A 106,866-nucleotide genomic window follows, 5' to 3' on the forward strand; every position below is an offset into this window, starting at 1 on the left:
ACACCATGACCTATTTCTCTGATGAGAGAACTCGCAAGGCGGCACATGTCTTCTCGACTGGTTCAGATTTGGGTTCCTCCATTGACTTTGTGTCTACGGAATTTAACAAACTTGAGAAATTAATGATAGGAGAAACTAAAACGTGGTGGGATCCTATGATCAGCAAAAGCATGATACCAAGAGGTCTTTGCTTAAAAAAGATTACCAATGTGTATTCTCCAAATGGAACCAAACTTTAACCAACTGTTCCTTGGATTTAATGAAATTAATTATTAAAGAGGAGGAGCTCAAACTCTCCAAACTCAATAGTGAGATTCCTTCCACAAAGGCATTAATATAGGAACAAGTTGGTACATCAGATTACAAAAGTAGGCAAATTTATCAATGATGTAAGTGGGAAAAAATTTTCAGCACGCCGAGATGCATTCTTAAGTGGGTTAAACCGCAGGGAAAAAAAACACCAAAACTACATGTCAGCTTTTGCTCATCGGATCCAGAATTGACAGACAGCAATACTAATGAACTTGACTCAACCCATTCTTGTCAGGATTTTTCTTACTTTCGCAAAGCAAATAATTGACCAAAAAATATTAAAAAACGCGATGAACGTAAGCGCAACAAATTTTCCAGACATAGCCATTCGCTGAAAGAAAATGTTTTACATGAACAGCAATCTTCCAGTGTTTTGAATTTTATCGAAACATCCTCTCACACCCGATCAGATGTGGGTTCTCGCATAAAGGGTTAATTTTGTACTGAAGAAGAAATTAAAATTATTTAATTTTTCACATTTGTCCTGAGAATGACTCTTCCTCACAGCATGACAGTGATATCTCTCTTTACATTTTTTTGAGGAACAATCATTGTTAAATTTACAGGAATTTGTAACAGAAGATACCTCCACAACGTCCATTGTTAATCAGGCTCGGATGTGTGAAACAAGCAATCCAAACCTTTACCCCATCCAATTGAGAACGGAATCCATGGATCGATTCCAGGAGGTAATTCAGTGAGAACTTAAAAGTTTACATACATCGACTATTATCACCCATAAAAAAAAAAATTCTCTTCATGTGAATTCACCACCTTAAATGAGTTGAAAACCATGGATGACAATCATCAAAATGTTGGATAAAGGGGGTTTAGTAGTTGTAGTGGATCTTGATGTGTAAATCCCAAATGAGGGATATGTTATTAAATGAAACAGCTTATAAAGAAATATCATCTAATCCCTCTTCTGCATATATTAAAGAAACCCATTTCATGGTCAATGAAGGCTTTATATTGGGAGCTATAACTGAGAAATGAAGGGACTATCTTGTTGTAGACCATCATATTCTACTCATGTTGAATGGACTCTCAAAAGTACATAAGGCAACCAACCGTCCCCCAATGAGATCAATAGTTTTGGGCATTGGATCAGTGTGGCTTGATTTCTTATCGCAACCTCTTGTGCACAGAAACCCTGAGTTTTTCAAGGATTCTCAAGATGTGTTGGAACAATTGTCCAGTTTATCCTGATCTGATGACTTTACATGTTATTTCCTTGTACACTTGCATTGCTTATGAAACTGCATTTATAGCATTTGAATTCCATCTGTTTAACCACAGTAATTATTCAACTAATTTATGCACATATATTTTGCATGTGACACACTTTTAATGACACTTTTTTTTATTATTATTTACGAGCATGACTTCTTCCTTCAGTGCCAAGGTGTCTCCATGTGTGCAAAATATCCACCATCGATCGCAAGTCTAGTCATGTTGTTCTGGGAACTTAATTGGATACATTATAGGTTTCCTAAAATTATTTTTCTCCATATCTCTTTGGGTACGGCAGATAAATTGATGATCTCCTACACATTTCGAGGGGCAATATACTTGAATTTAATGCTTACCTGAATAGCAATCCATAGGGTTTATCTTTCACATTCCATTTTCATCCATGATGTATTTCTTATTTAGATCTCAAGCTGGAAAGTGTCAATTTTTAGATTGTGACATCTACTTTTTCTAAGTCGCTATCAGGCAATACAATTCTACACTCAGCCAGTGGACATCCCAAACACATCGCTAAGGCGTTATCGGTCAGTGAGTTCACCTGCATCAAGCGTAATTGCAGAGATGCGGTTAAACTTGAGGATGAATTTTTGAATTGTAATAACAATAGCAAAAAAGAGGCTATCCAAATTGGGCCCTTGGGAGAGCAAGGAACATACACTGACAAACAAAAGGGTAACAATATTTTGAACTTTTGACTTTCAGGCTCCATACCTCACCATCCACTACTGCTTTGATCATGAGACCACCATCATTTTATAGACAATCGTCTTGGATATCTCATACATAAATTTCTCTTGCAACTACTTAGCATATGATTAGTTATGCAGATTTGTGTCATGTTACTGCATCGTAACTGCTTTGCTCCTGGGGGTGTAAAAATCTTTTTCTTCCTGAATATTACAAATTACAACATGTTCTCATGTTCCCTAATAGCTCAGTGTGTTATTAGGTTGACTCCCAAGTGAAATGTCACTGGTTCGAATCAAGGAGCAGCCATGAAGATTTCCCAAGAAAAGAGAAACTGCATCATCAGCTAATCGATAGCGGTCTCTTGGCCAAGAAAATTGCCAACTGCATCATGTGAGCATCATGATAGTTGTAAGATTATAGAATGAAGTCCATCCATTCAAAAGCCAAGACGTGGACGTCCAGGAGAAATATCGGAGACAACAAGTCAGCTCATCACAAGGTCTATCAGTTCTGGTGCGACAAACATGGCAGTGGAGGAGGCTCGTATGTTTTGTAGTAGTGAGACCACAGATGCCCATGGAAGCAACGTGTAACGTATATTACACAAGTCTAGAATGTTGACACGGAAAAAGGTGAAAAAGCTTTGACTTCAATATCGTCATAAGAAAAGTCAACTTAAGTTTGCTAACAAGTACAAAAAGTGGACAATAGAAGATTGGAAACAGGTAATTTGGAGTGATGACACGAAAGTCAATAGAATAGGCTCTGATGGGTGCAAATGGGTCTGGAAGAAACAATGGATAAAGGGGCTAATGGAGTGAGAAATTGAAGGAACTGTCAAGTTCTGTTTAGGAACCCTGATGATATGGGATTGTTTCATAGCCAAAGGCTGCTTGACCAGGATCAATGGTGGTCTCAATGCTGAGCTATTTGTGAGTATCCTACAAGATGAGTTACTTCATACACTCGAGTACTATGGATATGAAAAGAACGACTTTATGTTCCAGCAGGACAATAACACGAAGAATACATCAAGACTGGATAAAAAATGGTTCAATGACCATGAATTAGAGGTGCAGGATTGTCCCCACAGTCCCTAGACCTCAACCCAATCAAACACTTGTGGGTAGAGGTGAAGAAAAAGCTGTATACAGACCCAAGTGAGGTGACCAGTATGCACCAACTTTTGGCAACGCGTAGAAGAGACCTGGGATCAGATTTCGGTCAACAGATTCTTAAATCTAATTGAGATCATGCCCAGAAGGATTCCGGCATTGCTGAAAGCCAAAAGTAGATTTGCAAAATAGTTAGAAAATAATAAAAATTTAAATTTAGATTTTTAGGAGCAAAACAGCAACAATATAGTGACATGACGAGAATCTGCATAACTAATCATATGCTAAACAGAAGCAAGTGAAATTTATGTATGAGATATCCAAGACGATTGTCTATAAAATGATGATGGTCTCATGATCAAAGCAGTAGTGGATGGTGAGATATGGAGCCTGAAAGTCAAAAGTTCAAAACATTGTTACCCTTATGCTCCTCAGTGGAGTTCATTGGAAGAAAAAAAAATTGCCCAGATTAAATCATGGGAGTACCCAAAGAAATTTTCTAAATAACAAAATTGGTCATCTCCTTTCAATTTATTTCCCAATTTTATAAAATCAAAAGCATCATATTGATTTTTTTTTACATTACATGAAAATATTATCTTCTCTAAAATTCTCACCTCTGATTGCTCCGTAATAGCAAAAACCTTGGGTAACATTCTGTCCTCCAACTCGCCTAAATCGTCAACACATGGCCAAACTTGGCTCAACTGCAAAGGATTTGTTAAGTGTGGTTATAGTCGACACAGGACCATCGTGAGACCCAATTGTTTCAGGTGTTTGGGATTGAAGGGTATTCACGACTTTGAGAGATGGAGACATCAGAAGGGATTTACGCGACTATGAAGAATATTGGATAACTTGGATACGTGTCACCCAAACGGTCTAAATATGCGCAAGGAACTTGTGTTCCATTATTGAATTGATGTTCATTTTTCTTGAATTGTATTTTCAACACTTACAGATTTGCTTTTCTTATTACGATTTTGCATCTTTTCTGATGTTTTTAATGCTTCATTGTTTCATCTCCACTTTTGTAAATCTTTATTTAAATGTCTCGCATTCCATCTGACTTAGAACGCAGTGTACGCTCGAAACGCATTGTTCTACATTCAATTTTTCGTTGACTTTTTCCAATAAAATCTTCGCAATTTTAAGAAGTTGTATTTTGCTATTTTTGCTTTACAAGTGATCCATTGGATTCCGTGCTTCCATGCGCCTAGAGCCTGTGTGACAATCGCAGGTTATAGTCCCCTTAAGGGTATAGTGGAAAGTTAATATGAAAAATCTATATAAAAAAGTTTAAATAACCCCATTAAAAATGAAAATAATAATAAAAAATACACATATGGTATCGCCATGTTCAGAAATGTCTAATCTATTAAAATATAACAATAATTAAATCGGTCTGTAAGCAAAAAAATAATTCAAAAACGCCAAAATTAGTTTTTTTGGTTACTGAAATAACACAAAAATTGTGTTAATAAGCGATCAAAAGTCACAATTGTATCAAGAAAATTTTTGCCTCGCTCTGTAAATAACCTATCACACAGCTCCATCGATTGAAAACGTTACAGGTATTGGAAAATGGTGGAAAATGGCGATACCACCCTCAACAATTTTTTTGGTGCAAAATTCAGATTTTTTTTCGCCACTAAAATAATAAAAAAATATATACATACTTGGTATCGTCAGAATCAGACTGATTAGCATAATTATATTTTGATGTCATTTTTACCACAAAATGTACACCGTAACAACAGTTCCCCAAAGAACCATGTCAGAGTTGCGTTTTTTTTTTTTTTTTCACAATTTCTATCTTGGAATTTTTTTCCCGGTATCCAGTACACTATGTGGAAAAAGTAATGGTCTTATTCAAAAGCACATCTCATCCTGCCAAAAAAAAAAAAAAGCCCTCATATGTCTATGTGAACAGAAAAATAAAAGGAGGAGAAAAAAACAGAAAAGCAAAAACAGAAATTGTCCATGTTGTGATGGAGTTAAAAGCAGTGCTTTATGGAGGCTTGGACTGGTACTGTTTGAAGGCGCTCATGTGCACCATAAGGGGCTCATCGCTGTATACTATGCAGGGGCCATGACGTTTACTTGCAGTACCAATCATGGCCACTACAGAATGTATGGCACTGTACTGCTTTATCTCCTGATTGGTGGATCTGATCCTAATGATCTGTTCTAATAGGTAAAAAGTATTAAAGTCCAAGAAACCCTTTTAAGTACCGTAACTCCAACTAAGCAAACAAACAAAATTACTCAACTTTTTCTATAGAATTGAACTCAAAAAATAAAAAAAAGTACAATTTCTTCTATTAAACTTGTGGTCAGAGCTAAAAGGGGTTGTCTCGTATTCTTAAAGGGACACTGTCACCTGAATTTGGAGGGAACAATCTTTAGCCATAGGGGCGGGGTTTTCGGGTGTTTGATGCACCCTTTCCTTACCCGCCGGCTGCATGCTGGCTGCAATATTGGATTGAAGTTCATTCTCTGTCCTCCGTAGTACATGCCTGCACAAGGAAATCTTGCCTTGCGCAGGCGTGTACTATGGAGGACAGAGAATGAACTTCAATCCAATATTGCAGCCAGCATGCAGCCGGCGGGTAAGGAAAGGGTGCATCAAACACCCGAAAACCCCGCCCCTATGGCTAAAGATTGTTCCCTCCAAATTCAGGTGACAGTGTCCCTTTAAATGGGTATAACTGCAAAGTGCTTGCACAAATGAGCAACTTTTCAATTTACTTCTTATTCAATTTCCTCTCTGTTCTCAAGAATGGAGGAACTTTTGATTTGATAGTGAATTGCTCATTGCCCAAGTTGCTGGCTACCTCTATGGTCCATTTGTGGTGGTCGCTCTCCTAGGCAAGGAGCGCAGCTCTTACAGGTTTTTGCTAGAGAGCTTGTAAGCGCTGCTGTGAAGCTTGGCCAGATCTCTGGATCACGTGAGCTTTAGTGCCCCTTTGCTGTCTCTGCTTGCAACATCAGAATTTTCATAGTATGAGCCAGCAGCGCGACCATGCTACTGACCCGAGCAATCAATCATCAAAAGCTCTGCCCACAGGCAAGAGGGAATCTAGGAGACAAGGGAGCAGTGCCCCACCAAACAGACAACCTCTGTAAGCCTCAGATTGCCCTTTAGGGCTTGTTTCCATTTGCGAGAAACACGTCCGTGTCTCGCATGTGGAAACCAAGCTCTGGTGCCGGCACTTGGGAGCGGAGCGTGCGGCCGCATTGGAACACATGGAGCCGCACGCTCCGCTCTGGAGTGCCGGCTCCACAGCTTGGTTTCCACATGCGAGATACGGACGTGTGCCTAGCATGTGGAAATGAGCCCTTAAAACTATTTCCTGCTACTCAGAGAACTTCATCTCCCTCAGTCTTCTGAATAAATCTACTCCTATTAGCCAAATGGGTGTGACCATCAAGAATACGCCCACAAGAAAGTTGAGGACCATGCCCATTTAGCTAACAAATCTTGACTGACAGAAGTTAAACAAGGTCAGATCTCAGGAACGGAGAGACACAGGAACAAAAGAAAAACAATGCCAGATTCAGGAGTACATCGAAATTTGGAAAGTGCCAATTTTTTAAATAATAAAGGTTTCTATTCAGTGACTGATTATTCAATAAAATGTCTAATAATTAGGCTTTTCAGAAGAATACACAACCCCATTGAATTGCTATTGTCCTGAGACATCTCTATTTTCCTCCAAAAATACTGACTGGTGAGTAAGAGACAGTGAGGGGGGAGATGCAGCTGCAGTATTTGTGTCTGTGAGACTGCAAGTGTGAAGGGGAGGGGGAAACAGAAGCAATGAGAGCTCTGATTGGCTGAGCATGGCACCAGGAAGACCACACCCACTCAGCAGGCATGGAGAGAGTGAGAATGTGCAGTGATGTCAGCACACAGAACTGAAAACCAGCTCTAGAAATTCTCTTCATTCATCACCACCCTCAACATTGTTATAGTTTACAGAATTGTCAGTTTTTATTAGTCTTTGACCTTTACAATTTTTTTAGTTTTTATTTAGAAACAAATGTTTAGCTGATGACAGGGAGGCTGTTGTCCTCTTCAGAGAGGTGGACTCCTTTAGTGCAGTTGATCATGATTTTACTCTCTGGATCTGGTGATGACGGGATGGTCAGACAGGCACTTGGAGTGGCACAACCTTGAAAGGAAAGGTCTTTCCATGTTTCTGGAAAAAAAATAAAAAAATCAAACACTTGATTTTTGGCTCGTCAATTCTGTTATCTTGTGACTTACAGTAAATGAATTAGGTGGAGTTGTTAATACCAGACACAAGCCATGGACAAAAGTGGCGCTGTTTCAATGTTAATTGGATAACAGTCTTAGGCTACGTGCGCACGTTGCGGATTTGCTTTCAGAAAATTCTGCAAGGTTTCTGCATCTCTTAGCAGAAAGATGCAGTGGAAAGTCCGGACTTTATGCGTTTTTTCTGCATTTTTTACGCAGTTTTTCATGCAGTTTTGTAAATCCATTGAGCTAAATAAAGATATATTAAAAAAAATTGTGATGTCATTTCCTTGTTCAACCTCTTCAGCCAGTTACCCTCACACACACACACACAGAGACCCGCACATATTTTCCATCCACACAGACAAACGCACATATTCTCCATCCACTCACAAACGCACATATTCTCCATCCACACAGACAAACGCACATATTCTCCGCCCACACACAGAGACCCGCACATATTCTCCGCCCACTCACAGACAAACGCACATATTCTCCATCCACTCACAAATGCACATATTCTCCATCCACACAGACAAACGCACATATTCTCCGCCCACACACAGAGACCCGCACATATTCTCCGCCCACTCACAGAGACACACGCCCACACATATTCTCTGCCCAGACACAGACACACACATATTCTCCACCCACACACAGACACACGCACGCACATTATCCACCCACAGACACATGCACATATTCTCCACACAGACACACGCACATATTCTCCACCCACACAAACTAACATTCTCCGCCCAGACACGCACATATTCTCCGCCCACACACGCACATATTCTCCGCACACACACACATTCTCCACCCATACAGACACACACACACATTCTCCACACAGACAAATGCAAATATTCTCCGCCCACACACAGACACGTACATATTCTCCACCCACACACAGAGACACATGCACATATTCTCTGCCCACTCAGACGCACGCACATATTCTCCACACACACATTCTCCACCCACACACAGACAGGCACATTCTCCACCCATACAGACACACGCACATTCTCCACACAGATAAATGCAAATATTCTCCGCCCACACGCACATATCCTCCGCCCACACACAGACACACGCACATATTCTCCGCCCACACACAGACGCAAGCACATATCCTATATATACACTACCTACATATCCTACATATATAAGCAGCTTGGAATGGTAAACATATCATTCCTTCTCTGAGCTGAAATATCCTGCATGTCTATTGCTCCATTCCCTGACAGCAAGCAGCTTGGAATGGTAAACATATCATTCATTCTCTGAACTGAAATATCCTGCATGTCTATTGCTCCATTCCCTGACAGCAAGCAGCTTGGAATGGTATCTGAGTCATTCTATCTTCGGCATTGAATCCTGCATATATCTATATATGTTAGTCATGTTATTATGCATTTGTTTGTGTTTATAGATATTTAACTCACCTCTGCTTATCCTCATGCAGAGAGATCACATAACTGTTTCAAAGGGGTTTATGATCCAAGTAGACCTGGACATTTGTTTATCTGATCACTACATTTATTGTGTCCTGCGGTCTCAACTGAGTTAGATTGATTTGTAACGAGAGGGGGAGAAACACCCCAAAAAAAAAAAAGTAGTGAGATCTAAGAGCTAGCCTTCTATAAATGTAGACATAGCTTGGGGAAGCATTCATGCAGGGGTGCATTTGTGCACTGTTATTCGTGTACATTTATTCAAAGTAGTTTTTTCTAAGTACTCGGCAGTTATAACATGGCAGTTAGACAGGTAAGACAATCTAAATCTATTCCCTATTCATTTGAAACAGAACAAATACTCACCATATGTATTTGTATAATCTATATCCTGGCTGCTGCATTCACTCACATTCACCGCCCTTGCATAAACTCTTTACACTCCATCCATATCAGCCCCTCTGTCCTTGCCTCTCCTATGTATAGCACTCATGCTCTGTTCACATTGCTTAACAACGCAGATCCATTCAGTCCCACCATCCAACACAAGAGACGCTCTCACAAATCACTTAACTATCTGCTCACTCTTTCTATCCTCCTTCTCCTAGTCGCTGGAGACATCTCTAAAAAACCCCGGCCCCCCATGTTATAGCCAGTCAAACCTCCCAACTGCTACACCCAGAAACCCCTCTAACCTTATTAATATTCTCTGCATGCCTTCTGTCTCTTTCAATTGTGCCCTTTGGAATTCTCACTCTGTGTGTAATAAACTCTCCTTCATTCATGACTTTTTCCTTTCTAACTCTCTTAATCTCCTGGCTCTTACTGAAACCTGGATCCAGCAGTCAGACACCACCGCTGCTGCTGCTCTTTCATATGGTGGACTACACTTTTCTCATACCCCAAGATCAGACAACAGAGCAGGTGGAGGTGTTGGTCTGCTCCTTTCACCCAAATGTACCTTCCAAGTTATCCCCCAAGTACCCTCACTTCTATTCCCGTCCTTTGAGGTCCATGCTGTCAGACTCTACGTCCCCTTCTCCATGCGAGCGGCGGTGGTGTATCGTCCTCCCGGCCCCTCTCATCAGTTCCTGGATCACTTTGCCACCTGGCTTCCACACTTTCTCTCCTGTGACACCCCCACCCTTATCATGAGTGATTTCAACATCCCCATTGCTTCTCCCCTCTCCCCATCTGCTTCTCACCTTTTATCTCTAACCTCCTCTTTTGGCCTCTCTCATCACCTCACTGTCAAATAACCCTAAACGTCTCTTTGACACTTTCCAGTCCCTACTCAACCCAAGAGAGCAGGCCCCAACCACAGATCTCCGCGCTGATGATCTGGCCAATTACTTCAAAGAAAAAATTGACCACATTCGACAGGAAATCATCTCCCAATCTCATCATACCATGCACTGTCCTCCCTCCCCCACTGCATCTAGTTCACTCTCTGACTTTGAACCAGTTACAGAAGAAGAAGTAAGCAGGCTCCTTGCATCTTCTTGCCCGACCACTTGCACCAGTGACCCCATTCCGTCACATCTCCTCCAGTCCCTTTCCCCGGCTGTCACCTCTCACCTAACAAAAATATTCAACCTTTCCCTCACTTCTGGTATTTTTCCCTCCTCATTTAAGCATGCCATCATACATCCATTACTTAAAAAACCCTCCCTCGTCCAAAATTGTGCCGCTAATTATAGACCTGTTTCTAATCTTCCCTTCATCTCTAAACTCCTCGAACGCCTGGTCCACTCCCATCTTACCCGCTATCTTTCAGATAACTCTCTTCTCGACCCTCTTCAATCTGGCATCCTGTTATGATCCCTAGTGGCTAAGGATCACAAATAGACCAGCAAGTGATAAAACTAAGGACGAGCTCTAGGGAGATGGTAACTGGACTGATCGCAAATCTGAACCTATCCAACACAACCAGAGGTAGCCGGTGAACGTGCCTAAAAAATTCCTAGACGTCTCGAGCCAGCCTGAGGAACTAGCTACCCCTAAAGAGAAAGAAAGACCTTGCTTGTGCAGCGCCCCAGAGTCCTGGTCGTTGCAGTACTGTGGCTCCGCCACTATGGGGAGCCATGGTGCGTCCGATGGCACTGAAGGAGTTCATCTGATCAGGTATCACAGACACCAATACATTTCACAGCCGGGCCTCCGGGGGGAGCTAAGGGTTCTATTCATTAGGCCACTCCCCACCATAGTGGGTAAACTGGGGGTCAGGCAGGAAGTTAGATCAGAAAGCTGACTGGATTGGACGAAGCAACACCTAGTGGCAGAGGGTGTTGTGGAGGAAGAGACAGTAGGGTCTCTGTCAGGGGTGGGATCCTGACAGAGGCTTGGCATTGAAAAGAACGTAACGGGTCCGCGCCAGCTCCGGGAAGCGGCGGGACCCAAGAAAGGACTAGAAGCGAGATAGATTGTGCTGAGTGAGAAACGAGATCAAGCAATAGGAGAATTCCAGTAGGGGTCGTGCTGTAAGACCGGAGCAACACCCTACTGAGGCGCACTACCGGTGGCCGGAACGCCGAGGGAGTATTATAACATTCAGCTTCAAGCAATACTCTAAACAGCGGCAGGACAGTCAGTTTAAGGCGGGCTGTCTAACACATATCACCTATGAAGTCTGGGGAGGCAATTGCGGGAGAGGGGCGTCTCTAGGGTCCCGGAAGAACTCCAGGCCTATCCGACAAACGGGTGCCGTTCTAACTGTAACATCAGGAAGGGACGGAAGATTAGAAGAACATCATTTAATCGAGTTGTGAGGGAACTTAAGAAACAGACACAACGGTTGTGGGGTACTTTCCGTAAGCACAGCAGGGAAGGACTACAACACATAGCGCTAAGAAGGAAGGCACCGATTTCCACCTGTGAAGTGAACTCTGGAGGTGCCATTGGACCGGCCGGACTTGCGCAGCCTGGTGAACCGTATTCTGGACTGAGGACTCAGATCTCCAGTAAAGAGGTAAAGAGACTGCAACCTGGTGTCCTCGTTATTTACCGCGACCTGCACCCCACAACTGCACCGTTACAACACCACTTATTGCACTGGACGTCCCCCACTGACAGACAGGGCCACGGACCGGGTCTAGCCACCGTGACAACCCCAGAGCAGAGACCCAGAGGCCCGGCTCCGGGTACCCCTCGGCCCTGCGGCGGTGTGGGGGGCGCTCCACTTGCCTCCAGAGAAATAATCCCCAAAGACAGTGGCGTAACTACAAAGTTATGGGCCCCGGTGCGAACTTCCAAATGGGGCCCCCCCCCCCCCCGCCATAAAATTCAATGTAACCCCCGTAGAATACAATGCAGCCCCCCTCATAGTATAATGCAGCCCCTCCATACAGGGGCAGTGAGAAAGACACGAGCAAATGGTGGGGAGAGGGCACAAGGGGGCAAGGAAGACAGGCACAAGGGGACACATGGGGGCTAGGAGGCAGGGGAGAAGGATACAAGGGGACTAGTGGGCAAGGGAGACTGACACAAGGGGAAAATGGAGACTGACACAAGGGGCACACGGGGACAAGTGGGCAAGGGAGACTGACACAAAGGGCACACGGGGACTAGTGGACAAGGGAGACTGGCACACGGGGACACAGGGACTAGTGGGCAAGGGAGACTGACACGGGGAATAGTGGGCAAGGGAGACTGATACAAGGGGACTAGTGGGCAATGGAGACTGATACAAGGAGACACACGGGGATAAGGGACAAGCACAAGGGGAAAAGGGAGACAGGCACAAGGGGACACACAGGGACTAGTGGGCAAGAGACTGACACAAGGGGACAAGGGATACAAGCACAAGGGGACACACAGGGACAAGTGGGAAAGGGAGACTGACACACAGGGACTAGTGGGCAAAGGAGACTGACACAAGCACAAGGGGACAAAGGAGACTGACACAAGCACAAGGGGACATAGGAGACAGGCACATGGGGACACACAGTGACTAATGGGCAAGGGAGACTGGCACATGGGGACACAAGCATAAGGGAGACAGGCTGAAGGGGACACACGGCCCCCTGACCTGCCAGAGCCGCTTGCAGCTGCGACCGTGGTAGTTACGCCGCTGCCTCACACACACACATACTACAGATATCACACACACACTACAGATATCACACACACACACACATCATACTACAGATATCACACACACATCAGTTATCACACACACTACAGATATCACACACACTACAGATATCACACACACTACAGATATCACACACACTACAGATATCACACACACACAGATATCACACACATACTACAGATATCTCACACACACACACACACACTACAGATATCACACACATCATATTACAGATATCACACACACACTACAAATATCACACACACACTACAGATATCACACACACACACACAGACATACTACAGATATCACACACACATCATACTACAGATATCACACACACACATACTACAGTTATCACACACACACTACAGATATCACACACACACATACTACAGATATCACACACACACACACCAGAGATACCAGCTCATATACACAACTCACAATCTCCTCTCTGGTACAGGGGTGGCTGATGTAAACCGGCTGCAGCTCCTCAGCTTCTCCTGACTAAAGCGGCTCTGTCCCGCACCTCCCCCCTGCTCTCGCCTTCTGTCCCGGGGTTATTTTGGCTTTCTCTTAAATACGATCTCATTCAGACGTACATGAGATGTATGAGGGGGGAAAAATACAGACTGAGAAGCTGTCTCATCGTGATGACTGGAGCTGCTTCCTGTCTCTCACGTGCCCCGGCTGCCCCCTTCCCCTAGATACGCCTCGGACTGTTGCCGTGCAGGAGGAATCTCCTGCACTGCAACATGGTGTTGGGTGCCAGCACAGCCCGCACAGTGGTCGTGCCAGCACAGCCCGCACAGTGGTCTATCCAGCACAGCCCGCACAGTGGTCTATCCAGCACAGCCCGCCCAGTGGTCTATCCAGCACAGCCCGCCCAGTGGTCTATCCAGCACAGCCCGCCCAGTGGTCTATCCAGCACAGCCCGCCCAGTGGTCTATCCAGCACAGCCCGCCCAGTGGTCTATCCAGCACAGCCCGCCCAGTGGTCTATCCAGCACAGCCCGCACAGTGGTCTATCCAGCACAGCCCGCACAGTGGTCTATCCAGCACAGCCCGCACAGTGGTCTATCCAGCACAGCCCGCCCAGTGGTCTATCCAGCACAGCCCGCCCAGTGGTCTATCCAGCACAGCCCGCACAGTGGTCTATTCAGCACAGCCCGCACAGTGGTCTATCCAGCACAGCCCGCACAGTGGTCTATCCAGCACAGCCCGCACAGTGGTCTATCCAGCACAGCCCGCACAGTGGTCTATCCAGCACAGCCCGCACAGTGGTCTATCCAGCACAGCCCGCACAGTGGTCTATCCAGCACAGCCCGCACAGTGGTCTATCCAGCACAGCCCGCACAGTGGTCTATCCAGCACAGCCCGCACAGTGGTCTATCCAGCACAGCCCGCACAGTGGTCTATCCAGCACAGCCCGCACAGTGGTCTATCCAGCACAGCCCGCACAGTGGTCTATCCAGCACAGCCCGCACAGTGGTCTATCCAGCACAGCCCGCACAGTGGTCTATCCAGCACAGCCCGCACAGTGGTCTATCCAGCACAGCCCGCACAGTGGTCTATCCAGCACAGCCCGCACAGTGGTCTATCCAGCACAGCCCGCACAGTGGTCTATCCAGCACAGCCCGCACAGTGGTCTATCCAGCACAGCCCGCATCTCTCGCCCCCCCCCCCCCCCACACACACACTCTCCTTACCTTTCCTCTTGCCAGCGTTGCTTCCTGCTCCGGTCTCAGGCTCGGCTGCAGTCTGCCCGGGATCGCGCACCCGCAGTGTCAGAGGCAGAGCGCGGAATGATGGGAGAGGGAGCATCTGTAGACGCTCTCTCCTCCGTCATTGCATTCAACTGTACCGGCGTCATAGACGCCGGTATAGTTGAATGCGACGGCAGGGGGGGTGAGTCGTCGGCGGCGGGGGGAGGCGGATCGAGCGGCCCATGACTGGCACCGGCTCTTCTGGCATTTGCCAGAAGTGCCCGATGGCCAGTCCGGCCCTGCTCTGACCTGCTGGCCCCGGGCCCCTGACCTGCTGGGCCCGGTTGCAATGGCGACCACTGCAACCGCGGTAGTTACGCCCCTGTCCATACTGTACAATGGCCACACATAGTGCTCCATACTGTACAATGGCCACACATAGTGCTCCATACTGTACAATGGCCACACATGATATTGCCTACAGTATAATGGCCACACATAGTTACTCCTACACATGCGGCTGAGCTCCGTACACATTGCACATGCGGCTCCCCTCCGTACACCTCTTACACACCCGGCTCCGCTCCGTACACCTTGCACACGGCTCCGCTCCGTATACCTCGTACACACACGGCTCCGCTCCGTACACCTCGTACACACACGGCTCCGCTCCGTACACCTCGTACACACCCGGCTCTGCTCCGTACACCTCATACACACCCGGCTCCGCTCCGTACACCTCGTACACACCCAGCTCCGCTCCGTACACCTCATACACGCGGCTCTGCTCCGTACACCTCGTACACACCCAGCTCCGCTCCGTACACCTCATACACGCGGCTCTGCTCCGTACACCTCGTACACACCCAGCTCCGCTCCGCACACCTTGTACACACCCAGCTCCGCTCCGTACACCTTGTACACACCCAGCTCCGCTCCGTACACCTTGTACACACCCAGCTCCGCTCCGTACACCTCGTACACACACGGCTCCGCTCCGTATACCTCATACACACACGGCTCCGCTCTGCACACCTCATACACACACGGCTCCGCTCCATACACCTCGTACACACACGGCTCCGCTCCGTACACCTCATACACACACGGCTCCGCTCCGTACACCTCATACACACACGGCTCCGCTCTGTACACCTCATACACACACGGCTCCGCTCCGTACACCTCATACACACCCAGCTCTGCCTTGTACACCTCATACACACCCGGCTCCGCTCCGTACACCTCATACACACCCAGCTCTGCCTTGTACACCTCATACACACCCGGCTCCGCTCCGTACACCTCATACACACCCGGCTCCGCTCCGTACACCTCATACACACCCAGCTCTGCCTTGTACACCTCATACACACACAGCTCCGCTCTGTACACCTCATACACACACGGCTCCGCTCTGTACACCTCATACACACACTGCTCTGCTACATCCACACAAACCCATCCTGACCTCACACAAAAGCTTACCCTCCTCCAGCAAGATGAGGACCAGCACTGCACTACTGTCCTGCACTACACGGAAGCCTTTGATCATGTGACTCCGACTCCTCCCCTCCTGTGACCTCATCACAGGTCCTGCGTGCACAGAGCAGCTGCAGCCATAGTTGTGGACGGTGTGCGGCTCTCTGGGGTGGAGGGGCTCTGCTGCAGGACAAGTGCAGTCCCACCCGTGATCGCGCGTGCACTGAGAGAGTGCACGCGCACTAGGGCCTGTAAAGAAGGTTTATTTAAAGGGCCGGCGGCCCATTTTGTAGCTCAGAGTCGGGGCCCCTAGGCACTGCGGGCCCCGTCGCAATTGCGACCCCTGCGACCTCGGTAGTTACGCCCCTGCCCAAAGATATAGAAGCCCCCAACAAATATTAACGGTGAAGTAAGAAGAAGGCACATACATAGGGATGAAATCAGATTCAGCAAAAGAGGCCCACTAGTACTAGAAAGCAGAAAATAGAGCAGGGGTCTATGCGATCAATAAAAAACCCTTACAAAATATCCATCCTGAGATTTCAAGAACCCCCACACCAACTAACGGTGTGTGGGGAGAAACTCAGCCCACTAGAGCAACCAGCAAGCGAGGGCATTACATTTTAGCAAGCTGGAACATAAAAACATGATAAACACTGCTGATCAAAAAATGAGCAAACAAAACTTAGCTTGTCCTGGATGGACTGGGAGCAAGGTAGTCAGAAGGAATCTGAGTAGCACTGATTACATCGACAGCCGGCAACAAGTGAAAGCAAAACAGAGCTATATAGGAACCTCCCAGAGGATAACGAATCCAGCTGATAGCCAGAGACCAGCAGGATAACAGACAAAGCCACCAGGGGGAGCCCAAAGCAAAAGTCACACCATACCACCAGTGACCACAAGAGGGAGCCTGAACACAGAGTTCACAACAGCTTCCGCTCGTTACACTCTACTGAAACTGCCCTCACTAAAGTCTCTAATGACCTACTAACAGCTAAATCTAATGGTCACTACTCCATGCTAATTCTCTTGGATCTCTCTGCAGCATTTGATACTGTGGATCATCAGCTCCTCCTCACTATGCTCCGCTCCATCGGCCTCAAGGACACCGTTCTCTCTTGGTTCTCCTCCTATCTCTCTGACCGCTCCTTCACTGTATGTTTTGCTGGTTCCTCCTCCTCTCACCTTCCCCTTACTGTTGGGGTTCCTCAAGGATCAGTCCTAGGCCCCCTCTTCTCTTTGTATACTGCCCCTATTGGACAAACAATCAGTAGATTTGGTTTCCAATACCATCTCTATGCTGACGACACCCAATTATACACCTTCTCCTGCTATCACGCCGACCTTTTTAGAAAACACCAGTGATTGTCTTACCGCTGTATCTAACATCATGTCCTTCCTCTATCTGAAACTGAACCTGTCAAAAACTGAACTCCTCGTGTTCTCTCCCTCTACTAACCTACCTTTGCCTGACAATGCCATCTCCGTGTGTGGTTCCACCATTACTCCAAAGCAACATGCCCACTGCCTTGGGGTCATCCTTGATTCCGAGCTTTCATTTACCCCCCACATCCGATCACTGGCTCGCTCCTCTTATCTGCATCTCAAAAACGTTTCTAGGATTCGCCCTTTTCTTACTTTCGACTCTGCAAAAACTCTTACTGTCTCACTTATTCATTCTCGTCTGGACTATTGTAACTCTCTACTAATCGGCCTCCCTCTTACCAAACTCTCCCCGCTCCAATCTGTCCTGAATGCTGCTGCCAGGATCATATTCCTCACCAACCGTTACACCGATGCCTCTACCTTGTGCCAGTCATTACACTGGCTACCCATCCACTCCAGAATCCAGTACAAAACTACTACCCTCATCCACAAAGCACTCCATGGCTCAGCACCACCCTACATCTCCTCTCTGGTCTCAGTCTACCACCCTACCCGTGCCCTCCGCTCCGCTAATGACCTCAGGTTAGCATCCTCAATAATCAGAACCTCCCACTCCCGTCTCCAAGACTTTACACGCGCTGCGACGATTCTTTGGAATGCACTACCCAGGTTAATACGATTAATCCCCAATCCCCACAGTTTTAAGCGTGCCCTAAAAACTCATTTGTTCAGACTGGCCTACCGCCTCAATGCATTAACCTAACCATCCCTGTGTGGCCCATTCGAAAAAAAAAACAACACCATTATCAGGTTCCTCTCATCATGTTCTCATACACTTTATGCAGTTAATAGCCCTCTGTGTCTGTACTGCTACATACTTAGGCTGATAACTGGTTCATGCAGCTTTACATGAACACCCGAGTCTTACACTATGGCTGGTCCGAATAACTAAAGCAATTGTTACCATCCACCTCTCGTGTCTCCCCTCTTCCTCATAGTTTGTAAGCTTGCGAGCAGGGCCCTCATTCCTCCTGGTATCTGTTTTGAACTGTGATTTCTGTTATGCTGTAATGTCTATTGTCTGTACAAATCCCCTCTATAATTTGTAAAGCACTGCGGAATATGTTGGCGCTAGGGTTGAGCGAAACGGGTCGTTCATTTTCAAAAGTCGCCGACTTTTGGCTAAGTCGGCGTCTCATGAAACCCGATCCGACCCCTGTGCTTGTCGGCCATGCGGTACGCGACTTTCGCGCCAAAGTCGCGTTTCAATGACGCGAAAAGCGCCATTTCTCAGCCAATGAAGGTGAACGCAGAGTGTGGGCAGCGTGATGACATAGATCCTGGTCCCCACCATCTTAGAGAAGGGCATTGCAGTGATTGGCTTGCTGTCTGCGGCGTCACAGGGGCTATAAAGGGGCGTTCCCGCCGACCGCCATCTTACTGCTGCTGATCTGAGCTTAGGGAGAGGTTGCTGCCGCTTCGTCAGAAGCAGGGATAGCGTTAGGCAGGGTCCACTAACCACCAAACCGCTTGTGCTGTAGCGATTTCCACTGTCCAACACCACCTTCGGTGTGCAGGGACAGTGGAAGCTATTTTTTTTTTTTTTCCCCTCAGCGCTGTAGCTCATTGGGCTGCCCTAGAAGGCTCCGTGATAGCTGTATTGCTGTGTGTACGCCACTGTGGAAACCAACTGCTTTTTTCAAAGCACATATCCTCTTGTTCCTTCCTTTCTGCACAGCTATCTTTTTTGTTTGTCCACACTTTTTATTTAATTTGTGCATCAGTCCACTCCTATTGCTGCCTGCCATACCTGGCTTACATTACTGCAGGGAGATAGTAATTGTAGGACAGTCCCTGTTTTTTTTTTTGTGGAAGATTAAGATTGGCATTTCTGCTACAGTGCCATCCCTGTGTGTGCCATCTCTCACTGAGTGGGCCATAGAAAGCCTATTTATTTTTTTCCTTGATTTGTGTTCTAAAATCTACCTCAACACAAAAACACTACATCAATCAGTGGGAGAAAAATATTGGCCTCAGTCAGGGCTTGTGTGCCACTCCTGTGTGTGCCATCTCTCATTCAGTGGGCCATACAAAGCCTATTTATTTTTTTGTTTTTTTTAATATTATTGGGTTTCTAAAGTCTCCGTGAAAAAAAAAAAAAAAAAAAAAAAACAGTGGGAGAGTAATATTGCCCTTTCAGCTTGTGTGCCAGTCTTGACTCCCGGGTGTGCCACCTCTCTCTCTCTAATTGTGGGCCATAGAAAGCCTATTTATTTTTTTGCTTTTTTTAATATTATTTGGTTTCTAAAGTCTCCCTGAAAAAAAAAAATACATAAAAAAAACAGTGGGAGAGTAATATTGCCCTTTCAGCTTGTGTGCCAGTCTTGACTCCTGGGTGTGCCACCTCTCTCTCTCTAATTGTGGGCCATAGAAAGCCTATTTATTTTTTTCCTAGATTTGTGTTCTAAAATCTACCTCAACACAAAAACACTACATCAATCAGTGGGAGAAAAATATTGGCCTCAGTCAGGGCTTGTGTGCCACTCCTGTGTGTGCTATCTCTCATTCAGTGGGCTATAGAAAGCCTATTTATTTTTTTGCTTTTTTTAATATTATTGGGTTTCTAAAGTCTCCCTGAAAAAAAAAATACATAAAAAAACAGTGGGAGAGTAATATTGCCCTTTCAGCTTGTGTGCCAGTCTTGACTCCTGGGTGTGCCACCTCTCTCTCTCTAATTGTGGGCCATAGAAAGCCTATTTATTTTTTTGTTTTTTTTAATATTATTGGGTTTCTAAAGTCTCCGTGAAAAAAAAAAAAAAAAACATAAAAAAACAGTGGGAGAGTAATATTGCCCTTTCAGCTTGTGTGCCAGTCTTGACTCCTGGGTGTGCCACCTCTCTCTCTCTAATTGTGGGCCATAGAAAGGCTATTTTTTTTTTTTTTTTTTTATTAGTATTTGGTTTCTAAATTGTCCCTGAAAAAAACATTTTATCTTATTTGGTTTCTAAAGTCTCCCTGAGAAAAAAAAATAAATAAAAATTAGGTGGGAGAATAATATTGACATTAGTGCTTGAGTGACAGTCCTGCGTGTGTGTCATCTCTGTGATTTTGTGCCACAGAAAACAGAGTGTGTAACATTGTGCCTGATTTTCCTTGTGGTCTCACCAACCTGTTAAGGGATATAGAAATCATACTGAAGTTATAGCTCACCGTGTAAGTTGTTTGACAGCAACAAATAAAGTTACTTTGGTTAATTTTTTAACCAAAAAAATTAATGATGGTAATGATGGTAGTGGTAGTGGAGCATCAGGTGGTCGTGGGGATCAGGGCCGGCTCCAGGTTTTTGAGGGCCCAGGGCGAAAGAGTCTCAGTGGGCCCCCCCCCCCCTTTTAACATATACCACGATTCATGATGCCCAGATACAGCGGAGAAATATAGGTATAGTACAATGCCAGATTTCACTTCTTACATGAGTGATAGCTATTGTAAATTCTGCAGTGTATATATACAGGAGGAGTGGTACTGTGCAGTATATATATACAGGAGGAGAGGTACTGTGCAGTGTATATATACAGGAGGAGAGGTACTGTGCAGTGTATATATACAGGGGAGAGGTACTGTGCAGTGTATATATACAGGAGGAGAGGTACTGTGCGGTGTATATATAGAGGGGAGTGGTACTGTGCAGTGTATATATACAGGAGTGGTACTGTGCGGTATATATATACAGGGGAGAGGTACTGTGCAGTGTATATATACAGGAGGAGCGGTACTGTGCAGTGTATATATACAGGAGGAGAGGTACTGTGCAGTGTATATATACAGGAGGAGAGGTACTGTGCGGTGTATATATACAGGAGGAGAGGTACTGTGCAGTGTATATATACAGGAGGAGAGGTACTGTGCAGTGTATATATACAGGAGGAGAGGTACTGTGCAGTGTATATATACAGGGGAGAGGTACTGTGCAGTGTATATATACAGGAGGAGAGGTACTGTGCGGTGTAAATATAGAGGGGAGTGGTACTGTGCAGTGTATATATACAGGAGTGGTACTGTGCAGTGTATATATACAGGAGTGGTACTGTGCAGTGTATATATACAGGGGGAGCGGTACTGTGCAGTGTATATATACAGGGGAGAGGTACTGTGCAGTGTATATATACAGGAGGAGCGGTACTGTGCAGTGTATATATACAGGAGTGGTACTGTGCAGTGTATATATACAGGACAGGAGGAGTGGTACTGTGCGGTGTATATATACAGGACAGGAGGAGTGGTACTGTGCAGTGTATATATACAGGAGGAGTGGTACTGTGCAGTGTATATATACAGGAGGAGTGGTACTGTGCAGTGTATATATACAGGGGAGTGGTACTGTGCAGTGTATATATACAGGAGGAGTGGTACTGTGCAGTGTATATATACAGGGGAGTGGTACTGTGCAGTGTATATACTTCAACAGCCGCCCAGCCCAGGCCCCCAGCATCTGTCCTGTATATATATTATATACACTATATCTATACAGGCTGTGCTGGGGGCCTGGGCTGGGCGGCTGCTGTAGTATATATATATCAGCTGCAGCCGCCCAGCCCATGGCCACCCCAGGTCACCCAGTCCCAGACTGTCAGAACATACAGCGATATAGCATTGCACTCACTCAGGTGCTGGTAGGAGCTCCGTCTCCTTGATAAGTTCAGCAGTAGTGATGTGTCGTTCCTGTACGAGCCGACACAAAGAGCCGGCTCCCTGCTGTGAACGATGGGAGCGGGCTCTGCAGCATGAGTGCAGTGCACACAGTCAGGAGATTCAGAGCAGGAGAACTCTCCGCCCACAATGTCACGCTGGCTGTGTCCTTAATTAACCCCTATGTGTGCCTGGCCCTGCACTGACAGTGAGAAGATGCTTGTGCCAGCGCAAATTGAAAGGGTAGAAAGGGTTAAAGCAGCCAGATGGCTCTATGACTGTGTGAGTGGGCCCCCCTGTCTCGTCAGGGCCCCGGCACTTGCCCGGCTAGGCCGGGTGTTGACGCCGGCCCTGGTGGGGATAAAAATATTCCACCTAAGTCTGGAGCTGTGGAGCCAGTTTCGTCGTCTGGCTACACAAGGCCTCGAACGCTCTCTTTTCTGGGAGTAGGAAAAACGCTTTTAAAGCCGGAGCAGCAACAGCAAGTTTTGGCTTACATTGCAGACTCAGCCTCTAGCTCTTTTGCCTCCTCTTCTGAAACTGGTAAATGTAAAAGCAGCGCGTCGCTTGTGGATGTTCACGGTCAGGGACAAGTCGCTTCCTTGTCCTCCTCAGCAAAAACTACAACAAGAGAGAAGGATGCAGCAGGCGACACAACGGGTCACTCCATGGAGCTCTTTACACATACCGTCCCTGGCTTAGAAAGTGAAACACTTAACAGGTCATGCCCATTACAAGTAGATTCTGACATGGAGTGCACTGATGCACAGCCACAGCCAGAGTACTATGCTGCTCCTTTGACTCAGACCACCACATTGCCCTCTCAGGGTACAGATCCACAATCAGACCCTGATGAGACTATGTTGCCCCGCCACGAACGCTATACCACAGACCGACACAGTGACACAGACGAAGTTGCACACGAGCTCGAAGAGGAGGTAATAGATGACCCGGTTGTTGACCCCGATTGGCAGCCATTGGGGGAACAGGGTGCAGGCAGCAGTAGTTCAGAAGCGGAGGTGGAGGAGGGGCCGCAGCAGGCATCAACATCGCAACAGGTTCCATCTGCCGGGCCCCTATCTGGCCCAAAACGCGTGTCAAAGCCAAAACCTGTTGGAGCACAGCGTTGCCATCCGGTTAAAGCTCAGTCTGCAATCCCTGAAAAGGGATCCGATGCTAGGAAGAGTGCAGTCTGGCATTTTTTTAAACAACATCCAATTGATCAGCGCAAAGTCATCTGTCAAAAATGTTCTACTAGCTTAAGCAGAGGTCAGAATCTGAAAAGTCTCAATACTAGTTGCATGCATAGACACTTAACCACCATGCATTTTCAAGCCTGGACTAACTACCAAACGTCCCTTAAGGTTGTAGCACCCTCGGCCAATGAAGCTAGTCATCAACGCAACATCCCTTCCGTCACTGTAAGGCCACCATTTTCCGCACCACCGGCAGTATCTGTGCAGGTTTCTTTGCCAGCCAAAAGCAGTCAGGGTCAGGGAATCACCAGTTTTGTAGGCGGAAATATTGCATTTAGGGCACCGGCGGAAACAATACCGTCTCCAACCGTCTCTCAGTCTGCCATGTCCACCGGCACACCCGCAAGTTCCACGATCTCCATCTCTCCAGTTCAGCTCACACTACATGAGACTCTGGTTAGAAAAAGGAAGTACTTATCCTCGCATCCGCGTACACAGGGTTTTAACGCCCACATAGCTAGACTAATCTCGTTAGAGATGATGCCCTACCGGTTAGTTGAAAGCGAAGCTTTCAAAGCCCTGATGGAGTACGCTGAACCACGATACGAGCTACCCAGTCGACACTTTTTTTCCAGAAAATCCATCCCAGCCCTGCACCAGCATGTTAAACAGCGCATCGTCCATGCACTCAGGCAATCTGTGAGTACAAAGGTGCACCTGACTACAGATGCATGGACCAGTAGGCATGGCCAGGGACGTTATGTGTCCATCACGGCACACTGGGTGAATGTGGTGGATGCAGGGTCCACAGGGGACATCAATTTAGGGACAGTTGTGCCTAGCCCACGGTCTAGGAAACAGTTGGCTGTAGGCGTTCGCACCCCCTCCTCCTCCTCGTCCTCCTGCAGAAGCTACAGCTCTTCCACAGACCGCAGTCGGCCAACCACTCCATCGGCAGATGACACTGTTGCACACCAGTTGTCCCATTATGGGCCAGCTACTGGCAAGCGTCAGCAGGCTGTATTGGCTATGAAGTGTTTGGGCGACAACAGACACACCGCGGAAGTTCTGTCCGAGTTCTTGCAACAAGAAACGCAGTCGTGGCTGGGCACAGTAGATCTTGAGGCAGGCAAGGTAGTTAGTGATAACGGAAGGAATTTCATGGCTGCCATCTCCCTTTCCCAACTGAAACACATTCCTTGCCTGGCTCACACCTTAAACCTGGTGGTGCAGTGCTTATTGAAAACTTATCCTGGGTTCTCCGACCTGCTCCTCAAAGTGCGTGGACTTTGCTCACATATCCGACGTTCGCCTGTACACGCCAGCCGTATGCAGACCTATCAGCGGTCTTTGAACCTTCCCCAGCATCGCCTAATCATAGACGTTGCAACAAGGTGGAACTCAACACTGCACATGCTTCAGAGACTGTGCCAACAGAGGCGGGCTGTTATGTTTTTGTGGGAGGATACACATACACGGGCAGGCAGTAGGATGGCAGACATGGAGTTGTCAGGTGTGCAGTGGTCGAAGATACAAGACATGTGTCAAGTCCTTCAGTGTTTTGAGGAATGCACACGGCTGGTTAGTGCAGACAACGCCGTAATAAGCATGAGCATCCCCCTAATGCGTCTGCTGATGCAAAGTTTGACGCACATAAAGGAGCAGGCGTCTGCACCAGAGGAAGAGGAAAGCCTTGATGACAGTCAGCCATTGTCTGGTCAGGGCAGTGTACAGGACGAGGTAGCGGGCGAAGAGGAGGTGGAGGACGAGGAGGATGATGGGGATGAGTATATTTTTAATGCGGAACCTTTCCCGGGGGCACTGGAAATTGGTTGCGTGTCAAGGCCGGGTTCTGGTTTTTTGAGGGACACAAGTGACGTAGATTTGCCTGCAACTGCCCCTTACCCAATCACAACCGGAGATTTGACAACTGGAACTTTGGCCCACATGGCGGATTATGCCTTACGTATCCTAAAAAGGGACACACGCATTACGAAAATGATGAACGATGACGATTACTGGTTGGCCTGCCTCCTTGATCCACGCTATAAAGGCAAATTGCAAAATATTATGCCACATGAGAACTTGGAACTAATATTAGCAACCAAACAATCAACTCTTGTTGACCGTTTGCTTCAGGCATTCCCAGCACACAGCGCACGTGATCGTTCTCACACGAGCTCAAGGGGGCAACAGACTAGGAGTGTTAGGGGTGCACACATCAGAAGTGGCGTTGGACAGAGGGGTTTTCTGACCAGGTTGTGGAGTGATTTTGCTATGACCGCAGACAGGACAGGTACTGCTGCATCAATTGAAAGTGACAGGAGACAACATTTGTCCAGTATGGTTACTAACTATTTTTCATCCCTTATCGATGTTCTCCCTCAACCGTCATTCCCATTTGATTACTGGGCCTCCAAATTAGACACCTGGCCAGAATTGGCAGAATATGCATTGCAGGAGCTTGCTTGCCCGGCAGCAAGTGTCCTATCAGAAAGAGTATTCAGTGCTGCAGGTTCAATATTAACCGAAAAAAGGACTCGTCTGGCTACCCAAAATGTTGACGATCTAACATTCATTAAAATGAACCACAACTGGATTTCGAAATCTTTTGCCCCACCTTGCCCGGCCGACACCTAGCTTTCCTATGAAAAGCTCTTGCCTGTGGACTACTGTGAATTACTTTTCTAATGTCTAATTTGCTGCAGCTGATTGTCCAGCATACGACATGTTTACACCTCCCTAAATGGCCAAACTCCCCACACGGGGCCGTGGTATCGCGACTTGGCGCAAGCACCCGTGAGACTGCTGTTTGTCTGAAGAGGTGGGTGTACTCGCTTTTGGTCGACGGCATTGCTACTGGGTTCCTCATAGTACAATAAAGTGTCTCTGGCGGTGGTGGTGCGCACCCAACGTCAGACACACTGTTGTAACATGAGGGGCCTTGGGCCTGTAACGCCGGCCACAAGAGAGTTCACCCACCCCCAGGTCAAACATTGCTCTACCACTTCCACAGTTATCTCTCACACTTCCACCAATGTTAAGTCTATGCGCTGACATCCTTCCATACCTGCCACTGACAATACCATTGTGTTGACATGTATGATGGTACTTAACATAGTCAGGGGCAGTGTCCTCTATTTACCACAGTAAATACTTTGCGCAAAATTAGTAGGTCTGAAACAACGCAGAGGATCCCACCCCTGAACCTAATGATTGCATCCTTTAGTGTTTTTGTTTTGTTTTAATGCGAGACATTCACATTTAGTTGTTGTTTTGGACTACTAACTGGCAGACACTCATTACAATCGGCCTCCGTTGACCAGACCACTGCTGCCCGTGTACCCCTGTAACTAATAATAAAGTGCCTACAGCCAGCCCAATTTAATTATATTAGGCCTTCGAAGCCTGTCTGCGGTCCCTCCTTCCACTAGGCCTCCACTGACCAGACCACTGCTGCCCGTGTACCCCTGTAGCTAATAATAAAGTGCCTACAGCCAGCCCAATTTAATTATGTTAGGCCTTCGAAGCCTTTCTGCGCTCCCTCCTTCCACTAGGCCTCCACTGACCAGACCACTGCTGCCCGTGTACCCCTGTAACTAATAATAAAGTGCCTACAGCCAGCCCAATTTAATTATGTTAGGCCTTCGAAGCCTGTCTGCGGTCCCTCCTTCCACTAGGCCTCCACTGACCAGACCACTGCTGCCCGTGTACCCCTGTAACTAATAATAAAGTGCCTACAGCCAGCCCAATTTAATTATATTGGGCCTTCGAAGCCTGTCTGCGGTCCCTCCTTCCACTAGGCCTCCACTGACCAGACCACTGCTGCCCGTGTACCCCTGTAACTAATAATAAAGTGCCTACAGCCAGCCCAATTTAATTATGTTAGGCCTTCGAAGCCTGTCTGCGGTCCCTCCTTCCACTAGGCCTCCACTGACCAGACCACTGCTGCCCGTGTACCCCTGTAACTAATAATAAAGTGCCTACAGCCAGCCCAATTTAATTATATTAGGCCTTCGAAGCCTGTCTGCGGTCCCTCCTTCCACTAGGCCTCCACTGACCAGACCACTGCTGCCCGTGTACCCCTGTAACTAATAAAGTGCCTACAGCCAGCCCAATTTAATTATGTTAGGCCTTCGAAGCCTGTCTGCGGTCCCTCCTTCCACTAGGCCTCCACTGACCAGACCACTGCTGCCCGTGTACCCCTGTAACTAATAATAAAGTGCCTACAGCCAGCCCAATTTAATTATGTTAGGCCTTCGAAGCCTGTCTGCGGTCCCTCCTTCCACTAGGCCTCCACTGACCAGACCACTGCTGCCCGTGTACCCCTGGAACCAATTATAAAGTGCATAGAGCCTATTTTTTTATTTAATTTAATATTAATAAAGCCAGGATGAACTACGATATACCACGCTATGAGCTACCCAGTTGACAATTCTTTTGCGAGAAAAGCCATCCCACCCCTCCACCTGCATGTTAAAGACCGCATTGTCCTTGCATTCTGTCAATTTGTCAGTCCAAAGGTATACCTGACAACAGACACATGGACCTGTAGGCCTGGCCACGGAAGGTTACGTGTCCTTTGTGGCTCAATGGGTTAATGTATTGGATGCATGGTCCACACAGGGGACAGCCTGCAAAGTCTGTCTGCAGTCCCTAATTCAAGTTGGCCTCAACTGAATAAAGCTGAGCTTCTACCTTCTGGCTCTGATTAACTGCTGTTTTTAAAAAAATTGGCTTTTCCGTCCTTCTAAAGGTGTCTGCCCCTGCCTGGTGTTGTCCTCAACTGAATAAAGCTGAGCTTCAACCTTCAGTTCCAAACATACAACAAAAAACTGGCACAATACAAAAAGTGGCCTCCAGCTACAAAAACTTTCTCCTACAAGTAGTTAACTGACAGTTTTTTTTCCAGTGAAAACACAGATATGGCATCCAACGAGTGTTGTCCTGTCTCGTCTTCTTTATATTATTGCCAAGAAGCTGCAACTGAATAAAGCTGTGCTTCAACCTTCTGTTCCAAATTACCATTTTTAAAAATGCAATTGGCTGTTCCGGCCTACTAAAGATGTCTGTCTGCCCCTGCCTGGTGTTGTCCTCAACTGAATAAAGCTGAGCTTCAACCTTCAGTTCCAAATTACCATTTTTAAAAATACAATTGGCTGTTCCGGCCTACTAAAGGTGTCTGTCTGCCCCTGCCTGGTGTTGTCCTCAACTGAATAAAGCTGAGCTTCAACCTTCAGTTCCAAATTACCATTTTTAAAAATGCAATTGGCTGTTCCGGCCTACTAAAGGTGTCTGTCTGCCCCTGCCTGGTGTTGTCCTCAACTGAATAAAGCGGAGCTTCAACCTTCTGCCTCTTATTAACTGCTGTTTTTTAAAAAAATTGGCTGTTCCGGCCTACTAAAGGTGTCTGTCTGCCCCTGCCTGGTGTTGTCCTCAACTGAACAAAGCTGAGCTTCCACATTCTGGCTTTCGCCCTATACTATCAGATATTAAACTGCATTTGGCCTACTAGTGTGGTTAGGCCCTTGAAACAGTGTCTGCTGCTCTTGGGTTTGCTACTCCACTGAACAAAGCAATGCCGCCTGTTTAGTCCTGTTACCAATTTTGAACTGCATTTAGCCTACTTTATTCTTTGGCCCTATATCTGTTTCCTCCTCATCCTGCCCATTGCCCAGCCACTGCTAGATGAGTCTGCTGGTACATTGACCTAGACCACTACATTCCCCTTATACTCTACACAGCCAGAATCTGACCCTGCTGAAAGTAAGGTTCCCCTTCCCGCATGTTATACCACCTTACACAGGGACAGAGAGGAAGGTGCAGATGAAAGTGCAGGTTCCTTCATCAGGTGGGGGGGCATACTCGTTGGCGACGTCACTGGCACAGGGCCCCTCAGAGTACGCAAAAGTGTCGCTGCTGGTGGGAGGCGCCCCCGCCATGCAAACACACCGCCGTACTTTGAGGGGCCCTGTGCCAGTGCCAATGCGAACGAGTGGGCCCCCCCGCTTGCTCAGGATCACAGCACTTGCAACGTTGAAATACTTACCTTTCCCTGCAACACCGCCGTGACGTAGTCCGCATTTCCTGGGCCCACGAAAAACTTGAGCCAGCCCTACTCCCCCCACAACTTTTGCCAAATGACCCCCAATTCCCTATGCCCAACTATTATTATAAAGTTAATTAAGATTGACAAGCTTCAGAAACAAGAATGGATGTTTTTGGCATTAAAATGGGCACTGTAGGTGTTTTCCTGGCCTCCACTCACTGCCGACTATGCTTCCCCATTGACTTGCATTGGGTTTCGTGTTTCGGTCGATCCCCGACTTTTAGCGATAATCGGCCGACTGCACTCGACTCGACTCTGGACAAAATCGGGTTTCACAAAACCCGACTCGATCTTAAAAAAATGAAAGTCGCTCAACTCTAGTTGGCGCTATATAAATAAAATTATTATTATTATATCCTCCGCCCACACACAGACACACGCACATTCTCCCACACACAGAGACACACACACATATTCTCCGCTCACTCAGAGACACACGGACATATCCTCTGCCCACACACAGACCCACGCACATATCCTCCACCCACACACACATTCTCCGCCCACACACAGAGACACACGCACACACATATTCTCTGCCCAGACAGACACGCACATATTCTCCACACAGACAAATGCAAATATTCTCCACCCACACACACGCATATATTCTCCGCCCACACACACGCACATATTCTCCGCCCACACAGAGACACATGCACATATTCTCCGCTCACACAGACACGCACATATTCTCCACCCACACACGCACATATTCTCCACCCACACACGCACATATTCTCCGCCCACTCACAGAGACACACGCACATATTCTCCGCCCACACGCACATATTCTCCGCCCACTCACAGACACACGCACATATTCTCCGCCCACACAGACACCTGCACATATTCTCTGCCCACACACAGACACGCACATATTCTCCGCCCACACACAGACACGCACATATTCTTCACACACATGCACATTCTCCGCCCACACGCATTCTCCGCCCACACACACATTCTCCACCCACACAGACACACGCACATATTCTCCGACCACACACACATTCTCCACCCACACAGACACACGCACATATTCTCCGCCCACTCAGAGACACACGCACATATCTGCCCACACAGACACGCACATATTCTCCACCCCACACACGCACATATTCTCTGCCCACTCACAGAGACACACGCACATATTCTCCGCCCACACACACGAACATATTCTCCGCCCACACACACGAACATATTCTCCCACACACAGAGACACACGCACATATTCTCCGCCCATTCAGAGACACACGCACATATCCTCTGCCCACACACAGACCCACGCACATATCCTCCGCCCACACACACATTCTCCGCCCACTCACAGAGACACGCACATATTCTCCACACACATGCACATTCTCCGCCCACACAGACACACGCACATATTCTCCGCCCACACACAGACACGCACATTCTCCGCCAACACACAGACACATACATATTCTCCACCCACACACAGACACACGCACATTCTCTGCCCAAACACACGCACATATTCTCCACCCACACAGACACACGCACATATTCTCCGCCCACTCAGACACATGCACATATTCTCTGCCCACTCACAGAGACTCACGCACATATCCTCCACCCACACGCACATATTCTCCACCCACACGCACATATTCTCTGCCCACTCAGACACACGCACATATCTTCTGCCCACACAGACCCACGCACATATCCTCCGCCCACACATACATTCTGTGCCCACTCACAGACACACGCACATAATCTCCACACACATGCACATTCTCCACCCACACACGCATTCTCCGCCCACAGACACACGCACATATTCTCTGCCCACATGCACATATTCTCCGCCCACACACAGATACACGCACATATTCTCCACCCACACACAGACACACGCACATATTCTCCACCCACACACAGAGACCCGCACATTCTCCACCCACACATGCACATATTCTCCGCCCACTCAGAGACACACGCACATATTCTCCACACACGCACATATTCTCCACACATACACACACGCACATATTCTCCACCCACACAGACACACGCATATATTCCCCGCCCACACACGCAAATATTCTCCACCCACATGCACATATTCTCCACCCACACACACCCACATATTCTCCACCCACTCACAGAGACACACGCACATATCCTCCGCCCACACACAGACACATGCACACAGACACATGCACACATCCTCCGCCCACACAGACACACGCACATATCCTCCGCCCACACACAGACCCACGCACATATCCTCCGCCCACACACAGACACACGCACATATTCTCCACCCACACACGCACATATTCTCCGCCCACACACACACGCACATATCCTCCGCCCACACACACACACGCACATATCCTCCGCCCACACACAGATCCACGCACATATCCTCCGCCCACACACAGACACACGCACATATTCTCCACCCACACATGCACTTATCCTCCACCCACACAGACAAACGCACATATTCTCCGCCTACACACGCACATATTCTCCGCCCACTCAGAGACACACGCACATATTCTCCACACACGCACATATTCTCCACCCACACACAGACACACGCACATATTCTCCGCCCACACAGACACACGCATATATTCCCCGCCCACACACGCAAATATTCTCCACCCACATGCACATATTCTCCACCCACACACACACATTCTCCGCCCACTCACAGAGACACATGCACATATCCTCCGCCCACACACACATTCTCCACCCACACAGACACACGCACATATTCTCCACCCACACACAGAGACACACGCACATTCTCTGCCCACTCACAGACACACGCACATCCTCCACCCACACACACATTCTCTGCCCACACACAGACACATGCACATTCTCCACCCATACACACGCACATATCCTCTGCCCACACACAGACACATGCACATTCTCCACCCATACACACGCACATATTCTCCACACACACACGCACATATTCTCCGCCCACTCACAGTGACACATGCACATATCCTCCACTCACACACACACTCGCACATATTCTCCGCCCACACACAGAGACCTGCACATATTCTCCGCCCACTCAGAGACCTGCACATATTCTCCACCCACACATTTTCCACCCAAACAGACACACGCACATATTCTCCGCCCACACATGCACATATTCTCCGCCCACACACAGAGACCCGCACATATTCTCCACCCACACACACATATTCTCCATCCACACAGACACACGCACATTCTCCACCCATACACATGCACATATTCTCCGTCCACACACACACTCACATTCTCCACCCATAAAAACACACACACACACACACACATTCTCCACACAGACACGCACATATTCTCTGCCCACAGAGACACACGCACATATTCTCCACACACATGCACATTCTCCGCCCACACACATTCTTCACCCACACAGACACATTCTCCACCCACACACAGACACACATTCTCCACCCATACAGACACGCACATTCTCCACACACACACACACACACACAGACACAAGCACATATTCTCTGCCCACACACGCACATTCTCTGCCCACACACAGAGACACGCACATATTCTCCGCCCACACACGCACATTCTCCGACACAGACACAAGCACATATTCTCCGCCCACACACAGACACGCACATATTCTCCAACCACACACACATTCTCCGCCCACACACAGAGACACACGCACATATTCTCCGCCCATTCAGAGACACACGCACATATCCTCTGCCCACACACAGACCCACGCACATATCCTCCGCCCACACACACATTCTCCGCCCACTCACAGAGACACGCACATATTCTCCACACATGCACATTCTCCGCCCACACAGACACACGCACATATTCTCCGCCCACACACAGACACGCACATTCTCCGCCAACACACAGACACATACATATTCTCCACCCACACACAGACACATGCACATTCTCTGCCCAAACACACGCACATATTCTCCACCCACTCACAGAGACACACGCACATATCCTCCGCCCACACACAGACACATGCACACAGACACATGCACACATCCTCCGCCCACACAGACAAACGCACATATTCTCCATCCACACACAGACACACGCACATATCCTCCGCCCACACACAGACCCACGCACATATCCTCCGCCCACACACAGACACACGCACATATTCTCCACCCACACACGCACATATTCTCCGCCCACACACACACGCACATATCCTCCGCCCACACACACACACGCACATATCCTCCGCCCACACACATCCTCCGCCCACACACAGATCCACGCACATATCCTCCGCCCACACACACACGCACATATTCTCCACGCACACATGCACTTATCCTCCACCCACACAGACAAACGCACATATTCTCCGCCTACACACGCACATATTCTCCGCCCACTCAGAGACACACGCACATATTCTCCACACACGCACATATTCTCCACACATACACACACGCACATATTCTCCACCCACACACAGACACACGCACATATTCTCCGCCCACACAGACACACGCATATATTCCCCGCCCACACACGCAAATATTCTCCACCCACATGCACATATTCTCCACCCACACACACCCACATATTCTCCGCCCACTCACAGAGACACATGCACATATCCTCCGCCCACACACACATTCTCCACCCACACAGACACACGCACATATTCTCCACCCACACACAGAGACACACGCACATTCTCTGCCCACTCACAGACACACGCACATTCTCCACCCACACACACGCACATTCTCTGCCCACACACAGACACATGCATTCTCCACCCATACACACACGCACATATTCTCCACCCACACACACGCACATATTCTCCACCCACACACACGCACATATTCTCCACCCACACACACGCACATATTCTCCACCCACACACACACACATATTCTCCACACACACACACGCACATATTCTCCGCCCACTCACAGTGACACATGCACATATCCTCCACTCACACATATTCTCCGCCCACACACAGAGACCTGCACATATTCTCCGCCCACTCAGAGACCTGTACATATTCTCCACCCACACATTTTCCACCCAAACAGACACACGCACATATTCTCCGCCCACACATGCACATATTCTCCGCCCACACACACGCACATATTCTCCACACACACACACACACACACGCACATATTCTCCGCCCACTCACAGTGACACATGCACATATCCTCCACTCACACATATTCTCCGCCCACACACAGAGACCTGCACATATTCTCCGCCCACTCAGAGACCTGCACATATTCTCCACCCACACATTTTCCACCCAAACAGACACACGCACATATTCTCCGCCCACACATGCACATATTCTCCGCCCACACACAGAGACCCGCACATATTCTCCACCCACACACATTCTCCATCCACACAGACACACGCACATTCTCCACCCATACACATGCACATATTCTCCGTCCACACACACACTCACATTCTCCACCCATAAAAAAACACACACACACACATTCTCCACACAGACACGCACATATTCTCTGCCCACAGAGACACACGCACATATTCTCCACACACATGCACATTCTCCGCCCACACACATTCTTCACCCACACACAGACACACATTCTCCACACACAGACACATTCTCCACCCATACAGACACGCACATTCTCCACACACACACACACACACAGACACAAGCACATATTCTCTGCCCACACACGCACATTCTCTGCCCACACACAGAGACACGCACATATTCTCCGCCCACACACGCACATTCTCCGACACAGACACAAGCACATATTCTCCGCCCACACACAGACACGCACATATTCTCCGACCACACACACATTCTCCGCCCACACACAGAGACACACGCACATATTCTCCGCCCATTCAGAGACACACGCACATATCCTCTGCCCACACACAGACCCACGCACATATCCTCCGCCCACACACACATTCTCCGCCCACTCACAGAGACACGCACATATTCTCCACACATGCACATTCTCCGCCCACACAGACACACGCACATATTCTCCGCCCACACACAGACACGCACATTCTCCGCCAACACACAGACACATACATATTCTCCACCCACACACAGACACACGCACATTCTCTGCCCAAACACACGCACATATTCTCCACCCACACACAGACACATGCACACAGACACATGCACACATCCTCCGCCCACACAGACAAACGCACATATTCTCCATCCACACACAGACACACGCACATATCCTCCGCCCACACACAGACCCACGCACATATCCTCCGCCCACACACAGACACACGCACATATTCTCCACCCACACACGCACATATTCTCCGCCCACACACACACGCACATATCCTCCTCCCACACACACACACGCACATATCCTCCGCCCACACACATCCTCCGCCCACACACAGATCCACGCACATATCCTCCGCCCACACACACACGCACATATTCTCCACGCACACATGCACTTATCCTCCACCCACACAGACAAACGCACATATTCTCCGCCTACACACGCACATATTCTCCGCCCACTCAGAGACACACGCACATATTCTCCACACACGCACATATTCTCCACACATACACACACGCACATATTCTCCACCCACACACAGACACACGCACATATTCTCCGCCCACACAGACACACGCATATATTCCCCGCCCACACACGCAAATATTCTCCACCCACATGCACATATTCTCCACCCACACACACCCACATATTCTCCGCCCACTCACAGAGACACATGCACATATCCTCCGCCCACACACACATTCTCCACCCACACAGACACACGCACATATTCTCCACCCACACACAGAGACACACGCACATTCTCTGCCCACTCACAGACACACGCACATTCTCCACCCACACACACGCACATTCTCTGCCCACACACAGACACATGCATTCTCCACCCATACACACACGCACATATTCTCCACCCACACACACGCACATATTCTCCACCCACACACACGCACATATTCTCCACCCACACACACGCACATATTCTCCACCCACACACACACACATATTCTCCACACACACACACACACACGCACATATTCTCCGCCCACTCACAGTGACACATGCACATATCCTCCACTCACACATATTCTCCGCCCACACACAGAGACCTGCACATATTCTCCGCCCACTCAGAGACCTGTACATATTCTCCACCCACACATTTTCCACCCAAACAGACACACGCACATATTCTCCGCCCACACATGCACATATTCTCCGCCCACACACACGCACATATTCTCCACACACACACACACACATATTCTCCGCCCACTCACAGTGACACATGCACATATCCTCCACTCACACATATTCTCCGCCCACACAGAGACCTGCACATATTCTCCGCCCACTCAGAGACCTGCACATATTCTCCACCCACACATTTTCCACCCAAACAGACACACGCACATATTCTCCGCCCACACATGCACATATTCTCCGCCCACACACAGAGACCCGCACATATTCTCCACCCACACACACATATTCTCCATCCACACAGACACACGCACATTCTCCACCCATACACATGCACATATTCTCCGTCCACACACACACTCACATTCTCCACCCATAAAAACACACACACACACACACATTCTCCACACAGACACGCACATATTCTCTGCCCACAGAGACACACGCACATATTCTCCACACACATGCACATTCTCCGCCCACACACAGACACACATTCTCCACACACAGACACATTCTCCACCCATACAGACACGCACATTCTCCACACACACACACACACACACACACACACACAGACACAAGCACATATTCTCTGCCCACACACGCACATTCTCTGCCCACACACAGAGACACGCACATATTCTCCGCCCACACACGCACATTCTCCGACACAGACACAAGCACATATTCTCCGCCCACACACAGACACGCACATATTCTCCGACCACACACACATTCTCCGCCCACACACAGACACACGCACATATTCTCCGCCCATTCAGAGACACACGCACATATCCTCTGCCCACACACAGACCCACGCACATATCCTCCGCCCACACACACATTCTCCGCCCACTCACAGAGACACGCACATATTCTCCACACATGCACATTCTCCGCCCACACAGACACACGCACATATTCTCCGCCCACACACAGACACGCACATTCTCCGCCAACACACAGACACATACATATTCTCCACCCACACACAGACACACGCACATTCTCTGCCCAAACACACGCACATATTCTCCACCCACTCACAGAGACACACGCACATATCCTCCGCCCACACACAGACACATGCACACAGACACATGCACACATCCTCCGCCCACACAGACAAACGCACATATTCTCCATCCACACACAGACACACGCACATATCCTCCGCCCACACACAGACCCACGCACATATCCTCCGCCCACACACGCACATATTCTCCGCCCACACACACACGCACATATCCTCCGCCCACACACACACACGCACATATCCTCCGCCCACACACATCCTCCGCCCACACACAGATCCACGCACATATTCTCCACCCACACACGCACATATTCTCCGCCCACACACACACGCACATATCCTCCGCCCACACACACACACGCACATATCCTCCGCCCACACACATCCTCCGCCCACACACAGATCCACGCACATATCCTCCGCCCACACACACACGCACATATTCTCCACGCACACATGCACTTATCCTCCACCCACACAGACAAACGAACATATTCTCCGCCTACACACGCACATATTCTCCGCCCACTCAGAGACACACGCACATATTCTCCACACACGCACATATTCTCCACACATACACACACGCACATATTCTCCACCCACACACAGACACACGCACATATTCTCCGCCCACACAGACACACGCATATATTCCCCGCCCACACACGCAAATATTCTCCACCCACATGCACATATTCTCCACCCACACACACCCACATATTCTCCGCCCACTCACAGAGACACATGCACATATCCTCCGCCCACACACACATTCTCCACCCACACAGACACACGCACATATTCTCCACCCACACACAGAGACACACGCACATTCTCTGCCCACTCACAGACACACGCACATTCTCCACCCACACACACGCACATTCTCTGCCCACACACAGACACATGCATTCTCCACCCATACACACACGCACATATTCTCCACCCACACACACGCACATATTCTCCACCCACACACACGCACATATTCTCCACCCACACACACGCACATATCCTCTGCCCACACACAGACACATGCACATTCTCCACCCATACACACGCACATATTCTCCACACACACACACGCACATATTCTCCGCCCACTCACAGTGACACATGCACATATCCTCCACTCACACATATTCTCCGCCCACACACAGAGACCTGCACATATTCTCCGCCCACTCAGAGACCTGTACATATTCTCCACCCACACATTTTCCACCCAAACAGACACACGCACATATTCTCCGCCCACACATGCACATATTCTCCGCCCACACACAGAGACCCGCACATATTCTCCACCCACACACACATATTCTCCATCCACACAGACACACGCACATTCTCCACCCATACACATGCACATATTCTCCGTCCACACACACTCACATTCTCCACCCATAAAAACACACACACACATTCTCCACACAGACACGCACATAATCTCTGCCCACAGAGACACACGCACATATTCTCCACACACATGCACATTCTCCGCCCACACACATTCTTCACCGACACAGACACATTCTCCACCCATACAGACACGCACACACACACACACACACACACACAAGCACATATTCTCTGCCCACACACGCACATTCTCCGCCCACACACAGAGACACGCACATATTCTCCGCCCACACACGCACATTCTCCGACACACAGACACAAGCACATATTCTCCGCCCACACACAGAGACACGCACATTCTCCGACCACACAGAGAAACGCACATATTCTCTGCCCACACACGCACATTCTCCGACACACAGACACAAGCACATATTCTCCGCCCACACACAGACACGCACATATTCTCTGCCCACAGACACGCACATATTCTCTGCCCACACACACACGCACATATTCTCTGCCCACACACACACGCACATATTCTCTGCCTACACACATGCACATATTCTCTGCCTACACACATGCACATATTCTCTGCCTACACACACGCACATTCTCCCACACACAGACACAAGCACATATTCTCCGCCCACACACAGAGACACGCACATATTCTCCGCCCACACATTCTTCATCCTTTTGACATCATTTCTCTTTGACAAATCGCATCGTTTTTGGCAGCAAATCTTCAGCAAATAAGCAAACCTTTTTGCTGTAGATCTAACTGACTCAATTGAAGCCAATGAGTCAAAAACGCTGCAGAAACACAAAAAGAATTGACATGCTGCAGAAAATAAAATGTTGCAACTATGAAAGGAAATTTACGGATCATGTACTCAGCACTTCAGGATTGTCATTGAATTACCTTGCTTTAGTATTCCATAGCATTTTTGGAGCATTTAAGCACGTAAGAAAATGCATCAAAAATGTATCGTGTGCACATAGCATAATAATGAGTGCTTAACACTCCCACCTCCTATCTAGCTGTGATGCAGACACTTTCTGCTGGGCTACACAGCTTTTGCCTCTCCAGCCTGTGCTTCTGATTTTTACTGGTGGGAAAAAGAAACCTTTTATGATCGCTCCAATGATATCAGGGGCTTGTATACACCGATTAGGAGTTGAGTGTTGATGACGTCGTGTCTGCACCTCCTGAAACTCCTGCAGGATCCACAAGTAGTATAACAACAACAATAAACATTATGCAGGCATTACAATTTGTTCCTAACTATGTAGGGCTTAATAACCGGTTAGCATTTTACATAGCAGGAGTAGTATAACATAATATATTGTATAATATGGCATGGGGCAAACATTATAATGGCATTTGCATTGCAATAAGGCAAGAAGGAAAAGGGAAAAGAAAAAGAACCAAAACAAGTTATGTTTACCTCTAAAGCCTAAGTAACCTGAAAATTTGATGCACATGACTTCTAGACCGGTACACAGGGTCTGATTTTTTGGTGTACAGCCATCCAGTCCTTCCTGCAAGCAGAACGGACATTTCAACCCGTTCTTTGTCAAGTTCCATGGAGCAACTGAAAGATAAGACGTGATCAGTGCGTGTGTGATTTATAGATCTATGAAGATAAAAGCAATCATGTCCAAATTTATCTATTTATTATCTATGTACTATTTATCTATCATCTATCTACCTATCATCTATCCATTACACTGGGGAACACAATTTTTTAAGAGTTAGGTCAGACAACTGTTCTTAATTTTTGGATGCTGAATCCAGAAATGATCTCAGTTTTTCTCTATCACGTCAAGTTTTTGAACTATAGGATTTTTGTCTTCTCAAAAATATGTAAACTACTGTACCTAAAAAGTTTTTTTTTTTAAATAGTACAAATATGAACAAAAAATGAAATATATAAGAAATAGGCATGACAAATATGTTTTTTAACACGATCATGTTTTTACAAGTTGCCACGTAGCTTTATATGAGTCGAATTGTAATCAGATAACAAGTCTTATTACAGATATCAGTGCAATTGTGCTTCTCTGGCAGGTAAGTTGTGGAGGAAAAACTTGACGTGCTAGAAAAAAAACTGACTACATTTTTGGAATCAGCATGCCAATTTTAGTATAAATCAGCTCAAAAAGCTAATTCAACAGAAATTTTTTTTCAAATTGTTCCCCAGTGTTATCTATCTACCTATCATCTACCCATCATCTATCTACCCATCATCTACAGTACAAAGCAAAAGTTTGGACACCTCATTTAAAGATTTTTCTGTATTCTCATGACTATGAAAATTGTAAATTCACACTAAAGGCATCAAAACTATGAATTAACACATGTGGAATTATATACTTAACAAAAAAGTGTGAAACAACTGAAATCATGTCTTATATTCTAGGTTCTTCAAAGTAGCCACCTTTTGCTTTTATGACTGCTTTGCACACTCTTGGCATTCTCTTGATGAGCTTCAAGAGGTAGTCACCGGGAATGGTTTTCACTTCACAGGTGTGCCCTGTCAGGTTTAATAAGTGGGATTTCTTGCCTTATAAATAGGGTTGGGACCATCAGTTGTGTTGTGCAGAAGTCTGGTGGATACACAGCTGATATCCTACTGAATAGACTGATAGAATTTGTATTATGGCAAGAAAAAAGCAGCTAAGTAAAGAAAAACGAGTGCCCATCATTACTTTAAGAAATGAAGGTCAGTCAGTCCGAAAAATTGGGAAAACTTTGAAAGTGTCCCCAAGTGCAGTGGCAAAAACCATCCAGCACTACAAAGAAACTGGCTCATATGAGGACCACCCCAGGAAAGGAAGACCAAGAGTCACCTCTGCTTCTGAGGATAAGTTTATCCGAGTCACCAGCCTCAGAAATCGCAGGTTAACAGCAGCTCAAATTAGAGACCTGGTCAATGCCACACAGAGTTCTAGCAGCAGACACATCTCTACAACAACTGTTAGGCCGGGGACACACTTAACGTATAAAAAAACGGTCCGTTTTTCACGGCCGAGAATCGCACAAATGTTTCAAAAACAGTGATCCGTGTGCAGTGCGAGGATGCGATTTCCTCGCATCAAATGATCCGTGTGACATCCGTATGCCGAGATTTTCTCGCAAGCTTGCAAAACCGACATCTAATGGATTTATGTGCTCAAATGTTCGGGAAAACATATATACAGTATATATATGTCATTGAGACACATATATATATTCTGTATTTATATTTCATTCAGCGCGATATCTGTGAAAAGCCGGTAATTCAATTGCCGGCTTTGCATTTCTCCTTCACAAACCCGACAGGATATGAGACATGGTTTACATACAGTAAACCATCTCATATCCCCTTTTTTTTTGCATATTCCACACTACTAATGTTAGTAGTGTGTATGTGCAAAATTTGGGCGCTGTAGCTGCTAAAATAAAGGGTTAAATGGCGGAAAAAATTGGCGTGGGCTCCCGCGCAATTTTCTCCGCCAGAGTGGTAAAGCCAGTGACTGAGGGCAGATATTAATAGCCTAGAGAGGGTCCATGGTTATTGGCCCCCCCGTGGCTAAAAACATCTGCCCCCAGCCACCCCAGAAAAGGCACATCTGGAAGATGCGCCTATTCTGGCACTTGGCAACTCTTCCCACTCCCTGTAGCGGTGGGTATGGGGTAATGAAGGGTTAATGCCACCTTGCTATTGGAAGGTGACATTAAGCCAGATTAATAATGGAGAGGCGTCAATTATGACACCTATCCATTATTAATCCAATTGTTTGAAAGGGTTAAAAAACCGCACACACATTATTAAAAAGTATTTTAATGAAATAAACACAGCGGTTGTTTTAATAATTTATTGCTCTCTCAATCCATTTTCAGACCCTCGCTTGGCAAAACAATAAACACACAATATACATACCTTCTGATGTCTTATCACGTCCAACGAGGTAATCCATCTGGAGGGGTTAACTAATATTACAGGCACGAGCTGCGATAAACCACTCGCTCGTGCCTGTAATCCCCGGGTGCTGAAAGGAAAGCTGTGATCTATACTTACATTGAGTTGCGGTGATGCGCCCCTGCTGGATGTTCTCATGAACTGCAGCCTGGGAACTTTTTCCCACGCTCCAGGTCATATGAGGACATCCACCAGGGGGCGCATCACCGCGACTGAATGTAAGTATAGATCACTGCTTTCCTTTCAGCACCCGGGGATTACAGGCACGAGCGAGTGGTTTATCGCAGCTCGTGCCTGTAATATTAGTTAACCCCTCCAGATGGATTACCTCGTTGGACGTGATCTGACATCAGAAGGTATGTATCTTGTGTGTTTATTGTTTTGCCAAGCGAGGGTCTGAAAATGGATTGAGAGAGCAATAAATTATTAAAACAACCGCTGCGTTTATTTCATTAAAATACTTTTAAAGTGTGTGTGTGTGTGTGTGTGTGTGTGTGTGTGTGTGTGTGTGTGTGTGTGTGTGTGTGTGTGTGTGTGTGTTTTTTAACCCTTTCAAACAATTGGATTAATAATGGATAGGTGTCATAATTGACGCCTCTCCATTATTAATCTGGCTTAATGTCACCTTCCAATAGCAAGGTGGCATTAACCCTTCATTACCCCATATCCCACCGCTACAGGGAGTGGGAAGAGAGTGGCCAAGTGCCAGAATAGGCGCATCTTCCAGATGTGCCTTTTCTGGGGTGGCTGGGGGCAGATGTTTTTAGCCACGGGGGGGCCAATAACCATTGACCCTCTCTAGGCTATTAATATCTGCCCTCAGTCACTGGCTTTACCACTCTGGCGGAGAAAATTGCGCGGGAGCCCACGCCAATTTTTTCCGCCATTTAACCCTTTATTTTAGCAGCTACAGCGCCCAAATTTTGCACATACACACTACTAACATTAGTAGTGTGGAATATGCAAAAAAAAGGGGGATATGAGATGGTTTACTGTATGTAAACCATGTCTCATATCCTGTCGGGTTTGTGAAGGAGAAATGCAAAGCCGGCAATTGAATTACCGGCTTTTCTATAGAACACCGCTGCGTATTTCTCGCAATGCACACGCATGGTCCGTGTGTAATCCGATTTTTTCTCGCACCCATAGACTTGCATTGGCGAGTCTCGGCCGAGATACGCTGACAATCGCAGCCTGCTGCGAGTTCCCTCGGATCCGAAATACGGTGGAGAAAATATCGGATGATGGGAGCTGAACCATAGATTAACATTGGGCCGAGTGCTATGCGATTTTTTATCGCATAGCACTCGTCCGTATTACGGTCTAGTGTGACCCCGGCCTTAAGAGGAGACTTTGTGCAGCAGGCCTTCATGGTAAAATAGCTGCTAGGAAACCACTGCTAAGGACAGGCAACAAGCAGAAGAGACATGTTTTGGCTAAAGAACACAAGGAATGGACATTAGACCAGTGGAAATCTGTGCTTTGGTCTGATGAGTCCAAATTTGAGATATTTGGTTCCAACCACCGTGTCTTTGTGCGACACTGAAAAGGTTGAACCGATGGATACAACATGCATGGTTCCCACCGTGAAGCATGGAGGAGGAGGTGTGATGGTGCTTTGCTGGTGACACTGTTGGGGATTTATTCAAAATTGAAGGCATACTGAACCAGCATGGCTACCACAGCATCTTGCAGCTGCATGCTATTCCATCCGGTTTGCGTTTAGTTGGACCATCGTTTATTTTTCAACAGGACAATGACCCCAAGCACACCTCCAGCCTGTGTAAGGGCTATTTGACCAAGAAGGAGAGTGATGGGGTGCTAAGACAGATGACCTGGCCTCCACAGTCACCAGACCTGAACCCATTCGAGATGGTTTGGGGTGAGCTGGACCGCAGAGTGAAGGCAAAAGGGCCAACAAGTGCTAAGCATCTCTGGGAACTCCTTCAAGATTGTTGGAAGACCATTCACGGTGACTACCTCTTGAAGCTCATCAAGAGAATGCCAAGAGTGTGCAAAGCAGTCATCAAAGCAAAAGGTGGCTACTTTGAAGAACCTAGAATATAAGACATAACAAAAAATTGTGAAACAACTGAAATTAAGTATATAATTCCACATGTGTTAATTCATAGTTTTGATGCCTTCAGTGTGAATGTACAATTTTCATAGTCATGAAAATACAGACAAATCTTTAAATGAGAAGGTGTGTCCAAACTTTTGCTCTGTACTGTACCTACCTATCATCTATTTACCTATCATCCATCTACCTATAAACCTATCATCTATTATCTACCCATCATCTATCTATCATGTATACTCACCCTGTGGAATGTCCTTGTTACAATTGTCTGAATTGCAGCATTTGTCTTCCGATGCCATATGTACGTCATTTAAGGTGAACGAATAGGACAGGTTACAAATCTCGGGAAAGCCGCAGGATTTTCGAGCCATCTTTACATTCATGGTTTCTAGTGATACATCAAGTGAAACTGTGGTGTTAGCATCAGATATCTTTCTATCATATATGTAATATCTCCCATGTTACAGTGCCTACAAGTAGTATTCAACCCCCTGCAGATTTAGCAGGTTTACACATTTGGAATTAACTTGGCATTGTGACATTTGGACTGTAGATCAGCCTGGAAGTGTGAAATGCACTGCAGCAAAAAAGAATGTTATTTCTTTGTTTATTTTTTTTTTAAATTGGGAAAAGTTTTTTCAGAGGGTCATTTATTATTCAACCCCTCAACCCACCAGAATTCTGTTTGGTTCCCCTAAAGTATTAAGAAGTAGGTCAGGCACAAAGAACAATGAGCTTCATATGTTTGGATTAATTATCTCTTTTTCCAGCCTTTTCTGACTATTTAAGACCCTCCCCAAACTTGTGAACAGCACTCATACATGGTCAACATGGGGAAGACAAAGGAGCATTCCAAGGCCATCAGAGACAAGATCGTGGAGGGTCACAAGGCTGGCAAGGGGTACAAAACCCTTTCCAAGGAGTTGGGCCTACCTGTCTCCACTGTTGGGAGCATCATCCGGAAGTGGAAGGCTTATGGAACTACTGTTAGCCTTCCACGGCCTGGACAGCCTTTGAAAGTTTCCTCCCGTGCCGAGGCCAGGCTTGTCTGAAGAGTCAAGGCTAACCCAAGGACAACAAGGAAGGAGCTCCGGGAAGATCTCATGGCAGTGGGGAAATTGGTTTCAGTCAATACCATAAGTAACGTACTCCACCGCAATGGTCTCCGTTCCAGAAGAGCCCGTAAGGTACCTTTACTTTCAAAGTGTCATGTCAAGGCTCGTCTACAGTTTGCTCATGATCACTTGGAGGACTCTGAGACTGACTGGTTCAAGGTTCTCTGGTCTGATGAGACCAAGATCGAGATCTTTGGTGCCAACCACACACGTGACGTTTGGAGACTGGATGGCACTGCATACGACCCCAAGAATACCATCCCTACAGTCAAGCATGGTGGTGGCAGCATCATGCTGTGGGGCTGTTTCTCAGCCAAGGGGCCTGGCCATCTGGTCCGCATCCATGGGAAGATGGATAGCACGGCCTACCTGGAGATTTTGGCCAAGAACCTCCGCTCCTCCATCAAGGATCTTAAGATGGGTCGTCATTTCATCTTCCAACAAGACAATGACCCAAAGCACACAGCCAAGAAAACCAAGGCCTGGTTCAAGAGGCAAAAAAATCAAGGTGGTGTTGCAGTGGCCTAGTCAGTCTCCTGACCTTAACCCAATTGAAAACTTGTGGAAGGAGCTCAAGATTAAAGTCCACATGAGACACTAAAAGAACCTAGATAACTTGGAGAAGATCTGCATGGAGGAGTGGGCCAAGATAACTCCAGAGACCTGTGCCGGCCTGATCAGGTCTTATAAAAGACGATTATTAGCTGTAATTGCAAACAAAGATTATTCCACAAAATATTAAACCTAGGGGTTGAATAATAATTGACCCACACTTTTATGTTTAAAATGTATAAAAATTTAACTGAGCAACAACACTTTTTGGTTTGTAAGATTTATGCATCTGTTAATAAATCCTGCTCTTGTTTGAAGTCTCTAACTTATTTGCATCTTATTAAACCTGCTAAATCTGCAGGGGGTTGAATACTACTTTTAGGGTATGTGCACACGATGCAGATTTAGTGCAGAATTGGTGCAGATCTGCAGCAGATTTTTCTGCAGCAGAAACGCTGCAGAACTGCACTGTGATTTACAGTTCAATGTAAATCAATGTGAAAAAAAAAAAGCTGTGCATATGGTGCAGAAAAATCTGCGCAGAAACGCTGCAGATTTCCAAGAAGTGCATGTCACTTCTTTTGTGCAGTTCTGCAGCGTTTCTGCACCCCTCCATTATAGAAATAAAATCTGCACAAAAAATGCACTAAAAAGGCATAAAAAACGCACCTACGGATTCTGCCAGGAGATGCAGATTTAGTGCAGAAAATGCTGCACCACATTTCCTACGTGTGCACATAGCCTAAGGCACTGTATATCAGACCAAAGCTGGGCTCCATCTCTGATTTCTGAAACTGTCTCCGATTTTTTTCACAGTTGTATCTTAAAGCTTCATGTTGGTGATAGTAAACCTCTGCCCTAAAGGGGGGTGATCACAAACGTATTAAATATATATTGTTGGATAGTTCTTGTAAATACAAGCAATTTAGCAATTTGCCGCTTATTAAAATTTGCAAACATTCTTGAGATATTAACACTTATTTACAGCTCGTTGCCTTGGAGACCGACTACCGCTGCTACATTGCAGAAATGCACTGTGCTTACAAGATTTTCTTCTATTGAGCTTGGAAGCGCTTATGAAGCTCACCAGGTTCTTTGAAACATGCTAGGATCTCCCAAGCTTTAGAACAGTGCTTACAAGCTAGACAGCAGCAGTGGTCGGTCTCCTAGGTAACAAGCTGTAAACAAAAGAAAAGTGTTAATATCTCAAGAATGGTTGCAAATTTTGATCAATGGCAAAGTGTAAAAGTGCTTGTCTTTACAATCACTATCCGACAAGATCCATCTCCAAAGTTGGGAATAACCCTTTAACCCTTTTCTGACCTCGGACGGGATAGTACGTCCGAGGTCAGAAACCCCTCTTTGATGCGGGCTCTGGCGGTGAGCCCGCATCAAAGCCAGGACATGTCAGCTGTTTTGAACAGCTGACATGTGCCCGTAATAGGCGCGGGCAGAATCGCGATCTGCCCGCGCCTATTAACTAGTTAAATGCCGCTGTCAAAAGCAGACAGCGGCATTTAACTAGCGCATCCGGCCGGGCGGCCGGAAATGATGGCATCGCCGACCCCCGTCACATGATCGGAGGTCGGCGATGCTTCAGTATTGTAACCATAGAGGTCCTTGAGACCTCTATGGTTACTGATCCCCAGCAGCTATGAGCGCCACCCTGTGGTCGGCGCTCACAGCACACCTGATTTTCTACTACATAGCAGATCGCTGCTATGTGGCAGAACCGATCGCGCTGTGCCTGCTTCTAGCCTCCCATGGAGGCTATTGAAGCATGGCAAAAGTAAAAAAAAAAATAAGTTAAAAAAAATGTGAAAAAAAAAAAATATATAAAAGTTTAAATCACCCCCCTTTCGCCCCAATCAACATAAATCAATAAGAAAAAAAAAAAATCAAACCTACACATATTTGGTATCGCCGCGTTCAGAATCGCCCGATCAATAAAAAAAAGCATTAACCTGATCGCTAAACAGCGTAGTGAGAAAAAAATTTGTAACACCAGAATTACGTTTTTTTGGTCGTTGTGACATTGCATTAAAATGCAATAACGGGCGATCAAAAGAACATATCTGCACCAAAATAGTATTATTAAAAACATCAGCTTGGCACGCAAAAAATAAGCCCTCAACCTGACCTCAGATCATGAAAAATGGAGACGCTACGAGTATCGGAAAATGGCGCAATTTTTTTTTAGCAAAGTTTGGAATTTTTGTTCACCCCTTAGGTAAAAAATAACCTAGTCATGTTAGGTGTCTATGAACTTGTAATGACCTGAAGAATCATAATGGCAGGTCAGTTTTAGCACTTAGTGAACCTAGCAAAAAAGCCAAACAAAAAACAAGTGTGGGACTGCACTTTTTTTGCAATTTCACTGCACTTGGAATTTTTTTCCCGTTTTCTAGTACACGACATGCTAAAACCAATGATGTCGTTCAAAAGTACAACTCGTTCCGCAAAAAATAAGCCCTCACATGGCCAAATTGACGGAAAAATAAAAAAGTTATGGCTCTGGGAAGGAGGGGAGCGAAAAACGAACACGGAAAAACGGAAAATCCCAAGGTCATGAAAGGGTTAAAGATAGCCAGAATTTTCAGATGAGAAAATCCCTTTTAATGGATCGCCATCACCTAACCTAACCTAACTTTAGAAAAGCTGGACAATCAGCTGGTGATGGGTCCATAAAAAAATGGAAACGTATAGTTAGCGTTTCTGCTAAGCTTCATAGAAAATGGTGCCCCAAAAGGGATTATTTTATGGAACCAACTTATAGATATTTGTACAGAATTTGTTCTGGAAGATGATGCTGAAATTTAAAGGGACAACATATTCTGTGAAGCTTCACTGGCCTTCAACAAATGTCTATGTTTTTAGCAGATGGAACCTGTGTGGATATTGTAGGCAGCTGCATTTTTATCCTACAGTGGCCACTAGTGGAGAAATTTGGAAGTACATGGTGTCATTTCAAATGATAGAAGACCATATTGTGCCAAGTCCTCCAGGTTCTTCCAAGGTGGAGTTTGCTGTTTGCAGTGAATCTCACCACTGCCCAATAAAAGGTGGGATAGCGGCCTCTTTTTACAAATGAGGATCCTCTTTATGGAATCCAGGACCAGTTGTATCCGTAGATAACAGCTGTCACTGTCAGTAGCACTGCCCCAACATAGCACCACCTGATGGCTGCGTCACCAAAATACGCCTATTCTTCATATTTATGTAATTGGTTTTAAATCAATCATCTGAAATTGATTGGATACACAAACTTACTGATCCCACATAGCAATAAGCTGATTTTTTCACTCGCAGTAGTATCTCTCCCAGTAATAAAGGTTGGATGTTAGACCTATGGGTATCCAGTGTATTGCAGTCTTCACTGCTTATGTATCCCAGCACACTGCTTCAATCCTGCACTTATTTTCAATTTTTGTGCCTCCCTCTGTCTATAGCCTGTTTCTCCGCCCTCCCTGAGACTGTAGATACTTTTCTCCCTGTCCACATTGTGGAAATCTGTTTATCAGTCAATTCCCTTATCTCGAAAACAAAGAATCCAGAAAAATGAGAGAGAAAGCAGAAAAAGTTGTCAGAACCAGAAGTACTGATGGATTTCTATCAGTTTTGCAGAGAACTCAGCTGGTTGAAGGATTTACTGACATTCTGCAGCAGGAAAGTGGTAGACAATTTTTAATAACAATTATTTAGACAGTTGCTTATTAAATAAGAAAATTAATAAAAATAAATTGTGGTATCTCCTCCCCCTATGGTTATTACTCGGACTGACTTCAGTCCATTTTCTCAGATTCTTTCCCACTTACTGTATGATATGTGGTGCATGCTGCTCATACATGAAGTCACCGAGGGGTCGCATTCGTTTTTAGAGCCGGAGCACGTAGCTGCATTTTCCCCAGTGCAGGTCTCACATATCAAGGAGGAGACTAAAATACATAATCCGCTTATTCTCATTAATTATCACATAGAGGTTACCTTCCACATCGGCACAATCAACAATTTGTTTAGCCTCTAGAATTAAACTTTACATGTTTGCATTCGTTGACAGACAGGGAATTATTTGCTGATAGCCGGGGTCCAACCACTGGAGCCCCAACAGTCAAGTTTAGGGTGCGCACTCTCAACCTCCATTCATTGACTATGGGGTTCCAATTTGAGTTGAGCAAAACGTTGCCAAACTCTGGTCCAAGGGACATCGGTAGTCCATCGTTATCAGACCAAAGCATTTGGAACCCACTTGAACCTACAGACATCCACAATTCTTCTGATTATTCTGCTTGGTTTGCTACCATGAGTATCAAATGATAATTCATGATTGCTAATCATTAAAGGGTCTGGGCATGACGGCAGGGAGGAGGTTCCTAGTGCTCTGGTCCGGTAACGACAGACTACTAATGTGGCAACCCAGACTACTAGTCGCAACCCATTGGCTCCCAACAAATCCCCTGCAAGAAAAGCCAATGGCCTCCAGAGCGATTGGCACCATAGTGGAGGTCTTAAAAATGCCATGGTCACTCTTGACTGTGGAATTTAACGACTTCAACAGTTTTATTCGGTTTTTGGTCCAATGGTAGTAATCACTCTCCAGTGCCCACTGAATAAACCAGCTCAGTAGTAGAGTTGGATGAATATGTTCAGAATCGATCACTGAATCGGAATTTGCCCTATTCGTGCCGAATTTTTGTACAACGATCGGTTCCGAACATATTCGCTCAACTCTAGTCCCATAGACTCCAATGACGTGCGGTGAATATTGCAAATACAATATTCGCCGGCGATCGTAATCCGAACCGGATTTTGCTAAATTTGCTCAGCTCTACTCAATAAATTGGCGGATAATTTTTCTAACTTTCATAGGACGTAAGACAAATTTAGAAATGTTAATATATTTGTGTTCAAGAAATCGGAGTCCCCAAACTATATAAAAAAAAAACTGATATGGTGACGTTACCATTTCACTACAGGAAATTACTTATTAGCTGGTCCCTTGGCTTACTGACTCCACAGAACTGGTTGATAGTTGACTACAACTTGATGTCATCTGGTCTTCAAGCAAAGTGTTGACCAGCTAGCCAGACTCCATCGTGGCCTAGGTGGTTGCACTCACTTACGACCATCACAGGATGGCACCTCAAGAATATATTCACACAATGAAAATTTTTTATTTTTTTTATCATTTCAAGAACACCATACCTCAAATATGCTTAAAACTCTTCCTATTAATTTCCTTGATAAACCTACTTTGCTGGTTACATAATTTTTCTTCTACTTCAGGTTATGATAAACCTCTAGTGGCCAAGAACCGAAAAAGTGCCATGCACTTTGCTCTTTAAAGCATATCCTGATAGAATATGCATTGAATTCGGCATGGTCCAATTAAAAGGCTACAAAAAAAAAAAAACCACACCACACGTGAACAACTTTAGGAAACAAGACTTCAAAAAAAAAAAAAACCTGCAGAGGAGGAGAGTTTCCTGAACTGGTTTTCCACTAGAAAACACTTCCTTTATGACCGCCTCCGTGTGCGCATAGAGTAGCTCTGCAGCGCTTCTGATGTTGGTTCCTTATGATAAGACCATAATTACCTAGAAATATTGAATGACAGAATAAACTGCCTGCCCTGTAATACACAATCTAAATAAGGTTCTGCAGTTGTACGATGTCCCCGGGTGCCTCAGAGCAGTCACTCACCTGCGGTGATGAAGGTCACACCATAGAGTATTACCAGTAGCGTCTTCATCGCGGGTGCAGACTCAAGCTCCAATTTTGAGCCTGTGGTTCCTGATTGCATTTGTACTTAAGTTACTGACATTACACAACTGTCAATTATAAGGGTGTCTGCTGAACAGAACAGGCTGGGCCGCTCTCATTCCTGCCATGAGATCACAGACCTATGGTGGTGCTGGAGTTATGTAGATTTGGGGTATTTTTAGATCATAAAAATGTCTTCACCTATTTGCATATTTTAAAAAATAAAATGTATATAGGATCCTTCAAAAGTTAGATCCACATATCAAGTGGTGTAATTAGAGCCCAATGGGGCCCCTGGTATACATGTTCCCCAGTCTGGGCCCCATCCTGCTGCTGTTCTTTGGTTCTACTCACCTTCCTTCTGTTCCCCCCTACATCACCTTCTGAATTGAGCAGCTGACCCCTTACAAGCAATGGGAGCGTGTGATTTCACTTCTATGTGCATGCCGACATCAGCTGCTGACCTTTGATTGGTCGGCAGAATGTATTGCAGTGCATGAACCTAGTGGGGGCACATGTCTCTGCATTGCAATACACTTCAACTGAAGGCGTGTACGTGGACTTCAGTTGAAGTTTGCACTGGTGCCAGCGGGCCCCTCACCTGCCTGGTTGGCTGTGATGCTCCTACATTCAACCTTAGGCTGGATAAGATGTCAACACATGTGCTCACTTCCCATTCAAGCGTATGGTAGCAAGTGCTGCTGTAGAGCGCTCCATTAGGATGCCCACCCATGGCATGTTGGGTCACTAAGGACCATCATGTGCCACTGTCCAATGCTTTATTTAGTACAGTAAGGCTTCTTCTAACTATATGGGGACCCTAAACGCTGAGTGCAAACAAGCTCTTTGCCAACCTCATATGATGTCCTCTACATCCATGCTCCTGAGCTGGTCTCCGCTTCAAGATCTGAGAAGATCCTTCAGTCTCTACAAAGATGGAAGGGAGGAGTTGGGATCTGAAGGTTCTCTGCTCCCCAAAAATTTAGTGTCCTGAAGAAACGTTGTTGGACAGGAGGTATATCCTAACAGTCCCGAGTTTGGCGAGCTGACCCTGAAGAGAGACAAGGGGTGGGAGCTACCATCTGGACAGGACTATTGGACAAGTCTGAAAAGGGGTAGGATGTGGATTGCAATCATGGATCCCACGGATGTTTAATGCAGGCACAAATCCCATGTGTGAAACTGGCCTTACGCCAAGACTAAATATAGGTAGTAATTAAGTATTATACAACTCTTGACACAAGTCAGGCATCTCGCTATGCAGAAATCACACAAGTCTTGAAGATGAAGTAAATCCCAATAAATTTGAGAAGCTTTTTCACAACAACAACTACCAGGAATCTACTTCATCTCTATGGGTAAAGTTTTTTTTATTCAGGCATGACAGACTTTTCCCATTACTGAAACAAAGGAAAAGTCAGACAGCTGAACAAATCGTCAGGTATCGCAACACAATGCTCAGACTGACCACACACGCTGAGCCGATGGTCAGTCTGCACTGTGTTCTGACCCTCTGCCAATTAATATGGATTTCTCACTCTTCCCAAAAGATAGAAACCAGGATTTGTTTGTGCTGTCGATTATTGAAGACCCCAATTTGAGAAAATTAGACATACGTTAGTAGACATGTTTGGAAGAATGACACTTCCTCACGAAAAACCAGGATCAGTTTGGTGCTTGTTTTAACTTTCGGTCAATATAGTTTAAGGTTCATAGAGCAGAATACACAGAGCAAAGTGTGAGCCCACCGTTAAAGAGTTCCTCCATCCCACACTGAAAAGTGACACCCCCCCAATTGCTGCCCTACATTCACCTCATGATTCTCTGGCATCAGTGCTGGCAAAGGAAGCCTAGTGTGGCACACCCAAACACCACCCCCGTGTTGTGAAGGCATGGTTCACACTTGCCACTTTATATTACTGTGGCCACCAGCTTTGGTGCAGAAGGACCAGAACACCAGTTTCTACAGAGAAGACAGCAAAAGGCAATTAAACAAAAAAAAAAAACGCATGCAACCTCAAGCATCATAATCCCACCATGATCAGTTTCTGGGCAGAAGACAGCATCATGAACATCAAAAATACTTCATAATTTATATTTATTAAGTCACATTGACAAAGATACAAAACCCCTTCATAGAAAATTTGTACAACTGTTAATATCAAAAAATGTTTCTGACTTCAGTAGCCGCAGAATTTAAATATTACCCCCATCGCTCTAGATAAGAGTCAGTCCCACGAGTCCTTCCTGCAGCACCCAGCATGGACAAAAATATATATCTTTTAGACACCATGAACCAATACCCCCAGAAGAGGGAGAAGATAGAAGACTTGGGCCTTCAGACTGTCACTCCTATTTCGTATACAACTTGCCACCACTTGAATGTTCTTTCCATTGACGAGTTTTTGACTTTGAGCTGATCGGCAAAAAGACTCACTGGCGCAGCCCATAATGACAGTATTTTCTGAAGAAAAAAAAAAAATAAAAAATTTAAAAGAATTTAAGGGAGAAGTTTAATGAGCTCTGTCAACATTTTCGAAGGAAGGTCCAAAAATTTGAGTTCGAACTATGCAGAATGGTCCTGTAACCAATTTTTGGTATTCGCAGCATGCACCAGTCCTGTTCACCTACCTGTACCACTCTTTATCTTGTACACTGCACAATACTTCTCATCTCCTGTACAATTTCTTACATTTGAAGGAAGACACTGGGTTGTACTATGGGCAAGACAGACTTCACACTGCACCGAGTTTTCTGATGCCTTTCTTTTAGTCACTGGAAAGAAATCAGTTATTTTTTTCCTTTCGTCTGTGACACCAAGTGTTCCTTATTTTTTCACTTGTGACACCATGAGAATTTTCATTTTTTTAAATTTTTTAAATATATGTTTTTAAAAATAATGAAGTTTGATGGGCCCATACTAACATTCTAAGAAAATTTATAAATCCAAAGTTTTGCGGCACTGAACCATTATCTAGTGTATGGAGGTCCTCTAGATCCTTCGTTCAACTCCAATATGTTTTTAAGGGTATGTGCACACGTTCAGGATTTCTTGCAGAAATTTCCTGAAGAAAACCGGAAATTTTCTGCAAGAAATCCGCTTTTTTTGCGTTTTTTTTCGCGTTTTTTTAGCATTCTGCAAGCGTAATTAGCTTGCAGAATGCTAAAGTTTTCCAAGCGATCAGTAGCATCGCTTGGAAAACTGACTGACAAGTTGGTCACACTTGTCAAACATACTGTTTGACAAGTGTGACCAACTTTTTACTATAGATGCAGCTTATGCAGCATCTATAGTAAAAGATAGAATGTTTAAAAATAATAAAAAAAATAAAAAAATGCTTATACTCACCCAGACATCTCATCAGCGGCATCCGTTCGTCTTCCTATAGCTGGTGTGTGCGCGCAGGACCTTCCGTGACGTCACGGTCACGTGAGCGGTCACATGACCGCTCACGACCAATCACAGGACAGTGACGTCATCGGCGAGGTCCTTCGCCGCACATCAGCTACAGGAACCGAACGGCAGCGTGCAGTGGAGGCGGGAACACTGCGCGGGACATCGAGGGTGAGTATATCGCTATTTTTTATTTTATTTCTTATTTTTTGACCACTTATATAGGGTAGGATTTTAAATCTGATCCTTTTGTAATTTTTCGTAGGAGACAAGTTGCCGCCAGAGGCGCTTGCCAATGATGTACACTCCACTGATACAGAACACATGTGCAGTTGGCTCTGCCAAAATGTGCACAAGTATGATAAGATTGTGCACTGGATAAAAGGTCACCGATATTCTTGACTGATCAGTTTCAGGAAGGAGACTTTAAAATTTTCCTCCATCCCAAGAAACAATTTTCTAATGGCCATTTTTGGTGCTGCAGTCCAGCCCCATCATGGTGCAGGTAAACCTTACACAGTTCATGACAACCACTTATATTCTTGATCAAGCATGACAGACAAACAAGTAGCGTCAGTAGCCCACCCATCACTAGACATTATGTCCCCTTTCAATAGGTCAGATCTCACATCCAAAATTAATGGTCTATAATATGGGCTAGCCGTGGGTATCCTGACCCATGGTTAGGCCGTTGAGTTTATGGCCAAGGGACCACCAGCAGATCTAGACAATTTGGCCCATACTTGACCACCAGCATGTGAATTTGACCTGGGGGAAAAGTTGGTGGATGTAGAGGAACATCCTTTGGATTTAGGGATGTAAAAAAAAAAAAAAAAAAAAAAAAAAAAAAAAAAAAAAAAAACCGAGAAGACCCAAGACATTCCAAGACTTTGATACTCACGGGTCGGCTGCGGTGGGGTGCAGGAGTCTTTATTGCAGCAAGTACTATTTGTTTCTGTGGACAGGTAACTGGTCAGGCTTCCCATTGTGTTACACTGAGCCACATCTCCACAATATCTATCAAAAGTGAAGGTTTTCTGACCATCTAAGGAAAAAAAAAATATATATATATATATATATATGATTGAAAGAAATATTTGGATGTAATAGAGCAGTGGAATTACATGCTGGATCATTTGTTACAATTTGGCAAAACTATAAAATAGAGTCCAGACTGAGGAGCAGTCACCTCTCCCCCATCATGCTGAGACTTCCTGGCCTCCATGCTCAAGGTTGGATTTGTGTTCAGCTTTTTCCCCCATTAGCCCCATAAAGAAGGAATGGAGCAGTGGTCAGCATCCTACCTGTTACTCCATTGTGCAATAGATAAATACTCCCAATTATGCTAATTAGTGAGGTTTCATAGGTCAGAAAGTTATCAGCCATCTTATTGATAGGCGGTTTCCATTTTCACCCTTACAGGCAGCAGCTTCACTATAATTACTATCATAACTACCTGCTTTCTAGAAAACATCAGATTGGTGTCTGCAGCAGCCACAACTTAGACCATGACTATTCCATGCCACCAACAGAACTCCTTCATACCCAGTTTAAGAAGGGCAACCATCTTGAGTCACTGTATGCCAAGTAATTTTTTGGTTTCACATGGGAGGGAGTCTTGCCAAGAGCTCCTGGAGGAGTCTTCATATTTGGAAGGATCAACAGATATTCCAGAAGAGTTGGCAAGTATTTCTCACCATAGTAGGAAACTGTTTAGGTCTTGGTGCCAACCCTACCACCCCCGAGAAACCACTCTGTGCCATTTCAGCCCACAAGTCCAAGGAAGTCTAGGACAGCTGGCAGCCAAGTTATACAGAAGAACCTACCAGCAGCTGTCGTCTGGGTAATCGTGGACATACATAATTCAGCACCGATGCAGGTCGTCACATTGCCGTTGCAGGAGGCAGCCGCATCAATGGAGCATTCTATGCAGGAGAGGCTGAGCCCTTATATACAGAGATAAGACAGCATGCACATTACACAATGGGGTAAAAAAAAAAAAACAACCCAAAACACACCCACCAATATCATAAAAATATATCTTACCTGTAGAATAGAAGTTGAACACGAACACAACGAAAGTGAGGAGCATCTTCATGGTGATGAGAACTGTGCAAGTGAAGAGGACAGTTCCCCGCTACCTGCAATGGATTACTGAGATCTTAGAAGCAAGCCATAGAGCGAGAACTTTGTGTCCTGCCCATAATATGCACAACGATACCAAACTAATGTAGTCCTCATCACTGGTCAACATGGAAATGTACTGGTCAGTGGGCCCCAAGACAAAGGTGACAGAGCTGGGCTACAACAACCACAAGTCAACAAAAATTGAAATTTTTGAAATCATCAGATCCAGCAGACGTGGTCACTGGAGACAGGGGACCACTCCCGGAAATATGTCCATCCCTGGCATTATCATTACTCCCATACTGCTCACCTCACAAACTTTCACAGCACCCCAACATCTCCTGCCTCTACTGTGGTTGGAGTGAATAGCACTGATCTATAGAGGAGGTGCGTCCTCCAGCCAATGTATCAATGATTGCCAGCTGCATTGATGATTAATTAGGCTAGAAGTGAAATCTGCTGCGTGTCCAAAAAAACATTTGTGCTGGGTTTGGACAGCCATATGGAAAAATGGGCCAGTTGCCAATTTTTCCAAACCCTGAAGCCACTGAAAGAAGTAAAAGACAACGTCGTTTTCACATTGCTGTGCGCTTTGTGGAATCTAACTGCAAAATATGTTGTGCGCACATACCCTTAGGCTACTTTCACATTAGCGTCGTGCACTGCACGTCGCTATGTGTCGTTTTGTAGAAAAAACGCATCCTGCAAAAGTGCTTGCAGGATGCGTTTTTTCTCCATTGACTTGCATTAGCGACACAGTGCGACGCATTGCCACACGTCGCAACCGTCGTGCGACAGTTGCGTCGTGTTGCGTCGGACCGTCGCCACCAAAAAACGTTGCTTGTAACGTTTTTTGGTGCGTCGTGTCTGCCATTTCCGACCGCGCATGCGCGGCCGGAACTCCGCCCCCTCCTCCCCGCACCTCACAATGGGGCAGCGGATGCGTTGAAAAACAGCATCCGCTGCTCCCGTTGTGCGGCGCTTCCACAGTATGCGTCGGTGTGCCGCAACGTCGCATTGCACGACGCTAATGTGAAAGTAGCCTTAAGAAGTTTTGAAAAACATCTTGCGTGAAAAAAAATGCATGTCACATCTTTGAAGCAGATCGCAAAGAAAACCTCTCCAAACTAGGGACCATCCAACCCAAAAAGTTGGAAATCCACTTTAGGAAAAGATAATATTTTCACAAAACTCATCCATGCAAGAGTGTTCTTACTTGAAAATCTCATCAATTTCTTGGAATGTTTGAATATAGCCATAGGTCATGTTCACACGTTGCGTTTTGGCTGAGTTTTTTTAATGCAATTTTTAAGCTGTGTTTTACAGTACCAGCAAAAGCTATGAGATTTCAGAACTCTCACCACACACTTTGTATTTTTTTCCTGACTGATTTGGAAAACTGCTAAGTTTTTGTAAGCTACAGAATGTCACTTCTTTCAGCATGTTTTCAGCTTTTTTTCCAGCTTTTATTCAGCTTTTTTTCACCCACATAAAAGAAATGAGTAAGTGCAAAAACATAGCAGAAAAACCCCAGGTATCAAGTTTTTGCTGCAAAAACCTTAGTGAAGTTACATCAAGATTTTTTTGGGGGGCCACTAAACTTTATCAGCATGTACAAGAGAACAAAAACGCAACAAACATGCAGCAAAGTCAGCTTTTTGTAAGCAGCTTCTTTACTGACAAAGAGATCAGGTTTTGCCTGCCAAAAAAAAGCAGCAGAAACCCAAAAACCCAACGTGTGAATATAGCCTTAAGGTATGTGCAAGTGGAAAATGCAAACTAAAAAAAAAATTTTGTTACATTTTCTCTTCCTTTTAATGGCTTTAATCCTACTATCCGAATAGGGACATAATCAATTGTATTTGCGAATTACTTATTTATTTACTTTTTTTTTAGGCCGGCGTCACACTAGCGAGTTTTACGGACGTATGAGAGGCACTGAAAATATGGATAGCATAAGGTACAATAATTCTCTATGGCCCAGCTCCTATCAGCCGTATTTTACTGATCCGTATTATACGGTCTTGTACGGCCGTAGAAAATCGCAGCATTCTGCATTTGTCACCGTATTGCGCAAAAAAAATCACCAATGAAAGTCTATGGGGGCGAGAAAAATACGGATTACACACGGACCAGCAGTGTGATTTGCGAGAAATACGCAGCGGTGTTCTATAGAAAAGCCGGTAATTCAATTGCCGACTTTTTCTTTCTCCTTCACAAACCCGACAGGATATGAGACATGGTTTACATACAGTAAACCATCTCATATCCCTTTTTATTTTGCATATTCCACACTACTAATGTTAGTAGTGTGTATGTGCAGAATTTGTGCGCTCTAGCTGGTAAAATAAAGGGTTAAATCGCGGAAAAAATTGGCGTGGGCTCCCGCGCAATTTTCTCCGCCAGAGTGGTAAAGCCAGTGACTGAGGGCAGATATTAATAGCCAGGAGAGGGTCCATGGTTATTGGCCCCCCTGTGGCTAAAAACATCTGCCCCCAGCCACCCCAGAAAAGGCACATCTGGAAGATGCACCTATTCTGGCACTTGGCCACTCTCGTCCCACTCCCGTGTAGCGGTGGGATATGGGGTAATGAAGGGTTAATGTCACCTTGCTATGGGAACTTTTCCCAGGCTCGAGTTCATATGAGGACATCCAGCAGAGGGCGCATCACCGCGACTCAAGGTAACTATATATATATATATACTAGATGTTTCCAGCCAGCTAACGCTCGGCACGCTCATTGCTATCCAATTAACGCTGCTGGTGATTAAACTAAAGTAAATAATGACAACATTCAATAGCAGGTGGTAAATTAACTTAAAATGAAGTTAATAACAATAGTGTGGTGATGTGTTGGGGGCGGGATTATGTGTGGTGATGGGGCGGGATTATGTGTGGTGATGTGGTGGGGGGTGGGATTATGTGTGGTAATGGGGTGGGGGGCAGGATTGTGTGGTAATGGGGTGGGGGGGCGGGATTATGTGTGGTAATGGGGTGGGGGGGCGGTATTATGTGTGGTGATGTGTTGGGGGGGCGGGAATATGTGTGGTGATGTGGTGGGGGGGCGGGATTATGTGTGGTGATGGGGTGGGGGTGGGATTATGTGTGGTGATGGGGTGGGGGGGCGGGATTATGTGTGGTGATGGGGTGGGGGGGCGGGATTATGTGTGGTAATGTGGTGGGAGGGCGGAATTATCTGTAGTAATGTGGTGGGGGGCGAGATTATGTGCGGTAATGTGGTGGGGGGTGGGATTATGTGTGGTAATGTGGTGGGGGCGGGTTTATGTGTGGTAATGTGGTGGGGGCGGGATTATGTGTGGTAATGTGGTGGGGGGCGGCATTATGTGTAGTAATGTGGTGGGGTGGCGGGATTATGTGTGGTGATGTGGGGGGGCGGGATTATGTGTGGTAATGGGGTGGGCGGGTGGGATTATGTGTGGTAATGGGGTGGGCGGGTGGGATTATGTGTGGTGATGTGGTGGGGGCGGGATTATGTGTGGTGATGTGGTGGGGGGTGATATTATGTGTGGTGATGTGGTGGGGGGGCGGGATTATGTGTGGGGGTGGGGGGGCAGGATTATGTGTGGGGGTGGGGGGGCTGGATTATGTGTGGTAATGTGGTGGGGGCGGGATTATGTGTGGTAATGTGGTGGGGGCGGGATTATGTGTGGTGATGGGGTGGGGGGACGGGATTATGTGTGGTAATGTGGTGGGGGGCGGGATTTGTGGGGGGTGGGATTGTGTGTGTTGATGTGGTGCGGATTGTGTGTTATAATGTGGTGAGGGCGGGATTGTGTGTGGTGGGGGGCGGAGCTACTGTGCAGGGGGCGGGATTAGCGAGTAATCACGATGCCTCATATATATATACTGTATATATGTTTTAACGAACATTTGAGCACATAAATCCATTAGATGTCGGTTTTGCAAGCCTGCGAGAAAATCTCGCAGTACGGATGCCATACGGATTACATAGGATACCATGCGCAAAATACGCTGCCACACCCTGCCTACGGATGACATACAGATCACTATTTTTGGAACATTTCTGCATATTACGGCCGTAAAATACGGACCGTATTTTCATACGCTGAGTGTGACGCAGGCCTTACATTAATTTTATATTGGAGCCACAGGAAAAAAAATCTGCACTGACTTTTTATGTTACATGGTTTTTTTTCTATGTGGACCCAGCTTTGTTTTTTCCTGCAATTCCCCTGACTGCTGTAAGTTCCTGTTTGGTAAATGGTCGGTGTCTCCGGAGAATCGGTTCTGCGCTGGGATGGACTGAACAAACACCTGTTCTCGGCTCATACTCTGCCGCGCTGTCGACACCATGAAGAGCGCAGCCTCTGCCGTATGCGTCATCTCTGCCCTCATATCTACAGGTGGGTGACAAGATCACTTTCTTGGCGCGAATGCATGCAAAGTTTTATTAGGGAATTACATCATTGGTCTTCATCGCTCCTATCAGCATATCATGTGTTTGGACTAGATCCACTATTCAAAAAAATGGATCTTCTACAAACGGAGCAAAATTGAATGTTCACTCGCGAATCGAATCTAGTTTTGCAGCAGCCCCTTTAGGCTATGTTCACAAGTTGCTTTTTTGGCTGTGTTTTTTTCAGGCAGTTAAAACCTGCTCTCGACATTAAAAAAAAGCTGCTGAAAAAATAACAGGTTTTGCTGTTTTATTGGTACAGATTTGTCTACCGTACATGTGGAATAAAGTTAGTTATTCACCAAAAAAGCAGTCAAAATACATGGCTTTATTTTTTGGCACTTTCTCATTGCTTTCTATGGCGGAAAAAGAAAAAGCTGTAAAAATGATGAAAAAAATGTCAAAAAAGCATAATTTTCCCTATTCAGTCGGGACAAAAAAAAAGAACTTTTGTGTGAATGAGATTTCTGAAATCTCATAACTTTTACTGCTACCGAAAAAAAACCAAAACCAACTTTTAACTTGCACAAAAAAATTCATGACAAAAAATGCAACGTGTGAACATAACCTAAGGGTATGTACATGTGACCTCTTTTTCAGGCCTGTGAGCCTACTGGGTTTATCAAGAGGATGGCGTTTTAGCAAACACCAGCGTGTTTTTTTTTTCCCTGAAGCGTCTTTTTTAACATTTGTAGTTGATTTTTTTTTTTTTTAGCTTTTTTGCATCATTTTTGTGGTGTGTATTTTTACTGTCGTTTTTAAGATTTTTTTTGAACTACAGTAAACAAGGAAAATAAAAACCCTAAAAGATTTAAAACCAAAAACTGCTGGGAAAACGCCCCCAATAGTGTCTTATAGACATCTTTTGAGCCTTCCCAGTGAAGTATGGAGTGTCTTCAGAGCAGAATCCACCTGAAGCATGGACCAGTCACTTCCTTTAGCCTCTTGGCTATATGTACACAGAGTTCTTTCGAGGTGGTCAAAAATGATAAGTTTTCGAGCGATAACTGCTTCGAGATATGCCCTCCATTTGGCTATGTGTCCCCGATCACTTTTTCTGGCAGAGTCCACAATGGAAACCGCCTGGGCCACCTATCAAAAAAAATGTTCGAAAGAATGTACATCTGCATTTTCTATGTATGAAAAAAAATCCCTTCATAAATTGGAGCTTTCAAATGTTTTTTAGACTCTTTGGTTTTCTAAGGCCGGCGTTACACTAGCGAGTTTTACGGACGTATGAGCGCAGAAAATATGTCCGTAAAATACGCATTACACGCGGCCCAATGAATCTCTATGGGGCTGCTCCTATCAGCCGTATATTACGCATCTGTAATATACGGTATTGTACGGCCGTAGAAAATCGCAGCATGCTGCGTTTGTCAGCGTATTGCGCAAAAAATACGCCAATGAAAGTCTATGGGGCGAGAAAAATACGGATTACACACGGACCATGTGTGTGACTTGCGAGAAATACGCAGCGTGTTTTATAGAAAAGCCGATAATTCAATTGCCGGCTTTTCATTTCTCCTTCACAAACCCGACATGATATGAGACATGGTTTACATACAGTAAACCATCTCATATCCCTTTTTTTTGCATATTCCACACTACTAATGTTAGTATTGTGTATGTGCTAAATTTGGGTGCTGTAGCTTGAAAAATAAAGGGTTAAATTGCGGAAAAAATTGGCGTGGGCTCCTGCGCACTTTTCTCCGCCAGAGTGGTAAAGCCAGTGACTGAGAGCAGATATTAATAGCCTAGAAACATCTGCCCCCAGCCACCCCAGAAAAGGCACATCTGGAGGATGCGCCTATTCTGGCACTTGGCCACTCTCTTCCCACTCCCGTGTAGCGGTGGGATATGGGGTAATGAAGGGTTAATGTCACCTTGCTATTGTAAGGTGACATTAAGCCAAAATACGCTGCCACACCCTGCCTACGGATGACATACAGATCACTATTTTGGGAACATTTCTGCGTATTACGGCCGTAAAAAACGGACTGTATTGTCTTACGCCTAGTGTGACGCTGGCCTAAAAATGACAAAAAGTAAAAAAAAAAATGACCCGGCCATTTTTCTGGCGTTTACTGCTCTTGCAATACAAGTCAATAAAAAGGCTCAGACAATTTTTGGAGCCATCATTTTTGCTTAAAAAAAACAAAAACCTTTAGCGGTTTCTTTGTTATTCTACGCGGTTAAAAAAAAACGACAGTAAAAAGGATGTCACAATAACGATAGGTAAACCCTCCAAAAACAACAAAACAACAACTGAAAAATGATCAGGAAATGACTGAAAAAAACAACCCAAAAAACACATCAGGAAATAAAAAGGACCATGTAGGTCTGAAGCATGTTGCCTGGGAGTGCAGGGGATATTTCTTTTCTGACTTTTTAATTTTTGTGCTGTTGTGTTCATCCATCTTTGTGCCTTTTATACTACTGGATCAATAAAGCAGTTCTTTTAAGTTGAGTGTCGGCTATTAGTGATGAGCGAGCATGCTCGTGTTCTAATAGAGTATCTTCGGAGTGCTCGAATACTATGTTCGAGTCATCTCCGCTGTTCGACAGGCGCAACACATGCAGGGATTGCCTAACAAACCGGAAATCCTTGCATGTGCTGTGGTTGTCAAACAGCCGTGAGACATGCAGTCGCGGGGACTCGAACACAGTATTCGAGCACGCCGAAGACTATCGGTTAGCACACGAGCATATGCGGATAAGTCCTTATCCGAGAACATTCGCTCATCACTACCGGCTATCGTTTCGACTGTTGCAACAAGGACAACTCTCATCACAACCACTACAAACACACACAGCATAGACCTCTCCAGGTAGAGTATCGTATTAAAATCATGATGCGCATCTTCCTCGGTCGGCTCTTTCCTCCCTGATGACGGCTCAATATTATTTTTCTCTTGTAGCTTCTTGCCTCAAGTGCACGACCTGTAGTTGGATTTTACAAAAAGCTAACGATGAAATTTACGCTACTGAATATGGCAACAAGGTCCTATATCGGGATATTGTTGACGGGCATCCGATCTGTTTGGGATTTAACCGCACGTGTACCTCACCGGAGGAAGTATGTGGCTCTATATATGTGAAAACAACAAAATGTGAGTCCACGCCTGATTTAAAAAAAATATTAAGTAAATGCAGTCATTTCACTGTTGGGTATTTTGCATTTTAAGAGGCTTCGTCCACTCATTTCTCAAAAATAACTCGCCCACTAAATTGTATTTTGTAGAGAGGAGCATATTTGTTAAAAAATTTGAAATTGACAAATCTTTACCAAAATTTCAGTCTGTCGCAAGTGGGAAGTATTGAAAACCTTCCAATTGCCCTGAAAAAAACATGTGCAAAGCTCTGGACTCCTAAGACTGCATCCTACCCTTCGTCAAGCTCTTTAAAGGGACTCTGTCACCTCAATTTGGTGGGATATTAAAATTAGTTGTTACCAGTCAGATGGGCGGTGTATCCTCGTAATCTCTCCACCCCGTCCGTCCCTTTTTTCCGCAATAGTTTAGTGCATAAGAGTATGCGTGCGCCATAGTTGTCACGTGACCCTGCAGTCTTCGGTGGTGCACGCGCAGTATGCTTTGCCCTACTGCGCGCAAAGCCAAAAACATTACTGCGCCTGCGTCCGCGTACTATGTCCCGGAGCACAGCGAAATACTTCCAGAACATAGTGCACGGGCGCATGCGCAGTAAAGCTTTTCGGCTTTGCCCACAGTACGGCAAAGCATACTGCGCGTGCGAGGAAAAAAAAGACGGACGGGGTGGAGAAATTACGAGGATACACCGCCCATCTGACCGGTAACAACTCATTTTAATATCCCGCCAAATTGAGGTGACAGAGTCCCTTTAATGCAAATGCAGCTTTTATTATCAATTTTGGTCAGTGTGCTCACTCGTCATCAATCCATTTTTCAATATGGCCGTTTAGCCATAATTTTAGGCAATCGTATAAAAAAAAAGAAAAATCCAATTTTTTATCTGTATTTAGATTTTTTACATGCATATAATTTTTTTTCTACATCAGCAGTTAAAAATTGTACAAGACCAAATACAGTTTCCTATGATCATAATTGTAAAGTATCTAGAAAAACAAATGTAATACTGATGATCCATTTGGCATTTTTTATGGGCATGAATAGTTTGTGTGGTTTTTCAGTGTTTTACGACTTTCTTTCTGTATTCCTGAGCTGTGACAGGTTCTCACTATCCAGATTCACCTCAAAATTGCTGCTGTGTTCCCTGCCTCTGTTTTTACACTGGCTCAAATTCGCAGCATTAACCAAATGCCTAAAAAATTGTCACAAATTCGATTGGCATTGAAGTTATTTTCTCATCTATAGAATTTTGTCAATAATTAACGTTAAATCTTTCGAGAAAACTGATTGACAACCAATATGGCTGCCACAATGGAGCCACCCCATCCAGAAAGACATATCTATATCTATCCAAATTATACATGATGCTTTCAACAATCCCATCTCACAGAGTAAGATGCTTTATTTCTATAAGAAATGCCCTTCACTGTTCTTATAAGGAGTTTTTTGAGTGATTTTTGTTTTCGGAAGAAGTGTTGAAAAACGCCTTGCGAATAATAAGCACATGCACTTTTTTGAAGCCAATTCTGATGGAATCTGTGCCAAATTAATTACCGTCAAATTGAAAAACTGCCCCCCAAAAAAGCATCAGGAAAATATTTATTCCAAAACACTTCAAAAACTTGTTTTTTTAATGCCTCAAAATCTTTGTATTTTCATGAATATAGTTTTTAGTTGGAGCAGATTCAAAAATGTTTTGACCTCTGGAAGACCTTACGTGTCCTTATATTAAATAAGGAGCTTATGGATTTCAGTGTAAACGGTGCAATGCTTCATTTCTCCTGTGGGGGTGCTGTAGGGAAATTGAAGACTTTTAAGAAGAAGTTATTGACCCAAATGAACAATCCCTTTAAGCAACTTAACAAACAAGTTATGGAATAACCTTGTGAGTCAGTCCCCAGGGGATTAATCTACTGCAGATGAAAGTAAAACAATATGTTGTATTTAATTGAAGCAAATATACTGAAAAATTATAAGATTGATGACTTGTGCTGTTGTTTTCAATGAGCAGTGCCTCAGGTTGACTGTTTTCATAATGCTGCAGATAAACAGATGGATAGCAGCTGCTGAAATCTCCAGGGACGTCGATCATTCATGACACCAGACCTATAGTGTGCGCAATGTAATCACAAAAAAGAGCCTCCAGATCTCAGACCTTGGGCACAAAACTTCTCACCAGGCACCAAGGTTGATTAAGGTCTGCAAACGCTATAACAAAAAATGTGCAGGGTTGGGGTGACCCACAAGAAAATTTTGCGGGGCCCCAAAGGTTCAATATGGAATTGATCCACTTGAAGGGCATAGCAAAGTCCTTAGGATTACCATATCGCAGGTTATCTCACAAAATTAGAATATCATCAAAAAGTGAATTTATTTCAGTTCTTCAGTACAAAAAGTGAAACTCAATGCTCGTCTGCATTGTTGGGTCTGGTGTCTCTCATCTTCCTCTTGACAATACCTCATAGATTCTCTATGGGGTTAAGATCAGGCGAGTTTGCTGCCAATCGAGCACAGTGATACTGTTGTTTGTAAACCAGGTATTGGTAGTTTTGGCAGTGTGGACAGGGGCCAAGTCCTGCTGGAGAATGACATTTCCATCTCCAAAAAGCTTGTCGGCAGAGGGAAGCATGAAGTGCTCCAAAATTTCCTTGTAGACAACTGTGCTGACTTTGGCCTTGATAAATCACAGTGACCTGCACCAGCAGATGACATGGCTCCCGAAACCATCACTGATTGTGGAAAGTTCACACTAGACCTCCAGCAGCTTGGATTGTGGCCTCCACTCTTCCTCCAGACTCTGAGACCTTTATTTCCAAATTATATGCAAAATTAACTTTCATCTGAAAACACCTTGGACCACTGACAACAGTCCAGTTCTTTTTCTCCTTGGCCCAGGTAAGACGCTTCTGGCGTTGTCTATTGGTCATGAGGGGCCTGACACAAGGAATGCGACACTTGAGCCCATGTCCTGGATACGTCTGTGTGCGGTGGCTCTTGAAGCAATGATTCCAGCAGTAGTCCACTCATTGTGAATCTACCCCAAAATTTTTGAATGGTCTTTTCTTAACAATCCTTTCCAGGCTGCGGTTATCACGATTGCTTGTGCACCTTTTTCTATCACACTTTTTCCTTCCACTCAACTTTCCATTAATATGCTTGGATACAGCACTTTGTGAACAGCCAGCTTCTTTAGCAATGACCTTTTGTGGCTTACCCTCCTTGTGGAGTGTGTCAATGACGGCCTTCTGGGCATCTGTGAAGTCAGCAGTCTTCCCCATGATTGTGGAGCTACTGAAACAGACTAAGGGACCTTTTCAAAATATTTTTTGCTAATTATTCTAATTTACTGAGATAATGACTTTTGGGTTTTCATTGGCGGTAAGCCATAATCATCAACATTAACAGAAATAAATAAATAATAGTGACATACAGTGTAGAAATAAAAATGTGGAAATAACAGTGCCATATAGTGTGTAAATAAGTGTCATACAGTGTAGAAATAACTGTGACATACAATATGCAAGTAAGAGTTATACACAGTATACCAATAACCATGCAATAAATTATAGAAATAATACAGTATACAAATAAGAGTGATATACTGAACATTATACAAGTAGATCCAATAGGTGGTGCCAGAGATCGAATCCTTCTGAAGAGGCTATTACCATATTTAAATTCCCAGAGGCGCATATGCAGATAATAGTGCCATAAATTGGAATAATTATACTGTCATAAATATTAATATATCAGTGTCGTACAGTGTACAAATAAGTGTGATATACAGTATACAAATGCTAGTATCATATATTGTAGAAATAAATGTCATACAATATTCAAATAATAGTGCCATATAGTGTACAAATAAGAGTGATATACAGTGTACAAATATCTGTATCATATACTGTAGAAGTAATAGTGTCAATCGATATGCATATAATAATTATTGTGTGTCGGGGGCTGCAGAATCCCAGCATCTGCTATGACATGGGGAGCCGATGGATAATGGGATTGTTTTATTCATCAGCCATTCAAGGGTCTAAAGTTCTATTATCTTTACTTTATCATAGATGATCAATCGCAGGAAATCTTCATAAAAAGAGACTGTATGGAAGCGAAAGAATGTGACGTCAGCGAGAGCTTCACCACCCCGGTGCTAAAAACGTCATATGCCGTCACCTGCTGTAACACCGACAGCTGTACACCCGCCCCGCAGATCTGTAAGTGTCTCTCTACTTATTAGTATTTCACACACTTTCTTATTATATTCACTTTTAAGGTCTCACCTGTGTTTTGTAATATTAATGCAGCTGAGATTTACTCCTTTAATATGTTGGGCAGTGTTTTTTTCCTACAAATGATACAAATCAGAAGCAAACACTGAACAAAAAGAATGTTAAGAAAGTTCAGCTCTAAATGCTGCAGAACTGTGAGTGCAGCTCTGGGGTATAATACAGGATGTAACTCAGGATCAGTAATGTAATGTAGTATGTACACAGTGACTGCACCAGCAGAATAGTGAGTGGGGTATAATACAGGATGTAACTCAGGATCAGTAATGTATGTATGTACACAGTGACTGCGCCAGCAGAATAGTGAGTGCAGCTCTGGAGTGTAATACAGGATGTAACTCAGGATCAGTAATGTAATGTATGTACACAGTGCCTGCACCAGCAGAATAGTGAGTGCAGCTCTGGGGTGTAATACAGGATGTAACCCAGGATCAGTAATGTAATGTATGTACACTGTGACTTTACAGGCATTGAGGGTGGATAGAAACAGCAGGTCCCACCACCATAATCAGAGGCCACGTTTCATTTTCTCTATATGGGCTCTTTCTTTCTTTGTAGATTATTGATTTCCACAGACCCTAACATGACTAGACCAGAACAGCAACCTCTGTGAAGGATGGAGGGATTAACAGCTTACAATCCTCCTGAAAATATGCAGTTGTAATTGGACACCTGGCTCAGCACACCTGGCTCAGCAGGGGAAGCCCAGCTTCTCAGCTCAAAGACAGAATTCATAGGCCCACCAACTAACTCCTACAGAAAGACTCCCTGCTGGATCCAAACCATGCAGTCTAACTGCTTTGTTGAGTCAGCTATGATTTTATAAGGAGTAATGGAGATACCCTACATCCTAGCTGTACATCGTGTATATTTCCAAGATCCCCAGAACATGGCGAATGCCCGCCTGGGTCTCTGTTGTGAATTCTGTTGTGGGTTCTGCTCTTAGGTTCCCTCCGGTGGTTATAAGTGGTAGTGCTGCTGTTTGTCCTTCACAACAGTCATCAGCTGCTTCCACTTTGGACGGGGCTATTTAGTCTGGCTCCTTCCTTTATTGAGTGCCAGTTGTCCATTGTTTTCTAAGGGATCCACATCTCTGCTTGGTTTCTCCTTCTGGATTGTCCAAATCATCAAAGATAAGTCCTGGCTCTGTTTTTGCAGTCCACATGCGGTGGACTTAATAGTTCTGTGAATTGCTATGTTTTTTCTTGTCCAGCTCTGTCTGTGTTAAGATTTACTCAGCCTAGTTGGAAGCTCTGGAGTCACAGAGTTACCCTCCATGCCTTTAGTTAGGTGTGGAGATTTTTGTATTCTCTGTGGTGGATTTTGTAGTATTTTTTATACTGACTGCACAGTACTCTTTCCTGTCTTTTCTTTCTAGGTAGCGTGGCCTCCTTTGCTAAATTCTGTTTTCAGTCAGCGTTTGTAATTTCCCTCTCCTCTCACAGTCAATATTTGTGGGGGGCTGCCTTTCCTTTGGGAATTCTCTCTGAGGCAAGATAGTATTCCTGTTTCTTCCTTTAGGTGTAATTAGTCCTCCGGCCGTGACGAGGTGTCTAGGGAGTGACAGGAACATCCCACGGCTACTTCTAGTTGATGTGTTAAGTTCAGGGTCTGCGGTCAGTATAGAGGCCACCTACTCCAGAGCTCGTCCATGCTGCTCCTAGGCCACCAGTTCATAACAGGTGTGGACCTTGAGGAAGACGCCTCCAGCGTCGATACGCGTGGGTCGTGCAGCTGTAGGGTCGGGTTTTTATTCAGCCGCTCACTTGCTCTTTGTGTGGGAAGGGGGGTCTATACTGGGTGGCCCTTTTTCATCTCTTAGCCGATCTCAGCTATTTCCCCTGGGTAGTGTTCAGCATTTTGTCACCGGCTTGCATAAATTATTTTTGCTTCATATTTATGTTGATTAGGATAAGTGGTCAAGCAGAGTGTTGCAGGTGACACAGTATGCACATAGGGGCTGTAAACTATATTAATATGTGCCTTTCTCCTACCATTGGGAATGTATAAATAGGTTACATTTGTGTATTAGCACCTAGGACCTATGTTCCATTGACACTTGCCTCTTTCTCCCACTATTGTAAGAGCCGGCATTAATCAGAATGATGAGACCCTAACATGCTGTTATGGTATTGTACTTTGCATTATATGGACCCTCATTTCCCATTGTTTATGGGTGTTTTTAATTGTTTTTACTACAGTTGTTGTTGTGGTGTGGTTCCAATAAAATTTGTTATACTTTTGTAAATTGTGTTGTGGTGATCCCATTTCTATGATGCAGTCTTTTTTCTTATAGAGTGTTTAGTCCTCCGGCCGTGACGAGGTGTCTAGGGAGTGACAGGAACATCCCACGGCTACTTCTAGTTGATGTGTTAAGTTCAGGGTCTGCGGTCAGTATATTGGCCACCTACTCCAGAGCTCGTCCATGCTGCTCCTAGGCCACCAGTTCATAACAGTACAACTGGCCAACAATGAGTTAACCGCATCTTAAAAGAAGGGAAAGATAGTGCTGAGCCATTTTTTTTTCTGTACTCTGTTGTGTTTTTTTTTCCCTCTTCACTTCTGGGTGGCTCAGGAGTTAGGCGTTGACATGGATGTTCAGGGACTTGCTTCTCGGGTGGATCAACTTGCTGCTAGAGTACAGGGTATTTCTGATTATATCGTGCAGACTCCTGTTTTAGAGCCTAGAATTCCTACCCCCGATCTGTTCTTCGGGGACAGGTCCAAATTTTTGAGCTTTAAAAATAACTGTAAACTGTTTTTTGCTCTTAAGCCCCGTTCCTCTGGTGATCCCATCCAGCAGGTAAAAATTTTAATTTCTCTGTTGCGTGGTGACCCGCAGGATTGGGCATTTTTTCTGGAATCTGGGAATCCGGCCTTGCTTAATGTAGACACCTTTTTTCAGGCGCTTGGGTTATTGTATGATGAACCTAACTCTGTAGAGCATGCTGAGAAAACACTTTTGGCCCTGTGTCAGGGTCAAGAAGCGGCAGAGTCATATTGCCAGAAATTCAGAAAATGGTCTGTGCTTACTAAGTGGAATGAGGATGCTTTGGCGGCAATTTTCAGAAAAGGTCTTTCTGAATCTGTTAAAGATGTTATAGTGGGGTTCCCCACGCCTGCAGGTCTGAGTGATTCTATGTCTCTGGCCATTCAAATTGATCGGCGCTTGCGTGAGCGCAGAGTTGTGCACACTATGGCGTTGTCTTCCGAGCGGAGTCCTGAGCCTATGCAGTGTGATAGGATTGTGTCTAGAGCGGAACACCAAGGATTCAGACGTCAGAATAGGTTGTGCTTTTACTGCGGCGATTCTGCTCATGTTATTTCTGATTGCCCTAATCGTGCCAAGAGAATCGCTAATTCCGTTACTATCAGTACTGTACTGTTGTGAATTCCGTTCTCGGGCTCCCTCCTGTGGTCGTGAATGGTACTTTGGTGAGTTCTGTCCTTGGACACCCTCTGGTGGCTTTGAGTGGAACTGCTGATCTTTGAGGTTGGCTTTCTCAGCTGCCCTCGTTTATTGCTGCTGCTGGCTTCCCTATTTAACTCTGCCCAGGTCGTCAGTTCATGCCAGCTGTCAATGTCTCAGTACTGGTTCAGATCTCTCTTGGATTTCTCTGATGACCTGTCTACTCCAGCAGAAGCTAAGTCCTTGCTAGTCCATTTGCTGTTCATTGGTTTTTGAATATATTTCTCAGTACATGCTATGTTTCTTGTCCAGCTTGCTATTATGATATTTCCTTGCTAGCTGGAAGCTCTGGGGGTGCAGAGCTGCACCTCCACACCGTGAGTCGGTGTGGAGGTCTTTTTGCACACTCTGCATGGTTTTTGCAGTTTTTAATACTGACCGCATAGTTCCCTTTCCTATCCTCTGTCTATCTAGAGAAGATTCGGCCTCCTTTGCTAATATCTGTTTCATTCCTGTGTTTGTTACTTCCCTCTTAACTCACAGTCAATATTTGTGGGGGGCTACCTTTACTTTGGGGAATTTCTCTGAGGCAAGGTAGGCTGCTATTTCTATCTTTAGGGGTAGTTAGCTCTTAGGCTGTGAAGAGGCGTCTAGGGAGAGTTAGGTACGCTCCACGGCTATTTCTAGTGTGTGTGATAGGATTAGGGATTGCGGTCAGTAGAGTTACCACTTCCTCAGAGCTTGTCCCAGGTTTTCTATTTTAACCATCAGGTCATTTCGGGTGCTCCTAACCACCAGGTCCATAACACTGTACAACCTAAATTTCTGTTATCTGTGACCCTGATCTGCTCATTATCGTCATTCTCTGTCATGGCATTTGTGGATTCAGGCGCCGCTTTAAATTTAATGGACTTAGAATTTGCCAGACGTTGTGGTTTTTCCTTACAGCCTTTGCGGAGTCCTATCCCTTTGAGGGGGATTGATGCTACACCATTGGCTAAAAATAAACCTCAGTTTTGGACACAGTTAACCATGTGCATGGCGCCAGCCCATCAGGAAGATTGTCGCTTCCTGGTGTTACATAATTTGCATGATGCTGTTGTGCTGGGGTTTCCATGGTTACAGGTACATAATCCGGTGTTGGATTGGAAATCTATGTCTGTGACTAGTTGGGGTTGTCAGGGGGTTCACGATGACGTTCCTCTGATGTCAATTTCCTCCTCCCCCTCTTCTGAAATTCCTGAGATTCTGTCAGATTTCCAGGATGTTTTCGATGAGCCCAAGTCCAGTTCCCTTCCACCGCATAGGGACTGTGATTGTGCTATTGATTTGATTCCAGGCTGTAAGTTTCCTAAGGGCCGACTTTTCAACCTGTCTGTGCCTGAACATGCCGCCATGCGGAGCTATGTAAGGGAGTCTTTGGAGAAGGGGCATATTCGGCCATCTTCTTCTCCATTAGGAGCAGGTTTTTTTTTTGTTGCCAAGAAGGATGGCTCCTTGAGACCCTGTATTGATTATCGCCTCTTGAATAAGATCACGGTCAAATTCCAATACCCTTTGCCTTTGCTTTCTGATTTGTTTGCCAGAATTAAGGGGGCTAGTTGGTTTACTAAGATTGACCTTCGAGGGGCATATAATCTGGTTCGTATTAAGCAGGGTGACGAATGGAAAACTGCGTTTAATACGCCCGAGGGCCATTTTGAGTATCTTGTGATGCCATTCGGACTCTCTAATGCCCCATCTGTGTTTCAGTCCTTCATGCATGATATTTTTCGGAATTATCTTGATAAATTCATGATTGTATATTTGGATGATATTTTGATTTTTTCAGATGATTGGGAGTCTCATGTGAAACAAGTTAGGATGGTATTTCAGGTCCTTCGTGACAATGCCTTGTTTGTGAAGGGGTCTAAGTGCCTCTTTGGTGTACAGAAGGTTTCTTTTTGGGCTTCATTTTTTCTCCATCATCTATAGAAATGGATCCGGCTAAGGTTCAGGCCATTCATGATTGGATCCAGCCCACATCCGTGAAGAGCCTTCAGAAATTTTTGGGCTTTGCTAATTTTTATCGCCGTTTCATTGCCAACTTCTCCAGTGTGGTTAAACCCCTGACCGATTTGACGAGGAAGGGCGCTGATGTAGCTAATTGGTCCTCTGAGGCCGTTTCTGCCTTTCAGGAGCTTAAGCGTCGATTTACTTCTGCCCCTGTGTTGCGTCAGCCGGATGTTTCTCTTCCTTTTCAGGTTGAGGTTGACGCTTCTGAGATTGGGGCAGGGGTCGTTTTGTCTCAGAGGAATTCTGATGGTTCCTTGATGAAACCGTGTGCCTTCTTTTCTCAAAAGTTTTCGCCTGCGGAACGCAATTATGATGTCGGCAATCGTGAGTTGTTGGCTATGAAGTGGGCATTTGAGGAGTGGCGACATTGGCTTGAGGGGGCCAAGCACCGTATTGTGGTCTTGACCGATCATAAGAATCTGATTTACCTCGAGTCTGCCAAACGGCTGAATCCTAGACAGGCCCAATGGTCCCTGTTTTTCTCCCGTTTTGATTTTGTTGTCTTGTATCTTCCAGGTTCTAAGAATGTTAAGGCTGATGCCCTCTCTAGGAGTTTCTTGCCTGATTCCCCTGGGATTCTTGAGCCGGTTGGTATTCTTAAGGAGGGGGTGATTCTTTCTGCCATCTCCCCTGATTTGCGACGGGCTCTTCAGGAGTTTCAGGCTGATAAACCTGATCGCGGTCCAGCGGGGAAACTGTTTGTTCCTGACAGATGGACTAGTAAAGTGATTTCTGAGGTTCACTGTTCTGTGTTGGCTGGCCATCCTGGGATTTTTGGTACCAGAGATTTGGTTAGTAGGTCCTTTTGGTGGCCTTCTTTGTCACGGGATGTGCGTTCTTTTGTGCAGTCCTGTGGGACTTGTGCGCGGGCCAAACCTTGCTGCTCCCGCGCCAGTGGGTTGCTTTTGCCTTTGCCGGTCCCTGAGAGGCCTTGGATGCATATTTCTATGGATTTTATTTCGGATCTTCCTGTTTCCCAGAGGATGTCTGTTATCTGGGTGGTCTGTGACCGGTTTTCTAAGATGGTTCATTTGGTACCTTTGCCTAAGTTGCCTTCATCTTCTGAGTTGGTTCCGTTGTTTTTTCAGCATGTGGTTCGTTTGCATGGCATTCTGGAGAATATTGTGTCCGATAGAGATTCCCAGTTTGTTTCTAGGTTTTGGCGGTCCTTTTGTGCTAAGCTGGGCATTGATTTGTCTTTTTCTTCCGCATTTCATCCTCAGACAAACGGCCAAACCGAGCGAACTAACCAGACTTTGGAAACTTATTTGAGATGCTTTGTGTCTGCTGATCAGGATGATTGGGTGGCTTTCTTGCCATTGGCCGAGTTTGCCCTTAATAATCGGGCTAGTTCTGCTACCTTGGTGTCATCATTCTTTTGCAATTCTGGGTTTCATCCTCGTTTTTCTTCAGGGCAGGTTGAGTCTTCTGATTGTCCTGGGGTGGACTCTGTGGTTGACAGGTTGCAGCAGATTTGGGCTCATGTTGTGGACAATTTGGTGTTGTCTCAGGAGGAGGCTCAGCGTTTTGCCAACCGTCGTCGGCGTGTGGGTTCCCGGCTTCGGGTTGGGGATTTGGTCTGGTTGTCTTCTCGTCATGTTCCTATGAAGGTTTCTTCCCCGAAGTTCAAGCCTCGGTTTATTGGTCCTTATAGGATTTCTGAGATTATCAATCCAGTGTCTTTTCGTTTGGCCCTTCCAGCCTCTTTTTCCATCCATAATGTTTTTCATAGATCTTTGTTGCGGAAATATGTTGTGCCCGTGGGTCCCTCTGTTGATCCTCCTGCCCCGGTGTTGATTGATGGGGAGTTGGAGTATGTTGTGGAGAAGATCTTGGATTCTCGTTTTTCTAGATGGAGGCTTCAGTATCTTGTCAAGTGGAAGGGTTATGGCCAGGAGGATAATTCTTGGGTTGTTGCCTCCGATGTTCATGCTGACGATTTGGTTCGTGCCTTCCATTTGGCTCGTCCGGATCGGCCTGGGGGCTCTGGTGAGGGTTCGGTGACCCCTCCTCAAGGGGGGGGTACTGTTGTGAATTCTGTTGTGGGTTCTGCTCTTAGGCTCCCTCCGGTGGTTATAAGTGGTAGTGCTGCTGTTTGTCCTTCACAACAGTCATCAGCTGCTTCCACTTTGGACGGGGCTATTTAGTCTGGCTCCTTCCTTTATTGAGTGCCAGTTGTCCATTGTTTTCTAAGGGATCCACATCTCTGCTTGGTTTCTCCTTCTGGATTGTCCAAATCATCAAAGATAAGTCCTGGCTCTGTTTTTGCAGTCCACATGCGGTGGACTTAATAGTTCTGTGAATTGCTATGTTTTTTCTTGTCCAGCTCTGTCTGTGTTAAGATTTACTCAGCCAAGTTGGAAGCTCTGGAGTCACAGTTACCCTCCATGCCTTTAGTTAGGTGTGGAGATTTTTGTATTCTCTGTGGTGGATTTTGTAGTATTTTTTATACTGACCATAAACAAGCGGCTCCTGTGCCCCCCCTTTGTTTGACCGGCTTTTCACCCTTTGGGTGCTGTCTCCTGCTCTGGGCATATCTATAGGGCATTCTCTGATATCCTATACCGCTTTTTTCCATCATGGTCTAGTGGAGCCAGTTTCTGCAGGCAGGCCTGGTACGGTATCGTATACACTCATATCTCTCTCATGCATTGAAAGTGCGGTTAGGCATTGTTTTATATTTCCATACTGCAGTTATTTCGGATGGGAGCATTGTTTGGTGTATAGATCATCTATTTATCTTCGGTGCTGTGCCAGGCGTTTCTGGCATTTAGAACGTTATCAGCTGTGCCAGTATTTATTATCTCTTACTGCATCTGGGCTCATTATAGGTGCTGGGCTACCCACGTTTTATTCTCTCTATTTTGGTATTATCTTTTAGTGCTTTTGGTCCACTTTAGCACTATAAAGGAGATAGAGACCACACGCCTATATACCCATTCAACATCAAAAAGGGTATAGTGATCATACGCCCAGAGAGTATTCACTAACAATTTGGAGCAGTCATATATTTTCCACACTTATAGAGGTCATATATCATTATTTGTTTATATTTTTGTACCTTATATTATGCACATTGTGGAACAAGCCTATATGTGGTCTTGGGGGGCATCCCCTTTGTTGGGGTATGTACTAATTTTTGGGTTTAAAATGTTTTTAATTGTCTGATGTGTCTTGTGTGACTACAATAAAATTAATATTTTATTATATCTATATTTCTTTTTGGTGATCCCTGGACTTGTGTATGTCTCTTTTTCTCTTTTTTGATATTTTTTATACTGACCGCACAGTACTCTTTCCTGTCTTTTCTTTCTAGGTAGCATGGCCTCCTTTGCTAAATTCTGTTTTCAGTCTGCGTTTGTAATTTCCCTCTCCTCTCACAGTCAATATTTGTGGGGGGCTGCCTTTCCTTTGGGAATTTTCTCTGAGGCAAGATAGTATTCCTGTTTCTTCCTTTAGGTGTAATTAGTCCTCCGGCCGTGACGAGGTGTCTAGGGAGTGACAGGAACATCCCACGGCTACTTCTAGTTGATGTGTTAAGTTCAGGGTCTGCGGTCAGTATAGAGGCCACCTACTCCAGAGCTCGTCCATGCTGCTCCTAGGCCACCAGTTCATAACAGGTCTCACCCGTTCTAGCATCAAGGCTTATTGAGATATATAGAACAGATAGTAGAAATCATATAGGAAAGCTGTGTTTAGTCTTAATGTTTAGCAGGGGCCCGGCCGGATCCGATGGCGCCAAGGCCGCCTCCCTTGGACCATTTATTAAGGAGTTATGACTCATCTTAGGTTTTGGAGTTATTAGCTGCCAGAGGCAAGGGGAGAAGATTTAGGTTTAGCCCAGAGGGCAGGAGGGGAGTAACCCACAGGGGATAAAGGCTAGTGTAAGGCCATGGGGGCTCTCTCTCTTGTATGCTTGCTGGTCACTTCGAAACTGTTGAATAACGTGCTGAGAAGTGAACAAAGAGACAGCTGGGAGCTCATGCCCTCTATGGCCCAGCATGAACACAGTCAAACACTAACCCGGCAATTGACATATATTCTGCTTATATCTTTTGTTCTTCCGCTCTCTGTATTTGCATATCTGACCATTGTATATGTAACCATTGTATATATAGTGTCTTGTCTAGTGTGCCCTTAAGGCTATTAAATATATAATTTAATTTTTGCCTGCTCTTTTGTCTCGATCCACAAATCCACACGTTCTGTTTCTCAGTTTAACTTTCCATGCTACCGGGGCTGGTTTCTGGCCCTATATAATCCCATTAACAAATTGGGCTTATATCTAATGAGGAACTGGTGGCAATTCTACTGGGCTGGCAGTGCTTGGTTTCACTGGTTCTAGTGAAAGGGGCCTCTCAGCCTGTCAGGGTTGTGAGCGAGTGTGATGCGATGTCAGTGACTGCGTAGGCCACATCATCTCACTACTTGTGTCTCCCTGGGCCTGTTTGGGTAGGGGACATCTATATAAAACTGTATCAAGCTGACCTCACGTGTCCCCAGGGGTGCGGAACATCACATTGGTGATAGTGAGGAGACCGCCTTACATGATTACTCTGACGTTTTACAAATGATGGCACTGGTGGGATTCTGTGTGATCTCTCTCGTGCTATCCACCATAACCTCTCCTTTCTCAAGATTGTATATTTTTACTTTAAGTGCCACCAGAAAACAACACTGAAAATGGAGTGCAGTGCCCGTCCTGCTTTCTTTCGTCCCCCATGGAAAAGTGTGAAGCTAAATACTCACTGACATGTACAGGAAAGGAGAAGTACTGCATCACTTATGAAAGGACGGCTCCATTTGGTAATCGAAGGCTAAACATAAAATGGGTGGTTTTTTGTCTACATGTCACACTTTAAACTTCCAGGTATAAAATTCCCTACGAGACTCGCTGGAAGTTTTAGTACTAGACAACTACATGACAACTACAGGTTGAATCCTATCACAAGGCACCACTCTTTTGACTGTATAATTTTTATTGCCCATTTGGGCCGGATTTTTTTAAGGTAAAGACCCCATCTCCTATCACTCAAGGAGTTTTGATCAGAGTGGTTTATGGACCCTCATACTTTCCACCAAGTCTTTTCACCACTCCTGTTCCACCATTTATTGAACCCTTCTACATCCAATTTCAGTACCCTTTAATGATCTGGCATTTTCTGGGAGACAACTAATATGGCTGCCACAAGGCTTGTCCTTTGTTTTTTCCATATCAATATATTTAAAAAATGCCTAGTACAAGAGCAAGCAATTTGATGACAACCCATTTGTTAGTTAAAGTGACAGTCATCTCGATAGACAATCAAATGTGATGGCAAATGCTAGAATTTTTAAAAGGGACAGAAAGGAATAACGTAAATGGGGACATTTATGGAATATCAATGGGAATTTTTTTAATTTTCAGATCTCCCATAGAAACGAATGGAAAGAACTGGACATGTGAAAAAGGAGCAATCAGCTTGCCTGCCCATGTGCGTGGCAAAATACTCCAGTAATAGAAGCAGTCCAAACCATAGCAGTAGAAAAGGCACAAAAAGTAATTGAACACAACAGCACAAAGAGTAAAAAGTCAGAAAAGAAATATCTGCTGCCCTCCCAGGTAACAAGTTTCAAACCTGCATGGTCCTTTGTGAAGTCTGGAGAAAGGACCATGCAGGTGTGAAACATGTTGCCTCAGAGCGCAGTGGATATTTCTTTTCTGCCTTTTTAATTTTGTGTTCTGTTGTGTTCAGCTATTTTTTGGTGGATTTTATACTACTGGATCAATGAAGCATTTCTTTTAATAAGATGTGCGTGGTTGTTGTTGTTTGTACTGCCGCAAAGAACTACACCTGTTCATGTCTGTGAGCATGCCACCTACGGTATGGATGACATCTAAAGTGGTGTGATGATACGTCATCTATCGGACATTTGTAGCACATCTCATTGATGTGCTGTCAGTAAAAGATGATGAACAATGGTAGATCATTGCTACCCATGCTCCAACTATACATCTTCGAATTTCACGGCTTCTTGTACTTAGTTACTGATGTTGGAGTTGGACTACCTTTTCATTCCCGACTTTCATGTTTCTCTTGTAGAAACCAATTATGCCTATGCAATGGGTTGTGCCTCGAAAAATGTTTGCACAGAAAACAGAGCGCTGCATAATTTAGGCAAACCTGGGTTATTGGAAGAAGTTAAGTGCCATAATACGACCCACAATCAACAAATGAAGACAGGTGAGTAAATTGGTCAATAGGCACATATGGTTGATGAGTCAACTCTGTAGAGTTGACCCTTTGTAGAGTAGATCGGGCTACTCTAACATTCACTTTTTCCACTAATTCATACTGACTGCCTGAAATGTTAATTGGATTTCAAAAAGTGGTGTGTGTACGGTAGGCATAATATAAGCAATTGACTTAGGAAATCCCTTTATTGATTATTCTGTTGGACACCACCCTATGTCACAATGTAATTATTCTTCTTCCTCTTTGTGCTTTAGGACATTTCATTTGGTGCTTCTTCTGTCATGATTACAATGTCAACAACTGCTCTGACAAGGCATATCTATGCAAGCCGGAGGAGGATGTGTGTGTGTTTGAAAGAGTAAGAAGTATATACGGTAAAAAAACCCTTCTTTTTCCCTTTAACTCCGTTGAGCTACAGAAGATTCTGTCACTGTTCGCCTGCTGATTACCTTTCACCTTTCGTCCATTCTTTTCAGATTACAGGTGCTTTCCATTTGCTATCTATCCTGTCCTATCACATTGCAGGTGCTTCTATTTAAACCTCCCCCTGCTTGTTGTGGAGACACAGGAGTCAGTGGATGCTCTATCCACTGGCCAGAAACCGCATGAACCAGGGCTCATGCCACTGAATGCCCGCTCTTCTTTTACCATGGGCATAAAACTACTCAGAAAAAACGGGGTGAGGGTCACACAGTGTGGCAAAAGTTTTTTGTACCACAAATAGACAATAACCCATAAAACGGTCCCAGTAAAATAACCAAGATGGTGCAAAATCAGAGTCTCACCCTTCCGCTGACTCGCCCTGATTAAAGCAGCTGCGACTTCCAAGGCCGACTACTCTCACCTGCAGCACACAAAGAGAGGAGGTAATGACAAGCTTAGGAAGCTGACAGTCTATTGAGGTATGAGGCCAGGTGGCCGAAGGATCCCAACCTGCCATCTCTGAAAATCTCCATGGAGCCAGGTGACTGGTGGGTACCAACACTGGCTTTCGCAAACGTATCCATGGGGCTCAGGTGATCGATGGGTCCAAATCCTGACTTCTCCAAACATTTCCATGGGTTCAGTAATGGTCATTGGAGCAGACCTGTATTCTTCCAGCCAGGGGCGTGGTCCCCCAAGCTGGCATCCTGTAGAATGTCAAATCTGTGTCCCTCGTGATGACGTGGCTACTGTTGTAGAGTGTTCCTGGCTGTGGTTTTATTAAGAGTCTCTGGTTCTCTGGATCTCTTATTACAGAGGAATATCAGTTCATAACTGTTGTCCTTCAAGCCATCATCCAGAGGTCAAGAGGAAGATGTGATGAGATTAACTTGCATTGTTTGAGTATTTAAACAATCTGCATACTTTTTCATCCTCTGCTCAGCAGGTCAACAAGCCACTGGGTTCCACACAATGGTCAATGAACATATTATCAAAGATCTATTGTTCAATTACCCTGCATCTCTGCCATCCAGGATAACAACACAATATGTTACAACAAAGTCTATGCCTCCTGGCTTACTGAAAATAGATGTCTGGGTACTTGCGATTAAGCTGTGTTGTCACATTTGTGTTCTTTGCTGGTGATAGTTTTCATATGGATGTTCAGACATTCTGTGGTTGTTAAAGCCAGTCAGGGAAACTCTAGCTAAGGGTTTTCTCTAGCTGTTTCTGTAATTTACACTGCTTCCATCTTCTGTTTTTATTAGGAAGAAGGTGACATCTCTAACATTACTTACTTTATACTTTATTTTGTGTTTTTCTTCTCCCTTTTGGATATTTCTTTATTCTGCACACTTTTCCTTTTTGTAGGTAATTCACACGCTGCTCTGTCCTCCAGTTTTTTTGGGAGAAATTTGAAGCAACTCAACGGCCTTTTAGGCAGTTTAGGTCCGAGTTGCCATCTTCTAGTTTATGGATAGTGCTGTCTCAGCTAGGGACTGGGGGGTCAGGATCTCTAATCTGTATAGGAACTGGAAGGGTCAGTTGTGTTTTTTTAGTATATTATCTATCATCCCGAGTGAGTTGTTACCCAACACATGGAATAATGACCTGGCTGCTGAACCATGGTCCTTCCTGAAAATAAATTTCCTCTTTTGTAATTTTGATAGATTGGACTTTTGCAGATGTGGCAATGGATAATATGTATTAATAATGTATATATTTTTCATTTGTTTCATTTCTTTATTTTTAAAGGGGAAAAGGGAGGAGAGATTTATCTTTTTGTGTTTTTTTTTTTTATTTCATCTTCGCTTGTTCTACATACTGCCACGTTTCAGTATTTTAGTAAATAGTGAAGATCGCGATCTCTTAAGAAACCAAGCCTTTGGCTAATTTGACAGAAAAACCCAAGAACTTGTGAAACACAAAGTCACATTTAGTCCTCCAGATCATGAGTGGCTCTCAGCAGTTGACATCCACTCTGGGTCCGTATATGATAACTGGTTATAACCATACTACCTCTGACGAGGGTACTGAGGGTACTAAGATTAATATTGTATTTTTATCATTACATTAAATTGTCATGAATTATCTCAGAATATATGTTGGATTTCTTTGGTTTTCCAGATGGTAGAGAAGAAGTAACAATTACTAAGAGATGTGGAAAAAGCAACGAATGCAGCAGAAGTGGCACCATACGAAGCTCAACCAAGACTATTTTCATGAACACCACGTGTTGTGACTATAATGTTTGCCAGGCACCATTACCAACATGTAAGTGGATCATTCACTTATTAAGAAAAGAAGTCTATCTGCTGGGTAGAGTATTGTCCTCTTTGATATCATTGTAGACTTTTATCTACCATAGGGATCAAGACTTCTGCAACTTTTGGTGTCATTAGGTGAGACAATAGTTGTCAATAAGAACACAAGGGCAAGTCAAGATAATCCAGATGTAATTAACTTCTAATTTATGGAGACTTCTGAGAAGGCTACACAAGTGTCAGCCATATGATCACCATCGACGTCCTTAGAGAAGTCCATCATTGACCATCTCAAAACTGGTGTAGGATAGTTAGTGGTCTATAAAGCTCTTCTATACATAAAACTAAGGTGGTGTAAAGACTCGCTGGTTCCACCATTGTGAGCCCCTCTCATGTATCTACAACATATTAGAAGATCATTCTGGAAATCTTAACAACTGTAGACCTTCATGACCAATTAGTAACGAGAGAGGGGCACCAATAAGTATATTCTGTCTTTTGCTCTTTCATTTTTAGTGCCTCAAGCCAAGGATGATGAGAATGGACTTACATGCCCGGCGTGCTTCGTCCCAAACTCAGACCGTTGTCTAGGAAGAAGTAACTTGAAATGTACCGGGAATGAACAACGCTGCATTCGCTACATGAGAACCGAAGTGCGTGGTAAGTGCTCCAACCATTGCTGGGAGAAGCGGAATAAAAGTAGTAAACTTGCTTAAACCTGATGATACTTTGGCATCAAATCTATAGTGTGTTTGATAAAGGTGGAAAGCAATGTCACCAGGAATGTGCACATTAGATTACGATAATATACTTCAGAGCTGCATTCACAGTTCTGTATGCTGCAGAGCTGAAATATCTCAGAATTCTTTCCTGACTCAGTGTCTGAGAGTCTCTAAAGTTTGCTTTGATGATCGGCATTAGGATAAATGATCTCTTTACACCTGCAAATTGCCTCTTCTGAGAAAAAGAGGACTTAACTCTATAGCGCCACCTATTGGAAGTAGCGATCCTACAAGTCACAATCAACCCTTTAACGAGTCGTGCAATATGACTTAGGATTAAAGGGTTGATTGTGACTTGTAGGATCGCTACTTCCAATAGGTGGCGCTATAGAGTTAAGTCCTCTTTTTCTCAGAAGAGGCAATTTGCATATTTAAATTCCCAGAGGAGCATTGCACGGCGAATAAGCCTCCTTACCTTGACAAGCCAGAGATGGTATGTCACTCTCCATAAGGAGAAACGTTACCCCTTAGACCCCACTCTTTACACCTGACATTGCAGTAAACTTGGGAAGGAAAAACAAGTTTTTAGCACTTCATTATAGCAGCATATCAGAGTGTCTGTCTACAAGCTCTGGAGTATAATACAGGATGTAACTCAGGATCAGTAATGTAATGTATGTACACAGTGACTGCACCAGCAGAATAGTGAGTGCAGCTCTGGGGTATAATACAGGATGTAACTCAGGATCAGTAATGTAATGTATGTACACAGTGACTGCACAGGCAGAATAGTGAGTGCAGCTCTGAAGTATAATACAGGATGTAACTCAGGATCAGTAATGTAATGTGTACACAGTGACTGCACCAGCAGAATAGTGAGTGCAGCTCTGGAGGATAATACAGGGTGTAACTCAGGATCTGTAATGTATGTACACAGTGACTGCACCAGCAGAATAGTGAATGCAGCTCTGGGGTATTATACAGGATGTAACTCAGGATCAGTAATGTAATGTATGTACACGGTGACTGCACTAGCAGAATAGTGAGTGCAGCTCTGGAGTATAATACAGGATGTAACTCAGGATCAGTAATGTAATGTATGTACACAGTGACTGCACCAGCCGAATAGTGAGTGCAGCTCTGGGGTATAATACAGGAGGTAACTCAGGATCAGTAATGTATGTACACAGTGACTGCACCAGCAGAATAGTGAGTGCAGCTCTGGGGTATAATACAGGATGTAACTCAGGATCAGTAATGTAATGTATGTACACAGTGACTGCACAGGCAGAATAGTGAGTGCAGCTCTCGAGGATAATACAGGATGTATCTTAGGATCAGTAATGTAATGTATGTACACAGTGACTGCACCAGCAGAATAGTGAGTGCAGCTCTGGAGTATAATACAGGATGTAACTCAGGATCAGTAATGTAATGTATGTACACAGTGACTGCACTAGCAGAATAGTGAGTGCAGCTCTGGAGTATAACACAGGATGTAACTCAGGATCAGTAATGTAATGTATGTACACAGTGACTGCACCAGCAGAATAGTGAGTGCAGCTCTGGAGTATAATACAGGATGTAACTCAGGATCAGTAATGTAATGTATGTACACAGTGACTGCACTAGCAGAATAGTGAGTGCAGCTCTGGAGTATAATACAGGATGTAACTCAGGATCAGTAATGTAATGTATGTACACAGTGACTGCACCAGCAGAATAGTGAGTGCAGCTCTGGGGTATAATACAGGATGTAACTCAGGATCAGTAATGTATGTACATAATGACTAAGCTTTAAGTTTATCCTTAATTATATCTTTTTTCTTTCTCTTGATTTCTGATAGAAAGTGCCACTAACACAGAGAGCTTACATGGCTGCACCACTGATGAGATTTGTGAAGCTGGATCAGCCATAACCTACGCGAAAGGACATTACCACAGAAACATAAAGACTTCCGTTATGTGCAGCAGTGCGGTGGGGTGGAGGGCTCCTCTCTGCACTATCCAGCGTTCTATGACTCTCACATCCATTATCCTAACACTCATCGCATCTTCATAAAATCGCCTGTCCTGTCTTTTTTTCGCTTTGGTAAATAATTACAATTCCTCTGATGCTGATGCCTACAATAAAGCCTCACTCTGTGTAGCCACCAATTACAGGCAGCCCCGCCCCCGAGGTTCTCTGAATGCATAAGGGGATAGCTGGGTGTAATGGGGCCAAACTCTCCCATCCAAAACTTTTCTTTTAGAATTTGAAATTGAAGTTTGGAAATGCCAGGCCCCCATCGCTCTCTGTACCCCTAGGCACTGAACTCTCCTTCCTGCATGTTTAGTTAAGTGGATTTAATTCTAAAATTCAGTTGATCGGCGGTGTCTATATTATTACATTGCATGTGAAATAAAAGGAGGTGTACGGGATTAGAAAGAGGGTTTTTTCTTCTATTCACAAACAGCGCCACTCTTGTTTATAGGTTGTGTCTGGTACTGCCACCCAGATGTAGCTAAAATGGCTGAGCTGTAAAATTTAAACCCAGGCTTATGAAAGTGGCACTTCTGAAATTCCCCTCAAGGTTTTACCTGCTGGCAATGTCTTAGGTAACTAATCAATAGCCCAGACAAACTGTAACTTGCCCCCTAACTAATGATTACTATGGAACGTTAATTTCACCACTATTAGAATTTCCATTCCGCTGAATTGCGGAAACTTCTGCTTTTTTTGAGAGGACTGTTGGTTCTCTGTGCCAATCTCTGGCCGGGCATGTGGGCACACCTCAGCACTATGGGTCCAGAGAAGAGACAATAGAGTCCTAGGAGATGAATAATTGCTGGCGGATTAACCGATTAGTTACAGTAATTGAACTTCCTCCATGTAATTAACATTTTGTGGGGCATTGATCATTACGGGAAACGATGTAGCGTAAAATCCTTGCAACGTTCTTCTGCGACACACATGCACAATGCCAATCTTGTTAGCATACGCCTTCATCTGCATAGTGCAAATATCTGCATAATCAATGGTTAATCCAAGGAAGAATCTCAGTGCAGAAAAAAACTTTAAATGTCCTTAGAAATGGCAATAAGGTGCGGTTTGGAGAAGAAGGCGAGAAGTTGAGGAATTGTTTACCTATAGACTTCCATGCGTTTCTAGTTTGCACCCCTTTTTTGGCTTAATGCCCTTGGAGATGGCAATAGGGTGAGGTTTGGAGAAGAAGGCAAGGAGCAGAGGATTGTTTACCTATAGACTACCATGCATTTCTAGTTTGCACCCCTTTTTTGGCTTAATATCCTTAGAAATGTCAATAGGGTGCGGTTTGGAAAAGAAGGCGAGTAGTAGAGAAAGTTTATCTATAGAGTACCATGCATTTTTAGTTTGCACCCTTTTTTTGGCTTAATGCCCTTGGAAATGGCAATAGGGTGAGGTTTGGAGAAGAAGGCAAGGAGTAGAGGATTGTTTACCTATAGACTACCATACATTTCTAGTTTGCACCCTTTTTTGGCTTAATATCCTTAAATATGTCAATAGGGTGCGGTTTGGAGAAGGCGAGTAGTAGAGGAAAGTTTACCTATAGACTACCATGCATTTCTAGTTTGCACCCCTTTTTTGGTTTAATGCCCTTGGAAATGGCAATAGGGTGAGGTTTGGAGAAGAAGGCAATGAGTAGAGGATTGTTTACCTATTGACTACCATGCATTTCTAATTTGCACCCCTTTTTTGGCTTAATATCCTTAGAAATGTCAATAGGGTGCAGTTTGGAGAAGAAGGCAAGTAGTAGAGAAAGTTTACCTATAGACTACCATACATTTCTAGTTTGCACCCCTTTTTTTGGCTTAATGCCCTTGGAAATGGCAATAGGGTGAGGTTTGGAGAAGAAGGCAAGGAGTAGGGGATTGTTTACCTATAGACTACCATACAATTCTAGTTTACACCCCTTTTTTGGCTTAATATCCTTAGAATTGTCAGTAGAGTGTGGTTTGGAGAAGAAGGCGAGTAGTAGAGGAAAGTTTACCTGTAGACTACCATACATTTCTAGTTTGCACCCCTTTTTTGGCTTAATGCCCTTGGAAATGGCAATAGGGTGAGGTTTGAAGAAGAAGGCAAGGAGTAGAGGATTGTTTACCTATAGACTACCATACATTTCTAGTTTGCACCCCTTTTTTGGCCTAATGCCGTTGGAAATGGCAATAGGGTGAGGTTTGGAGAAGAAGGCAAGGAGTAGAGGATTGTTTACCTATAGACTACCATACATTTCTAGTTTGCACCCCTTTTTTGGCCTAATGCCGTTGGAAATGGCAATAGGGTGAGGTTTGGAGAAGAAGGCAAGGAGTAGAGGATTGTTTACCTATAGACTACCATACATTTCTAGTTTGCACCCTTTTTTGGCTTAATATCCTTAAGTATGTCAATAGGGTGCTGTTTGGAGAAGAAGGCAAGTAGTAGAGGAAAGTTTACCTATAGACTACCATACATTTCTAGTTTGCACCCCTTTTTTTGGCTTAATGCCCTTGGAAATGGCAATAGGGTGAGGTTTGGAGAAGAAGGCAAGGAGTAGAGGATTGTTTACCTATAGACTACCATACATTTCTAGTTTGCACCCCTTTTTTTGGCTTAATATCCTTAGAAATGTCAATAGGGTGCGGTTTGGAGAAGAAGGCAAGGAGCAGAGGATTGTTTACCTATAGACTACCATGCATTTCTAGTTTGCACCCTTTTTTTGGCTTAATATCCTTAGAAATGTCAATAGGGTGCAGTTTGGAGAAGAAGGCGAGTAGTAGAGGAAAGTTTACCTATAGACTACCATACATTTCTATATCATACCTCTTTTTTTGGGGGGGTTTAATGCCCTTAGAAATGGCAATAGGGTGAGGTTTGGAGAAGAAGGCAAGGAGTAGAGGATTGTTTACCTATAGACTACCATACATTTCTAGTTTGCACCCTTTTTTGGCTTAATATCCTTAAATATGTCAATAGGGTGCTGTTTGGAGAAGGCGAGTAGTAGAGGAAAGTTTACCTATAGACTACCATGCATTTCTAGTTTGCACCCCTTTTTTGGCTTAATGCCCTTGGAAATGGCAATAGGGTGAGGTTTGGAGAAGAATGCAATGAGTAGAGGATTGTTTACCTATAGACTACCATGCATTTCTAATTTGCACCCCTTTTTTGGCTTAATATCCTTAGAAATGTCAATAGGGTGCAGTTTGGAGAAGAAGGCAAGTAGTAGAGGAAAGTTTACCTATAGACTACCATACATTTCTAGTTTGCAACCCTTTTTTTGGCTTAATGCCCTTGGAAATGGCAATAGGGTGAGGTTTGGAGAAGAAGGCAAGGAGTAGAGGATTGTTTACCTATAGACTACCATACATTTCTAGTTTGCACCCCTTTTTTGGCTTAATATCCTTAGAAATGTCAATAGGGTGCGGTTTGGAGAAGAAGGCAAGGAGCAGAGGATTGTTTACCTATAGACTACCATGCATTTCTAGTTTGCACCCTTTTTTTGGCTTAATATCCTTAGAAATGTCAATAGGGTGCAGTTTGGAGAAGAAGGCGAGTAGTAGAGGAAAGTTTACCTATAGACTACCATACATTTCTATATCATACCTCTTTTTTGGGGGGGTTTAATGCCCTTAGAAATGGCAATAGGGTGTGGTTTGGAGAAGAAGGCGAGGAGTACAGGAAATTTGACCTATAGACTACTATGCATTTCTAGTTTGTACCTCTTTGTTTGGCTTAATATCCTTAGAAATGGCAATAGGGTGCAGTTTGGAGAAGAAGGCGAGTAGTAGAGGAAAGTTTACCTATAGACTACCATACATTTCTAATTCTCACCCCAATTTTTTAGCTTTGTTGTCTAGAACTTGGATGAACGTTTTCTATCTCTATGATCCTCTTCAGTTTTTCTTTTTCCAAGCAAGCTTTTAAGATGCTGTAAACAAGGTTGGTCTTGCTGCCCTCATCCACCAACACAAGTTATTACTACTTTAGATGCCCATACAAGTGTAATATGTCCAGGAACTGCCCCAATTCTCATGATCTGTAACTTGTCATCCACTTTTTTTTTAATGGTCTGGCTCTTTATATCAGCATTCTGCCAGCGCTATAGGTATTGGAAAATCATTTCTCTCAATTCCAATATGCATTACTCCTGCTACTGTGCAAAGTCTTGTGTAATAATTATAGGGGATAACTCAGGAGACTCTTTGCGTGGAACAAGACAACTACAGGACACAGTTTTATAAGTGGTAAAGTCTATATTATCACACGGTGATTCAAACAGGTGCAGAGAGAAACTCAAGTCCACAACACTTGGCGTAAATATTAAATGCAGCTCAGCAGTCTATAGGAAACTTCAGAGGAAAATGCAATCAAGCAGAAAGTCTATGAAGCACAGTTATTCTTGAGGATACTTGACACGAATAAATCCTTGTCTTAGTCCAAACACAGATAGATAAGCTTATAAGGCAGTTCAAATAATATCTTAGCTCAACCAGGGAGGCCTGGTTAATAGTCTCAGGTTTTTGCAGAGCAGCAAATGCTTACATGTCCAGCAAATGCAGATGGAAGTAAACACGAGCAGCAGATGAAGGAGGATTACTGGAAACTGGTGTATGCAGCAGGAACTCAGAGCAGAGTAACAGGATCACCACACAGGTTCACAGGAGCAGGTTTATAGCCAGGGAGTAATCAGAGGTCAGGAGCTGGATGCAAGGCAGAATACTCTAGCACAGACCGAAGGCTGGGGTGGAGTTTTATAGCAGGAAGACACAGTGCACATGAGACCAAAGACGCCATGTTGGAAAAGGGCAGTAATGCACAAAAGGTAAAAAATGTTCAGAGTCCTGACAGCTTGCCTAAAATGGCCATCTAACCCAATATTAGTCCCTAAAGTCAGCTCAACCAAATATACTCTACATCGTATCCACTGTGTGATGTTTGCAAAATAAAGAACCTTCTAATATTACATCAGAAATGAAAATATACAAAGCCGTAATTAAGCTGAAATTATGTGCCGCAGACACTTGCCGAGCACCTGGCTCGTTCTTTGTAAACAGGGCAGAAAGTCTGCGGGCAGCGCTTTATCTTCTTGGTTTGTTTGTCTTTGTCAGAATAATTTCTACTCATTGTAATTTTTTCTTTTTTTTTGCTTTAATTTATAGATATACATTATAACTTATGTTTCCATCACTTATTCTGTTGGGGCTTTTTTTAATATAAAAAATATTGTAAAAAATAGCAAAAAAAAGCTGCGTGATAATCTTGTTGCATTATCTGGCGGACTGATGACGGATGACGCTTGGCTTGGTGGACAGGATGCTTCCTACCAGAATGTATAGCGAGGTAATGGTTTGGCCCTTTAATTCCCGTCAAAGGTAATGTCCTCTTTTTTTACATTAAGTTTTTCCTTCTGTTAAGTTGCAAGCTCCTAAAATTTCTGGACACCACTCAAGTTTTTTTTTCCAGTCTTCTATGTTATTCGTATAGCCAATAAGATAGAAAACCTGAGACTTTAAAACACCCCCAAAAACATCAAATTCTCTTAAAATGCTCTTTCTATTCATTTCAATGAAAAATCCACTATGCCGTTCATACATTTTTTATTTTTAGGTATTTTTTTTCTCCCAACGATTTTTAAAAAAATCCTTTTTTGTGGAGAAAGCAGAAAAAAGTTGGCAAGTATGATAAATAAGTTTATGCTACAATGTATCCACCGATGACAAATGTGAAGAGTATAACACCCCAAAGGAGCGGTAAAAAGTGTATAACACAAAGGTTTTTAAGGTTTCAAAAGAAACAAGTTATTTACTTTCCATGAAATAGGTAATAACTTGATTGCTAAGGAATCGTTAATGATCCCAATATCGGGGCTACGGAATCCTGAGAACAGGGCTCTTCTGCCCGTTTTGATGGAGTGTTGGCCTCAGCTCCATTCATTGGGCCCAGCAGGAATATCTGAGGACAGCCCTCGGCTTTCTACATCAGTCCCATTGATAATGAATTTTAAAAACTCGAGAGCATGACAACCAACGCTCTATGAAATCTGGAGACGTAGAGTCGTGTTGTCAAGATTCCAGAGTCCTGATCTTGGGATCGTTGGCGATACGAGCAGTCAGATCCTCAACGATCCTCAGCGATCAGCAAGTTATCCCCTATTTCATTGGTAGGGAATAACTTGCTTTTTTGGGAATACCCTTGAAAACCTTTTGTTGCATTGTGTTCTACAATTTTTTTAACCACTCGTTTGGGGTGTTATATGTTGGCATATACAAGGTATTCCAGATTTATTTAAATCATTCTCGACAACTTTTCACTGGAAATATTTGGCACAAAATCGATTTGCCCACCCAATGTAAATTTCGCTTCTAGCCAGTACCTTTTCCTAGGCCCTGCGCCCATAACCCTTTAATATTACAAACTAATGATGTACAGTATTGAGAAATGTAAAATAATGAGTGTGATCCTTCCTGACTATGTCGAGATAACATACAAAATAAGGACACTTATTGTGACACTGAGTCACTTCTCACTGACAAGCCGTGAGGTGGGGAAGTCAAGAAGTTCGAGGTCAAATGCCAAGACGGTACGTCAAAGATAAAGGGATAAGACAAATGGATAGTCAGAAGCAAAGTTCGGTCAAGTAACTAAGGTCAGAGTGCATAAGGCAAAAAGGTTAATTGAAACGAGTTGTCAAAAGTCAAATTGAAGGTCCAGCAACAAAGATCAGAACACAGAGCACGAAGAAAACACACCACCGAGCAAGGCTATGACTGGAAATGGTCTGACCATTGCCAGCTAAATAGTCAGGTAATCACTCCGAATGGGTGACACCTGGAGGAAGCTCCATAGACTCAGACAGATTGGACAGTTGGGATGTCACTCACAATACTTGACAGCCCAGTACGCCCTTGATCCCAGAAAATTGAAAGAAGGAAAAAGGGGCGCAAACTAGGACTGACATATACAGTTGGGGAAATAAGTATTTGATCCCTTGCTGTTTTTGCAAGTTTGCCCACTGACAAAGACATGAACAGACTATAGTTTAAAGGGTAGGTTAATTTCAACATTGAGAGACAGAATATCAAAAATAAAATCCAGAAAATCACATTGCATAAATTATATAAATGTATTTGCATTTTACAGTGAGAAATAACTATTTGATCCCCTACCAACCATTAAGAGTTCTGGCTCCTACAGATCAGTTAGATGCTCCTAATCAACTCGCTATCTGCATTAAAGACAGCTGTCTTACATAGTCACCTTTATGAAAGACTCCTCTCCACAGATTTGATCAGTCAGACTCTAACCTCTACAACATGGGCAAGACCAAAGAGCTTTAGGGTATGTGCACACGTCAGGATTTTATGCAGAAATTTCCTGAACAAAACCAGATATTTTCTGCCTAAAATACGCAGGCATTTTTCTCGCGGTTTTTGCACAGTTTTTGTGCGGAATTTTTGCATTTTTTTCCGGAGCTTCCCAATGCATTAATCCGCGAAAAATCTGCAAAATTAATGAACATGCTGCGTAATTTTCCGCAATGCGTTTTAATCACAAAAAAATACCCAGCATTTGCACGAAAATTGCGGAATGCACTCAAAATGATGAGATGTTTTATGTATGTGTTTTTGCCACGGAAAACCGCTGAAAAAACAAGAAAAATCCGGAACGTGTGCACATACCCTTATAACGATGTCAGGGATAAGATCATAGACCTGCACAAAGCTGGAATGGGCTATAAAACCATAAGTAAGACGCTGGGTGAGAACGAGACAACTGTTGATGCAATAGTAAGAAAATGGAAGAAATACAAAATGACTGTCAATCGACATTGATCTGGGGCACCATGCAAAATCTCACCTCGTGAGGTATCCTTGATCATGAGGAAGGTGAGAGATCGGCCTAAAACTACACTGGGAACTTGTTAATGATCTCAAGGCAGCTACGACCACAGTCACCAAGAAAACTAGTGGTAACACATTACGCCGGAAAGGTTTAAAATCCTGCAGTGCCCGCAAGGTCCTCTGCTCAAGATGGCACATGTGCAGGCCCGTCTGAAGTTTGCCAACGAACACCTGGATGATTCTGTGAGTGATTGGGAGATGTGAGTGAGTGGTCACATGATACAAAAATTTAGATATTTGGCATTAACTTGCCATGTTTGGAGGAAGAGAAATGCTGCCTGTGACCCAAAGAACACCATTCCCACTGTCAAGCATGGAGGTGGAAACATTATGTTTTGGGGGAGTTTCTCTGCCAAGGGCACAGGACTACTTCACCGCATCAAGGCGAGAATGGATGGAGACATGTACCATAAAATCCTGAATGACAACCTCCTTCCCTCCGCCAGGACATTAAAAATGGGTTGTGGCTGGGTCTTCCAGCAAAGCAATGACCCAAAACATACAGCCAAGGCAACAAAGGAGTGACTCAAAAAGAAGCACATTAAGGACATGGAGTGGCCTAGCCAGTCTCCAGACCTTAATCCCATAGACAACTTATGGAGGGAATTGAAGCCCGAGTTGCCAAGCGACAGCCTCAAAATCTTAATTATTTAGAGATGATCTGCAAAGAGGAGTGGACCAAAATTCCTCCTGATATGTGCACTAACCTCATCATCAACTACAAAAAATGTCTGACTGCTGTGCTTGCCAACAAGGATTTTGCCACTAAGTATTAAGTCTTGTTTGCCAGAGGGATCAAATACTTATTTCTCACTACAAATTGCAAATAAAGTTATATAGTTTGTACAAGGTGATTTTCTGGATTTTATTTTTGATATTCTATCTCTCAATGTTAAAATTAACCTACCCTTAAAATGATAGACTGTTCATGTCTTTGTCAGTGGGCAAACTTGCAAAATCAGCAAGGGATCAAATACTTATTTCCCCCACTGTATAATAAAAAAATTCTAGAAAAATAATATTAAAATAGTATCAATAATCATAAGTGAAAATCTAGAATAAAAACAATGGCTAGAAACCCTGCAGTAAGTAAATAACTTGATAAAATAATCATAAGTAATTGCATTGTATCGTAGAAGCGATAAGGGAATTGCAGAGTGAAATCCCCGAGTAAATAAAAATGTTGTATTGTATGTTACCGCATTTTTTTCTGTATACTATAAAGCACAATAAAGAAATAATTGAAATAAAAAATAAACAAAAAGGAGACCCAAAACCTCTTTATTTCTTACTAAAAAAAAGTTTTTTTTATGTTAGAGAAAATAAAAATATAAGTATCGATTATAGTTAAGCGAATTTATTTAATTCTACTAGGATCCAAGAAGTATCGTTTCTCCTTGCGCAGAGTGACATGTTAAGCATGTCAAGATGAGGAGACTTTAAGCCGCAATGCTCCTGTGGGAAATATGCAAATTGTCTCTTCAGAGAGGAAGGAGGAAGAGGACTAGAACTCTAGTGCCACCTATTGGAAGTAGTAATCCTAGCAGTCAATGTCGACCCTTTACGAGCCTTGTCACATGACTTGGGTCTAAAAGCCAAAACCAAAATCTCAATTTGCAGACACTGTGTTTTGGGGTACTGCCCCTCGTCAGTGCAAAGTGGAGATCTGGTTTGGTTGGGTGAGAGGCGTCTGACCATTATCCATGAAGTATCACATCTCCTTGTGGAGAGTGACATGTTAAGCATGTCGAGATTCTACTAGAATTTTACAAAAATCTACATTTTGGAAAATGTAGATTTTTTTGCAAGCGACCTGTGTGAATTCAGCTAAATGATGACTGGCGGTGGTCTCCATCTTGCTGAACAGTAGAAAACCAGCAACTTGCCTCTCACCTCTCCGGCCACCCAGTTCTCCACCCCTCTGTGTAGCAGTGTCTCCGACCTGGTGTTCACTCGGGACCAAGACTTCGGCTTCTCCCTTTCAGTTTCATTCCATTGCTTCTCATGTTTCCATGTGAAAATGAGAACAAGGATGATCCCTCTACGCTGTGACAGCCCTTCATCCCTTTTCACAAATTACAAACACATATTCAATATTGGACTGATTGAAAGGGCTCATTGGGTGCTAGCGATCCACAGATTTGGGGATGAAAAATACTTACCTTACCTCAGGGCCTGGAAACCAACTCTACTTCACTGCCAAGAATAACCCATACACAGTAAACACCCCTCAACACCTGCCATTTAGGAGATGCTCTGACCCAGTTGTCTCCATTACTATTTGGCCCTCGTCGGCTCCTTTTTCTTGAACACATTTCCTGCTTTCGGCATAGGTGCCATTGATCGAGATAATCACTGCCAGTAATTTAACGTGCTGGATGATTGGTATATGATAAGGTAGAGTTGATATTTGGTGCTCTCCTATGTTGAACATGACTCACCTGCTTCAGCCTATTTATGCCAGTAATATAGGGTTCTCCTTCTCTCCTCTCATTTCTCAATGCTTCCTCCAAAACCCTCCAGTCTTTCGGACATGCAGTATAGACTCATTGGACAGTCACTTTATTGGATCCAAACCCTTGGTATATTACCATCACTAGACTTATTTACTTGGGTCACAACAATATACTACTGTAAGTTAGTGTCACATCCTAAAAACCTTTGACAAATGGAAAAAATGTCAACATTTATTATTTGGGACTTGGGGAAGTCAACAAAAGACTAAAAAGTGGACTTTGTTCTTCAAAACATCAACTATAATACTACAGGATTAATAATCACTTGTTTGGCATTGTAACCATTAGTATCAGGCTTCCAGAAATTTCTAGTATTGACTTAACCATCTATCTATTCACAAGGGAGTGTAGAGATTCCATCTAGGATCAGGTAACTGATTGTTTATTTTTCACATCGGGTTCTTCAATATTTGACAGTTGGTGGCCCTGGTACAGATTTGGCACTAGTTGTAAAAATCATGTTGGTAAAAACTTGTGAAGTATACAACAAGAAAGAAAAGTAACATAAGAGTGAGGCTGCAACCTTTATGATCAGTTTTACTTTTGATCAGTCCTTGGCTACTTGTGGTGGTACTTTTGTGGCCTGCACTGGTACTTGCGGTTTTGTTCGTGTACTTGGTTTGGGTACTCATGGTTTTAGACATAGTAACTATAGTACTTTTAGGGACTATGGATTGAGTAGATTGGGAAACACCACTTGTTCCATTATTGGTGGCACTTCTCATTGTGCTGGAGAAACTGGATTTGGTGGAACTTGAGGCAATGTGTGTAGTGGTGGTGTTATCCTTCGATGTAGTCGTGATTTGTGAAATAGTAAAAGCAGTGGTTTTAGTAGTCATCAAAGAGGTGATAGGAAAGTTACTTTTAGAGGTAGTAATTACTTTGCTATTAGAAACTCTGGGTTGAGTTGTCACAGAAACAACACTTGTTCTGTTGGTGGTGGCACTACTCATGGTGCTCAGGAAGCTGGATTTGGTGAAGCTGGAGACAATGTTTGTAGGAGTAGTGATAGCCTTGGCTATACTTGTAACTGCAGTGGTTTTGGACACATCAGCTGTAGCCGTGCCTTGGGTGTTACTCTTGGTTGCCCTTGGAGTAGGATTGGTGATCTTTATTGATGTGATATCAAGACCACCCCTGGATGAAACATTAAGACCATTGCTTGTCTCATGATTGTAGATCCCAGTGATGTAAAAAATGCTACTTGTAATTGTGTCAGCATCTACGTTAGCACCAGCATCAGTTCCTGAAATGTATTTGCTTATAGACTCAGTCAAGGTGAATGCAGCTATTTCCAAAGTTGGGCTTTTAGTAGTGCCAAGAGTATCAGCTGTTTCGGGAATGCTGCCTTTAGTAGACTCAAGCATATTGTTGGTAGTCATGTCAGGTGCACCGCCCATAGTGAAGACACGCATGCTACTACTAGTAGTAGTAGTAGTAGTAATATTAATGTTACTGGTAGTAGAGTTAGGACTGTTATGATCCCAGTGGCTGGGGATCACAGGAAATACCAGCTAAGTTACTAAGCAAAGAACAAGCTCTAGGGAGGTGGTAACTGGACTGACCGCAAATCTGATCCTATCCAAACACACTAAAGGTAGCCGGTGAACGTGCCTAAAATCCTGGACGTCTCGACGCAGCCTGAGAAACTGACTACCCCTAAAGAGAAAGCAAGACCTCACTTGCCTCAAGAGAAATAACCTCAAAGATATAGGAAGCCCCCAACAAATAATAACGGTGAGGTAAGGAGAAAAGACACACGTAGGAATGAAAACTGTCATGGTTCCCAATGGCAAGGGAACGTCAGAGAACATAAATAACAGAACAGCTCTTGGGTGATGGAATCTCGAGCTGACCGTGAGCTAAACCTACCACACAACTAACAGTGGCCGGGTGACGTACCTACGTTTTATCCCTAGACACCTAGCGCCAGCCGGAGGACTAACTAACCCTAATAGAGGAAAAGACAGACCTGGCTTACCTCTAGGGAAATTCCCCCAAAAAGGAGACAGAAGCCCCCCACATATATTGACGGTGAGTTCAGAGGAAAAGACATACGCAGTATGAAGGTAGGTTCAGCAAAGCGAGGTCCGCTTACTAGATAGCAAGAAGATACAATAGGGAACTTCACGGTCAGCTGAAAACCCTATTAAAATACCATCCCGAAATTACTTTAAGACTCATGTGTCAACTCATGACACCGGAGTGGCAATATCGGCCCACAAGAGCTTCCAGCTACAGAAAAATAACATAACTGTGAACTGGAACAAAAATGCAAAACAGACTTAGGACTAAGAGTCCAACTTAGCTGATAGTAGTCTAGAAGCAGGAACATGCAACAGAAAGGCTCTGGTTACATTGATGGCCGGCACTAGAATAACTGAGCAGCAAGGCTAAATAGGATACACCCATATCCTGATGGAAACAGGTGAACAGAGAAAGTGAAGCACACAAGTCCAGTACCACCAGTGACCACCGGGGGAGCCCAAAAACCAAATTCACAACAGAAAACAGATTCAGCAAATGAGGCCCGCTAATACTAGATAGCAGAAAACAGATAGAGAACTGTGCGGTCAGCAAAAAACCCTACCAAAATATCCATGCTGAGAATTCAAGACCCCCACACCAACTAACGGTGTGGGGGGGAGAAACTCAGCCCCCTAGAGCTACCAGCAAGCTGGGAAATCACATATTAGCAAGCTGGACAAGAAACATATTGAACACAGATGATCAAAAAATGAACAAAACGGAAACTTAGCTTCTCTTGAAGAGACTGGTAGCAAGGTAGTCAGAAGGAATCAGAATAGCACTGAATACATTGACAGCAGGCATGGACTGAGAGTCCAAGTGAGCTTAAATAGAAAACCAGCCCACAGATAACGAGACAGCTGATGCCAGTCAAAACCTGCAGAAAGACTGCACTCACACAGTACCACTTGTGACCACAAGAGGGAGCCCAGAAATAGAGTTACCCCCCCCTTGAGGAGGGGTCACCGAACCCTCATCAAGACCCCCAGGGTGATCAGGATGAGCCGCATGGAAGGCACGAACCAAATCAGCCGCATGAACATCAGAGGCGACAACCCAGGAATTATCCTCCTGACCATAGCCATTCCACTTAACCAAATACTGAAGCCTCCGTCTGGAAATACGAGAATCCAAGATCTTCTCCACCACATACTCCAATTCACCCTCAACCAGCACCGGAGCAGGAGGCTCAACAGAAGGAACCACAGGCACCACATACCTCCGCAACAAAGACCTATGGAACACATTATGAATGGCAAACGATGCTGGGAGGTCCAAACGAAAAGACACCGGGTTAAGGATTTCCAAAATCTTATAAGGACCGATGAAGCGAGGCTTGAATTTAAGAGAGGAAACCTTCATAGGAACATACCGAGAAGACAGCCATACCAAATCCCCAACACGAAGTCGGGGACCAACACCGCGACGGCGGTTGGCAAAGCGCTGAGCCTTCTCCTGTGACAACTTCAAATTGTCCACCACATGGTTCCAAATCTGCTGCAACCTATCCACCACAGAATCCACCCCAGGACAGTCAGAAGGCTCAACCTGACCCGAGGAAAAACAAGGATGAAAACCAGAATTGCAGAAAAAAGGCGAAACCAAAGTAGCAGAACTAGCCCGATTATTAAGGGCAAACTCGGCCAATGGCAAAAAAGTCACCCAATCATCCTGATCAGCAGAAACAAAACATCTTAAATAAGTTTCCAACGTCTGATTAGTTCGCTCGGTTTGGCCATTCGTCTGAGGATGGAAGGCCGACGAAAAAGACAAATCAATGTGCAGCGCCCCAGAGTCCTGGTCGTTGCAGTACTGTGGCTCCGCCACTATGGGGAGCCATGGTGCGTCCGATGGCACTGAAGGAGTTCATCTGATCAGGTATCACAGACACCAATACATTTCACAGCTGGGCCTCCGGGGGGAGCTAAGGGTTCTATTCATTAGGCCACTCCCCACCATAGTGGGTAAACTGGGGGTCAGGCAGGAAGTTAGAGGAGAAAGCTGACTGGATTGGACGAAGCAACACCTGGTGGCAGAGGGTGTTGTGGAGGAAGAGACAGTAGGGTCTCTGTCAGGGGTGGGATCCTGACAGAGGCTTGGCATTGAAAAGAACGTAACGGGTCCGCGCCAGCTCTGGGAAGCGGCGGGACCCAAGAAAGGACTAGAAGCGAGATAGATTGTGCTGAGTGAGAAACGAGATCAAGCGATAGGAGAATACCAGTAGGGGTCGTGCTGTAAGACCGGAGCAACATCCTACTGAGGCGCACTACCGGTGGCCGGAACGCCGAGGGAGTATTATAACAACTAGCTTCAAGCAATACTCTAAACAGCGGCAGGACAGTCAGTCTCAGGCGGGCTGTCTCACCTAAATCACCTATGAAGTCTTGGGAGGCAATTGCGGGAGAGGGGCGACTCTAGGGTCCCGGAAGAACTCCAGGCCTACCCGACAAACGGGTGCCGTTCTAACTGTAACATCAGGAAGGGACGGAAGATTAGAAGAACATCATTTAATCGAGTTGTGAGGGAACTTAAGAAACAGACACAACGGTTGTGGGGTACTTTCCGTAAGCACAGCAGGGAAGGACTACAACACATAGCGCTAAGAAGGGAGGCACCGATTTCCACCTGTGACGTGAACTCTGGAGGTGCCATTGGACCGACCGGACTTGCGCAGCCTGGTGAACCGTATTCTGGACTGAGGATTCAGAGATCTCCAGTAAAAAGGTAAAGAGACTGCAACCTGGTGTCCTTGTTATTTACCGCGACCTGCACCCCACAACTGCACCACCAACATCCACACCGATCATTCACTGTGCGCCCCACGGCAGGGTCACGGACCGGGGCCTAGCCGCCGTGACAACCCCAGAAGCAGAGACTCAGAGGCCCGGTACCGGGTACCCCTCGGCCCTGCGGCGGTGGGGGCGCTCTAACTTGGCGTCACGAACAGGATCTACTTAAGCCTGAAGAATCGGGTCATGTGTGCCTTGGAACTGTGATTTATTGTGCTTGGACTGTGACTTATTGCAAAGACTGTGTATGGCCACTTGCCGCCAGAAGTTCCCGCCAAAACCGCCGCCATTACAGCGCTAAGGAGAGCGCAGGAGAAGAAGAAGGGCGTGGAAGTGGGCGTGAACAAGCTGAAGAGCGCGAAAGACAATGGCCGCCCAGTCTAAATATCTCGGCCCCTTGAGGACGTGTCCGTCAGCAGCCGAGATCCGCCTCCTGATCCTCAATGGTGGGCAGAGACAGAGAAAACGAGACCGCCCACGAAGGAGAGAGCGGGAAAAGGACCAGGAAGAAGGAGTGAGCGACATGGAGGACGCCATGGCGAGCCGCCCGGAGCCGGAGCGTGGGGTCGGAGCAGAGGACTCCCCCAGCCACCCAGAGGGGCACCGCAACCAGGCCTCCACCGCTGATGCTGAATTCCTGCAGGCCGGAGTGGACGAGCTCAGCGACCGACCCCGGCGGGCGCAGCTGAGCACTGAGGCCGGGTGGAAGAAGGCCATCATCAGGAGCCTCACCAGACATCTGTCGGCAGCCTCATCTGGTCCGGAGCAGGAAAGAAGTTCCAGCGCTCCGAAGCCAGAAGGCAAGGCCCTGCCGGAAAACGAGATGCTGCAAACGGAGATGACAACGCCGCAGCGCAAGGCCCTGCAGCCAGCATTCCAGACCCCCGCGGAGGCAGAGCAGACCGGCACCGGAGGGACCGCATCTGAGGCAGGTATGAAGGACGACCCTGCCCTGATGACTGACACCACTCCCGCGACTGCTAGTGCCACAGCTGCTGACTCCGTTCCAGTGACTGATCTTGCAGCAGCCGCTACCTCTGCTGCAGCAAATGCCCCTACTCAAGCTGCGCAGACCTCCATCTCTGTGTATGACCTAACCGTACATGAAAGACGGATTAACGGCGTTTGTCCAGCACTGGGTGCAACCCTGGACTTCACCCTTCCCGGGCCAAGAGGGATTAAGTGCCAGGTGCAGCCCTGGAAGCCGTCCAACTAAACCTCGGAAACCTGAAACTGTACATAGTTAACTGTTTGTTTCCCTGCTTTTTGCTACTTTAAACCCGACCTGGGTTATTCTTAAAGGGATCCCTTTGTTTACCCGGGATCCCTTCTTCTGCTTTTTGTTTTGTTTCCTGTTTATTCATCACTGAAAGAACTGCTGGATCATGAACAGTGCATGATACAAACTTCTTGTACATAGTTCACACCTTCTTAAGGGTGTTTCCTACTGGTTTTACTTAGAAAGAGACTCTTTGCGAAGATACCGCACTGGAACCTTTGCTGAGTATGGACTGGTAGCTTGAGAAAATATGCTACCTCACAGAGACTTGGTCCTCTCTTAAAGGGGATGTTCATTTGCCGCATTTCGATAGAAATATTGCTTAAGACAAGTAGCAATAATGTTGATGAGAGAAAAGTGATGATAATGTTATACGAGAAAGTTATATGTGTTTAATTAGTTAAATGTGAAGAAATACTGATGATGTGCTCTGAGAAGTAAAAAGGTGAAAGGTAGAAGAAGGATGCAGTGGACCCGTAGGGATAGACGTGGAGTCCAGCATGCATGATAGAAAGAAAGATAATGAGAAGGCTTAATGTTCAGAAGAAAATGCTTGATAATGTTGATAGATAGTTAGGATAGAAGGTAAACCCTGAGTCCTCATAGGAGTCATGTAGAGATGGCTCAGTGCTCTTAAACTGAAAGTAATGTTATGTTCTATACTGTGTATAGTAGTTGAAAAGGCAGTAGGCCCTGGCTGAACGGGGCGGTCCTGTAACAGAAAGGAGAGGCAGTAGGTCTGGTGCCGATAGGACAGGCGGTCCTGCAGATCTAAAGAAGGAGAATGAAAAAGTTAAAATACCTTATAATGTGATTATAGGAAGGTCTTTAGTGGACTAAGAGTGTATGTCCTTAAAGGCAAGGTTAAATTATTGTTCAACAATTTTTGCACTTAGTAGAATACCCGGTTGGGTAAGGAAAGTTAATTATAGCCTGTTGCTATGATATTTAACCATGTTTTGTAACGTTCAAGTGTCCTCACCTCCCATAAAGGGAAGCTTGTTCAAGTATACTTATTGTTATTGCACTCAACAAAATTGTATGTCTTTTTGCTAACTTGTATTGTTGTTTTCTTCCCAGTCCCGGAGTACTGTGGGGGGGAGTGCAGCGCCCCAGAGTCCTGGTCGTTGCAGTACTGTGGCTCCGCCACTATGGGGAGCCATGGTGCGTCCGATGGCACTGAAGGAGTTCATCTGATCAGGTATCACAGACACCAATACATTTCACAGCTGGGCCTCCGGGGGGAGCTAAGGGTTCTATTCATTAGGCCACTCCCCACCATAGTGGGTAAACTGGGGGTCAGGCAGGAAGTTAGAGGAGAAAGCTGACTGGATTGGACGAAGCAACACCTGGTGGCAGAGGGTGTTGTGGAGGAAGAGACAGTAGGGTCTCTGTCAGGGGTGGGATCCTGACAGAGGCTTGGCATTGAAAAGAACGTAACGGGTCCGCGCCAGCTCCGGGAAGCGGCGGGACCCAAGAAAGGACTAGAAGCGAGATAGATTGTGCTGAGTGAGAAACGAGATCAAGCGATAGGAGAATACCAGTAGGGGTCGTGCTGTAAGACCGGAGCAACATCCTACTGAGGCGCACTACCGGTGGCCGGAACGCCGAGGGAGTATTATAACAACTAGCTTCAAGCAATACTCTAAACAGCGGCAGGACAGTCAGTCTCAGGCGGGCTGTCTCACCTAAATCACCTATGAAGTCTTGGGAGGCAATTGCGGGAGAGGGGCGACTCTAGGGTCCCGGAAGAACTCCAGGCCTACCCGACAAACGGGTGCCGTTCTAACTGTAACATCAGGAAGGGACGGAAGATTAGAAGAACATCATTTAATCGAGTTGTGAGGGAACTTAAGAAACAGACACAACGGTTGTGGGGTACTTTCCGTAAGCACAGCAGGGAAGGACTACAACACATAGCGCTAAGAAGGAAGGCACCGATTTCCACCTGTGAAGTGAACTCTGGAGGTGCCATTGGACCGACCGGACTTGCGCAGCCTGGTGAACCGTATTCTGGACTGAGGATTCAGAGATCTCCAGTAAAAAGGTAAAGAGACTGCAACCTGGTGTCCTCGTTATTTACCGCGACCTGCACCCCACAACTGCACCACCAACATCCACACCGATCATTCACTGTGCGCCCCACGGCAGGGTCACGGACCGGGGCCTAGCCGCCGTGACAACCCCAGAAGCAGAGACTCAGAGGCCCGGTACCGGGTACCCCTCGGCCCTGCGGCGGTGGGGGCGCTCTAAATGCCCATCTTAGCACAAAAAATCCGCCAAAATCTGGACACAAACTGGGATCCTCTGTCAGACACAATATTTTCAGGGATGCCGTGCAAGCGAACCACATTCTGAAAAAATAAAGGAACCAAATCGGAGGAGGAAGGCAACTTAGGCAAGGGCACCAAATGGACCATTTTGGAAAAACGATCACACACCACCCAGATGACAGACATTCTCTGAGATACTGGAAGATCTGAAATAAAATCCATGGAAATGTGCGTCCAAGGCCTCTTCGGGACAGGCAAAGGCAAAAGCAAACCGCTGGCACGAGAACAGCAAGGCTTAGCCCGAGCACAAATCCCACAGGACTGCACAAAGGAACGCATATCCCGCGACAAGGAAGGCCACCAGAAGGACCTAGCCACCAAATCTCTGGTACCAAAAATCCCAGGATGACCTGCCAACACCGAAGAATGAACCTCGGAAATAACTCTGCTGGTCCATCTATCTGGGACAAACAGTCTCTCTGGTGGGCAACGGTCAGGTCTATCAGCCTGAAATTTCTGCAGCACTCGTCGCAAATCTGGGGAAATGGCAGACAAAATCACTCCCTCTTTGAGGATACCAGCCGGCTCTAAAACTCCCGGAGAGTCAGGCACAAAACTCCTAGAAAGGGCATCAGCCTTCACGTTCTTCGAACCAGGCAGGTACGAGACCACAAAATC

At 45.0% G+C, this 106,866-nt stretch overlaps 3 protein-coding genes across 3 annotated transcripts; 1 reads left to right on the forward strand and 2 right to left on the reverse strand.

Moving 5' to 3' along the window:
* Positions 1-7,340: 7,340 nt before the first annotated feature.
* LOC143768660 (phospholipase A2 inhibitor NAI-like) lies at positions 7,341-52,992 on the reverse strand. The gene is made up of 5 exons (XM_077257302.1): positions 52,876-52,992; positions 50,991-51,110; positions 45,750-45,896; positions 40,912-41,058; positions 7,341-7,576 (listed from the first exon to the last, which is right to left on the reverse strand). The coding sequence occupies exons 1-5, from the start codon at positions 52,973-52,975 to the stop codon at positions 7,422-7,424; spliced, it is 669 nt and encodes a 222-aa protein (XP_077113417.1). The 5' UTR covers positions 52,976-52,992; the 3' UTR covers positions 7,341-7,421.
* Positions 52,993-55,016: 2,024 nt separating this feature from the next.
* LOC143768661 (uncharacterized) lies at positions 55,017-58,900 on the reverse strand. The gene is made up of 6 exons (XM_077257304.1): positions 58,767-58,900; positions 58,376-58,470; positions 58,156-58,275; positions 57,231-57,374; positions 55,567-55,710; positions 55,017-55,399 (listed from the first exon to the last, which is right to left on the reverse strand). The coding sequence occupies exons 2-6, from the start codon at positions 58,425-58,427 to the stop codon at positions 55,218-55,220; spliced, it is 642 nt and encodes a 213-aa protein (XP_077113419.1). The 5' UTR covers positions 58,428-58,470; positions 58,767-58,900; the 3' UTR covers positions 55,017-55,217.
* Positions 58,901-62,738: 3,838 nt separating this feature from the next.
* On the forward strand, positions 62,739-87,771 carry LOC143768662 (uncharacterized). The gene is made up of 9 exons (XM_077257305.1): positions 62,739-62,842; positions 65,817-66,008; positions 70,076-70,225; positions 80,421-80,567; positions 81,845-81,985; positions 82,252-82,371; positions 84,548-84,694; positions 85,201-85,344; positions 87,254-87,771. The coding sequence occupies exons 1-9, from the start codon at positions 62,791-62,793 to the stop codon at positions 87,466-87,468; spliced, it is 1,308 nt and encodes a 435-aa protein (XP_077113420.1). The 5' UTR covers positions 62,739-62,790; the 3' UTR covers positions 87,469-87,771.
* Positions 87,772-106,866: the final 19,095 nt, after the last annotated feature.

Source organism: Ranitomeya variabilis, chromosome 4 (genome assembly GCF_051348905.1).
Source record: "Ranitomeya variabilis isolate aRanVar5 chromosome 4, aRanVar5.hap1, whole genome shotgun sequence".
Classification (NCBI taxonomy): Eukaryota; Metazoa; Chordata; class Amphibia; order Anura; family Dendrobatidae; genus Ranitomeya; species Ranitomeya variabilis.

What these genes read in the sequence shown, in the direction of transcription:
- LOC143768660 (XM_077257302.1), bottom strand. Translation starts at nt 52,975, where the DNA reads ATGCAATCAGGAACCACAGGCTCAAAATTGGAGCTTGAGTCTGCACCC. An exon ending in TGTGACCTTCATCACCGCAG is followed by an intron (nt 51,111 to 52,875) that starts GTGAGTGACTGC and finishes TATGTATTTTAG; the next exon opens with TCTCCTCCTTGATATGTGAG. An exon ending in CATGCACCACATATCATACA is followed by an intron (nt 45,897 to 50,990) that starts GTAAGTGGGAAA and finishes ATGTATCACTAG; the next exon opens with AAACCATGAATGTAAAGATG.
- LOC143768661 (XM_077257304.1), bottom strand. Translation starts at nt 58,427, where the DNA reads ATGAAGATGCTCCTCACTTTCGTTGTGTTCGTGTTCAACTTCTATTCT. An exon ending in GTTCAACTTCTATTCTACAG is followed by an intron (nt 58,276 to 58,375) that starts GTAAGATATATT and finishes TCTGTATATAAG; the next exon opens with GGCTCAGCCTCTCCTGCATA. An exon ending in CAAGATAAAGAGTGGTACAG is followed by an intron (nt 55,400 to 55,566) that starts GTAGGTGAACAG and finishes TTTTTTCTTCAG; the next exon opens with AAAATACTGTCATTATGGGC.
- LOC143768662 (XM_077257305.1), top strand. Translation starts at nt 62,791, where the DNA reads ATGAAGAGCGCAGCCTCTGCCGTATGCGTCATCTCTGCCCTCATATCT. An exon ending in CTCTGCCCTCATATCTACAG is followed by an intron (nt 62,843 to 65,816) that starts GTGGGTGACAAG and finishes TTTCTCTTGTAG; the next exon opens with CTTCTTGCCTCAAGTGCACG. An exon ending in CATGAGAACCGAAGTGCGTG is followed by an intron (nt 85,345 to 87,253) that starts GTAAGTGCTCCA and finishes GATTTCTGATAG; the next exon opens with AAAGTGCCACTAACACAGAG.